The sequence below is a fragment of the Xiphophorus maculatus genome, chromosome 12 (assembly GCF_002775205.1).
Source record: "Xiphophorus maculatus strain JP 163 A chromosome 12, X_maculatus-5.0-male, whole genome shotgun sequence".
NCBI lineage: Eukaryota > Metazoa > Chordata > Actinopteri > Cyprinodontiformes > Poeciliidae > Xiphophorus > Xiphophorus maculatus.
In genome coordinates this window covers 3488127-3630194 of record NC_036454.1, presented here as the reverse complement: position 1 = coordinate 3630194, position 142068 = coordinate 3488127, and the positions used below count along the sequence as shown (strand labels likewise).

General features: G+C 38.6%; 6 protein-coding genes across 7 annotated transcripts; 3 read left to right on the top strand and 3 right to left on the bottom strand.

Annotated features, from left to right (window-relative positions):
- Positions 1 to 8218: 8218 nt before the first annotated feature.
- Positions 8219 to 11492, bottom strand: dmrt3 (doublesex and mab-3 related transcription factor 3). 2 transcript variants are annotated; one of them, XM_005811465.2, is made up of 2 exons: positions 11060 to 11492; positions 8219 to 9273 (listed from the first exon to the last, which is right to left on the bottom strand). In XM_005811465.2, the coding sequence occupies exons 1-2, from the start codon at positions 11490 to 11492 to the stop codon at positions 8279 to 8281; spliced, it is 1428 nt and encodes a 475-aa protein (XP_005811522.1). In that variant the 3' UTR covers positions 8219 to 8278. The 2 variants fall into 2 exon arrangements, with proteins under 2 accessions (XP_005811522.1, XP_005811523.1); XM_005811466.2 differs by having other exon boundaries at positions 8219 to 9291; positions 11102 to 11492.
- Positions 11493 to 20855: 9363 nt separating this feature from the next.
- On the bottom strand, positions 20856 to 52741 carry LOC102216695 (doublesex- and mab-3-related transcription factor 1-like). Its single transcript, NM_001286311.1, is given in 5 exon segments — positions 20856 to 21001; positions 35131 to 35305; positions 43404 to 43564; positions 48056 to 48230; positions 52517 to 52741. Coding segments are annotated over 5 exon segments (882 nt in total).
- Positions 52742 to 54573: 1832 nt separating this feature from the next.
- On the top strand, positions 54574 to 62712 carry LOC102218129 (cilia- and flagella-associated protein 157-like). The gene is made up of 9 exons (XM_014473476.2): positions 54574 to 54716; positions 55851 to 56107; positions 57400 to 57553; positions 58532 to 58799; positions 58875 to 58996; positions 60334 to 60484; positions 60659 to 60798; positions 61546 to 61689; positions 61844 to 62712. Exons 1-9 carry the CDS (start codon positions 54574 to 54576, stop codon positions 61977 to 61979), a joined length of 1515 nt encoding a protein of 504 aa, XP_014328962.2. The 3' UTR covers positions 61980 to 62712.
- Positions 62713 to 62797: 85 nt separating this feature from the next.
- kank1 (KN motif and ankyrin repeat domains 1) lies at positions 62798 to 114421 on the bottom strand. Its single transcript, XM_023343616.1, has 12 exons — positions 114184 to 114421; positions 84375 to 84504; positions 71289 to 73844; positions 68973 to 69098; positions 67885 to 67993; positions 67365 to 67568; positions 66576 to 66663; positions 65880 to 66099; positions 65038 to 65180; positions 64538 to 64738; positions 63495 to 63593; positions 62798 to 63418 (listed from the first exon to the last, which is right to left on the bottom strand). Exons 2-12 carry the CDS (start codon positions 84409 to 84411, stop codon positions 63356 to 63358), a joined length of 3846 nt encoding a protein of 1281 aa, XP_023199384.1. The 5' UTR covers positions 84412 to 84504; positions 114184 to 114421; the 3' UTR covers positions 62798 to 63355.
- A 2659-nt stretch (positions 114422 to 117080) lies between these two features.
- Positions 117081 to 123089, top strand: LOC102216440 (fructose-1,6-bisphosphatase 1-like). The gene is made up of 7 exons (XM_005811463.3): positions 117081 to 117329; positions 118859 to 119021; positions 119621 to 119713; positions 120475 to 120615; positions 120695 to 120832; positions 120905 to 121024; positions 122545 to 123089. The coding sequence occupies exons 1-7, from the start codon at positions 117160 to 117162 to the stop codon at positions 122734 to 122736; spliced, it is 1017 nt and encodes a 338-aa protein (XP_005811520.1). The 5' UTR covers positions 117081 to 117159; the 3' UTR covers positions 122737 to 123089.
- A 13945-nt stretch (positions 123090 to 137034) lies between these two features.
- LOC111610360 (nuclear factor 7, brain-like) lies at positions 137035 to 138602 on the top strand. The gene has a single exon (XM_023344157.1). The coding sequence runs from the start codon at positions 137126 to 137128 to the stop codon at positions 138548 to 138550; it is 1425 nt and encodes a 474-aa protein (XP_023199925.1). The 5' UTR covers positions 137035 to 137125; the 3' UTR covers positions 138551 to 138602.
- The last annotated feature ends 3466 nt before the right edge of the window (positions 138603 to 142068 follow it).

Sequence of the window (142068 nt, the reverse complement as noted above, 5' to 3'; positions counted from 1 at the left end):
CCAGCTGAATATTGACTACGTTTTGCACACATTTGTTATAGAAACGCAGCAATTGTGAAACAAACTGCAGGTTGAAGTTTGCCCTCCTGGCAGGCACTACAGAGGACGACTATAATGTTTTCACAACAATCCCACAAGAGATTAAAAAGCAAAACAGTAAGTCAGCATGGAGCGCAAATACTCACAAAGAGCCAACCTCTGATATTTCCAGCTGATAATCCTAAACCCATCAAGATTAATCTAATCCAGATATATTCACCGATTTATCTGAGAGCCACAAATTTTTCCTGCTCTAGTATCGCTACTTGTGACCTGAGGCTCTTAAAGACAAAAGAATGTCCCTTTGTTTGCATTTTGCTGACTTCAAGTAAGATTTACTGAAGGATTAAAGAAGACAAGCAGTTATTTACCCAGAGTCGACTGACTGCTGTGGGAACGGACCGTGAGATAAGACACCACAGGCCTCCAAGCTTTTGTCCACGGCGGGGAAATTAATGGCCGGCGTGGCGTGAAAAGGAGAACGTGGAGGCATTTTGGGTTCGCGTCACGGATGGACTGCGTTTTAAAGAGAGAAAGGTGTTGTTTTTTTATTACAATTTTCAAGTAAACCAATAAAAATGAACCAACATATGCTGAATAAATGTCTCTCTTTGAATTCTTTTGACAGCATGAACACAAAGGGTCGATTATTTTCAGTAATTTCACAGATGTTGAGTGTTTAACAAATATATTATTTCCCTTAGACTTTCCCGACAGTGCGGGCTCTAAACAGCGTGTTTTCCTCCAGATGACGACTCCTAACTGCTCCTCCATGTGCCGAAGGTGAAGACGTCAGGCCTGCAGGTGCAGCTTTATTCGCCTCTTCTCCTTAATTTACTGCGGAGGTTACGAGCGGGCCGCCCCGGGCTGCCGTTTCCACACCAGGAATGCTTTGAAGTAGCAGAGCCGGACGGCCGGACAAGAGGATCCGAGTGGAGCCGGGGCGCCCAGGTGAAAAGTGTTGTCTGTGTCAGGCGCTTTTTAACGGTCTGCTCAAGGTATGCCAAACATCCGCTCTGCAGTTCCAGGTTTCAGGGAGTTAATCTAACAGGTTCCACTGGATCACATGGTGATCTTTGGTCTTTTTTTTGGAGAGGAACCGCCTGATTTCCTGCAGGAGTTTCAAAAATGTTACAATCTTGGATTGGAAGAAAAGTTTCTCTTTTTTTTCTAACTGGAGAAATGCTACGTTATAGATTATTTATCATTAGAAAGTTGTAAACAGAGGTGGATAGTGTAACCAAAAATGGTACTCAAATAAGAGTAGCACTACTTAAAAGTAAAGTACTTAAAGAGTAAATTTTTCAAAAATCTTACGTAATTAAATGCATCTGAGTAAATGTACTTAAGGAATCTATGAAATGAAGGTTTTATGGAGGGAAAAATGCAAAAGAAACACAAAACCTTTTACTTGACACAGACGTTTAAAACGTTAGCCACAGAAAATTCAAGATGGCCGCCACTAGCTGCATTTCCGTTGATGATAGAATTTCTCAATTTGAAGAGTTTGGTTGTAACTGGTTGCATTTTCTCAATTACATTTACTTAAGTAGCTTTTTTTGAAAAAGTTTTTTTTTACTACGCTGTACTTTTTACTTTTAATTTTTGGATTTTCTAAAACAAACATGTTTTAACCAAAACTTCCCCAGACAGACTCACACCTGCAGCTTTTGCTAAAGTTTCATAAGTTTTTTTATTGAAAGAAACTAATTTAGAAACATTTTCTTTTGCCTGATATTGTTATTTATATGAATTATTGTCATTTTGAACCTTAAAATACCAACATTTCCACTCAACTTCATATTTTGGTCCATCTGATGATGTAATTTTTTAAATCATCAAATGATCAATTATTTAATGATTGATCATTTGATCAGTTATTTAGTACTTAAGTAGATTTTTTTTAATCAAATACATTTTTACTCTTAGTAATTTCTTGGACAGATACTTTTTACTTTTACTTGAGTAAAATATGTTGAAGTATTTCTACTCCTACTTGAGAACAGTTTTTGTGTATTTTATCTATCTATCTATCTGTCTGTCTGTCTGTCTGTCTGTCTGTCTGTCCAATCAGCTGATCTGATAAAGTCTGTCTCTCTCATGCTGCATGTTGTAGTTTTTTTGTGGTTTCTTGTAATTTTGTTTTAGTTTCTTTTTAGTTTTGCTCTGGTTTCTTGTAGTTTCTTGTGGTTTTGCTGTAGTTTTGATATAGTTTTCTTGTAGTTTTGCCTCTGCGGCCTGACGGACCGACAGCATCTCGTCCCGCTGTAACCGGACCTCTGGTTACTCGGTGCAGCGGGTCGCTGCTACGTTAATTAGCCTCTGATGGACAGACGACACCTGCAGCTGAACACTAAACAAGCGGGACAGCATTTGTCTCTGACACCTTGACCTCTCATGGCCTAACGTGCAACAAACAGGAGGACGTGCCGGACAGCTGGCAGGAAACTATCACACTCTGTGGATCACAGCCCAACATCTGCATTCTTAAATCATTTCACCACGTTGAAGTTTAGCTTCTGAACTTTAAACGTTTTTGAATTTTATTATTTTTTGAATGTTTCTGTTCTGGTCTGGGCTTCAGATCATCTCCACATCCAGTTCTCTGTCCTGGAAATCACAAACAGACTGAATAAAGTTTGGATGTTTCCAGAGAGGAGCTGAAAGTCCCAGTCCGCCCACTAGGTGGCAGACTGCGAACGATAAACAGGATGCTTCTGTCTGTCTTTCTTTCAGGCTTATTTCTTTTTATTTCACAGGGTTTAAATTGTAATTATAAATCTTAATTTATAATTAGACCTTTTAAAATATTTATTTTATTTTTGAATAGATGTTTCCCTAATAATCTGGTGTTGTGTAATAAATGGCTGGTGGAGGATTTTTAACTCATTGGAGAGTTTTCATCGTTTTCAAGCTCCAACCACCTGCTGAAAGTCATGGTACGAACTCCCAATCAGATTTAAATCTGGACTTTGACTAGGCTCCTCTGAAATGTCTGAGTTCATGTTTTTAGTCCTTCAATCGTGGACCCTCTGATATATTTAGAGTTATTGTCTTGCTGTGTTAACCAAATGTTTTTGCTTTAGGACAGGAATCCATTTTTCCAGACCGTCATGCTGCCACCACCGTGTTCAACTATCACTATAATCTTTTTTCTTTGTTTTACCCCAAAATATGACAGGAGAAACCTTCCAGAAAGTTCCATCTTTATTTTGTTAGTTCACAGAATATTTTCTCAGAAGTTTTGTGGGTCTTTAAAATGCTTCTGGCCCATTTTCAGCTAGTCTCTCTGAGTCTCACTGTTGAGTCGTGAACTCTGACCTTATCTGAGGCCTGCTGATGTTTTTTGGTTCTTTTCTGATCTCCAGACTGAGTCATTATGAATGGGGTAACATTTCACACACTGAGGTTTGCTGGAGTCCCAAACCTTAGAAAATGGTTTGCACCTTTTCCCGACCGATGACTGTCACTAGCTGCGTTTCCATTTCAAATGTGCACAAAAAGTTGTCAATATTCCTCTGATGTTGAAAAACAAACACCATTTCACATTTCCCGTGTTTCCATTAAGTGAGAAACACGTTTGTTCCCTCGGCCATTGAAAACACGCTGCGCCACCATCATCCAACTACTTCCTGACGTCTTCTTCTTCGTGGTTTACGCCGGAGGCAACATCCGGTTCTTGATCATGTGACTCGTAAAAATCAGTTTCCATTGCCGTTTTGCGATATATGGCCTCATGTTAGTGCCAAAACTTTTTATTGACTAAAGAGGTTTTTCTTTAATTGCTGTGTTTTATTTTCAAAATGTCAAACTGTAATTATATGATCAATGGAAACACGATTAGCTGCTTTGTTTCTCACCTGAGCACGATGTGTTGCTTTTCTAAGATATTTTAGCCTATATTTATTTTAGTGATTTCATGCGTCTGTAGTCAACCTGGGTAAAATAAACTCAGCTGTCTGACAACATTTGGCTAATTAACAAACTCGTGATTTAATATAGGACAAATATTTTTTCATATTTTCAAGAGGGTAAATATTTTTTTAATGCTCTACCTGGGCACAAACAGCGACTGTTTTAAATTTTCAAATGGTCGCTAAGTTCATATTTAGCCAAGATTGTAACAAAAAGTGCAAATTTGTCATAAACAGATAAAAAGCTGAACATTGATCAGACTGTGTTTGTTGTTCTGCACTTGTATGATCAACTAATTAGAAATATAGGTACAAATTAAAAAGTGTTGAATGTTTTGGTTAGTAGACTTTATGCAAAAGCAGAGTTAATTTTACTCTAATAGAGTCACATTCTGTTTATGTAGCTCTGGGGTGTACAGTACAGCATCAGTAGTTAAAATCCAGGGTTAAAACTAAATGTTTCCTATCAAATCTAGAGATGTTAGAAATAGAATCTGTAAGTCTCGACTTAACTCTGAACTAACACTAACGGAGTTCATTCACTGACTGGGCCCAGAATCAACACTAACAGACTTCATTCACTGACTGGGCCCAGAATCAACACTAACGGAGTTCATTCACTGACTGGGCCCAGAATCAACACTAACGGACTTCATTCACTGACTGGGCCCAGAATCAACACTAACAGACTTCATTCACTGACTGGGCCCAGAATCAACACTAACGGAGTTCATTCACTGACTGGGCCCAGAATCAACACTAACAGACTTCATTCACTGACTGGGCCCAGAATCAACACTAACGGAGTTCATTCACTGACCGGGCCCAGAATCAACACTAACGGAGTTCATTCACTGACTGGGCCCAGAATCAACACTAACAGACTTCATTCACTGACTGGGCCCAGAATCAACACTAACGGAGTTCATTCACTGACCGGGCCCAGAATCAACACTAACGGAGTTCATTCACTGACTGGGCCCAGAATCAACACTAACGGACTTCATTCACTGACTGGGCCCAGAATCAACACTAACAGACTTCATTCACTGACTGGGCCCAGAATCAACACTAACGGAGTTCATTTACTGACCGGGCCCAGAATCAACACTAACGGAGTTCATTCACTGACTGGGCCCAGAATCAACACTAACGGACTTCATTCACTGACTGGGCCCAGAATCAACACTAACAGACTTCATTCACTGACTGGGCCCAGAATCAACACTAACGGAGTTCATTTACTGACCGGGCCCAGAATCAACACTAACGGAGTTCATTCACTGACTGGGCCCAGAATCAACACTAACAGACTTCATTCACTGACTGGGCCCAGAATCAACACTAACTGAGTTCATTCACTGACCGGGCCCAGAATCAACACTAACGGACTTCATTCACTGACTGGGCCCAGAATCAACACTAACAGACTTCATTCACTGACTGGGCCCAGAATCAACACTAACTGAGTTCATTCACTGACCGGGCCCAGAATCAACACTAACGGACTTCATTCACTGACTGGGCCCAGAATCAACACTAACGGACTTCATTCACTGACTGGGCCCAGAATCAACACTAACGGACTTCATTCACTGACTGGGCCCAGAATCAACACTAACGGAGTTCATTCACTGACTGGGCCCAGAATCACAGGGGAACCAAGTCATTTCAGGACAATTTACTTTCCATATGTCTGAGTTATTCACTGCGCTTGGAAGGTAATTTTTTTCTGAGATGGTTTATGACTATTATTATGAGTGGAGATCAACCTGTATGATAGACATCATGTTCGCCACACGGCTCGGTGTTAGCATATTTAGCTTAACATATTTAGCTTAGCATATTTAGCTTAACATATTTAGCTTAGCATATTTAGCTTAGCAAGCCGAATGTTTGCGGTGTTGAAAAAAATCGAGCCGGCGAACATTCAGTCAATTTCTTGGCTAACCAACAGAGCCGTAATAATCTGGAGTTTGTTTTTTCATGATGTTGAACGTTTACATGAATATTGGTCAGATTTATCAACCTTTCTGATCATTTGTTTTCCTTTGAAAAGCTGTAAAAGGCTTTTTCATGTTGAAAACTTTATTCCTGCTGTTGTGTCTTATATACATATGGCAGCATGTTTTAATCCTTTTACTACCTTTTTCTATATGTTGGTACCAGTATGGTTGCGGATGAATCGGCAGCGTCAACCTTCCCTCCCGGATCCAGTCCAGTAGAGGAGCCCGGTGATGTTCCCGGCCAAACTTCAGCCCAACAACCCAAAGACAATCTGTTAGTGAGTGGACAGCTCTTTGGGGAGAGCAGAGAGGCCCAGTCTCTTATCAACAGAAACAGAAACTGGAATATCAGTTTGGTCTGTTATGTACTGGAATATCCAGCCATCTACCTGTTAAAAGAACATTTACTCTATCATATTACATGAACTTCTTGCTTTACTTTCTCCTCTTTGTACTTTGAACAATTTCATGCATATTGTGTTGAAGAAAAATATTTTAAGCAAACTGCATTTTGTTTTGCACAGCTGATATGTCAGACCTTTGGATAAGCAATATGTGAATGAAAGCGACATGTGAAACATGCACATTATTACTAATGTTTTATTGTTTTGTAATTATGGTGCACGTTTTGAAACAAATGCATTTGAGAAAATCATTGCCTCTTTATTAAATGTTTGTTTTCCAAAGAATTTTTAAAAGTTCAAAACAATAAAATACCTATTTAATATTAATTACAAATAACTCTTTTGAAGTAAAAAAAAAACTCTGTGAGAGTTAATATTAAGATCTAACACTGAATTAGTTAGTAAGTGTTCAATGATTAACTCCAGCAGATCTGATATTTGACGCTTAATTAAGAGTTAAGGTACTAACTCTCCAAAAAGAGTTAAATTAACACCTTGTGGTGTGGATCCATGTAGACACTTTAAAAGTGTTGAAATCAAATCTGACAGAGTTAATTTGGGTTTGCTGGGTTTGCTGTGTAGATTTTAAATCAATAATTGGGTCATCTGCCAGCTTATGTACCAGATAATTAACAAAATTAGTCAAAAAAGATGTTTTTTGTCCTTCAAACCTTCTGTTACTGAAAGGAACGACTCGGAAGAAAACAATGACTTGTTTGAACTGTTACACCAAATTTCTTGGATTTCTCTGTATCGCCGCTAGATGGCAGCACTTAACACGTTTTTAAGAAGCCAAAACAAAAGAGACTTGGAGCAAAAAACGACATGTTGCAACTGGACTGCGCTGCACTAATATTTCCAAAATACAGATAAAGATTGTTAACTGAATTTTATGCAGAACGGATCTCCACTGTTAAACAGTTTAATGTCATTTTAATGCTAAAATGCATCAACATTTTGTACATTTCTTAAATGAACAAACTCAGTTGCACATTCCTTTGGTTCAGAGTGTTTTTCTTTTTAGTAACTGCACAGCATTTATGTTGCAATGTTGACCTAACTATACAGTATGTCGCTCTTTATTCTGTTGTTATATATTTTATATTCCTACCTTTGTGTGAATATATTCACTTTGCTGTTTTCATAAAGAGACAATAAAAGGATATTTCTGTTCTGTTTCTTATTTTTGTCCCTAAAAGTGGAAAATCATAAATCAAAGTGTTGAGAAATATGAAAAAACATGAAAAGTTTGTAGATCTCTAAATTGCAAGGATCTAATTAATTGCATATTTATTCCACTTGTGTCAAAATGAGAAAAATAATAATAATAATCCTGATAAATCCCAATGAATCAGTCTGATGAGAGAGATTATGGATTATTAATCAAATCCTTTCCTACTAAGAAACAGTTTGAAACTTATGTCTATGAACCTTTCACTAGTTTATTTATCCCTTTTAAACTCGTGTCAGACAATTTAGTTGCACTGAAAAAAGAAAACAGATTATCCAACTTAAAAAAAGCTTATTAATTTGTTACAAATAATCAAGTTAAGTTTCCATGTTAAAGTCAGTTTGACTTGTAACAAATTAAGTCAATGTTTTTAAAGACATGGAGCTCTATCCTTATTTATTGTAAAGGTTCTTAAATGCATGAAAATAATAAATAAATGGCAACGTTTGAGAAAATTCTGCTTGAATTGAAAAGAAGAGCTTGACAAACTGTAAAGAAATGAAGCTGATCAGTTTTATTTGGCGGTTCGGACATGCAGTGTTGATCAGAGAAACATGCTGACAGGAAAAAGCTCAGTCTGTCACATTCATCCAGTTTTGGTCAAGTCATTTCGTCCGTGTTGTTCAAACGGTTTAAACAACAGAAACATTTCTGCGTCCGTTCACATCGGCGCGGGTCAAAGCCTCAGGTGGATGCGTTCAGGATGCGGGAGTCTGCGGAGTCGGAGCGCTCTTCGTAGTCCTCCTCCGGGGAGTAGAGGCCCGCCTTGGGCCCCAGCGTGCAGCTCTCCTCCTGGATGCTGATGCGCGGCTCCTCGGCGGCTCTGGACGGGATGATCGGGGAGCCGCGGAACACAGAGGCGCTGGCGCCCGCGGGCGCCGCCGGACCGAAGGGGGAGACGTACTGCGCGGCGGAGCGCAGCTGGTACTGCTGCTGCAGCGCCACGGTGTTCCACAGGGTCACGTCGTTGTGCACGAACGGGCCGCTCTGGCTGCGCGTGAGCGAGCTGCGCAGCATGAGCGGGTAGCGCGCGGGCTGCGGGAAGGACGGGTGCTGCAGCGGGACACCCAGCGCGCCCGACGCAGAGTCCGAGCCGAACCGCAGGGACTCCGGGACCCGGAAGGCGGAGCCCACGGACCACTTGGCGGAGGAGGACACCGGGTGGTAGGAGCCCAACGCGTGCTCGAACAGGTGTCCGTTCTGCGGCAGAACCAGGCCGTCCGATACCGGGTGGGGCTCCGCGTGAGGGTGAGCGTTCCCGTCCGGGTTCCGGCTGGACAGCAGCACCTCGATGGCTCCGACCAGATCCCCGCCGCAGCCCCGCAGGATGAGCTCCAGCACCGGCGGCTTGTGCGTGGGGAAGATCTTCTTGAGGACCTCCAGCGGGGGCCGGTTGGCCCGCAGGCTGAGCGGCAGGCTGATGGACCCGGACAGGCCCTCGATCAGCAGGTTCGGCTCCCCGGAAGCGGACGGGTGTCGCTGCGGACTCTCGGCCTTGGCCTCCTTGTCGGCGCCGCCGACTTTGGGGAGGCTGTAGCGGGTGTCGTCGGGCTGCGCGGCGGCCTCCGGCGGCTCCGGGGTGTAGCAGGAGCTGCTGGGCTTGGATCCCTCCGGGGAGCTGGCCGGGTCCGGTTCCTTCTCACTGGAGCTGCCGGTGTTCTCACCTCCCGACGCCTCGTCTTGGCCATCATCATGGTCTGTCAGCCAAACATTCAAAATACAAGAAGAAAACAGGAATCAGCTGGAATAAGACAGGACTGCGCATGCTCTGAAAAAACAGCTTGAATATCAGAGAAAATGTCAAGAGGTGCAGATTTCAGCCAAAATATTTCAGTCATTTTCTTTTTTAAAAAAAGAAACAAAAGGCCATTTCTTAGTTAGAAACGTCTAAATAGTTGCTTGAAAACAAATTTACATTTTGACGTTAATCTCGGGACATTTCTGGGGTTTGATTCGTTGCAAATTTTCTAGAAAAAACTAAGAAATCTAGAAAAAAAACTTTAAACTTTCCGAGTCTGCAAAGTAGAAATTTACATATTAATCTGATAAAGTTTCAAGGAAAAAATTAGAATTTTCTGAGTTTGAAAAGTTGGTAATTTTATAAAAACAAGTAAACAAAAAACAACAACAGAGGAAAGTTCAGAAAAATCTTGAATTTTTCTGCGTTGCACGTTTTTTTCTCAGATTTTGTTTTTTGGTAAATCTCATTTTTTCTTAGTAATTTCTTAATATTTAAAACAGGAAATATTAAAGCTGGCCTGATGAAACTCTGCCGTCTTTTTCACCTGCAGCTGCTTTTCTTATGTCTCATTGTTTTTGATTTGTTTATAGGTGCAGATAAAATATTCCATGTTTTTCTCTCGGATGTAATTAAAAAGCTGCGTGTTTTATTACTAAACTGCAGTTACATTCAATTTTTCGTCTCCTTGAATAATTTAATCACATGTTTTTTTTAAATCTCAACCTTGCAGATTTTTTGAAATCATACTAAAAGGAGCAAAATTCAGATTACAGATTAAGTAATCCGATCCATCATAACTCCAGCTGCATTACGTCATCATCAGATAACATTGTTACCAAGCAACAGCAGAGATTTGTCAGTCATGCAGAAGAGAAAATATAGACAAACTGGGCCAACATTATTTCTGTCTGGACCAAAACTTCAATAAATCAACTTTACATATACATATATATATATATTACTTAAAAATATATACATTTTTATCTACTTTGCTTTTTATTTACCTGATTTTCTTTGTGTTATTTGTAATTTGAGCTCTTAGCAGTAATTTTAGACATAATGTATATGAATGTAAATAAAAGGCTTTAAGTTGTTGCATTTTGATATATTAGTTACATGGTATTTTAATAGAAATTTAAAATAAATGTAAAAATCCTTAATTGTTGTTAGATAATTAATAAGCAAGAATGATGTTAGTCTATAACTGATCATTTTTCTAACTGATCAAAACTCATATTCATATTTCTCATCTTGTTCAGGTTCGGAAGCGCGTCGTTGGTTCTGATGTTGGATCTCATAAAAAAGTTTGTTTGTCTGTTTAGGTTTGAAATATTAGAAACTTTTTAATCTTCGCTGAGGAAAAATTGAGCATCGACTCATTTTCTGTGATCAGGCGGTTAAATGTAAATAAATAAACTAAACTGACTGAATAATTTGAATTAGCGCGACTAAAAACATTTATTTCTGAATTTCATTTGTAAATTAAAAACATGTTCAAATAACTTCAGAAGTTATTTTGTTCTTTCCACATTTTCAATGGTTATTGATTTTTATCTGTACTGTAATAGTAAATAAACATTTAAATCAATATTTGCACTTTAATCCTAATATTTTTTGTGTTTTTTTTAATGATCTAAACCTCAGAAATCTGCGCGTTAAAGGTGTTTTTATGCTACTATCGAGAGTTTTTGTGGTATTTTAACCGAATCAACTTTTTAAAAAGCAACATTTAAATTCAAATTTGCGGGTTTTCTGCTGCTGGTTACCTGTGCGTGTTTGCGGAGGCTCCGCGCCGCTCCACCTCAGCTCCAGATCCTCGCTCCTCGCCGGCGGGGCTCCCTGGCTCCCGTCGCCGGCCCCGCTCATGCCGATGCCCGGCAGCACCCTGAGGGACTCCGGGATGAGGCTCTCCAGGCTCTCGTTGGCCTGCTGGCGGCGCAGCGCCACCTGCGCCGCCATGACGCGCTGCCGCTCGATGATGAGGATGCACTTCTCGCAGGTGCAATCCTTGAAGCGGCAGTAGCGCTTGTGTCCCTTCAGCCACGACAGGACGCCGTGGTTCCGGCACCGGGCGCACTTGGGCGTCCTCTGGAGCGGGGCGCGGGGCTGCGACACCGGGGCCCCCATGTACAGGTACGGGGATCCGTAACCGTTCATTCTGCCGGCGGGTTTTCCTCTGCGCGCAAGAACATCTGCGGGAGGTTTGCGGTGATCAGTCAGGGAGATGGAGCCGGAAGTGCACGCATGGCAGGATGAAGACAAGAGGAGTTGGCTTGGAGCGGAGGATCCGCTGACAGCGCAGAGACGCATCACACTGACACGAGTAACCAAACGCTGCAAAACATATCCAGGCCAGCAGGGCCGGTCCGAGACTGTTTGGGGCCCTGGGCCGGATTTTTATCTGGGGCCCCTTCAAACCAGCATGTAAACACCATATGTTAACATTACTGTAGCTAATTATCATTAGCAAATAAAAAAATCAACCCGTTTAAAAATAAATACATTATAAAACTCACATTTCCTACATTTCTTCGGTTAGTATTTTAGTAGATTATTACTGTTATTTTCTATCATGATCATCTTTAGTTTTTTGATTTTATTTTTTATATTTTTAGTTTTTGGCAACTCCAACATTGGCAAGGAGTTGGTGATTATTCTGATGCTGTATGTTCACATTCAAAGATATCTCATTGATCCCAAAGGGAAATTACATTTTATTGCTGTAACTCATATTAATTCAGATTTTTCCAAAGAGTTATTGTAGATAGTGATGGCTGTTGGCAGGAAAGATTTCCTGCAGCAGTCTGTATTACAGCAAATCTGAAGAAGCCTCTGACTGAAGATGCTCTGCTCTCCTAAGACTGTCTCATGATGGTCAGGGTTGTCCATAACGTTTGAACCATCATCTCCTGAGGTTCCACAGTTGGCCCCTAAATTATATTTAGCATTTTGTCATGGGGGCCCCAATCAGATGCTTAGCTCACATATGCCTTGGGCCGGCCCTGTATGTGAGCAGAACATTATCCCACTTAACACAAATTAACAATAAACCCCCTGAAAGGTAACCCTGCAGATTTATCCTTCATATTTATCCAACAAATACAATAAAAGCTGAATTTAAAGATTACATCCTTTAATGTCTTGTTTTGTTCACAAACAGAGGCGGTTCTTCAGTGAGCTTTTCCCTGGGCGGGCGCCCCTATCTGCATCATGGAAAATATTATTTTTTTAAATATTTTTTAGAGAAAATCTAGACTGTATTTATTTATTTACAGCTTCACAAATTCAAAAATTTTTTTAAAATATGGCAATTTATATTTTGTGATTTTCACAAGAACTCTAAAGGCAATTTTCTAATAAATAGAATATTAATGTCAAAAATCTAAGAATGATTATTTCACTGAATCCATCATTTGAGAAAAATCATCAGAGGAAAATTTGACCAGCTGAAACATTTTAGACGTTTTTATGGAATATAAATATAAATGTCTTTAAAAAACAACAGAAAAAAAACACATTTTCTCCACTAAATATGAGTCTTAGAGAAACTGTAAATTTACATTTTATTAATTGCACATGATAAAAAGCACTAAAAAAAATTGCAGGTTAATTCAAATATGCATAGATTTTCCCTCCCCTTCACACATTGCGCCCTTGGTGCAGAGCCACATTCTCCTTTTGAAAAATGCTACCATTTTTTAACTTCCTGTTATCTTCTTCGTGGTTGCCAGGGTAACATCCGTTGTTGGTTACGTGACTCATGTGCTTCAAAAAAAGAAAGGTTTCCATGCAGTTTTGGCAAAACTTTTAATCTACAAACCAGTTTTTTGGAGTGTTCCCATTGAGCAAATTTATTTTCCAAATGTTAAATTGAGCCATTTTGTATTTGTGTTTCATTTTCTGGTCTTTAAGGTAAATATCACAACTTGAAGGCCACACGGTCATTTCAAAACCTTCTTTATTTGTTAGCAAACATCGCCTTTGTCTCTCTGAAGCTGATTCATTTCATTTCCTTCAGGGCGCTAAAAATTAATCCAAACAAACAGAACAGAGAGCACGCATGCGCACGGCTTTCGCACCTTTCACACTGCCGTGCATAACTTAGATGATTAGCTCTCCGTGTGTATAAAAGGGCCTTTGGGAACTGCGCTGAGGACGCTGATATGTCCCGTCCGCCGGACTAATAGAGGGCATTGAAACATAACACCGGACAAAGCCGGGCCCAGTTCTGACCGTAAAAAAGGTTTATTCAAGCAAATAATGGGATCCGAGCGGCGCGCCTCGCACAGAATAAGAGCCGGTAAACTTCGCCGCATGGAGCCCGTCTCCAGGGCTATTAAGCTTTTAATTGGAAAATAGCAGAGGAAATTTCAAGGTGACTAGAGTGGCTTTGCTGTTTGTGCCGGCCGAGTAGATTTGTGGGAGTTAAAGTACCGCAGGCTTGCGGGGCGAACGCACAATAAATTTATTCATGTTGGGGGAAAACACAAACCGGAATAAAAGTTTACACCGCGCTGATGAGCTTCCCTTTAATTTGATGCGCTGCAAGTTGTGCAGGCCGCGCGGCTGCCCGTGTTTTATGCTCTGCGCGGTTATTTAAACCCATGTCGGGATCATTACTGCGAAATAAACAACTGGCACCGGAAATTAGAGCGCAGTTACACCGGAAAGGGAGAAACGACCAGGAAGAAAGACACACAAACGGCTGAAACGATTAATCGGATTGATCATCAACTAATTTAGTAATTGATGGATTATAGACTGAAAGAAAATTTCTGAAAGAACAAAACAACCAGAGCAGCAATTAAGCCGAAACCGTAAAAAAGAAAAATGCATTTTCAGATTTTTAACTGAAAGGCATTTTGTTGACTTTTAGTCAATTATCTTCTTGTTTAAATAACAATCTGGTTTATTTGTTTATTTTCATAGTTTAACATATATCTACTATTGCACAGAAAATAATTTAGTGTTTGAAAAAATCTAAAAAGCTAAATTTTAATCCGATTAATTGATCAATTGTCAGAAAAATCAATAGAATAATTGATTACTAAAATAATTGTTAGTTGCAGCTCTGGATATAGTTAATAAAAGATTTAAATTTAATTTGAATTTAAGATTTATGCTCCAATTTAAGCTCCAAATTATTCAGAAATGAAAGATTTAGAAATTCATAATTAGATATTATACTCTGCATAACATTAAAATAAAAATGTGAAAGTTATTGTTTGTCCTAAAATTATTAGTAAAACAAAAAACTGATTGTTTTGTTGTTCTTTTTTCTTTTAAACATTTGGTAATTTTCCATCATCAACAACTGTCACTTAAAACTAAAAATCTTGAAAAACATAAATAGTACATTAAATATTACACACAAATAAATAAACTAGCAGTTTTCTCCATTTGAGCTCATCACTTCCTCATTGTGTTGCATCCTAGGAAAAGTTTCCCACTCCCGCCTTTTTCTTTTTATTTAAAGTGATAAAAACCATCGTCTTGGAGACGTGGCAAAGTTAAAGGGGCGGTATCATGTAAAACTTTTTTTACCTTTACATCATTTATAATGTTATTCACTCATCAAAACAGACCTGGAGGGTTGCTCGGATTCTTTCATGTTTGAGAAATCCTTTAATCTCCATGGCAACCATTCAGCTGCCCAAAATGCCTGAGTGGACTTTGCTCCGCCTTCAAGACACGGCTCCTCCCCCGCTCGGCTCCTTCAGACTAGCCAGCAGCAGTTAGCAAACAGCTGGTGGGTCAGCTGAGCTCGTTATAGGAGCTGCTGCTCAGAGCAACGCTGGCAAAACGTTGCTAAAGGGTTAAAGAGGAGCCATGTTGTGATGGGTTCCTGAAGGCGAGGTTTCTTAAAGAGACAGAGGCCCAATTTCTAGGTGTTATATTACAAAATCAAATTTCTTTTAACTCATATTTGATATTTAAAGCATCTTCTAACAACTGAAGGTAACAGTTAGTGGATTTTGCTATAAAATGGCTCTACATGCATGGAAAACATACTACTGCCCGATTAATAAAAAGCTTATTTTTCACTAACTCACACATTGAAGTTCAGTAAATATTTCCATGACTTTATGAGTAGTTTGCTAGTTGATCCTTTGATTTTATGACAGAGTTAAGGAAACATCTCGGTGCATCATGCCAGCTGGGAGTTCCCATGATGCATCAGTGCATGTTGTGGTGGGACGTTGCTGCTGGTGGGTAAAAGGTGAAGAAATGAGCAGAAGAGCCAGAAAACCACAGCAGCATCGTGATCCGCTTACCTTAGTGTGTCTGCGTGTTTGGGTCAAAAACTGATTCTGCAGAACTTTATGGCTGATGTGATGTTGGGGATTTTCCTGAAATCTCTGTTATGTTTGAGTTAAGAAATAAAACAATTAGGATTTGAAGTGGGTGAAGCTAAAACCGGGCCAGTTGATGAGTTCTGGGTTCATTTGTTGCTCTGTCAGAAAATGACCTTTTTGAGTCTGTCTCAGTTACACAGAGCTGGGTAGATGCTCCAAAATGTATCTGTGTAATAGTTTTAATGTTCTTATACTTTTCATGTTAGGAACGAGGCGAAAGCTTATGGCTTGTTTATTGTTGTCATAGCAACTCCATAGCAACTGGCTGCCAAGTTGGCCGTCAGTTACAAAGTTCCCGGAAGTGTGACGCCACAGGAGAGTTATGTATGTATTGGTGCTTTTGAGTTTTAATATTTAATACAAACAGAAATTCAAAGTTCGGTTCTGCAGCGTGAAGACGCGTCCGGACAGTTATTCTGTTTTAATGACTGCGGGGTCGAGCAGCGCTGACCTCGGCTCATTGTGAGCGGCTGATCGGGGGCGTCGCCGCCACTCAGGACTCCTGTCACACAGAGGCTGATTTAAAATCCCCAAACCCATTCAGAGGAACTGGGTTGACATCTGGATTAGAGATCAGTCATTCTTTTCTGGCCTGCAGCCAGGAAAACAGTCACTGATGCGTCTGATTCAGTAATCTGAGTTAAATTCCTGATTTAACATTAATGATTTATTTCTATTAAAGGCATATAATGTATTTAGGGTAAGAGCAAAAGTAGCACTACTTCAACATATTTTACTCAAGTGAAAGTAAAAAGTAGCCATCCAAGAAGTTCCTCGAGTAAAAAAGTATTTGGTAAAAATCTACTTCAGTATTAAATAATCAAATGATCAATCATTTAATATTTAAAAATTAGATCCTCAGACTGGTCAGAATATGAAGCTCAGAGTGTCTCTAAAACTCGCCTCTGCAGTTTTAAATATTTCCTCCTTCACCTCTGAGCTTTGCAGACTTCCTGTCTGTAACGAGCCGCCATCACTCTGTCAGCCGCGATCCGGCCTGATTTTATCTATTACCGGAAGCCGTGATTCATGGAGGCCGAGGCAGCTCAAGGAAAAGCGACCCTGTGACACTTTCTTCCCGCCGCTGTACACGGGCCGGCAGCTACAGAAGGACAAGTCAGCGGCAGCGGTGATAAAACGGCCTTCCTTAACTAAACTCGTAAAGCACAAGGCGATAAAACTCAATCTTCTGTAAAATCCAATTAAGTCATTATCTGACTGATTGTATCTTTAATTGAAAACAGAAGTGACAGTAAATTTCAGTGATATATCAGGATCAATCGATACTGCCGTACAATCTGGTCTCAAGAGGTGATTTATAATGTCAAAGCCTTATAGGTAACTCCACATTCTTCTCTCTAAAACCACTGGTGGATGAAATTAAGAGTAAGTGCGTTTCATAAAAAAACAAGACGGTCATGTTATTGATTACAGCAGATGGGGCAGAATCCAATGAACACCGTGCTGGAAAAGAAAATACAAGTAATTTTCTTTGTCTGGTTTTATGTTGTCCCCAGGACGACTTCACATTTACACTTCATCACTTCGCAGCCCTTTTACTCCACTAAAACTTGTAGCGACGTAAACATGAAAGCTCCAAATTACGTCTGTGGCCAAACGTTGGAAATGAATCCTAATAAATTTAGACTGGAAAAGCCGAGTTCCACTTACATCCATTTCAGGTAATCCAAGAAAAAAAAAAAACTAAAACCCTCAGGTTACATATTTAGTGAGAAATTGGTTAGTTTGACACTTTACAGTGGCTACCACTGTAATTAGACCTCTTGTTAAAATAAATGAAAGTTATGTTTAACTTTATCAAATTACTCTTTCAAAAACGCTTATAACTGCCTGTTTTAATAGTTGAAATATACCTAAATAAAATATGCACAGTGGAAACCGACTGAGCTGCAAATGTCTTCTTTTGAATATTTTAGACATAATCTATGAATAAAAGCTTCAATATGCTAATTTTCTGCAAATAATAGAGTTAAGTTTCTGAACAAAACTAACTGTAATCAGTTAGACGATCGTTTAGTTAATTTTTCTGCTAGCTCAAAAGTTAACACTAAACATAAACATTAGCTATGCTAACGCTAGCAGATGCTAATGCTAAAGTGCTAACTTCAATTCATATTATCAATTCATATCCTTGTATGACTGCAACTTTGACATAATTTACATGCTCTAGTAATAATGCTTATATCTTCTCCTCTGCTGTCGCTGTTTTATTTTGATTGTGTTTTTTTTATGAAATAGTGATAAAAAAAGAGAGAAGTGAGCAGAGGAAACGGAACTGCTCTGTAAACAAACTTTATTCCCTTCAAAATAAGAGCGCGCATATAAACGTCCAACTACTTGAAGATTTCTTAACTTAACCAAAAGCTTCAAAATAAATGGAGACATTATTCAACTAAAAGTTTACAACACAATCAAGCAAATTATTCCGCTAAACGTTTTCAAAGTTAGCTAAAGTGAAAAATTAGCCATTTCTGCTATTAGCAGAAACGTGTCCACCATTGCCTTTCTGTTTCCAATAACTGAAACCCCTTCTCCACTAGCAGCTTATCGGTTCCACTGGTTTTCCTTTGACTGCTTGGTTTACTTGAATTTATCTCCACAACATTCATCAGACAATATCTACATGCTAACTGCTTGTTTGGGAATTATGACACAAATGTAAATGTCAGGTTTAACTTTACTTAGAACCGTCTGCTTGGCTCAGATGAGACTAAGATTAAGATTTTCAGCAACAAACACTCCAGGTGAATTTGGAGTAATAAAAACAAAAAATGATAGTGTTGTGATGACTTTGTGAAGGCGAAGCTTCAGAAGACTTCTTAAAGTAACAGATGCCCAATTTCAAGACGTTAAATCAGGAAGTCAAATTTCTTTTCAGTCATATTTGATATATAAAGCATTTCTACAACAACTGAAGGTAACATAGTTACTTGATTGTGCCATAAAATGACACTATGTGCCTGGAAAACACGATACTGCCTCTTTAAGAATGATGACGGATCTGTTTCTCTTCAAGGAAACTGGAAAACTCATTAAAATGCCAGAAAATGTTGAAGAAAATGAAAACTGGCCAGATCATCTCCGATAGTTCACCACAAAATCAACCTTATTAAAAATGAGCAAAAAGTGACTGAAGAAAGTAATAAATGTTCAAACTGCTCTTCAAGTGGGGATTTTTTAAGGTTTGAGATTTAAACATGTTCAGATAAATTCTACCAATATATCAAAAGACTAATGTTTTCTAAGGTTTTAAACACATGCTAATATGTTAGCAATGATTCAAATGTAAACCATTTATTGCTAATAAAGTGGTGAAATATTTTCACTGGTTGCTAAAATTAAACCAAAAAAATCCTTACTTTAAATATATTTTCCAAAGTTTTCAGCCAGATATGAGGCTGCAAACACAACATTTCTCCATAAATGTTGTGTTATTGAGCGTTGCTTCAGCTCACTCTACAAGGTCGTCCCAAAGTGGGTAAAAAATTGTAAACAATAACCCGCGTGCGGCACCAACACCTCTGCTGAGAAGGGGTTAAATATACAATACACATGCAAATCCAGAGGAATAAACGAGGCCATAAATAAGCATCCGGCGCTCATCACACGCCCACAGAGAGAAGAGCAGCGGGATTTACGACCTGCCGCCTCGCTTTGCTTTTCTTAAACCTGGAGACAAACATTTCTAAACCAGGAAAACAACTTGGACTGCTTCTCAGCATTTACCACACTGATGCTCAGAAAAAAAATATCTAATTTTTTTTGTGCAAAATTAAAAAATTGTTAAAATAAATTTCACAGATGTGAGATTAATGAGATTTATTTGCACCTGATGTGATTCTGTTGGAATAACAACATCGTGTCTGATTTGGGAAAATCAAAATATATGTCAGAAAGGGAGAATACAGTAAGATCCAGCGGCATCTAGAGGCTGATTGGCAAATTACAACCAAAACAAAAAAACTCCTTCGCTCCAAACCATTCAGAGTGATTAATACAAATCTTGTTTATTATAAAATAAAAATAAAAGGGAAAATTGCTCAACATAGCAGAAAAAACAATCCTTAAACAGGAAATTAACCTACTGGATTAAAAAAAAACACACCAAAGTAAAAGTTGCATTATTTATATTGTGTATAATGTGAAATTGATGCACACAATAAGTCCAATTAACCAAATTTCATTACTTAATTTAAAGAAATAAAACCTTGATTGCAGTGTTTCAGGATGTAGTTTATAAAAAAATACAAACTTGACCAATACAGCGATCCTAAAGTTTACACACCTGATAAAGTCGCAGGTTTGTCGAAAAAAAAAGATAAATCCTTTAACTTTTTCCAAATATAATGAAGCACTAAACCCTCAGAATTAAACTGGAAATGAATTTGTTACAGGGAATAAAAGCTGTTTACATGCAATCATGTCTTTACCATGTTTGGATCTACACTGCAAAAACACAAAATCTTACCAAGTATTTTTGCCTAGCTTCTAACTCAAATATTTAATGCACTCAAAATGAGACAAAACTAATAAGTAACTATACAGCAAGAAATATGAGCTTGTTTTGAGTCAATAATTCCTTAATATTGATGAAAAAGTTCTGGTTATTTTGCTTATGATATGGTAAATATTACATGTTATAAGTCAAATAATCTGCCAGTGAAACATGTTTATTTTTTTAAAATCAATATTAAGGACCTATTGACTAAAAACAAGCTCCTATATAAATGTTATAAGACATTTGCATTAGGAAACTGACCAAAAATACTTAAGATTTTGTGTTTTTGCAGTGTTGTTTACAATTTTTCTGTTGTTGTGATAATAAATGTTCTTTAACTGAATTGCACACATATATTCCACCTTAAGGTGTAAAATGTTTTGAAATAATACGTACAGGTGTGTAAATGTTTGAGAGTACTGTATTTTATTTTGTGTAATCTAATTTAGTCTTGATTTTTTTTTTCTAATTAGGAATCATAAAAAAATAAAGTCAGTTTTTGGATGATTAACTCCCTTCAGTTATGAACAGAGACTCAGAGCAGAACAGAAATCAGGAACAAAAATCTGCTGTAACAGCTGAACAGTTTTCAGTTCAGGCGAGAACTTATCGTAGCATTCTTCTTCTTCTTCTTCTTCTAGTTTTTTAGTTGCTGGTGTCACCGCTGATGGTGTTGACGGTGAAGCTGGCCGCCTGGCCGCCAGCCTCGCACTCGGCCTTGTCATCGTTTAGAACCAGAGCGCTCATGGAGCGGCAGGTCATGGTCGAGTCGTAGCTGGTGGGAGAAAACGCTGCGGGGAGAAACACAGTCAGAGTTCACTTCCAGAACAAGTTTCACTTCAATATCCCATATTTATTCCGATTATCTGAGTATATTTTCCTCTTTTAAAGTGTGGATGGATAAACTCATATGTTTAGGTGATGGATCGGCCAAGAAGCTCTAACATGAGGTGTTTGCTAATTGCTCATGGCTAGTCTGAAGGAGCTCAGCGGGGGAGGAGCTGCGTCTAGAAGGCGGGGCTACGTTCACCCAGGTGTTTTGCCGTGGAGATTTAAGGATTTCTCAAACATGCATGATAGAAAATCGGTTATGTTTTTAGTGAGAGAACATTATAATAGGATGTAAACCTAAAACAAGTTTAAATAATAATACTCCTTCATCTTCTGTTGAATCTTTTAAAATGCAGCAAAAACCTTTTAATTTATGCAAACTTTTATTTTGAAGGGGGATTTGTGACCCTTTCTATTATTCTTTGTCGTAAAGCATATTGCTGCTGTATGTGTGTATTCTCCAAATCTACGCCTGATGTTTGCATTTGCTTTTTTAAATATTTAAAATCGTTATGTTTACGTTGCAGTAAAGAAGAATGTGTGAAATGTCATTTTTATTAGCTACTTTATCCCACAGAATATTTACAGATAATCTGTAATGTTTATTTTGAAGGATCTCTGTCAGATGACACAAATGAAATTCGTCCAGTCGTAGTAGCTTTTCCTGCTCTCCTCTCCTCAGCAGAGCTGGGAAGGAAAACAGGAGTAATTTTTCTCCTCATTAACTTCCTGATTGGTTTTGGACTCCGATTTTTGCTCGTCTGCAGTTTGTCACCAGTTCAGAACTGACAGCTCGATCGTTAACACTAATGTTGGAGTAGCTTTTGTTCCTCGGCGCTCTGTTTGTACAGCAGTAACAGCAGCGTGGTGAATTAGCACGCTCACTGTTAATTCTGCCTCCGTTCATCAGCAGGAAATCTACGACGCCATTAAAGGCTGGAACCGAGCGGACGTGTTCGTTTCCGCAGGGACGTTAAATCACGACACGTGTTCTTGGCATCGTTCGCCTATCCTCTGCCCTGCTGCGTAATGAAACCACTGAAACAGCAGAAAGCCTTGTTCTCAATTAGCAGTGGAGGCCTGTTGGTTTACTAACCAACTGTCAGCTGATTGTTAGTATCTGCATGTTTATCTGTGTCTCACTTATTGCAGCGACCTCATTTCATACCCAACGTTTTCAGGAGAAAAAATCCAGCTTTCATTTGTCCGATCAGGGGGATTTTTTTGACATCCGATGATTCAAAGTAATTCTCTGTCATCTATTCAGTTTACTGTAAGAAAATTATGTTAATTAACACAAAACAAACAATATAATCTGTTTTTTTGAGAACACGAAGAACAGAATCTAGAAATAGTGAGTTTTCTGGATTCCTTCCACAGTCAAATCGTAACTCTTAATGACTGGTTACTCTAAGGATGCTTTCAAACCTGACAGTCCAGTAGACTCTGTTTGATTGGGATCAAAATTTCTTCCATTTTCCCACAGCTCTGAGTCAAACCAACCAAACCCTTTGAGCAACTTGTTCCCCTCTTTGCCTGTAGGGGCGCTGCACCAAACATCACTGAAGGGAGGGCCACAAAAACCTCTGAAGAAGACACTGAACGCAACTTCCTTTTTCACAAAACGTAAACAATAATGGAGTAGCATCAGATTTTAGTGGTTGTAGGATTTCACAAGCCAATTCTCCCGCTAGCGCTAGTTAGCGCGTTTGTTTTGGTGGTATTTACCCAGATGTCCCTGTGCTGTCGTCCACTTCCTGCCTTTGGAGCTGTCTCTGGTCTGCTTGGCGCTCACATTCACAGCCAAATCATTCACTTCAACCAAACCAAGACTTAGTTTGCATCAGAGTTATGAACCTCCTGAAACGAACCGAACGTGACGCCGATGACCAGGAACAGACGACGGATGGTTGGAACGTTGTGAAAACTTTGGAAAATTCAAAATCAAGTTATGAGTTTGAGTGTATTTATCATCATAATACATCAAAAATCGTTGTCTACCGATAGAAATAGAAACAATTCTGAATGTGAAAGTGTCGGAACGTTGTGTGAAATGGAAGTAAAACCTGAATGTATTGACTTACAAATCTCACAAACAGTTCAGGAGGCGGTTTGTAACAAGACAAACTTCACCTGAGAAAGTTTTGTTTCTGGAATGAACTTCTGCCCTTCTTGCAGTCACTCAGCACTATATATATAAGGTTTCTAAACTATTAAACTGTCTTTGTGTGGACTAACAAAAGGAAGCTTTTTTAACCTCCCACTTGTCCTGTTGGAAAAAGGAGGGAGGGTTTCAATGAAGGTGCAATCATTTCTGCTGCTGCCAAAAAACGGGAGGGGAACAAAAGCCCAGATGTGAGAGTAGATGGTAATTCAGTCTGATCCAGAGAGGATAAGCGCTCTGTGGCTTTCATACTCCACACTCACCACCCGTACCGATCCAACGAGATAACGCTTAAGTAAACACAGAAATCTGCCAAGACACAAATCAAATATAACGTATCTTAGTAGCGTTAAATATGAAGAGACAGTTAGGAAAATATCACTCTGTACTTCTGATTTTAGCTTTAAAAATAATCAACTTGAACTTAAGTAAGCAGAACTTATGGTCACATGAGTTAAAAATGGTGAAAATAAAAATAAAAAAACTAAAATAAAAGCCTATAAAATGGTAAATTTTTGTAGGAAAAGCATTTAGTTTTCAATTTGCTTTTAGCTTGATTGAATAAATGTATTCTCAGTTTAAGAACAGGATGTGAGTCTAGGTCTGTCCTGATAAAACATTTCTGCTATTGCGATAAACGATAATATTGTTGTTTTGACACCATTTTCAAGTAAAATAAAGGTAATAATATGTAATAAAGGAAGAAGACATTATCAACTCTGTAGTCTAATGAACATTTAACACTGGAACATTTTAAATATCCAAAATAAAGAAACAAAAACAACAGAAACAACAAATGAAATAAATTATGAAGTCTGTAAATAAAAGTATCCTTAAAAAAATTTTAGTTGAGACCTAAACACCAGAATTTTATCATCCAGTTTTTGTCGAAATAGAAAAACAATGTGATGCAGAGGGAAATTAATGAGTTTGGTTTAATGTGTCATGTGATTAATTGATCAATTGATTAATTGATTAATTGCGACGGGCCTATTTTTTTCAAAATGTTTGGTATAGTTAGTGAAGTCTAATAAATCAGCAAAGTCAGCTTTTTATTGGAAGAGGCTTGATAAACGTGGTTATTGTAAAGTCTTAGTTATACAAAGACAAATACTCTGTGTTGCACTTAACATTTTTAATTTTAAGAAAATCATGTCGGATATAATTTTACCCTTATTTCAAATAAAATGGATGAGTCAAATTTGTATCATTCTTGAATTGCAGCACAAATTCAGTGAAAGGGCCACAAATGGCCCCGGGGCCACAGTTTGGGCCCCCTGATTTAGAGGAAGAAACTGCAAGACGTTCTGGAAGAGACAGAAGAATCGTTCTTCACCTGTGTGAATGTGTAGGAGGCGTTCAGGGCCGGCAGCGTTTAGTGAGGCTGTTATGAAGGAGAAAAAATTAAATCGCAGGGATGAAGAGTTGCCTGTCACATGACAAGGTTGCCCTGAGATTAAATGGCAGCCATTAAAATGATACGAGGTGTCTAAAAAAAAAAAAGCAGCCCCGGTCGGACCCATGTGTGTCCAGCTTGTAAAGATGGACGCTCCCGTCTGTGGCTGCTCATCACGCCGTCGGAGCGGCTGCAGGAGTTAATGGCCCAGAAAACGGAGCCAAAGATCAGGCAGGCGGCCGGGCTTTAAACAGCCAACGCATTCAGCCGACGTTCAGCAGGCAGACCTTCACCCTGCAGGCCCAGATCGCTCACCAAAACGCTTCTGACTCTAACACACTGCAAACATACTAAACCTCACAGAGTAGTTCCTACTAAAAACACTTTAAAACATTTTAAATAAGGGAAAACCAACTTTCAGCAGGATACAGCCACAGTCAGTGATTTGATAAGCAGTTGTGAGCAGACGAGCCAAAAACTGTATTCAAATAAGAGCAGCACTACTTTCACATATTTTTACTCAAAAGTAAAAGTGAAAAGTATCCATCCAAGAAATTACTCAAGTAAGAGTAAAACACTATTTGGTAAAAACTCAAGCACTGATCAAATTATCAATCATGTAACATTTAAAAATGATGTCATGAGACCGACCAAAATATAAAGTTACGTGGAAATTTTAAGGAATAAAATGACAATAATTCATCAGTAACAAAAAAATGAAGAAATTTTTTCAAAATCAGTTTCTTCCAATAAAGATTTGATTAAACTTTAACAAAAACTGCCGGTGTGTGTCTGTGTTTGGTGAATTTTTAGTTAAAACATTTTTGTTTTTCATTCAGTGGGTAGAAAATTCAGAAATTTTACACCAGCAAAATACTTCATAATAAAATTACTCAAGTAAACATAAAAAGTACAACATAGTAAAAATACTCCTAAAAGTACATTTAAAAAAAAAAAAGTCAATAAACGTAACTAGTTGCTGCCCAACTCTGATTAGAACAAGACATTTTTCCTGTAAGAGAAATAATCTGACAATAAAACCTGAACTTTTTCATCAATAATAAGAAATTATTTACTTAAACAAGCTCCTATTTCTTGTTAAAAAGTTACCTGTTAGTTTGGCCTTATTTGAGGTGTAATAAGATATTTGCACTAGAAACTAAACCAAAAAAACATGGTAAGATTTTGTGCTTTTGCAGTGTATTAATAAACTTTTTAAAATCTGTTTTCTTTTAAAGTTAAGCTTTTACTAACCAAAGCTTATATCTTTTATGATTTTTGTTTTTTAAAATACTTACTGAGATTTTCTGTGACAGAACAACAGAAAGTGGCTCGTAATCGGAAAGTTGAAGAAAAAGAAAAAAATGTTTTGAGCGTTTTATGCATAAAAATCTGAAAGGTGCGGTGTGGATTTCCCAGTGTCAATAAACATGGACTCCTCTGACCTTTTCCATGTGTAAATAAAAATAAGCACAGAGGTGATCCTTATTTGAGTCTTACACATTTAGGAAACATGCTTTGCTCACAACTTTTCCTCTTTTTCAAGAAAAAACTCAAAATGTTTTTGTTTTGATCAGCAGAACTGTGATGCTTGAGCTGCTTCTAATTTTAAGCCACATCAAACACTCTAATCAGTGAACTCAACCGGGTCAATAAAAGCTTTTGCATTGCCATTATTACGGACTATTCATTTTACTGTCTGCTGTTAAATCTTCCATAAATTACTCTCTCTCGTCTCGTCAAACTGAGAAGCATTGAGACAGTAGTTTAAAGGGACGGAGCCGCTTTTGAAGCAATTAAGATGTTTAAAGAAACACTTAGAGGCTCATTATTGGTTTGCAGTGGAGCCGATGTGAGCGGAGGACCAACGCGGTTTGACAGAAGGCATCAGGCGCTAAGGTCAAAGGCTAATTAAGCAGAGACGACCCTTTGCTCCTGCATTGTTAACCAATCTGTCCCCGGCGAGGACGACCGCCAGAGAGGCGTGACGCCGCCGCCGTCTCCGCGCTAAATCTCCATTTCGGCTACTGTGCCCCATCAGCTCGCAAAATGGCACGTCGGAGGGTCGCCGGCGTTCTGACGGGATCCATCCAAGAGTTATGGATATGCAATAATGAGCTGAGGCGGCCGATCGATGTTTGCGTGACTTTTCTATCATTGAGCTTTAAACAAGAGATTAATTGTGAGTCGACAGCGTAAGAAAAATGCCAAAGTAAAGGACACAGGAAGAGTGAAATATATCGCTGCGGTAAAGCTGTCAGACGTGTTTATTCAAGTCGTTCAACTGTTTCAGAGAGCTGCCATGGAAACATCATTTACCAACGCACACCAACATCAGGAGGCTGAGGAGAGTAAAACGTTACTAAGTTTGTTTTATCAGAAAATCCCGAGGAAGCACACTCTGCTAAATCTGGAATAATAATAATATAATTTATTTATTTAACACTTTTCTAAAATCTCAGACATTTTACCAGAAAAAAGCACATACATGAAATAAAATCATAAAAGGAAAAAAAACAAATAATAGTTTAATATAGATATATTTTAACAGTTTAAAGTAAAGTACTTTAAACTAAACAGATTAAATTTTAAATTGTCAACTGTTATTTTTGACAAAAGTAAACAATTAAAAAAGAAAACAGAAATTCTGGTGGAATCTAAAGTAGTTTTTCTTTTATTGTTTTCAGAGACAAAACAACCATATTCAGTTAGACCTGGATGTAGCCTGCAGCGTTTTCCTTTAAAACAAAAAATAAACTAACCAACAGGAAATAGTATTCTGTAATTACTTGTGCTGGGACTTTAACACATTCATCTAGAACACATTAAAAATTTCAACGCAATTAATTGCTTTTTTTTTGCAGCTGAAAACTTTGTATTCAGGCATTTTTGGTATTCATGCCAGGCCACCAGATGGCGCTGTGATTTTAGCGTGTCGTCGGATGTGCAGGTTAAGTAAGTGTTATCCGTTTTGTTGTTCTCTGCGTCCAGTAAACCCAACAGTTTTCACACCTGCAAGGGGGCATCCACAAAAAGTTTCACTCTTTGAGAGCTGGTTTTAAAAAAAGTGTTCCTGTCACTGGATTGGAACAGAAATGCTTCGGTTCTCCTCTGTGTTAATTAAAGGGGCCTAAAGGAGGTGCTGCCATGTGATTGGTGATTTCCTATTTATGTCTGCAACACATTAAACAGGGAGACCACCAGATAAGGAGGCTGGATAAATGATATCTCCATGTTTTGCATCCTATCGCGCCCCAAACCAAGACCAACATCGCTTTAATTAAAGATGACTGAACGCATGAAGAGGCTAATTTTACCAAAGTTCACAAAAAGCACTCGTTACAATGAGTCAAAGACAAACTCTTTCCTGAGACTTTCCTAAGTGTCTTCAGATAGAGGCTTCTTCAAACTCGCTGTAATACAGACTGCTACAGGAGCTCTTTCCTGCCAACAGCCAACACATTTACAATAACTCCATGAAAATATGAATTAATGAGTTATAACAACATTTAATGTCCCTAAAATCAATAAAGTATTTTAAATTTTTAATTAATGTAACAAACTGCAGGTCAAATAAGTTTCTGTTGAGCAGAAATGGAACAGAAGTTTAATCTCTTTCAGTTTTCCTCCTGTAAAACCACTAAACCAGGGAAATGTTGGACGTTCTTATCAGATGCTGAGACTTCAGGTTCAGCAGAAGGACATTTCAGATTCAACAGCATTCGACAGAACCATTTCATTTCACTTCAAGCCAGCAGGACGGCGTGTGTGAGTGTGTGTGTGTGTGTGTGTGTGTGTGTGTGTGAGAGAGAGAGAGTCAGAAAGAGAAATAGAGAGTGAGGATAAGAGGACATAAACTACACAGCCCTGGCCATTTAATGTCTCCACAGCCCCAGGCCTGTGTTAATGGTGGTGTTGTACAACACATTACTGTGGTGCTTGTGCCCTGAACAGACAATTATACTGGTATTTAGCCCCAGAGGCTATCAGGGCACTTAGCAGCACCACGGGCCGGGGAGGACGGCTTGACAGCTCTCACAGGAGTTTTATTCTGTAATCAAGAACCAGGAGAAACGCTAAAATAAGAGCTACCAGGTTCCCAGGGGCCTCCAGTCAAACATCCCTTCAGCTTACAGAAACAGCTCAGAGAAACATTCTCATTTACTGACTTTACATCTAAACTGGCAGATTTGTCAGGTTGTAACTGAGTTTTAATATGAATCTAATGAAAGTGGACTGAATGAAAAATAAATAAAACTGGATCTGTTTCCTGTAAACGCCTTTCAGGTGACTTTAAGTTAGAAAAACAGCTAAATCATAGTAATGTGTTAAACCTAATTTCATAAAAGGACTTTTGACAAAAAGAAGTTATTTTTGTGCTATTTACTATTGGATCAGGTCAAAACTGATATTACAATTAGGGATAAAACTTGGGGCTGATATTGATATCCGATATTAATTTGTTGTTATGGCTAATAACGTTATTTACCAATATTATATACTGTATATGCTATATATATTTCTTTACCGTTTCAACACCTTTAGAAAGAAGTGACCAGAAACAGACAGCAAATATTAAAAATATTATATATTTTTTCACCCCTCCAGGGTCTTTTGTGGGCTCTAGTGTCCCTTATATGATAGTAGGCTGACAAGAAACGGGGAAGGAGAGGCGGGAAGACATGCGGCAAATGTCGTCAGGTCCGGGAGTCGAACCCGCGACGGCCGGGTCGAGGACTCAAGGCCTCCAAATACGGGTCGCGCTAACCGGTACGCCCAAAAAATATAATATTTTTTTATGTCTATATTTAATGTGAAAGGTCTGGAACATGTAGAATAATGTAATGTAAATGCACAAAAGCCTTTGGGGGAAAATGACTGCAAAAATGTCAGAAGAACAGTTTGAACATCTAAAACTTTTTCCACATTTTGTCTCATTGCAGTTAATTTATTGGACTGATACCAATACGCTAAAAAATAACTAAAATCAGACGATACCGATTTTAGTGCTGATATATCGTGCATCCCTAATTGCAATTAGATTTGTTTACTCAGAGAAGTTAGTTTATCTTAGACCAGAGGAATACATTTTGTCTTAATTTTGACAAAATTGTAAGGTAACCTTTAAAACTATATATTTTTTTACATATTTGTTGAAACTGTCACCATGTCATGGCAGCTTTGTATGAGACAGAGCTGTAAAATAATCAGTATGTTGTTTCTCCGCCACAAGAACACTAAACAGCCAGTACCTAAGGTTGATTGGCAGCGCTAAGACCCGCCTCCTTGCTCTGATTGGTTGATTTTGGTACATTTCTTCAGATGGTAATAGAAGCTCAGGGAGGAGGTGGAAGGGATTTTAAACTGTCACAACATGGTGACAGTTTTAATAAGTACTTAGCAAACATATTTTTATAAAAGTTACAAACTGCAGCTTTAAATGTAATTTTCAAACTTTTTCTCCATTGCAAAACCACAAAATCTTACCAAGTATTTTTGGTCTAATTTCTAGTATAAATATCTTAGTAAGCTTGAAATAAGACAAAACTAACCTACAATAAACTTTTATGAAGGATATAGGAGCTTGTTTTAAGTCAGTAATTTCCAAATATTGATGAAAAAGTTTTAGTTCCACTGACAGATAATTTTACTTATGACATTTTTCCCATTTTATAACTGAAATAATCTGCTAGTGGAGCTAGTACTTTTCAATGAAAATTAAGGATTTATACACTTAAAATAAGCTCCTATACCTTTCAGAAAAGTTATTTGTAAGTTAGTTTTGTATTATTTCAAGCTTACTAAGATGTTTACACTATAAATTAGAGCAGACATATGTGCTAAGATTTTGTGTTTTTGCAGTGTCCTATTGGTTTCACCTCTGGTAATGAATCAACAGAGTAAATGTGTTAAAGTTGGTGACGTTCTGAACTTATCAGAAATGAACTCTGGCTACATGACATGAAACAGTGCTTACTTTGAAAAGGTCACCTCTTTGCGGCGCGGAACCGATTTCTGATTCGTTTAGGTTTAATAAATCCTAAAGAGTGAGCGGCCTTTGTGGCATCTCAAAAATGAGCGTGAGGCGAAGGTTTGTGATGGTAAGTAATCTGACCTGAAAGCAGCTAAAAGCCACTTTACACACGAAACAAAGAAACGCAGCGGCGGCAGCTTCTTGGTTGTTTTTTTTTCTTTGCTTATTCTTCAGAGGGAGGCTGACAACCTGAAACGACAGACTTTATACGCAGTAACTCACGCTGGTGTACAGTAGGATATAGATTGAAGTGAGAAAAATCAATAGAATATCATCTAGAAAGATAGTAATGGATTTCTAACTTAATGGGCTCACACAGGTCTATCGATTAGCAGGATGAAAATCTGCAATACTTCAACAATCTGATTTGCATTTAAATTACAGTAGGCGCTGTGCTGACACCAATATAACAACACAGACAAACGTATAGCCGGCCGAGCGGCGCTCCATCATCACGTCTGACTGCGGGCTAAATCCGCTTTTAGAAAAGTAAAGGAAAAGTTGCTGTGCTGAGAGATAACCAACTTCTAAATTCTGTTGGTCGGGACAAGGACAGAAAAATGTCACCTATGAGTCTGAGGCGACCATAACTCTGGCTGGGAAGCTCATCGTGAGGCGGCTGTTTGTGGAGAAACACTGTGGATGTCTCTGTGTATGTGTATATTTGTACTGAGTGGGTGGGTGGGAGTGGAGGCGACGTGAGATGAGATGTTGAGAGGGGAGGGGAGTTTGATGGACTGCACTGTCACCTCCCGGCCGGCGATTTACAGCGGCGCGGCTGCTGACGAGCGCGGGGCAGTAAACAGGCCGGCCGGGGGCGTATTTCACAGCGAGCTGGCTTTTATGAAGAACACCGGGATGGCTCTGCCCACGGCTCCGCCCGCACCGCCGTGACGGATGGAGAAAGACGCATGACAAGCTTCATCATTGTTTGTAAATCTTAACTGTTCCCGCTCACTAACTCCAGAAGGCAATTTTGCGGAGACAGCGAGAGGGGGGGAGGAAGAGTGAGAAGGAGGAGGAAGAGGTGAGGAGGGGAGGGGAAAGGACAGCGTGGCACACTTGAAGGTTATTTGGATCTCTGTATTTGGCCAAATGATTAGCCTTATCCTGGGAGGGAGATAAATCTGCCAGGCGCCGTGTGGGAAGGGAGGGAAGGAAGATCACAGGAACCGTTTCCTCCGTCTGATCCCAACCAAACATGGTTTTACTTCACCTCAAGGTCCAGGCGCACGCTGCTTTCTGTAACCTGCTTCTTCATTACAAATGTTCGCAAATATTTGTCGCTATTTGGCTAATGTCAAAAAAACAAAATTTTGCAGTTGCGATGTTTCTATTAAATAAGAAATTAAATTAAACTCACGTCAACAAGTCATGAAAAATAATGCCGGCGACTGATGTGAACAGTTACAGATATATCCATCATTCAGCCAATCAGAGCAGAGGTTGGCGTCTTATTCAGGTGTTGGAGCGACAAACTCCGCCTACTTGGGAGCGGCTACGTCCACGGCCTTTTTCTGGAAATTATAGTCAGCCATTTTACCGAAGAGCTACGAATTCAACACGTTTGAATGATGCACAACTTCTTATGAATTGTGTGATGCTGAGAGCAAATAAAACACCTCATCCCAGCGAAGAAACTTTTAATTTTCAAAATTGCAGTGTTTCCATATTGTCGTAATTGCAAGTTGTGTAATTTTAAGGTCAATTGAAACGCAGCTGCTGACACACAAGCTATACCAGAAACAACAGCGATGGCCAACAAACGCGCTTCTCTCGACCCACTCGGTTTTAATTTATGGTTCTAAAAATGATCTGCTGGAAAAGATTATTGTTGTGTTCAAGTTGTGCTAAAATGAGTTAGACAATCAGCAAAGCTATTCAAGGCTAAAATAGCATCTCAATGCTAAACATGCACAGACGCTAACGCTAATGTCAGCGTCCACAGTCCACTTTTCTAAAGAAACACCGGAAAACTGAATGGCTAGAATAACACATTGTATCAATCTGATATCTGAACAACATTTTAAAAGCAATAAATATATTTGCTTTTGCTCTTAAATATATTTGCTCATGTCTATTTATCCAATAATTTAGCAGCAAAAGAGATTTTTAATTTGCCAATAAAGAGTTTTCTAAAAAAAAAAAAAGATTAATTAATTACAATTAACTCAATTAATCAACTCCCACCACAATTGTGTATACTTAAATATTTTTATTGTGCATGTAGATCTGACAGATTAGAATCTCAGTAACTTGTGTTGCTTTTGTTTTTACTGTTTTATTTCGAGAGATAAAATAAAAAAGATGAATATAATTAGACCTGATGTGAAGGTGTATTGAAACAGATCCCAGGGATCCGTGTGCTGGACGCACATTTCAGGATCCTGCACACTGCAAACTGTGTTTGTTAAGCTAAGAGGATGCTCTTTGTGTTAGCTTCAGTCCTGCAGTATAAAAAATGATGGTCAGATCTGCTTATAAACAACCTGCTTTGTAAAAATCAGAATTTAAGATTCAGCATTGAACCTGCAAACCTCTAATAGGCTAGGGGAATAAATACTTTTTTTTTTTAAAGGTGAATTGACACTAAAAGTGGGACCACCGGCTGAGATTGTTGTTTTCTTGTAATGGAGCATGGCGGTTCAGGGTGGAGCTGACGTGGGACCCTCACAGCAGAGGGACAGCTGAAGGTGGTAAACAAGCAGCGCTACAAGGCCAGATGTGGGGGTCCTAAGCTTTACGATGCTGGTGGAGTCATCGCTCCCTTTCAGGAAAACCAAGGCTGATGCTGTGATTCTGACGCTCTGTCTCTGTGTCCTTCTCATGAGAAATTAGATCTTACTATGAGAAAAACACAGATACAGAAAACACAGGGTTCCTAGCATAAAAATGTCCCACCAAATGCCAAAAATGCATTAGCTCAGCTCAAGTGAAACATTAGAGAGAACAATAACAAATTAGGCTGATAAAGCCATGATAAATAAATAACACATATTGCAAATGAAAGGGACTTCAGAGGAATTTCAAATTAAAAATTGACTGCTAATCCGCCTCATTTGCTTTTGCCACTCCTCTTCAGATCTCTGTGTGTGATCTTATGATCCGAAGGTAAGAGAATAAGTAAAATAAGCCTGAAACAATCAAATAATTTGGGTTAAACTATTCAGTGCTTTTTGGTCTGAATAAACAGTCCCATAAGTCTGAACTGGAATCCACACCATCTTATTAGGCACAGCGGACACATGTGGACGGACACTCTTAACCAACGCGCAAGAGAAAGATATATGAACAAAATGGCTGCTGTCAGGATTGACCCATATGAGACAGAGAAGGAAAATATGTCAGACGATGTGGAAAAGCTGCCTCCGATCTCATGCTACGATATATTTCAGTACTTAGTGGAGCTTTACGGCCTGAAATCCATGGACGCATACAATCGGCGTTTAAACGGATTTGTAAAGGATGTACAAACTCTTGGTATGAATAATGAGGCTCTGGTGACTGGCAGAGTAAACATACACAGTATCAAACTACTGCTACACACGTCTGTCTTAGCTAACACATTAAAGCTGTGTTAGCTAAATTAATGTTGCTAGTTTGACAGTAAGAACTACAGCATGTATCACTGATATTAATCTCAGTACTACACCCAGGTGGGTAGAGTACTCAAAAATTATAATCAAGTAGCAGTTAGAATGTACTTATAAGTTATTAAAGCAAGTCGCCTAAAAATGATTATTTCACAACAACACTTTTGAAACCATTTTAAAATGTAAAGAGCAAGAAGATTTGCTGAAGAAAAATAATTGAAATAGTCAGAAACAGATTTTCCATCCTGGACAAATTAGTCCCTGTAATCTCAGTTTTTGCTGCCACTTTACTTTCCATCAGTAATCTCACTCTTATTACGTACTTATCTGCATTCTTTAGATATTTCCAAAAAACACTTTACTGAAGATGATAAGCAACGCACATAATCTGATTCACCCACATTCCCTGGTAATAAGGAAGACATAAACTCCAGGCAACCAGCAACGCTGTGCTGAGATTCTCATCTGAGTTCTGGAAAGAAATCTACTGCTGCACAAATCAGAGATTAAATCTGCTTCATCTGTAAACATGGTGAAAAGAAACAAAGCTGCACTGTTTGGGACTTCTTGAACAGATCTACACAGTTTATATCCTATTCCCCTTTATAATTCTCAATAATTCACCTGAATCATATTTTAATACATTTTCTGTTGTATTTTAAACATCAGAAAAGCATTTAGCTGATTAAAGCAGTAAAGCAAAGCCTTAAAATTAATTGATGAGATCCTGCATACACGGAAAGTACTGGATTTGCAGTAAAGTTTAGTGCAAGTGAAAATGAAATTTTATGACACTCTCGACTTGAATGCAGTCCTCCCTTGGATGTTCTGTTGATAAAGTCTGGGTAAAGGTTTATGGGGCCTTATAAGTGTGTGTGTTGGAGTGTTTCTGTGTTGCTCACAGCCTGCCATGGTCTCAGAGCAGCTGTTGTTCTCCTCCAGGCTGACAAAGGGTGGCACACAGGTGGTGGAGCCCAGATTCTGGGTCAGGTAGGTGGCCCCGGGGTAATAAGAGTGCATCCGGTACTGGGAGGACACGCCGTGGCTCGGGAGGCGGCCGTCCCCATGGGGCATCTGCTTTAAACAAAAAAACAACAAAAATGTCACATTTATATGTAGAATATACAGTAATTAGATGTGCACTGTAAAACTGGCCAAAATTTTCACCTTGATCTGGCCTGATCTATGACTCAAAATCTGTTTCCAGTTGGTGAACACAGCTTATATAAGCACTAGCAAGGCACACTCTTCAGTGTCGGTGTTGCTACCGCAGGAAAACAACTCAAAGTTAGCTACTTCCACAATAAGTAAAGTGTAAAACTAAAGATTTTTAAAGGAAACTAGTTTCTACCAAAGCATGTCAATCAGTCTGTTACAGTAAATAGCATCATTTTAGTCCTTCACCATTTAAATTTTTGGTTGAATTGTCCCACCCTTCAGGTACAAACTAAACATGTTCATGTTTAACCTGCAATTTTAATTGTATTTCTTATTAAACAGAAAAAATGCAATTGCAAACTTGTGTCTTCTCAACATCAGACTACCAAAAAAGGTGAGCGCACATTTGTGCCTTAGCAAGCTAATGCAACATATACCTTCAAGCATTCAAACACTAAAGGTACATGTATACAAGTAGGGGTTCTTCTATTTGTTTATGGAAAATATTTATAGAATATAAACTCCTAGAAGTGCAAATAAATCTTTTTAAACAAAGTGCAGTCATACTGAATTTTGAGGTTGAGGCGTGTCTGTCTTTCTCTCTTGAATTTTAGACTTCTGGCCTTTATATGTTCAGTAAACAAGAAAAAAAATACAAAGAAGGAAAATCAGCTCATATTAACTTTTTAGGAGTTTGTCTGAGGTTACATTTACATTTTTGGTAAAACAATAATCAATTCTTTCTCATTTGAATTCTAACAGAGAACAGCTTGTTCTCTGTCAGTTCGACAGCCGTGCAAAGGCTCAGATTAACTGCAACAAAAATGTTACAAAAACACAGAGAGAGCAAACAAAATCCGTGCACAAACGTTTTAATGTAAACGCTGTAGCAAAAGCCTGCACAGGCCCAATCCTTCTTCAAAAGCAGTTGCAGATTAAACATAAATTACACACATTTTAAAAACAACTTACATCCAAGAATGTCATACTGTATTCATATATATCTGTGATAATTGTTGCTACCACTACATGACCTGATGCAGCTCCAGACATTCATAAGCAACGCATTAGGAAGCAAACAGGAAATGAGCATTAGCTGCAGGAACGAGCTGCAACGCCTGGCGCCTTTCTCCACACCTCTGAAAACTTTCAGACGAGCTGTCTACTCAGCAGCAAGGCCGCCTCACTGAGGGTTTTCAATTTCATTTTTATGGAATTTGATTTCTGTCAGCCTGTAATATGTCACCCGTATTGTCCACACCATCAGCTCTGCGACAGCTTTATAAACTGTTATTTAAGCTACACTCCGCTCTTGTATTGGGCTGTGAAAAATACAACAGAGATTGGAATGGAGTCTTCAAAGTGCACTAAGCTTATGGCTCCCAGCCCACATATAGCACAGGACTAAACTGTCTTAGCAAAAGTTGCTCACAAAAGGCTTTTTTTCTGGTTAACATGGATGGTAAATATCTAGATCCAGTGTGTGGATTTGGCCTAAATGAAATATTCAGTGCCGCATGTAAAGTGCGTTATATCGATGACGATGTATTTTTTGATGCCTCTTGGCCAGGACTTCCTTGAAAAAAAGGTGTTTAATCTCAATGATTTTTTATCCTGGAAAAATAAAGGTTAAATTAAAAAATGTAACTATGAGTATAAATCTTTTTTGAAAAACATATAAACTGTATAAATTGGTCATTAAGCTTGCCATCTTAATGCTTCTGTGCAAATTGTGCACAAAAGCGGTCTTCTTTCTCACTGCACTGTGTCAAACGAACCAAAGCCTTTGAGCAACCTGTTCCCCTCCTTGCCTGTGGGGGCGCTGCAACAAGAAGGAAACAACATGAAAACCTCTGAAGGCACCTTCCTTCTTCACGAAATGTAAATGACTCGTCATTTCTCCCACTATTGCTAGAGTAGCGCATTGTTTTGGTGATATTTACCCAGAATGCCCTGCGCTTCCTGCTTTTGGAGCGGTCTCCAGTCCCTTTAATGTTAAGAAATGCATTCAAACCTCACCAAAGTTCACTGAACCGAACCAGACCGAGGTTTGTAGGCAAACGAGAGTGCATGTTGTGTGTATTGTAGGATTTGCTTTTTGTCTTTAGTTAAAGACCACAAACCATTTTACCCATTAGAGCATTTAAGCTACTCATACATTTGTTTTGGTTGTATTTACCCAGAATGCCCTGCGGTTGTAGTTTGCTTCCTGCTTTTGGAACGGTTTCCGGTCCGCTTGGCGTTGACATATGTATTCAAACAGAACCAGAGTTCATATTACCTGAACCGAGCCTGAGGTTTTTAGACAGACCAGAGTTCACTTTTTTTGGTCCACATCAGAGTTTGATGTTGGATTCACACATTCAAAAACAAACCAGACTTTCTAGGCAAAGTCTGCTTATAGTGAACTAAACAGTTGGTGTGAATGGGCCTTACAACACCAACAGTTTCAAGTTGAGAGTAATTTTTTTATGTACTGTGTATAAGTACAAGAAGATCTACTGTTTTGTATTTTTACATTCAACTAATAATCTATAACAGAAAGAAAAGTGCACTGAAGCTTCCTAATAATGAAAGTTTCCACACATCTACAGCTTATAAGCTGACTTGTTGAGTCTCAGGGGGCTTATTACCGCCCTGACAGTGCCTGTCTTCTTATCTGGCACCATCTTCTGTCTGGAAGCTCTTTGCCACCCTTATTTTATCACCATCCACCTGCATGGCAGCCAAGCACCGAGAGCAGAGCAGAGCAGAGCAGAGTAGGGAGATGGCCTTACGCTGATAACAACCGCAATGTTTCCTCTGGGGCTGCACGTTGGAAAGGGATTAGCTGGGACCTCAAGTTCACTTACTAAAGATTACTTACATGGATCTTATTTCACAGCCCAACACAAAGTAGGGCAAAACTGTGAAGCAGAAGGTAAATGATACCTGCTTTTATAAAATTTTGAGAAATAAAACACTGAAAAACGTAATGGGGTTTTGTGTTCAACTCCCAAGAGTCAATATTTTGTAAAAAAAAAATTTTTTAAATTCGAATTCAATTTTGACCAGTCACAAGAAAGGTGTGCTACCAAGATTTGTGATGGGAATGATGAATTCAGGGTGATGTGCTTTTACAGGAACTCAAGAAGAATCCTCTTGGCCTGTCAGCTCCGGGGGCAGCCATGTCTTGTATAATTGTATGTTGCTGTTGTTTAGATATATTAATAAAAATATAATCTGCATACTTCAAACTCCAAAATTAGGTTACTTCATGAGGTAAATTATAGCTAATATGCATCATACCTAAATTTATATATGTGCATATGCTATATTCAAATTAATCTGCACCTAACTTAGCATCTATTTGACAACAAAAACAATTAATTTATATATAACTGTAAATAAAAACTGCTGTAGGGGTCAAAGGGCAAGAACATGAATGCAGAGTTTGCTACATTAATGTTTTTTGTAATTCATCCTTCACTTTACAATGTGCAACTTTGTGTTAGTCTTTAAAAAGTCATTAATTTCACCAGCTATAGCTTAAATAAATTTCCAAAAGTTCAGGCGGTATTAATATCTTTACAATGGACTGTATGAAGTAAGAACATAACAGTAAAACCAAATAAACAGATGTGTTCAGGATGCATATCCTGAAAGGATGAAATGTTCACTTTTATTAGATGATAAAAGAATAACAATTACATCAGAAACTGACCTAATCTTTGATTAGTAAGAGAAGATATGAAACTGTGTTTTATGAAATAATTTTTCCTGAAAATATAAAACATTAATTCTTAACTGGGTACCTCAAGGATGACGCTTGAAGTTTAATAAAACTGAAGTATGGTCAAATAAATAGACTATTTTTAAGCAAAAAACAATAAAAGTAAAAAAAAAAAGTCATCTTTCTCCTTCCCACTGTTTGTTTGTGGCATTAATAGAATCCACAAATAATAAACTCTGGAATTACAAAAAGAGTGGCCAGTAAATTTAGAGAATCACATCACGTAACCCCTTCAACCCGACAGCCTGCCAAAAAAAATCATAAATCACAAAGGAGGATGGCTAAATTATGCTAAAGAGCGCTAACTGATTAGCATTAATGGACTCACTTTCTTCCTCAAGCGCTGAAGCATGGCGGTTTGTTCTTCTGCCGACAGACAATACCATTAACCTTTGCAATTTAGCCTCTGCAGGGTGGCAGAGGCAGTGACCCCAAAACTAGATGTTGCTACTGGAGGAAACCGGAGGGAGGCAGAGAGAGGTGGGAAAAATGATCTTCATAAAAAAACCAAACCACATCGTCAGGGATCAGGGGAGAGTTATAGTTATAATCTGCTTCATGCATAATCTAATTTCCTTTGGACACAACAGAGATACATTCCAGTATAAATCAGTGCATGTACACACAGCTGGAGGAGGGACCAAACGCTAGCTGCCAGATGAAACTAACAACTAAGTTTAACTGCATTTTGAAACCATTACTATTTGCACTAACCTTTTACTCAGTACCTACCTTTTTAAAAGTATAATGTTTTAAATTATGGAAGTATATTCTGAGTAAATTAAAAATGATCAGCCTTTATTGTCGGACACAGGAGGTCAGCAGTGTTGAATATTTCGAATGTAGCTGCAACCACTTGGTTCACTAATAAAACCAAAAATAAAAATGTAAAAAAATTCTAATATTTCATCCTGCTGACCATGACGAGTACCTTTAAAGGCACAAAAGGGGAGATTAATGCCAATTCTACTTTCTAGGACAAACGCAGGGAAACAGTGGCACATTTATGTTACTCTATGTATTGATTTATTTCCGTTACATTACCACAATGTGTGGAAGAATGTTGTTTGATTTGACAGATAATGACAGCAAAGTAACCAGTAACTCCAAATATTCTTAATTACAATTTTTTTTCTGTTGTTGTATTATTTGTTTAAGCAAATAATAATCTTCTAGTATTGTAATGTTGAAGCCATACTGCCCACTATTAGAATCAAATAACATTTGGTCCAACCAAGCAGAAAAAGTCAGGGATTCATAGACTGATTATTTCACATCTGATACTCTGGAAGACTCGGTTCAATTGGGGACAAAATTGCAACATTTGTTACATTTTCAGCTGCTGTGGTTCTCTTTCACACTGCAGTGGGTCAGACGGCCCAAACCTTTAGAAAAACCTGTTCTCCTTCTCGCCTGTGGGGGCGCTGCACCGAGAACCACTAAAGGAAACAACACAAAAACCACTGAAGAAGACACTAAGCGCAACTTCCTTTTTCACAAAATGTAAACAAAAATGGAGTGGTGTCAGATTTTAGCTGTTGGAGGATTTCTCTTTGGTTTTCTGCTACTAGCGCTAAACTAGCATATAGAGCTTTGGAACGTGACGTCACTGCTCTAGGCGTAGGGATATGAGCGCCATCTTGTGAGGCCATATACATAACCGACAAATCGACTGTCTCACAGATATTTTTAATTTTTGAATCCAAGTTACTTAAAATTAATTAGCAATGGTTCGAACTTGCTGCGTTATTGGATGTAATGTCCGATGGTACGACCAAAGCGGTAAAAAGATGGAAAACGGACTTTCGTTTCACTGTTTTCCTGCCTGTAAACAACGCGAGGAAGCTAAGCTATCGGGGCTAACGAAAAGGAGACGAATGTCCCGGGTATCAGCGGTGAGACGTCCTGATATCACGTCCTCCAACATCCCAAGTTATCTACGAGTTTGCTCCAGACATGTCCATTCTGGTGAGTGTCTAAATTCGCTTTGTTGGTGTTGTGTCATAATGTTTAGCTATGATTTTGTCCAGGTGACTCATGTTCAGTTATGTTGATGTTAAATGTCACGTATGTTACATTTAAGTGGATCAACCTTGTTTAGGTCGGGCTTATATTTTTTATGCAGCATGGTCCGAGTTTTGTCAGTTGACATCGAGGTTATTCCATTATTGTGAAGTAAACTATTTTACTAGTGTTATCAAATTTACAATATTAATACCGATATGTGTTCTGATATTTCCTCTTCCAGGCAAACCGACGTATGAAATGGATTAGATCAATCCAGACTGAATCTGGGTCACTGTGAGGTAAACGCCACAACATCAGACCGACATGCACGTCAATTAAAGAGGTGATACAGCAAAACCATGATGGATCAACAAGTTACAGAGACTGTGTTTTCATGATTTACCCCAGAAGAGGTAAATCATGAAAACACATGATTTACCTCATGTAAATCATGTGTTTTACATGTAAATCATGTAAAACACATGATTTTACTTCCTCCTCCTAGAAGAGGAGGAAGTTGGAGAGGCTGAGGAGGAAACCGCAGGAGAAAAGCTCAGCAAGGCTGCAGACTCTGAAGAGGAACATGAACCATTGGTGTTGAAATATGTGTTCAGTTGGAAGTTTCTGTTTTCTGTCATTTAATAATTTAATGTGGTAAAACATTCATGATACGTTTGATTAAAGCTCTTCAAGTTGCATGTTAACAGGTGATGAAATGAATCACATTTTAAGTAAAAATTTGATATTTAAAATATTTCAGGTAATAAACATACATGTAATGAAAGATTATATTTTTAAATAAACATTTTATGTGATTAAAGTAAACAATTATATAATCAGACATTTTGCAGTAAACATTTAATGTAAACAAGCAAACCAGATGAAAGAGTCCATCTTTAAATATTTAATGTGTAATTAAACATTTCAGAGTAAACAATAAAGGTGACAAGTAAATGTTATGAAAAGATCACACTTTAAATAAATATTTGTTGTATTTAACATATTTCAGGTAAGAAGTGAACATGTAATGAAATTGATCCTGTCCTAGAATTTTATGTAATTGAACATTACAGGTAACAAATGTGATGATCATCTGAGGTAATACATGTTATGAAAAAAAAAACATTTAAACATTTTTAAAATATAAAATAAAAAAGGGGTCAAAATGTAATAAAGATGAGTGTGCTTCATCTATACAGTCTAAAAGAACAATTTCACACTGATTTTGAGTTAATGGGGCAGCGATTTGAAAGCTATTGAAGAAAACTAATATTAAAATTATTTTAAATATTGAATATGACTTAAAATTTTAATAGAGGATATTGTGTTTTGTGTAATAGCATGAATTATCACTTTTTTGTATCAGTTGGTCACAAGGCATTTATTTACAGGAGTGTTTGGTTCGGAAACTGACGGTCCCCAAACCTCCGAGCGCTTGAAGAGGGAGCGCTAGAGAACAGCTGGCCGGAATTAGCGTTCATAAATCGGATCAACCTTGAGCTAAACGGTCTTTACTCCGCGGAGCGCGAAAATCCAATATCCAACTTGAAAACAACTGCGATGCGGTCGGTAACACAATGAAAACGCCGGAATAAAGTTTGTTTTGGTCTGTAGCCTCAAAAGATGGCGCCGAGCGACCGCGAGACGTAAACGTCACACGCAATGACGTCAGTTCCAAAGCTCTATTGGTTTTGGTTGTATTTACCCAGAATGCCCTGCGCTGTAGTCCACTTCCTGATTTTGGATCTGTCTCCGGTCCCCGTGGTGTTCACATATGTATTAGAACCGAACCAGAACTTTTATAATCCACATCAGAATTCGATTATGCATTCACAACTCCACAAGCAAACCGGATTTTCTAAACAAATGAACTGGAGTTCGATTAAAGCGGACTAGACAGGACTGGGGGGAGCGATCGGGTCGGGTCTGCTGACCATAATGACCCAAACGGTTGCACAGATGACTTCTCTAACAGCTTTATACCTCATGTGAATATCTACGACTTCTCCAAATGGTTTCTTCTGTTTGACTGAACTATATTTGCTTCCTTGTTGTTCTGTTGAAATTTAAAGTTGTTTTACTTTAGATGTCTGGATGTAGATCATTTTTAATGCAAGTTTTCAAAGACAGCCTACAAATGAAGTAGGCTTTAACTTAAGAAAACAGCATACAAAGTTCTATTTGCATTGGCAGATTATTTCACTTGAAACATGACATATTTCTCATGTTGTGTGTTACCTGGTACTGTGGGTAGTTGTACAGATTGGTATAGTAGGGGGGGTAGCGTGACTGCTGGTAGAAGTTGTAATAGGAGGTTTCCAGCAGAAGGTCAGAAGTTCCCTCAGCATGAGGCCTAACAGAGGAAGAGGAGGGACTGGAGGACGCTGAAGAGCGACTTCCTGGAAAAAAAAATTAAAGCGTAAGTCTAAGATTGTGTCAAATAAAGTGTTGTGGCCTTTTATCTGTAATCTGAAGATTACAGATAGTAAAGATTTATTTTTTCATATTCTTTAATTATTTTCCAGCTCCAGTTAAAAAAACACTCAGAGGGTATTACTTTGTTCCACCTGGATGAAATGTTTGCTGTAGTAGAAGTTTTCCTGAGCGTCTTTTTCAAACCAAGATTAAACAGCGCCATCTGCTGGTGCTGGTAAAGATTATATTTACTTTAAAATATGTAGACCTGTCACAATGAGAATATTGTCTGAAAGTTTAATTAGAGGAGGAATTTAGCTAGAAAGATAGACTTATTACACAGTGAAAATTTATTTCAAGCATTTGTTTCTGTTCATTTTGGTGATTTACAACTGATGCATAATCTTTAAAAAAACAAAATGTAAATAAAATCATCAAAATAATACACAAGACCAATAAAAATATTTTTTACTGGAGAAATGTTGGAGAACCCACATTTAAAAAACACAAAGAAAACCAAATAAATCAACCAATGAAGCTGGTTTTCAATGAAGTCTTTAGAAATAAAAATATGTTTTCAGATTTGCTTTTGTTTTTGTAAGGTTTTATTAAATAGTAATATTAAATATAATATAAAATAATTAGTTTGCATTTTGCATATATGCACATGTTCTAGACATCTTCCTCAGGAAATTATATGGATATTTCTAACTCAGTAGCTTTCTAAGAGTGAACAATGGGCTTTAATCTTTAAGTTTTGTTTAAAAAATAACAAAGCCAATATTTCTCCACGTTTTTGTTTGAAATAGATATAATATTACAGGGATCTTGCAGGGTTAAAGTTTGTGTATGTATGGACATGCTGGAAGATTAAATAAAAATGTTTTGTGAAACTAATTTAGCTGTATCTCAAATAGCATATAAGGGAATAAGGATCTTCAATAGATTGGTGTTAATAGTGGATAATTTAGTAAATAAAAACAAAAGATATATTTAAAAAACATAAATAAAGTGCATAATATTAACAGAAGTTCAGTATTTCTACAGAAAGAAAGCTGTGTGGAAGTCTGGCAGATCTATTCGTGAAAAAATGTATTTATTTTCTCTGTTTCAAACATCAAAACAATCTTTTTCCAAAGAGTCATGGCACTTTTCTATCATTATGAGTAATAAAGGTGACTAAACTGTGTTTTTATGCACTTTGGGTTTAACACAAGGAATGGAGCACCGAATCCTGCAGTTGTTCCTGTAATCTCAGCATCTTTCTACTAAATATTTCTTTCTTCCACTCAACTTTCCTTTCATTTGTATTAGGAAGCCAGAAATTAACCTTAGGGCATTCCTTTACAATAAATTGTAATCATCCAAAGGAGAAATGAACTGCATCACTGAATGACTAAAATGACCGAACTTTGCAGTGACATTCAGATCAAGATGGACCTGTGTGATGGATAATTCTTCCAGGATGAAAAGTTCAAGATAATTACTGGCTATCTGTTGTGCTTTCCTTATCAGCAAGGCCACATTCCTCTCAGGCAGACCACGATCTTTTGGTTTTGCACAATGAAGACACTGTGCATCCCTGAATCCTCAGATATTAAGTCTTTTGTCCCCGCTCCGAAGCCAATCTTGTCATCACCGTATCAATGAGTGCTTCACTCCTCTTTCCAGCACAGCTCGCTCTCACTGTTCTGAGGACAAAGTTGACTTTTTTTCACTCAGCAAAGCAGGGAGAAACGGAGCGTAAGCAGCCTTGACCTTCATCACATGACAGGTCCATATCATACGTTCCCTGCTAACGAGCCTCCTACTAGGATAAAGTCAACAATGGAAAAACTGTTTTCTGCTGCAAGCCGGGAGCGAGCGCAGAACTGAGTCAGCAGGTGCCTCAGAGATTAGAGGCGTTCTGACCGACATGCATGTAATTATAGCTGAAATAACACTATTTAGCTTGCCAGGATTTTATCAGACAAACACCAACTTGGTACTAATTTTGATACATTTTCTCCCAAAAATGTTGACTTGTTTTCTTTTTAAAGACTACAGCAAGAAAACATACAAATGATAGCAGCTTTATATAGCCAAACCTGAAATAAGCAAAAACATTTAAATAAGTTTGCAACACAATGACAATCAATATGGTGATTTATGCACATATTAGGCCTTGACGATATGGCTGAAAAACGCATCACAATATAAACGTTTCATATCAGTTGATATCAACAATAATTTATTATTTTTTTGTTTTAAATATCTGAAATTCTGCCATGCTGGTGGAGTGACTTTTGCTGTTCTATCCACAGTTTTCACTTCCTGTTTTTTTTAAAGTGCATATCTAAAGTTATTTTAAATGGTAGAATATTTCCTGAGGTCAAATTATTTGGTTTCTAATTAGCTAGCAAATGTTTTGAAGTGTTAAATCAACCAAATAGCTCTCCTAGAAAAAGCGCGTGGTTTGAGTGATGCAACTGGAGGAGAACGGAGCCCAGTGGCTGCAGCCTGTTTGCTGAGCTTATTAAATATTCCAGAGGTATGAATATTTTTTTGCTTAATTATATGTATGCTTGTTATTATTATTCTACCGTGGCAGATGTATTGAATAAAAATATCTGAATATTTGTAAATGTAAATGCACATTTCCAAAATTCTCTTAGCGGTTAGCACTGCCGTTAGCATTTCCAGGTCTGTTAGCATTTATAGGTCTGTTAGCATTTCCAGGTCTGTTAGCATTTATAGGTCTGTTAGCATGTTGTTTTCCATTCCAATATCTGCTCTTCTACCATTTATCTCTGTTTACTATGCTGTCAGTAGCTCTAGCTTCTGGCTCACCTGTGAGCTTTCAATCTTAAACATGTAGCCAATTTAATTTAACGGTCACCTTCTCCAGGTCTGACTCAATGATTTTAGCTGCACAGTCCTGAACGTTTTCCTGTCTAATATCATCGGTGGTCTATTTTTAGGGGAAAGCTTAGCAGGAAAGGTAGTGGCAGTAATAGCACCGTTTATTTTGAAATATGAGTGGTAGGATCTTAAACTGCTGCTGCACAAGTTACTCAACAGGTTGTTGCCAGGCAACCAGGGAGAGAGTCGGTTAGCTGATGCCACCAACCTTGTTTAGCTCGCCGATTGAGCCTACATCTCCCAGAATGCTGTGCAGTTCTGGATCAGAGTTCAGTGAATATTCTATATATTTAATATTGAATATTCTATCAGACGTATTATCTATTGATATTGATCACGTTTCTATAGCAATCAATATTGTTATTGATTTATTGTCCAGACCTACATTTAACTTTTTCTACTAGGAAAAGGTTTGACATCAAATGTGGTTTATCACAACCAGGCCTGATTACGGCCACTCCTGTTCTCAATCCAGAAATCACTTCAAAAGGACCCGTCTGACAAAATTAATAACAATTAAAGATCCTTAAAAAGCTCGACATCATGGTGAAAGTCCACGCAGTGAACTCAGATGAGAATGTCGAAATGGGGAACTATGAATATGAAGTAATTCATTTTTAAGTTGCATTAACTGAATTCAGAAGATCTGGTTCTCGATCAGGTTGTTATTATGAAAAAGCTTTTCCTTCTGCTTCCCCTCATTCATTGTATCCAGTTGTTTTTGTCACCTGTGGGTTCTGCACAGTCAAATGGCCGATACAGAACAAGCGAGTGGCACAGCTATTATTGTTCTAATAACAAGCTGAGTCAGCAGCTTTCCCTTTTTTTTTCTCCAGAGGATTTTGAAACATTAAAAAGATTGCCTGGTGTTTATACCTAATCTGTGATTTTTTTTCCCTCTGAGATAATATTTAAAATTCTATTATTAATTCAATTCAACCATAAATGGTGCTGCAGAACAGTTTCAGGAAAGGGAATGTACATGATTTCATTTTGGTGCAGTAATGCCATTAAAACGAGCGTGAAACTCACATTACCACACTACTGGGTCTACACATATAACCCACCAGTTTGTTATATAATATTCATATTAAAAAAATGAATATTAAAGGGTTCCAGCTGTATTGTCACCCCTCTTTTTTAATTCAACACATTACCTGCAGTGTTTCTTTTCCAACATATAAAGTTGAACTGGAAGAAAATGATGCCAGATTGAAACCTTCCTTTGAGAAATATATTTTTGAACACAATCAGTGCTGCCACAGATATGGACAACCCTAATGAGAACTTAAAAATAAATTTAAATTCAGCATATATTTTTATTTTTAATGGGATCAAAACCTCTAGGAACTTCTGAATAGTTTGTTTCCCTGGGGTTGAAATATGACAGGACACCATCAGATAAAGGCTGGAAAATGAGCTCAGTTTATCTTGCCACCACAAAAAGTGAAGTTCACTGTTAGAGAGTGACATTATAAGGGTTATCACGTCTCCATAGCAACCATTAAAAGCTAGCAGAAAACAAGCCTTTTCTATCCTACAACCACAAACATGAACATGACACAGATGCTCACCTGACACAGCGAGGGATGAGTGGCTGAAGTTGGTGGATGGACTGGATCGGCCCTCCACAGAGAAGAGGCAGTCGGCAGCGGCTTCGTTTTTCACCATCACATCGGGGCCGGACAGATTGACGGGGGCACTGATGCCCAGCTCCTCCTCCTGGGCCTGCTGCCTCCTCAGAGCAACCTGAACGGGGAAAAGATTGATTAGAAACCATCTGCTTAGAAATGTTACCTTCATTTCTAATTAGGCCTGTCACGATAAACGATAAATCAATTAATCGTACGATAAATTAAAACTATCGACGTCATTTTAATTATCGGCATTATTGTCTCTTCCGGCTTTTTTCTCTTCCTGTTGATGACACTGAATGAAAAAAGGCTCAACTCCGGTGCTCTCCACTGACGCCCCCTTCCTCATTTCCTTAGTGTAAAGCCCAGCGCACACAACACGATCTTAGAGGCCGATTGTCGGCCCATTTTCAAAACCTGACAGACCAAACATGAGCCGACAGAAATCCTTGGTATAACGGTTCAATTGGGTTCGGTCCTGCCCTGTGGTGTCCAACAATGGGCACAAAATAATGGCTACAAGTTCAGTTAACTAATTTTAAAACCAGGCATTAATCAATGCTTTACTACAATCTACCTGCAATGCATGTGGCCAGTGTCAGCGTAAAGTCCTGACTGAATGAAAATCATTAGAACCTATTTACGTCTCGTTAACGAAGAACAGCTGAAAAGTTACCGGGTTTATCAACTGCGGTAGCAATTTGGCTCCAACTCCTCCTCTTGTCATTTCTATATTCTTTGAACAAAATGTTGAATAAACATTAATGTTGTTTCCACGTATCATCTCCAATATCTGCTGGACTTCAGGTGTCAGCTGTTTGGGATTCCCCTCCGTAATTTCCCCTCAGAAAGCACTGAGGAGAATCCACATTGGCTACCTGTCACATTCAACAGGCTCCCAGTCGGGGAAAAACCCCTGATTTAGATCTGAGAGGCAACAACGATCTACCGCAGGGTGCTCAAACTTTTGATACCAAGATCTACTTTTTCTCTCACCAGCCGGCTGAGATCTACCTCATGACACGAAGACATAAAAATTGTATATTAAACTCTATTGACTTATTTTATATGCAAATATACATCAGTTATAGCAGCAATAATAAAGTGATAGAAAACCTAATGCAGTATATTTCTTCCTCAGTGAGATTCCCCTACCGTTTTACTCTCTCTCTCTCTCTCTTTGTCGCTAAGCACACCCGTTGCCGTGGCAACCGCCTGCGCCCCGCAAGCGGAGCAGCGATTATGTTAAAAACGTAACATTCAGTCCGTTACGATGTCAAGTTTCCAGGCTTGATATTTATTTCTCGATTATTGGTTGGTTAGCTAATGTAAACTCCTGCTCTGCTAGTCAGTCGGTCTTTGAGTCGCTTTTTTTTTTGTTAATGGAACTGAAACTCACTGAATTGCGCAACACCTTGTTGAAACAATAATTACTGAGAATATAAATTTTAACAGGTTTTGTTGATTTAAATATATATATATATATATATATATATATATATATATATTGTTCTTTAATGAAGCTACATACGTTTAGGATCTTAGTGAATATTTTGATAAGCGCGTCAGAAGAGGAAGTTCTGCTCTCATGGTCCTGGCGGCGTTCAGTTTGTCACCAACTGCAGAGATCAACTGAAAACCTTCCCGTGATCGACCTATTGAGCCCCTGATCTACCGTAACACACCACACGCTACAGGAGGATCGGTTACGAAATCGTAAGCGACAATCTTAGAACCACCAACGTTCTAAGATGGTCTTAAGGGGAAAAATAGGAGCAAAAAATCATGTAGTGTGAACTATTGCATCAGGTAGTCGATGTGCCCATCTTCTCTATTTAAATCGAATTATTACTGAAGGGCAACATAATATACAGACTTCATAATCTGCCCTCTTTTGGTTGAATGCAGTATTTATTTCCACTTTGGCTTTATGTTGTTTAGTTTTTATTCAAGTACATTTTTTGTTAATGGAGACTGAGAATCCATTTTATTTTGTTTTTGGTTGTTTAGTTTATTTTGTTTATCAGTTCCAGTGTTTAGTGTTCTTTTGAAAATAAAGTGTATCTATCTTTGGCAGGAAATCGCATGCATTATTACGTCATTTCCATTAAATCAGTGTAAAAAGGTCTTCAAACAATATTATCGTTTATCGCAATAATTTTTGAGACAATTAACCATTCAGCAAAATTTCTTATCGTGAAGGCCTATTTCTTTTTTTTTTTTAAAGATTTTATTGGCTCTAGTGACCTTTATTTGACAGTGAATCGACAGGAAAGAGGGCAATGAGAGAAGGGGGAAGACATGCGGCAAAGGCCGCCAGGCCGGGAATCGAACCTGCGACAGCCGTGTCAAGGACCAAGGGTTATATGTGGGTTGTGCTTAACCCCTGCGCCACCACAGCACACCCCATGAAGGCCTATTTCTAATTATATTTCAGAACAAATGCAACATCAGTTCTCCTAACACTTATTTTAAATGCTCACTTTAAATAAGTCAGGAAATAAAAATGAAAGGTACATTATTTCTCCCATTGAAAACATTGACTACAAACTGAGAGGAAATGTTAGAAATTCAATTAAAAAAACATTTATTTATTCCAATGGGAAATTAAATGTTGCTGGTGTTTCAGTCCGTTTTTGATTTAAAAACTGCTATAGCAAAGATTTGCAGTGGTAAGAAGTAAGCACTATAGTTAGACATGTTGCAATGAATCAATTAATCCCACGATAAATTAAAACAAACTCAATCATTTCAATTTGCATGGTTTATTGCTTTTCTCCTTCTACCAAAAACTGGATGATAAAAGTCTTCAGTCTCAACCAGCTCTTTATTTAGATGGGCAATTTTGTTTACAGACCCATAGCTCATTTTATTTGCTGTTTTTGTTGTTCTTGATATTTAAAATGTCCTGCAGTTCCAGTGTTAAATGTTCACCAGAATTTAAAGTTCATAGATTTTGGAGAATGCCTCATCTACCATATTACTTTAAAACGGTCTCAAAACAACATTATTGTTTATCACATTAACTTCTGGGACAATTTATCGTCCAGCAACATGTGTGGGATGTATTTCTGAATGGAGCTCTTGGTGTAAATTTCCATAAGAAAAAAGGAAAATTATCCATATAGTTGGATCTTTGCTATTAAAATTAACTGATTGTTTATTTGTCTTAAAGAGTAATTTTTGGTTTTAAAGCTGATTAAGACGAGTCATTAGAAATCTGTTATAATCATTAATGATGAATGGACTTTTTGCAACATGTTGCTTTGTAATAATCCTGTAATATGTGTAAAATATATGCACAGCTTATCTTTGATACACTTAAAAAAGCACAGTAACAAAATAACTGGGATAAAACTTGTATATAAGTTATCCAATATATACACTTTTGATCATTTGATTATAAATTTTAGTGTCTTTTATCTTGTAATGTTGTAACTTTTTTACTAGTTTTTTTTTTTTACAATACATTGCTGTTACTTTAAATATTTAGTACTCAAATAATCTGTGTTGCCATACAACCGTGGCATCTGAACTTTTTTCCACATCAGCCAAAATCATCAAAAACGAAAAAGCATAAAATGTATAAACTCTTCAAGAAATGTTTTATTAAAAAAAATAGTCATGTTTGAGGACAAAAGATGTGTTTTATAGGTTTGTTCCAATTAAAAGAAACGCCTGTAGTTTGCCATTTTCTGTGTGGGTTGACTGATTTTTGCTTTTTGGTCTATTCTCAGCAATAAGAGTGGATTTGGGATTCTCTTTTTAAAAAATATTTGCCATATTTAGCAGATAATGAGTCAATTAAATTGAGATTTAAGAGCACAGTCAGTGTATATTTATGGTTCAGTTTACCAAAAATTAATTATTAAAAGATTAATACTTTAATCATTTTAACATTCTAAGATGTAAATAACAATTTTATTTTTTTTTATCTCTGCACTGACAGCAAAATTAGTCATCGGGTCGCAAATGGTCCGCAGGCCGCACCTTGAACACCCCGGACATACAAACTGATTGTTTCTAAAACACCAGTTAAATATCAAAACATATGAGCAAACAAAAAATTACTAATCATTGTTACTTAAACATGTTAGAAAGTTGCCTGCTAAATTCATTTTAAAAATATATACAAAGTAACTGATTAGTTTTTGCTACTTTCCAGTTTTATGTGAGTAAAATGTAGCATCGCGGCCATTAACGGCTAGCTTGCTGGCTCAAAATCATGCTAACACAAGTCACATGCATTTCATCTGAAATGTTCGCGTTTTATTTGAATTAAAAACAATAAAAGCGATAATAACGTGATTTTAAATCAATATAATTACATTTAAAGAGTTAAAATTGAGGGACTATTTCGGGAGTCGTTAACGGCCGGATGACGGCAGCAGTAACGGTTACCTGCGCAGCCATGACGCGCTGTCTTTGGGCAATCAGGTTGCATTTGGCGCACTGGCAGTCCCTCCAGTTGCAGAAGCGCTTGTGGCCCTTCAGGGCAGAGAAGAAGCCGTGGTTCCTGCAGCGGGAACATTTGGGCATCCTGGGCGACTTGCGGGATTTGGAAGGAGACTGCGGCCTGGATTCCTCTGGCTTTATCGGCCGGATTCTGCTCATGACGGCGGGCATGTTGGCTCCAGGGACTCGGCTAACAGAGACGGTCAAAGTGTTACAGTGTTTAGAGTGTGCAGGAGTTCACTGGGTCAGTTTTATACTGGTGCCCGGATTTGAGATTACAGCCCCTCCCATGAGCAAACTGGGAGAGGAGCTTTCAAATAAGAATGATGATAATAATAAAAGAACTAGAATAATCTGAAAATGTTCTTTATTTTATATATCACTCATTTCAGAAACTGACGCTCATATAGTTTCAAGACAAGTTGAAACATGTAATTGTTAAGAGGATTGCTTATAAATAACTAGTACTAGTTAAAAAAAACATTAATTGTGTACAAACAGCAGAGGGAGGTAGTTACATTTACTCAAATAACGTTTTGGGGGGGAAAGGACTCAAGAAAAGTTTTACTTTTAAGAGTATGTTTTACTTTTACTTGAGTGAAAATTCACTGAATGGAATATACTCTTATTCTTTACCATTATTATTATTATCATCATCATTATTATTTCCACATGCATTCTTGTTTTTACTTTGTTTAAGTCATTTAAATTACTTACAATATCACACTTATGTAAATTTGAGGAAGCTTCTTGTTTTTCTATGACAGGCTTATGAAGAAAATATTCAAGGTTGCCTTTAATTTTCTGTATGTAAAATGTAAACATGGTCTGAGTACAATTAAATGAGACATAGAATTATATGGAGTGAAAATAGTGTCAAAAAGATTTGTGTGTGCGTAAAAAGATTTGTGTGTGCGTAAAAAGATTTGTGTGTGCGTAAAAAGATTTGTGCACTCGTAACCGGATTTGTGTGTATCTGCAGTTTTGTGTGTGCGTACCAGGTGATTTGTGTGTACTTTTTCAACATGTATTTTATTTTTAAGGTTTACAAATCCTGTTACGCACACACAAATCTTTTTACACACACACAAATCCTGTTACGCACGCACAAATCCTGTTACGCACGCACAAATCTTTTTACGCACGCACAAATCTTTTTGACAATATTTTCACTCCATAAAATCACAACTACAATTTATGTTGAAGTGAGACGTTTTGTTTGTACACAGTTTGTTGTTTTAATATTATTTTCTGTCTGAGCCTGATGTGTCATTTGAAGGGCAATTTAAAATACAGTGAACAGTTAATATTACTGAAAGTAATTACCTTGTTCTAACACATAGATGTACACATCACATGTACTGGTAAGTACTAGCTGAGGATGACAATTAAATCCAAGGAGGAGATGTAATTGAAGATTTATCAATACCAAAATCCTCAAAAGTTTTCCAGCAACTGGCCCAGACTCAGATCCTGTTTATGTAAATGCTGTTTTTATTGTTCAGAACTGACCAAATCTTAGTCCACAGACCTGAATACTATAAAACATGTTGGGAGACATGAAGAGAGAATAGAGTAAAATGAGAAAAACACACAGCAGACAGGATCATCTCGACAAAATATTCAAAGAGGAAAACGGAAAACCCCCTAAAAAGAATTTTACGTTCAGACACAGTACTGAACAGTTGGGATATTCATTTGGAAATGACCGATGTTTCCTGAACACAACATGGTCACCAAAACCTATAGTGAGACTGAGTTAAAAATACAAAAATATAGCTTAAAAAACGCTTTTGTAATAACAAATAGCCTCATAAAGATTTTTGGAAAGTATATATATTTTAAAAAATCAGATATTTTCAATAAAATATCCGATTGTGTTTAGCTAAAACCAGGATGAAGCTAACTTTACCAGAGAGCCCTGAAGGCAGCGTCGCCTAGCAACGGTGAAGTTTAGCTGCTCAACAGGACTGGAAGGTTTTAGCTAATCTTTAACCGACACAATGCCCAGAAAGAAGGAGAGAAAAAGCGGCGAAAGCAAGGAAAAACTCAACTCAGCAAGTATCACAACTAAAGCTGGTTTCGACGAAAAGGAAAAGAGATTATATCTGATTCAAATCGGATATTTGAACGAGGAGCTAGAAAGGTAACAAGAAAACAACGTCCATGATTATGTTTTAAACTGGAAAGTGAAGCTGCATCTCATTTTAACAACAAGTCCAGACGGTTTTATGTCTGTCTTTTAATGTTAGTTTGAATTTAGCTTATTTACAAGGACCTTTTACACTATAACTTGTAGTTCTTGTATCTAAATCAGTTCAAAGCTCTTCAGTTTGCCTTCAGTCAATCATTAAGTTTAGTGGCTTACATAATTATTTGAACATAATCTGAAAAGAAAAATCTGTAAAAGGTTTAAGGAAAAAAATCTTTCATTTCTGTAAATACTGTTTCAAAGTAAATTTAATAAATGGGAAGAAAATTACAAAATTATTTGTAACAAAATCTGCAGTTTTACAATTATTTTCAGTCTCTGAGGAAATATAATTTCAAGGCTTTGAAATTTATTATTCAAACTGCCTGTTTCTCTTGGACAATTTTTATTGACTACTGTTTGTGTTAAGTTCTGTTCAAAATGGGAAAGACAAGAGAACACGCCAGTCAAGTAAAGTAGATGTGATCTGAGCTTTGTAAAGCAGAAAATTACTTTTGAAAAACAGCTACTCTGCCAGATTTGCTCATATTTTTATAATCAGAGTAATAACCAAAAGGTTAAAAATTAATGGAACTATTATCCTACTGATTACTTGTTTTCAAAAACCTTGTTATTCTATTTACTTGTTTAATTATTGTCATATTTGAATTACTTACATCACTCTAAGGTAAATATATATTTTCTAAATTTTATTGCTTGTGATTATATTTGTATTATTGATATGTAAAACCTTGGATGGAGTAGTTGTCAACTATTAAGCAATTTCCCTCTGGGTATCAATAAAGTCTATTCTGATCTATTCTATAAATGAAATGAAACTGTGAATGCACCAAAAGTGGACTGGGTCGCATTGGTAAAAATCCAATCTGTGTTGTCAGAGTGAGTGGCAAAAAAATTGGTTTTGTGTGACTTCAGTCTGCAGTGTGAACGGAGCCTGTGATGCTGCGGGCCGGTTTCTCCTCCTTTCTGTGAGCTGGGAAAAAAGGAGCCAAACCTTGTAAAATGGGGAGTTAATGGAACATTTTAAAACAAAGCAGTTTCTTAGTGGGTTTTAATCTGTTTTGTCAGGTTTCAGATAAAATGTGGTGAACTTCAGAAGCAGAACAACATCCTAATCTCCCAGTGCGTGGACAAGGACATCACAGCGTACATGAAGCACTCCCTTTCAGAGAAGGAAGGGGAGCTGGCCGAGCTGCAGGAGCGGCTGGAGGGAGAGCGTCACACCTCCGTCCAGGAAAAGCGTTCCCTGCAGCTGGAGCAAGGCCAGCTGAGGCGGGAGCTGCAGGCCCGAATCGATAAGCTGGAGGAAAAAAACACGGCGCTCGGTGAGACTTTTCACTCCCTGTGGGAATCTGCAAGAATGCCGTGGTGGTGTTGGCAGAATCCGTCCTCTCTGGTGATTTCCCCTCCGTGTCTGCGAGATAATTCAGGGTCACGTTCTGTTCTGTTCCGATTAATCTGGGAAAAATGTAGCGAAGTTTCATTTTGTGAAGGTCAGTGCTTATGTTGTGCAGAAATGAGCAGTTTTTAAAAAATACAATTTTTAAGAAAAGCAGCTTTTAGCTGAGTTTTGTCCTGAGGTTTGGTTCAACATTTGCACAGAATGAGACTAAAGCTACAAGAAATGGCCGCAAACTTCTTTAACTTCCATAAACATTGAATCTTTTCAATCCAAGATCAATTAATCAAAGCAAACATAAACAAAAATAGATGAAGTAATAAAACCAAAGTCTAAACAGCAGTTCAGTTTTCTGGAATTTATCATTTATCACAATAAATTTCTTGTGATGACAAGAATTTTGATTTATTGTTGTCACACAAAATTCCAACTGATGATGTTAAAAGCCCACAAAACTGTCCATATGGTGGGATTGTTAATACATCGATAAATATCAATACATTTGAAAATACGATTAAAATATGATTAAATGCTGCTACTGTCTGCTGCTCAGTGATACAATTTACGCTTCTTTATGTGACTGGTGTCATAAATGGGAATGTTTTTTAAGAGCAGTATTTGTATTTGTGGGACTATAATTGGTGTGACACACAGTCATAACCATACAGTTACCTAAAAAGTAGTAATAAATCATTGTAATTAACTAATCAGTAAAATAAAAAATGTGAACCAATACTAGGGATGCATCGATTCACTTCTCATATCTGAGATTTGAACTGAACTGACTTAAAACGTTTCTTTTTTTTTTTTTTAAATAAACATAAATATACTGAATTACACGTTTATTTGATAACTCTGCACCAGTACAGCACACTGAAATACACTAATAGCTTCACAATTTTGGTCAAACATCTAAAAACATCTTTAATTAGTTCAGTCAACAGCCAACGTAAAATAAATAAACTGACAAAAACAATAGGTTGATTACCTAAAATAAACCTTTTTTCGAATGGTTCAGAAAGTAAAATCAGAAATTCTAAATATAATATAAAACAAATAAAGCATAGAAGTAGACTGACTAGAGCTGCCCTGATGGATCAGGCACACTGTCACCAATAAAAAATCTAGAATTTTTTCGAGACCAAAACAGATATTAATGTCAGATTATTGCATCTCTAACCAAAACTTTACTAACTTCCTCTCTTCCTTTCCTGCCAGCGGGGAAACTGTGTGATCTGGAAGAGTTTCAGAGGCAGAAGGACGGATTGGCGACCAACATGCAGAATCTGGAGAAGCAGCTCGAACGTCAGAAAGAAGAACACAAAGATGAGATCCGCAACCTGGAAATGAAGGCGCAGCTGGAGAAGAGGAGGTTAAGATGCAGCACATCACATGCTGCTGTTCCTGAAACACTTATAAAGATAAAATCCTGTAGTTTGTTCTCCCCTGATCAGTCTAAACTACAGCGCTTTGCAAAAGTATTCACATCCACATCTGGACACTTTTAACCGCTTTTAGAGTTTTGCCTTTATCATTTCATGCATGTTTGAGAAATCCTTTAATCTTCATGGCAACATTTCAGCTGTGCAAAACGCCTGGGTGGACCCAGCCCCGCCTGTGAGGCGTAGCTCCTCCCCCACTCAGCTCCTTCAGACTAGCCAGCAGCAATTAGCAAACACCTGGTGGAACTACTGAGCTCATTGTAGGAGCTGCTTCTCAGAGCAACGCTGGCAAAAACGTGGTTACAGGTTAACTGAGGAGCCAGTTTAAAGCAGTTTCAAGGCTTTAAATTGGGAAGTAAAGTTTCCCAATTTAATGCCATTGCAAAAATAAAAAATCTTATGAAGTATTTTTGATCTAATTTATTGTGCAAATATCTTGGTACAGTTGAAATAAGACCAAACAAATTTACAAGTAACTTTTCTGCCAAAATTGGAAGTTCGTTTTAAGTAAATAATTCCTTAATATTGATGGAAAAGATCCACTGGTCCACTTATTACAAGTTAAACTGTCTTGTTAGTCAAATAATCTGCCAGTGGAACCAGGACAAATTTAAGGAATTATTGAGTTAAAACAAACTCCTGTTTCTTGCTGAAAAGTTACCTGTGAGTTAAATTTGTCTTATTTCAAGAGTATAAAATACTGGAGCTAGAAACTCAAACAAATATGCTTAGCAAGGTTTTGTGTTTTTGCAGTTTATTTGATATATAACAAATCAAGTTAACATTACTTGATTATACTATATTAGTCTGGAAAACACATATTAATGCCCTTTATAGCATACAAAATGTCAATAACGTCTGACGTTTTCAACGTTTCTGTCTCATTGTTTCCTCCAACCTGGGAAAAGGTTAGAAGAGGAGTTGGAGAGAGAAGTGGCGGCCATGTCAGCGCAAGTCCAGCATCTGGTGGAGCAGAAGCTCCCGGAGGCGACCCGGTCCGTTCTGCAGGAGAACTCGGAGCTGCAGAGCCTCCTGGGCCGGCTGTCGGCGGTGAGCCGCTCCCTGCAGCGAGAAAACGCGGCGCTGAGGGAGAGGAAGAAGCAGCTCAGCATCGACACGGACATCCTGGAGGAGACGCTGCGCCGCGCCGCGCGGGCCGGCTGCATGCGTCAGAAGGTGAGAGGGAGGTTTCTGCAGCGGCGTGCCGGCGTCCCGTTCGGACCTCAGCAGCGCTGCTCTGCTCTCCTTCAGGACGTGCAGCAGCTCACAGGAGAGCTGCAGCGGCTGCAGCAGGACGACAGGGAGAAGCAGCAGCAGCTGGAGCGGATTCAGGCGGAGCAGGCTCGAGTCCTGGCTGACATGGAGGCACTCAGGTCAGAATCCACTCCACTGGTGACGAGGCCTATCGCAATTAATCAATAAATCAATTAATCACATGATGAATGAAAGCAAACTCAATCATTTCCATTTATATGATTTGTTGCTTTTCTTTCTACCAAAAACTGGATGATGAGTCTTCAGTCTGGCCTCAACTAAACCAATTATTGAAGGATCATTTTGTTTACAGAGTCTTTATAATTCATTTTATTTGTTGTTTTTTTGTTTAAGTATTTTAGATGTTTAAAATGTCTTCCAGTTCCAGTCTTAACTGTTCATCATTATTATGCCATTATTACCTTTACATTTCATTAAAATGGTCTCGAAACTACAGTATCATTTACTGAAATAACTTCACTGCAAAAACACAAAATCTCAAAGTGTTTTGGTCTAGTTTAGTAGAAATATCTTTTTTACACTTCAAATGAGACAAAACTAACTTACAAGTAACTTTTCAAGTAATAAATTCTTAATATTAATGAAAAAGTTCTATTTCCACTGGCAAGTTATTTCACTTTTAAGAATAAATTTTATTATGTTATAAGTGAAATAATCTGCCTTTAACTTTCCTTTCTAAAGTTATGTTTTGCTTTTCTGACAATTAACTTCCTTATCAGAGAAATTATAAATATTTACAGTTTTTACTTGATCTCCTGGCTGTGGTTGTGCTGATTTATGCTGATTTATGCAAGTTTAGATTTAAATTTGGTCCACCTTACAGTCTAATTGTCAAATTAATTAAATTAGAATATAAATGTCGACGAGTTTCGTTTGTCAGATTTGAAAGTTAAAAGCAGATATTAAACATACGTTTCTGTTTTAAAAATAATTGTTATATTGTTCTGATGTAATCATTAAACATTAGCAGGAAATCATCTTAATTAAGAGAAAAAGATGTTAAAACATAAATTTTTGTCTAATTAATCTATGTACACTGCAAAAACACAAAATCTTACCAAGAATTTCTGGTGTAATTTCTCATGCAAATATATTAATACACCTGAAATGAGACAAAACTGACTCCAGTAACTTTTCAGAAAGATATATGAGATTGTTTTAAGTCAATAATTCCTTAATGATGAAAAAGTTCTAGTTCCACTGGCAGATTAATTCTTTTATAAGAAGACAAAAATATCTTTTTATAAATTACATAACCTGACAGTGAACTAGATTTTGTGTTTTTGCAGTGTAATGATTCACTTAGAGTTGGAGTTACTGAAATAACTACAACAATTTTCTAATTTATTGAATGGATCCATAAATAAGTGGTGCTGTTGGACGGCAGCGCTGAAAAGCTGACCTCAGTAATGGAAGAGCTGGGTTCTGTTTTCAGACTGGACCGGGCCGCTCTGTCTGCAGAGTGGAGCCGGAGCCGATCGGAGAGGAATCAGCTTCAGGTGAAGCTAGCGGAGGAGAGGAAGAGGAGGAGCATGATGAAGAGCATCCTGCAGGAGGCGGCCTACGCTCTCCGACAGGCCCTGAAGGTACCAGAGTCAGGATTTATAGGACCAACCAGAACTCCTGGTACTGTCTAAAAACCTGGATCCAACTCAATTATGGTCCATCTCTGTTCACCCGTTGACAGGAAATACAAAATTAAGAGAATAATAATAAGAAATGATCCAAACCTGGCAGGTTAATAATTTTGTTTCCATCAGGAGGCTCCAGCAGAGCAGCAGGACGTGGACGGCGCCCCCCAGTGGAGGCGGCTGCTGCAGAACCTGCAGGAGGTTCTGGACAGACAAACGGGAACCTGTTCCTCTGCAGAGAGGCTGAGCGGGTCCCAGGCATCGCCACGGTAACAACATACGTTTTACTGCACGCTTTAACCTGCAGCTACACACAGCAGGTACAAACTCCAAGGTTTGATCTCTGCAACTTGACATGTTGATGTTTTTTAAAGCTTCAGTTTGTAACTTTTATAAAAAATGGTTTTTTTTTACATATTTGCTTAAACAGTCACCAATATGATGACTATGAGGCAGATAATCTGTGAAAAGATTGATCTCCACCACCTCCATCCTGAGCTAGTATTACCCTCTGAAGGAATGCACCAAAAACAACCAATCACAGCCAGGAGGCGGGGCTTAGCGCTGTCAGTCATCCTCCTGTACTCATTGCTAGATGTGCTAACGGCAGAAAAACAACTTACCAGAAAAACTCTTTATCCGCCGTTAACAGTTACATGGCATTCACATGCAGGATGATTGACAGCGCTAAGACCCGCCTCCAGGCTCTGATTGGTTGTTCCTAGTTAGCACTGGGAGAAAGCAGAGGAACTCAGATTATCTGTCTCATAACAAATGACATAGTGGTAGTTTAAACAAATATGTAAAAAATATAATTTTTTAAAATTACAGATCAAAATCCACTTTAGATGAATGATGATTCTCTTCAGAGCAGCAAAACTTCACAAATTTCTCCTGACAAACTGATTTGCGCAGTCAGGACTGATCCTCGTTCTTAACAAAAATGTTTCTTTTTTCTGGGATGAAAACCTGAAAGTTTTCCAGACTGAATTTCGTCGCCGTTTGTGTCAGAACAGAGCAGAAAATCGGAGTTTCCAGTCCCAGCCGTCCCGTCACAGAACCCACGGTTCCTGCCAGGTTTCCCAACCCGGACCGAAACCCAGAGGCGCCCTCTGCAGGTCGGGAGCTGCATCGTGCAGCAGCCTCCTTCCTTTGCACAGGTTTGTTCAGACAAAACGAGTCAGTAGGAGACTGACTCGTTTTGTTTTAATTTTCAGGAACTTTTAATGCTTTAGGACTTTTTTAAAGCTTCTATCAAACTTTAAATTAAAATGATTCTCACAGCGTGTTTAATTTGTCTCCTCTTTGACTCAGGAAGCCCACGATTCAGAAGAGCTCCAGCTCTGTGAACTTTTCTCATTCATCCAAACAGTCCAACGGCCAAAACTTTCTTCAAATAAATCCGAAAAACACAAGAAAAGATTTAAGCATAACAGAAAAATATATTTAAACAGAAAACGTTCCCTCTGCTGAGATTCAGACCTACATCCGTAGGATTTATTTAGTAAAAATATTCCTGCACAAAGTGATTTTCTTAAACTTGTTTTAGAGGGTTGCTGTTCTCCAAAATGACTTAAATTCACCCATTGAGGGAATTTAATCATAATTTGGTTTCGTAATGATTTCTTTGAATTTTTGTTTAAGCTGGAATGATTTTTAACCAAAAGTTAATTTAACTGTTTTTATCTGAATCATGTAGGGAAACTAAAGACATTTTATTGATGTTACATAGTATGTAACATCAATAACATATTATTGATACATCAATTCATTGAGTAGCAGTAGCAATTTATATTGCTACTGATTTATTATCCAGCACTAAGATTAGCCTTTAAAATAATTCTCATAATTATTCAACTTCATACATCAAACTAATTACCTAAACAGATTTCAGTTCCAGTCAGTTTTTAGATGAAAAGTTTATCTTGTAAATCATTTGTAATAAAGAACTTAAAAAAAATCAACATGTCTTGAGTTTTTCTCCCTGAAACACAGAAACTGGAGCAGTTAATTTTTTTCTCCTGGATGTGTCTTGTTTTGTTTAATGTCCATCCAAAATGATCAAATAATTAAAGACGGAGAGGAAATGGGAAATATTTACACCAGAAATGCTTCAGATATGATCAGGATCTTTAAGTTTGATCTATTATCGCCATCTACTGGTGCAGTGAGGGTATTTCAGCCCAATCAGACTTTTTACAGGAGAAAAGAAAATAATATGAATATATGTTCACAGAGTTTATATTGCAATAATTCAAAACAAACACGCAGATTTTAACTCTTTAATCAATAGTTAAAAGAAACGTTTCAGGCACTTCAGTTCTCATGTGAAGATGAAAGTCAGCACCTTAACGAACACCAGAGCACGGCGTTTATATTACAGACGAGACAAACTGGTGAACAACTAGACTCTATGACCACCGTATGTACAATGAAATACATATCTGCATTAAAAACTATACTCTGATAAATATATAACTTCATGGATTGTTGAGGAGTACTAGGAAGTATTCAAAAGTACAGTTAGGTTGTTAGGGGTTTGTTTGAGGCTGGGATGATGGGAATATTTCCACTCGGATATGAAAACGTGGATTTAAATGATTATCTGAGCTTAGAGAAGAAAACAAACGAGACATTTCAGGCACAATCTGAAGGTTACATTCATATTTAAGGGGCACTTTGGGCTCATCGAGGTGGAAAGAAAATACGTAGATAAATAGAAAAAGAAAAAAAAATATCCAGGAATCTCATTGGTTGTCGGGATTAAGGGAGGAGGGGTTGTTCTGTGAGAACCAATAGCAGCGCAGCGTTGGTTGGGGTCGGGGGTCAGTCGAACATTCCCCTCCGCGTCGGGCTGGGCGAAGTTTTCCTGCCGAGTCGAGGCGTTCCCTGAAAGACACGGCGACACGAAGGGGTCAGAGAGTCAGCGACAGGTCGTCCTGTAACCGTGGAAACAGAAACTCACAGGTGACTGGGCTTTGGAGAAGTTGACGTGGGCGTAAAGCAGCACGGCGATGTCTTTGTGTCCGGCTTCCAGGGCGATGGACAGAGCGTTACTCCCATCCTGCAGGGAGGAACACAGAGACGCACATATTTATATTATTAATACTAAAATAAAAACACTCATCAGTCTGAAACATTCTGTACTGTGCAAGAAAATTAGGATATTGTCATATCTTAAACATTCAGATTCAAGCCTAAACAATTCAGCAGCACTTTCAGCTGTTTCTACTGTAAAAACACAAAATCTTACCAAGTATTTTTTTAGTCTAGTTTCTACTGTAAATATCTTAGTTCACTTGAAATAAGACAAAACCAACAAGTTATAGGATATTGTTTTAATTCAGTAATTTCTTAACTTTAATGAAAAAGTACTGGTTCTACTGGCAGATTGTTTCACAAGACATTTTTCTCATGTTAAGTGAAATAATGTGCTAATTGAGCTAGCACTAGTAGTATTTGATTGAGTTAGTTGCTGAGGCTGTAATTAATCACATTTTAATCAACAAAATAAGCAACATTTTTCATTCCAAACCCTTCTTCCTACTAAGTTATTGAATAAATAAACATGAGCTCAACAATGGAAATATTTATTGTTTTTAATCTGTTATTTAATCTTCAGTTGACACAGCTTTTAAAACAGCTTTTATATCCATTCAGCTTTCTGGTGTTGAACTTCTTTGAACAAATTGGGACTCTGGGCGTTGATGTTAGCGTTAGCGCCTCTGCTCCTGCTACATGTTTAGCATTCAGATGCTATCTTAGGCTTGAATAACTTTGCTAATATGCTAACTGCTTTTAGCACAACAATATTGTTTTCAGCGCCCAATCAGATCGCTTTTAGAAGCAGAAATCAACTCCAGCTTTATTGTCCACCACTGTTGGCCAATGTCACTGGTGCATCAGATTTATAGGCGTACCAGAAACACAATGCGAAGGTTCCGGGTCAGGACTTTTGTGTGTTTTAATTCTCTGCAGGCTTTAGGTACTGGGTGGAGTTTAACTCACGCTGTCGCTGAGCGTGGCGTCGCAGCCCGCCTGGCCCAGCAGCAGTTTGACGATCTCGACGTGGCCGTGTTCGCTGGCGCACATCAGCGCCGTGGAGCCCTCGTCGTCCTGGACGTTGACGTCGGCTCCGTGGGCCAGCAGCGCCCGGACCATGTCCATCCTGCCGTGACTGACGGCGAGCATCAGCCCCGTCTGACCGGCCTGCAGGACGACAAACAGGGTTTTAAACCCCACCTGCTGCTGTGTTTCTAAAGGTTAACCAACCCTCCTATATTTATAAAATCTAATTAATTTTGTGTCAATCGTCTGGACTACAGAGATTTTAGCTACACAAACCAGTGCAAACTTAAAAAAGATCAACTTTGGTGACCTCTGGAAACTTTTCTTGTCTTAATTACAACAGCACAAACATTTGACACTAACTTTGTTTAATCTGAATAAGGTGTGTAGGATGGGGGAGGGTGGGTCCTTCTCAAAGGTCGTGACCTCCAGTGACCCACCTGACTGGCGCGGGCGTTCACGTCTCCCTTGCTGAAGAGCTCCTCCACGATGGACATGTCCTTCGCCGTTTCCACGGCAGCCAGAGCGGCGAGCATGATAGGCGTGTAGCCGGCCTTGTTCTGCTGGTTCACGTTGCACACGTCTGAAACGCACGCGCGCGCACACACACACACACACACACACAGTCTGAACAGTCATGTCACATTTTATGTGATTTTTACGTTATCGATGTAAAAGATGCGTAATAATTCTGCACCAGGAGAAACCAGAGGCCGTAAATCAGGAAGTAAACAAAGACTAAAAATTATGATAGTTATGAAATTAAGTCAGTGAAGCATCACATCACAATCCCACCTCTGGGTTCTGACTTCTGTTAAGTTTAAGTTAAGTTAAGCTTAAGTTTGCAGTCAATGCTCCAATAAACATAATTTCTACAAGTTCTGCTTTTTTAAATTTACTTCCTTCATAAAATTTTATCGGCAATGGAAACATTTTTCGCATCACATGCGTCCCATGACCAGCAACTTGATGTTGCCACTGGCAGAAACCATGAAGAAGACGACAACAGGAAGTAGTTTGATTCTCAAACCACTTCCTGTCGTCGTCTTCTTCTTCACGGTTTTAATGATTTATCACATGAATAAACTTATATTAATTGTTTCTTATTTAATGGAAACATCACAATTTGGAAATTGTGTTTTATCGACCTTTGTTTAGTTTCGACACATTTGTAATGGAAATGCAGCTACAGATCATTTTTGAATGTCTTTAGACTGAAGTTGTTTATAAAATCTAACTTCTGCTAAGAAGATCTGTGGATCCGAAACGTTTCAGCTCTCACCTGCGTCCAGCAGCTTCTTCACCACCTGGAAGTTGGAATGAGAAACGCTGTAGTGCAGCGCCGTGTTGCCGTTGCCGTCGGCCATGTTGACGACGTGGCGCAGCACGTCCATAGAGACGGCCTCGAAGGCGCGCAGGTAGTCCTCCACCATGGGTGCCAGCGCCGCCTTCTGGCTGGACGCGCGGAACCACTCATGCTGCACCGTGTTGAGGCTGGTTCTCTGTGGAGGCAGGACGGGTTACTGACCCAGTTCTATGTCAAGCTATCAAGTTTATTTATATGGACCTGTTGCAGTGACGCTGTGTGCGCCAGAACCCGCCCCATATCCCTGCTAAAGGGCAAAAAGCTGCTAGCTGATGACTAGCTGTTATCAATTAGCTGTTATCAATATAACGCGCTAAATCTTAAATGTACGCATGATGCGTAAAAGAAAGCGACACAGTGCTTTCCTGCTAATTGTCAACTCCATGACAACAAGATAAAGTTAAGAAAAAGTTTTAATTAAGAAATAAAGATAGAGAGGGAGAGGAAAATAAGTCAGTTACGCTAGTTATGCTAGCTTGACTTTGACAAACTTAACATGCAGATGTGCTGTGGAATTTAATCACAAATTTTTAACGTAACATTTCACTTTATTCTTGTGGATAAATAATTGAAAACCTGATAAAAACTGAGGGTAGAACTGAAATTTCTCACCAGATCTTTGCTGCTCACTGCCTTCGAGTCGCTGAGGTGAGTTTTGAGAACGTCGCACGCTGCCAACATCTTCTCACTCAGCTCATACCTGCAAAACACAAGAAAATGGTTCATAAACAGCTACATGGATTATGTCTTTACATCCTGCTTTCTGAAATATGACAGACCAAAATCTGAAGGTAGATTATTTCAGCAACATATTACAGTTTGACTTCATTAATCAGAAAAAGAGAGGAGTTTTTTATGTTGACGTTTGAGGCGCAATCAGTTTTTTTATGCTAACTTCATCAGCTGCTTGACCTTTAGGTCTCTAATCACAATCCAATGTTACTAAAATTCATAAATCTTCATCAGAAATGAAAGTAAACAAGTTTTTGAAAGAGAGCAAGTTGATAAGTCCAGCAAGAAAAAAAAAAAAAATCATGGAGTCGTAGTGAAAAAAGTTAAATATTGAAAACAGGTAGAGATTTTATAACCGGATTTTTCAGGACTAAAACACAGAAAATGGGAAAAATATCCTTCAGGTTATTTAACCAAAAATCCAACAGAAAATTAAAGAATTACAAAATTACCCCCATTTATGCACCAAGGCATTTCAGCCTCAAAGTGGTTCAGGTTTCCTGTTGGTTGATGCGTTTACAGACAGAAAATGGTGGGACTTTTTAGTTTCAATGAAATTAACGAACAGAAAAATTCAGAAGTTTGTGTATTTGATCAGAAATAATCGATCAAACTGTTGTGATCAGTCATCTCCCATCATAAAAGAAATTGATATTTTCAGTGACTGACCTCTCTCTCTTCTCGTTCTCTGAACCTTCCTCTTCGTCTTTCTTATCCTCATCCTCGGCTCCCTCGTTCTGGAACTCCTCCCCGATTCTCCTTCCTCCCACTTCCTGGTACTCTTCCTCCTTCTCTTCGTCCCCCTCCTCTTCCTCCGACCCAGAAGAGCTGCTGTCCTCAGAGCTGGACTCGTCGCTTGATGTAGTTTCATATCTAGACCACAAGGGGGCGAAAAGGGATCAGATTTTATCAACTCGATGTGAGTTTAAGAAAAAAGAGGATAAAACGCAGATTATTGAAAACTATCTAAGAGTAGCACAACTTCGACATATTTTTACTCAAGTAAAAGGAAAAAGTAGCCATCCAAGAAATTCCTCAAGAGAAAAAGAGAAGAAATACTTCATAATAAAATTGGTTAAGTAAAAATAAATGAAAAAAATGTTTTCTAGAACGTTACTCCAGTAAATGTAACTGATTAAATGTTACTCTCCAACTCTATCAAAACAAAACAGCTGAATGTTTCGCTTACCCTCCGTTGACGCCAACAAACTGCAGGTTCTTCTTGGTGCCGTTGGCGTCGGGGCGGCCATCTTTCTTCTTCATGATGGATTTCAGGGTGTTCTGACTTCCTGGCTGACCTGCAGCGAGGAAAACACGATCCTTTATGCCGGGGCCAAAAAAATATAACATTTTTAAAACTAAAATGACCCAAAATGTTGACTCAACAATAAATCAAGCATGAACTCTTAACTAAGCAAATAATCTGCTTAGTTTTTATTTTCTTTTTTTGTAGGAATCAGATTGTAGAATCAAAACTTCAAATCGTTTTTGTTGTTAAATAAAAAGTTTACTTATTTATCTGAGCTCAACTGACGAAAACTGGAAGCATCTCAGTGACGATACAAAGATCTGAGAAAAACCAAAAATACAGAGAAACAGAGACGGAGATGGAGAGAGAGAGAGACGGAGATGGAGAGAGAGAGAGACAGAGAGAGAGAGAGACAGAGATGGAGAGAGAGAGAGACAGAGAGAGAGAGAGACAGAGATGGAGAGAGAGAGAGAGACAGAGAGAGAGAGAGAGAGAGACAGAGAGAGAGAGAGACAGAGATGGAGAGAGAGAGAGAGACAGACAGAGAGAGAGAAGAGATGGAGAGACGGAGAGAGAGAAGATAATCTTCTCTTGTCTTTTCCCTCTTTTCTGCTGACAGGGATCAGCAGAGGCTGCAAGTGTGGAGCATCAAGTTACAGCATGAACCCAGCGTGTGTGTGTGAGTTTGTCCGGGGTGTGTGTGTGTGTGTGTGTGTGTGTGTGCGTTCAGTAGCAGTCATTAGACTCGTTTCCCGTGTTTTGACAGGTGTGTGTGTGTGAGCAGGTGATATTTGTTCTTCCTCATCTTTTGTCTGCTGTTTATCTTCAGATTACAGTGAGGTGAGATTAGAGCTGCTGTAATCTGTAATCTAATCTGAGCCTCCAGGAACAAAAACTCTATCTGATTGATAAAACACACACACACACACCTCAGCTGGTGGAGGGAGCCGTTACCAACCATTAATCACTAGATACATTTACACTGGATGGATGGATGAAAACAAACAAACGGACGGACGGACGGATACCGTGCAGCGCCGTAGACATCTGCAGGTCCATGAGGCTCTTCTGCTCCGCGGCGCTGATCTGCTGCGGCGAGTTTTCAGGACGATCTGCAGCTTCGGCGCCTGGTAGTGGCAGCATCAGGCTGCGCTCTGAAGGACAGACAGAAACTTCACAAACTGATCCGACTAAAGATGAAAACATCTGGTTTTTTAATCGCTCAGATGTTGCAGCTGAACACAGAGGAAGATTAAATCAAACAAAATCACATGAAAACAAAACAGCATTTATATAAATGTAAATAAATTGACTAACTGCCTATAAATTAAAACTAGCTCAATCATTTCTATTTGATGATTTATTGTTTTTCTTCTCTACCAAATTCTGATTTTTATAATAAAATCATCACATTGTTATGAAAAATGTTCCAATAAGATTTTACGCTGTGGAGGTTTCTGATGTATTTAGAGGAGAAACGGACCCACAGCATCACAGATCCTCCACCGTACTCAACAGTTAGAATGAGCTGCTTCCCCACATATTTACACTGCAAAAACAAAACCTTACCAAGTTGGGGTTTGTTTTTTTTTAACTAGTTTTGAGTGAAAATATATTATTACACTAAAAATGAGACAAAACCAACTTACAAGTAACTTTTCAGCAACATGCTGAGGCTTATTATGTCAATAATTCCTTAATATTAATAAAAATGAAACAGTTCCATCGGCAGATTATTAAACTTATAGTAAAACATTTTTCCCATGTTATTGGTGAAATAATTTTCCAACAAAACTAGAACTTTTTCATCAATATTAAGGAAATATTAACTGAAAACAAGCTCCTATATCTTGCTAAAAAGCTACTTGTACTTGCATCTCTACTAAGATATTTGCAGTAGAAACTGTTTTAAAAATACTTGGTAAGATTTTGTATTTTTCCGTGTGTTTAGCTTTTTCTCTGGCATCATTCTGAAACATCTTTAGCATTTAGATTACGTTTAATACAGATTAATAGTTTTGCTTAAAGTGTTAGACAAAACGCTTCTTATTCATTTAAAAACCAGGGTTTGTTTGTTTTGTGGAAAGATTTTATTAGATTTAGTTTTTTTAGCCATAAAATGAGCTAGAAGAAACCGAAAACTGTCACATTTTTAGTGACCACTGTGCTACTGCTAAGGCTTTTTATACGTCTTTACCGCTGGAAACAATAATTAAACCGTTTGTCTAGACTAAGTGACTAAAAACAAAATAAAACTGATTACATTTTATTATTTCTATGCAGTTGTTAAATAACAGCAGCACTTAATAAAACCGTTTGAATTACAGCTTTTTTTACGTTCAGAGCTGTTAAATCTGGTGAACTTATTTACTTCAGAGGGAACTGGTTAGTTACTCAGAGCTCCACAGAAAGCCCAGAAACTGCAGAACCCGGTCAGGAGGAGCGATCGTTACGTAACGCACAGGGAGCCATGAATCAGCATCAATAGAGAGGCGTTAGCCAAGGCGGGGCGGCCCACAGAAAAAACAAAACACAAACAGGAGAGCGAGTGGAGCGGCGCCGCCGGCCGCCTGCCCTGCAGCAGTGAGCTCAGCGCTGGGTCCGGTCCAAAACCTCGCTGCATTTTTTTAGTGCCAGGGATAACTTTGGTCTGTCTGATCCAATCAGGATTATCTTTGGGCCTCGCCTGAACACGACCAGAACACTTCATCTAACGTTAACATTCAGGTTGGGAAGATTATTATTCTGGAGAGAAAAGGTCTGCAGACCAAATATGGAAGAGAGGATTGCATTAATGTCACTATTAATTACTTTATTATTAATCCAAAATGGTCTCAAAATGACAATATTTTTGCTTATTACAATAATTTCTGCGACAAAATATCGTCCAGCAAACTTTGTTATGGTGACAGGCCAAAAATCCCAATAAAATACAAAGATATTTGAGGTTCTAATGAACATTACCACAAGTCACTGTGGTAGAAAATATTCAGCCACATTTATTTATTTATGTATAACTTTAATATGAAGCATATTTATTTATTTCTGCACTTACGGAACTAAAATACTAGTAGGAAAGAATCCTGTCAGCCTGTAAGTGTTTTATTGTTCTGAGATATATTTAGAGCCTCACCAGGCCTGTTATGGAGCCGCTTAAGTCACATTTTGGTTGTGTGTGTGTGTGTGTGTGTGTTTTCAGTTGTTTGCCCTTGAAACTATGCCTTAATTGCCTGGCATGACTGTGAGCCAATCATCAGCCGAGCCACATGTTGCTGAAGCGCTCTCGGAGGGAGAGGAATGCTTTGTTTGGAAACTGAACTCAGGAGAATGTGAAACATCCTCACCTCTGCAGGAGTCCGAGTGCAGCGCCAGGATGTTCTCCGCGCTGCTGTACTTCATCACCGAGTTGATGGACGACAGCGTGCTGACCAGCTGGCTGTTGATGGACCCGAACTGGGACTGGGGCTGGCCAAAAGCGTCCGCCAGCTCGCTGTAGTTCTCCGCCAGCAGCATCTGCTGCTCCTGCAGCAGCTTCTGCACCCTCTCTATGTAGTGGTCCAGTCCGACGCCCCCTGGTGGCGGCGCTGCAGCGGTGGCTCCGGTCTTCTCCTCTTTGCTTGGGGCAGAGTCGGGAGGATGAGATGGACCACATGCGATGTTCCTGGTTTTTAAACCAATCAGGAAATTGTCGTGGATGCTAACCGGGCCGACTCCACACTCTTTGATTCTGGTCGGGTTTGGTTTGCTGGGAAGCAACCCAACGTCGCTGGTGGTTCCAACAGCGACCGACCGCGTCTTTGCCGTCGTTGGGGCGTCTTTCACGAGCCCCTCCCCAACAGCAACGGTCCTCGTCTCGGGCGGCGCCGTGTTGGTCTGCTTGTCGCAGCTGCTCCGCTCCATGTCCGTGAACGAGTCCGTCACCTCGGCCGTTCTCGTGTTTGTGGACCTGCTCTCGTATTCTGTGTCGGTACCAGTCTGCTGTGACGCCGAATCGGGAGCCGCCATAACGGCGGAGTCCATCTTACAGACAACATCCGGGTCGGTTCCTCGTGACACAAATGTCTTCACAGGAGTGATGTTGACGTCCACCGAGCAATCCCCGCAGCCGACCGATCTGGACTGCTTGATCGGCTCCGCCGCGGTTCTGCACAGGCCCAGTCCATCCAACGACTCCTCAGTGTTTACTCCCAATTCAGAAATACTCGGCTCTATGCCAACCTGCTGGTGCCTCGTCTCCACCCGTTGATGCACCACCCACTGGTCCACTGGGAGGTCGGGTCCGGTGGCAACGCTGCGCACGCTGGGCTGGCAGGACACTCCCACCGTCTGGGACTGCAGGATGAACTCCAGATGGTCGCCCACTCCCTGGCTGCGCATCTGGACTTTGGCTTCCACCGAGGCGTTGTACATCTCCGGCCTCACCATCAGCCCCTTGTCGGCCTTCTTCTTGTTCGACCCTCCGGCTGCTTGGAGCTCCAGTTTGAGCTTCCCCATCTCCATCTCATGGGTGGTTTCTTTGAGCTGGACCTCCAGGCGGTAGATCTTCTCCTTCAGAGCTTCGATGGTTTGCTGTTGGAGCTCGATCTCCTTGTCAGCTTCACTGGTCATGCCCAGCATGGCCTCCGTCACAACAACTCCAGCGCTCCGCGTCTCCAGCCGCTCTGTCACCACTCCTACATCCCGGAGACGGCTGTCTTTTTGTGGTTTGCTTAGCGAACCCAAAAGACTGTTCATGTTTTCATCGGTAACTACACCGACTGACTTCTGGAGTACTTGTTTTTGTAGACTTTGCGGCTGAACTTCAGCAACGTTATTCTCCTTGGTCGTCTTCTCCAGAGCCTGGACCTCAGCAGCCAGTCGCCTGAACTCCTCCAGCCGCTGGGCGCTCTGCTCCTGCGCCTCGGGCTCAACGATGCGCAGCTCCGTCTCCTTCTGGATGGATCCGGAGTTCTCCATTTGGTCAGCACTGCCCACACTGTAGGAACGCTTGCGGAAGCCACCGACACCTTGGTTTTTAGTCTGAGCGGCCAGCTGTCGTTTCTCCTCCTGCAGAACGGCAATCTTCACCTGTAGGATAGGAATGGATTTGACCTGCTCCTCCAGCTCTTTAAGCCTCTTGAGGGCCACGACCATCTGCTCTCGGATCTGCTGCAGGTGCATCGGGCTGACGTTGGTCACCGGCGTGGCGACGCCTGAGCTCATGGGGCTGTGGCGGATGGAGCTGCCTCTGGACTGTGAGTAGTAGGGGTTATACTCCCCATTAGAAAGGCCGTTGATGGGTAGAGGCTGGTGGGTGCTGGGGGAGATCTGGCTCGTCGCGACTGAACTCGAGTGAGACGACAGGGAGCTGCTGGAGCCCATTCCACCAAAGCTGGCGAGGCGACGGCGAGGAATCAGAGGCTCGATGTGCGCTTGGACGAGCAGACGCTCCTGCTCGAGACGACGACGGGTCTCCATGAGCGTCTTTTCCACTTGGGGGTTGTGACGAGGAGCAAACCTGGGTGAGGGCGGCGGAAGAAGCTGCTTCTGCTCAGCCAAGTAGGATTGACCCAAAGGGACGTCACCGGTCGCCCTGGGGAGGGTGGGGGTCAACGGAGCGGCGTCCGGGTGCCGTGAGGTGAAAAAGACCGGAGACTGCTTGCCGTCGCTGTTGGAGGAGGACAGGGAGTCCGTGGAGGTCCATTCAGGCCGGGCGCCGCCCCCCGCAGTGCTGCCCCGAGGGGTTGCCAGAGGTCTGGCCGCTTTGGGTTTCCTCTGGATGCTCAGCTTCTTAATGGTGTTGCCCCTCTCGATGTCGTCGACATACTTGAGGAAATCCAGGTCTAACTGGTAACCGTAAGGAGTTTCCACGTAGTAGGAGTCTTTCTCATCTCCGGCGCCCAGGCATGTTTGTGCTCTTTCTGCAAGAGATGACAGAAAGAGCAGCGTTTCAGCTTTTCTCAAAACATTTTTAAAAAAGCTCAACATTAATATTTTGTCAGCAGAAAAAGTTGGTTGCGCCAACCCCAAAACTCTAGTAAACAATAGTTCCACTAATGTTAAAATTGTACATCAACTTAGTATTTAGCGTAAATTCATGCTAAACTGCGACACCAGCATAGTATTTAGCAGAAGCTGATGGTAACGCGCTAACTTCAACTCAAATTATATCTGCCCCAGAAAGGCAACAAAACTTAACCAATTTAATTTTTACATTATAATTTACGTCCTTTAATGCCCTCGGCTATTATATGTTATCTTGTTGTCTGTGTTTTATTTTATTTAATACTTGAAGAATTCTTATCAGTCGATAAAATTTCAGCTGTTGAAGTTTATTTATCTGAAAGTTTACAAATCAGCCAAGTAAATTAGTGCTTTGGAATTTATCCAGGAAAACGTAATCTAAGGGAAGCCTGGTGCGCTAAACGCTTTCAGAGCTGAAAATGAAAAATTAGCTCCAGAATTAGCAGAAGTCTGCTGGACTTTTTATACCAGAGTGTCTCCAGGTATGAAATCAGGCCAGACGTTTCTACAACCAGACTTCATTTCCAACCACTAGAGAAATATTTTGAACTCACTTTGACATTTAACAAGTCATTTTTTAAATATTCTTTAAATTTAATGCAAGAAAAAATACTGTTATTTAATTCATAAACACTTTATTAATCCCCAAGTTAAATATTTGTATTTATTTTACAATCTTCTTTAACGAGTTGTAGATGTCAATGGTGGACAGGAGGGATCTCCTGTAGCCGTCTGTATTACAGTGTAACTGATGAAGCCTCTGACTGAAGACATTCTGTTATATTACAGTCCTGATTTTAAAAAGAAGAATTTGTATGGAAAGTTCCAGAGTAATCCCCAGAATAAATAATATGCCAATAAATACCATCCACCAGACGGGTCAGTCAGAGTTAACTTGGTTTAATAAAGGGAATTAATCTGTCACAATTTATGTAAACTGGTAAAAAAAAAAAAAAAAAAAAAGTATCAACTTAAACTAACTTTTAAAGGAGATTTTTCCACTTTTGTGGTGATTTCATAATTCAACAGTTGGTATGAAATCGTTTATGGAAGTAGCAGCAGCAGCAAACATGTAAATATTTTCCATTTCTGAAGTACCCTGACATCAGTAGAGAGCTGTGATTGTAAAAATGCATCTGGCCAGCAACGATCACCACAAACTGCCTGCAAGTACAAACACGTCTCCATCTGAGCTGGGAAAGCGTCAGGGATCATTCTGCTTAAACTCAGTTCAGAACCAGGCAGGTCTGACGGAGGAAACTCAACAGGTAACGCAGTTCAGCAGCTTGTTTACAGAGTCGACATGTTCTGGTCCAAAATCCATCCTACCGTCAACATTTCAGCTCATCCAGACAAGACGACCCGCGCCGAGCGCAAACAGCGAAGACGGATCAATCGGAGCAAAGTTCAAGCTCCAACACGGAGCGGCTCCGCCAGCGTTCCGGGCCGCTGCGTTCAACCCGGATAAATACAGCGTCTTGTTCTTGGTATGCCTGGAACTCTCACCAACTAAAGAAAACACAGGCTGGAAATAAACAGCCCCGCTCTTCCTCCCAGTGCTCCCAGCCCGCCCAGCTTCTGCCTTCCCATTCGGCTGAAACAGGATTATGGGGATTTAATCCCGCTGCTACGGCTTCACTCACCTCAGACCAACAACGCGCTCGCTATTCTTCTGGTTCAGGCAGCAGACAGAGCCCAGAGCAGGCCGCTTCCCTTCTCACTCCTCTCTCCACAAGAGGAGGAAAATAAGTTGCAGTGAAGTCAGCGCTGCTCTGCAGCACCATTGGCAGCTGCTTCGCCCAATCCGGCGCGCCTCTGCTTCCCTTCCCAAATAAGAGTCCGGTTCTGTGGCGCAGGGGAGGGGAGCTCTCCACAATAACAGTCTGTTCTCCACACAAACAGATCAGCTAATGTACATGTCAAACTTTATGCTCTGGTTTCCTCTGCAGCTCAAACTTTCTCCAAACAGGATGGGTCCGATTCAAGACCAGGTGCATAATCAAATGTTTAGATTTAGAAGAAAGATTCAGTTTTAAAAACATGTCTAATACTTTCAACAAAATTAATCATATTCAAATATCTGCATAGCAAAACAATATGTCTAAAGGAAAATTAAATGTTCTTTACTTCTGAAATCAGCAAATTGTTCATATTTAGTTAAGATTTTAACAGGTGCAGTTTTATGCATTTTCTTGGCACATAATGGCATTTTATAGAATATTCAAATGACTGTCACCTTCGGTTGTTATAAAATATTGCATATACTAAATATGACTTGGACAAAATTTGAGTTTATAGTTTAACACCTTGAAATTGGGCCTCTGTCTCTTTAAGAAGCTCCTGCTCTTTCTAAAATTGCGCCTTCAGGAAGTCATCCCAACATGGCTGCTGCACAAACTGCCTCCGCTGGCAGTGATGGACGATGAAGTTAATTTATGCTTCCTAAACTGATCCAATGGACGCTGGAAAAAACTACTGTTGTGTTCAAATTGTGCCTAAAGCAGTTAGCAAATCAGCGAAGCTATTCAAGCCTAAAATAGCATCTCAATGCTAAATATGTAGCAGCAGCACAGATGCTAACGCTAATGTCAGCGTCCACATTTCAAAAGAAGCTCCATGAATGATCAGGAGTTCATTTTACATCAATCTGATGGTTGATGTAAAAATATCTGGTTTTGAGCTCATATGTCTATTTATTCAACAATTTAGCAGTAAAAGGATTTTTGAGTTTCACACTTCACTAAAGTTAAATTATTAAAACCGAGTAGATTCACTTAAATAATTTAAATATCTTGATTTTAAGCCGTTTTCTCTCCTCAGACAAAGGCCTCGCTGTGCTTCCTGCAGCCCGACCCTTTAGAAAAAGAAACCGTGTCCTGTTTGTTTTGGTGCATGAATGATCCGCTGTGAGGCTGCAGAGTCACAGTCTGGTGTCGACTGCATGTGGCACGAGCGCTGACGTTAACGGGGCGGGGGGCTTCGTCGCGTCGCGGTACCAAGAGAGACCTCGAACAGCTGAGCGATGACCTCATCACCGGGGGGACGACTGGAGGCCTCCTGCAGTCACCAACAGCTGCTCTGCTGTCAGTCTGCCAGGCCACTTTCTCACCGATGCTCCGTTCCCATTTAAACGGCTAAATCCAGCATTAAATGAGCCAAATAAAAAGCGTTTTGCCGAGTTTACGGCGTTTTCCGGTCTTTAAAATTTCTCTGCCTGAATCCTGACTGTTTGGTGAAGACGTGAGGCTTCCTGAAGCTGCTGCAGATAAACTTTCCCCAAACAAAGCTCCACTAGAGTGACCAAACTCTGCAAGTATTTGAGGAACTCAACAACAAAACCCCCCACCTAAATAAATCTACACTGCAAAAACACAAACTCTTACAGAGCATTTCTGGTTTCCAGTGCAAATGTCTTAGTGGCCTTGAAATCTGACAAAACTAACTAATAAGCAACTTTCCAGCAAGATGTAGAATCAGGTTTTACGTCAATTCATAAATGTTGATGAAAAAGTAGTTTCTTCACTTGTAGCATGTGGAAAATATCTTGTTATAAGTTAATTTATCTGCCAATAGAACTAGTTCTTTTTCCTCAACATTTAGGAATTATTGACTTCAAACAAGAAAAGTTACTTTTAAGTTTTTTCTTATTTCAAGTCACTGCAAAATACAAAATCTTACCAAGTATTTCTGTTCTAGTTTCTAGTGCAAATATCTTATTACACTTGAAATAAGACAAAACTAACCTACTAATGTATTTTCAGCAAGAAACAAAAGTAATAATTCATTAAAATTAGGAAAGTAGTTCTTGTTCCACTGGCAGATTATTTCACAAGACATTTTAATTTATCACTTTTCATCAATATTAAGAAATTATTTACCTAAAGCAAGTTCTTATATTTTGCTGAGAAGTTACATGTAAGTTAGTTCACTTAAAATAAGACAAAACTAAGATATTTGCACTAGAAACTGGACCAAAATTACTTGGTATGATTTTGCGTTCTTCAGACCTTTACGGTGCATAAAGGAAATGTTTTCTATAAATCATTATTTCACACTAAAAATAATAAAACTCAAGACAAAGCGATTAATTGTTAATTATCAGCTGCAGCTATCGATGCAGGACTTCCCTCGTTTCGAAGCTGCAGCGCTCCGTTTGCGGCCCGACAGAAACCACACGCTAACTGGTCGCAGTCGTTTTATTGCACGTTTTTCCCTCTGGTCACTGAGCCGGCCCACACAGTAACTGCTCATACGCACGTTTCTCTTCCACTTCTACACTTCCCAACATGTGCTGAACATCAGATCTCAGGAAAACGTCCAAGTTTTCCCTGGATGTGGCAGCAAGAAGCATTTTTTTAACAGCTGCTGTTTAAAAAACTTCAGCAGCTCAGATGTTTCTCCTTTCTTCTGTTATTTCTCTTTGGTTCCAGGTTGATCCTCAAGGTAAAAATATACAAGCAGACGTTTGTTTATTTTGCTCTGGCTGCGTTTAATGTTGAAGTTTAAAGCCCATAAAAGCTTTTTAACATCAGCCACACAATAAATTCAGGGTTCTTATTTCTTCAAAGTATTTATACAAGACTTTAAAACGAAAATATTTAAATCTACGATTCAGGGCTTTCAAAGAGCAGGAGCTTCTTAAAGAGACAGCGGCCCAATTTCAAGACTTTAAATTAAAAATTCAAATTCAATATAAACTGAAGGTAACATTGGTACTTTATTGTGCTATTAAATGGCATTTTGTGCCTGGAAAACAAAAAACATAATACTCCCCCTTGAACAAATTTAAAATTTTCAACAACAAATTTTAGTTGTTGAAATCTGCATAAACCCTGAGAGGAAGTGTGCTACAGCGCAGGGCATTCTGGGTAAAAACAACCAAAACAAACGCACAAAGGCTAGCGCTAGCGAGAGAAATGGTTTGTAGTCTTTTACCAAAGACAAGAGAAATCATAAAACCACTAAAATCTAACAACATTTTGTTTACATTTGGTGAAGAAGGAAGTTGCCCTCAGTGTCATCAGAGGTTTATGTGTCATTTCCTTCAGTGGTTCTTGGTGCAGCGCCCCCACAGGCCAGGAGGGGAACAGATTTTTCAAAGTGTGAAAGAACCACAGCAGCTGAAATTGTAAAATGTTGCAGTTTTGGCCCCAAATTAAACTGAGTTTACTGAACTGTCAGGTGTTAAAACGCCTTAAACTCCTGTTTGAACTGAGCACATTTACTGACATCAGTTTGGACTTCAGCACTGATGCATGTTTCTAAATGCTTGAAATAATCTTTCCTGCTGCAATAAAAAGAAGTCCAGACATTATTAAGTTGGTGTAATACACACCCAGGTAAAGTAATAGAAAATACAAGTGTGGGTTGGTGGCGTTTGCTCCAAAGCAGAGAAAAGATTTTTATGTTTGGAACTTTAATTTCCCAGAACAACGCTTCCCAAATCTGGTCACTCTTTAACTCTGCTGATTTTGTCCCCACAGCGCGAGTGAGACACATTCAGGCTGGCATTTCCTGCCTCTGCCTGCACGCCTAATTACATGCAAAAAAATAAAAATGAAAGTCTGTGTTTAATCAACGCCTTTCGCTGCAGAACATCAAACAGGAAGCCCTCATTTGAAATCATAAAACAACTGGATCATTTTAAACGAAGCACAGAGAATCACTTTAAATCTGGAACCAACAGCTGGGATTCTGCAGGAAGTCGCAGTTCTGGGCCAAAAGCTGCAGCCAAACTCAGCAGCTTAATGCTGAACACCACGAAGCAGGCTGGAGGAAACGTTGAAAAAAGAGAACATCTCAGTGTTTCACTCAGAGATGGTCAAGAAAAGCAGACTTTGGGTTCATTTAGGAGCAGCCTGTGCCCTAATAAAGCAGTTTGTCTTTATGCCGTTTATTGTAGGTGGTTCAGAGAACAAAACCAAGAGAAAACAGAATAAATTTCTGTGTTTACCATCAAACCAGCTGCAGTTCTCCAGATAAGGCTGTATATGAGCAGAACATCGCATGAAGTCACCAGAACTTCACTAACTGCAAGTATAAAGGGTCAGGCAGAAAGCAACTAACATTTAAGTCGCTGAGTTTCATCTTTACAGTGTTAGAAAGTAAAGAGCAGTAAAATAAAGACTACACTGGTCGCTCTCTGTCGATCTGCATCAACCATTTCCATGAATTTCTCTCAGCCAAACTCTGAAACTGTACAAGGTGAAAAATTTCACATGATGTGTAACTTTATGAATTCAAAATAATTTATCAAATCAATGTCTGAGCAGCAGAAACAATCAGTTGTTGGAGATTTATGCAAACTTTTACTATCACATGATTCAATTAGACACTGCAAAAACACATCACCAAGTATTTCTGGTTTTTCTAGTGCAAATATCTTAATACACTTGAAATAAGAAAACTAACTGAAAACTAACTTTTCAGAAAGATATATATAAGCTTGTTTAAAGCCAATGATTTGCGCATATAATAATTTTCACTTATAACAAGACATTCCCCATGTTTTTAGTGAAATAATCTGCCAATGGAATGAGTAGTTTTTCATCAATATAAGAGATATATTATTAATAAATATTTGCACTAGTAACTGGACCAAAGATCCTTGGTAAGATTTTGTGTTTTTTCAGTGAAACGATTATTTAAAATGATTTATGTTTAATCTATAGATCTGCTTCAGTCTGGTTTGACAAATGGAGACAATAAAGTGTCACTTTTATTAAATTTTAAATCCATGCTTAGGTGGAATCGCTCCCTTCCTGCAACCTTTGTTTTGTTTTTATGAAGCGTTGGAGAGAGAGAGCGCCACCTTCCTGCAGACGTCCTCCATGCTATTCCCATTTAGCCATTTGACAGTTTCTAGTGAAAAAACATTAAAAATGTGTTTAATTCATCAGTGCGTCGGATAAACGTTACATATTTATGCCACCCACAGCTACAAAGCTGTTAAATCCGTCTTTCGTTTTTGCAGTTTCCTCTTTGTTTTGGTGATTTCTGCGCTCGTTCCAGAACGTCCCGCATCGTCACAAAATGCATTTTTTAGCTAATCCACCTCATTTACTTTTGCCACTCTGCTTTAAATCAGTCAGATATCCATGCAGAGACATCGCTCTCTTCTCTGTGGTCCTGCTCTGCATCCATGAAGTCTCCTTTCTAACTCCTCGGTGGTTTGGGGTCGAAGTTCAGGTAATATTTAAACTTTTAAGATGCTAATCAGTTGTAAAAGCAAAACTAAAGCTAAAAGAGCTTCAATGATGTAAGTTTGTATTTCCAGACTGAAATAAGTGTTCGGGTTTAGTGAGTGAGCCGTCAGGCCGCAGCAGCTAACCAATCAGAGGACGGCACGTCTTCCAAAGCTGCTTCCTTAACTTTGAAGACAACGGCATTTTGACCAGCGTCTACTGGGCTCCAAATGGATCTTAATCTTTCCCAACACACACATTTTGGCTCAGTGTGCGCTGGTAGAGTTAGGAGTCTGTTTCAGATGCGAACCACAAAGCAATTAAAACACAAAGCTTCAGTCAGACTCCAACAACCCGCAGCTTCATCAATTCATCAGCTGGACAGAGTAAGTCTGTAAGCTGCAGCAAGTCAAACAATCCTCCTGTTTAGAGTCCGGCACACATCATTACAACCCTGCAGCAGCAACACAAACCCACAACAGGAAAGTGGCTGAATGGTGCCATGGGGAGCCTTCACAGCCGCAGGAACAAAACCGCCTCAGAGCTTAAGGACGTCGATGGAAACGTCACTTCTCTGGGTTTTCTGGTCGCACTGAGACACCAGGACCTGAGTGAAGTTGGCCCCCCCACCTTCTTCAAATTAGACAAAATTGGTGTCAATCAACTCGGCTACGTTTGTGCTCGTTTGTGCAGCAAAGATTTTTGTTTGTGCTGCTTCGGTTTTGAAGATATTAAGGAAAGGTTAAAGGTCAAAAGGTCAACCAGCCCCCCCACCTTCTTCAAATCAGACGAAATGGGTGTCAATCAACTCGGCTACATTTGTGCTGGTTTGTGCAGCAAAGATTTTCATTTGTGCAGCTATCATTTTAAAGATATTAAGAGGGCTGGTTGACCTTTGATGACCTCTAAAACATTTCTTAATATCTTCAAAACCGAAGCAGCACAAACAAAAATCTTTTCTGCACAAACCAGCACAAACGTAGCCGAGTTGATTGACACCCATTTCGTCTGATTTGAAGAAGGTGGGGGGGCTGGTTGACCTTTGATGACCTCTAAAAACATTTCTTTATATCTTTAAAATGATAGCGGCACAAACGAAAATTTTTGCTGCACAAACCAGCACAAACGTAGCTGAGTTGATTGACACCAATTTTGTCTAATTTGAAGAAGGTGGGGGGGCCAACTTCACTCAGGTGACACCAGGCAGCTGGATTTCTAAACCAACAACAAGCAGCGATTCCCTCAGATCACCAAACAACATTCATAGGAGACATTAACTCCTAATGCAGCTACCCTGCAAAAATACAAAATGTTACCAAGTAGTTTTGGTTTAGTTTCTAGTGGAAATATCTCAGTACACTGGAAAAAAGACAAAACCAACTTAAATAATTTTTCAGTAAGATAAGTTTTAAGTTAATTATTTTTTTATCTTTTAACTCAAGCGAAACACAAACTCAAGCTAGCATAGCTAACTTACTTCCCTATTTATTTCTTAAACGTTTTCCTGACCTCGTTATATTATCTAGTTGTCGTAGTGACAATTGATGGCAAAAACTGCGTCGTTTTTCTCTTATACATCAGGCCAACATTTAAGCTTTAGCTCATTATGTTGACAACTTAACAGCTAAAACCAACGGAAGAAACCAAATGAAACATTTTTACCATTTAGCAGCAAAAGGTAAAAACGTTCCTAGTTTTCTCCTCTGTCATTTCATCGATTTTAATGAAACTTTAGGTGTTTTTTCTGCCTTTGAGAAAACCAGAAGCTTCAACGTTCTGCACATTCCTGCAGGGATTTAGCGGTGAAACTCTTCCCTCTCTCTTGTTAGGCTTCGCAGGAATGCGAGTCGTCTGCAGGTGTGTGTTGGGAGCAGAGCCTCGGCTGACAGCCGATATTTCACAGCGAGGTGGAGGAATCCGTTCTGCATCCCACAAACACAACCCAGCAGTTACTCTGATAATATTTAACATTCCTGTTAATGTCAGACATTCATCAGAAGAGCAAACACACTGAATTTTAAATAGATCCGATTTAAAATCCGACTCACATTTACAAGAGAAAACAGTTTAAGTTCACCTAAAATTGTTGCTACATCTGATTTCTGTAGAAATGCTACAGTTTGCCTCAACATAGTCAGGTTTCTGAACATGTTCAGCTCTAATTTTCAGTAATTTAAAGCACGATAATCACTGATTTACATGAATTTTTTGCTCGTGAAGACTCTGACGTTTACTGATATTAACTTTCATCTTTGTAGATAAAAATACTTCATGCTAGTTTATACATCCTGAAATTGACCTACACAAACCTAAATAGGTTTAATACATGAAATTAAAATCATTACAATAAGCTGTAAATAGAATTATTTGAATGAAAATCTGCAATTAATAAACTAAAACGAAGGCAGGAAACAATCTTTGGTCAAACTGAACAGAATAAGGAGTGAAATCAGGTAGAAATATAAAGACAAAGAGCAAATGAACAACTAATCTCAATACTGAGATTTTTCTGGCAAATTTTTGACTTTTCAAACTCAGAAATTTTCCTTTTTTTTCTGGAAAGGTTCTGAGTTTGAGCTCAGAATCTTGAACTCAACTGAGTTTTTTTTCCTCCCAGATTTTTTATTTTTAGCCTCAGATTTTTTTCTTCTAGAAAATTTCTGAGATTAAACTAAAACTTTTGTACTTTATTTTTCTTGCAAATTTTTGACTTGAAACTCCGAGGTGTCCTTGTTTTTCTAGACAATTTCTAAGAATCATCTCAAAATTTCTATTTTTTTGGCAGAAATTTCCTAATTTTACCTACCGGCGTTGTCATAGTCCTCCATTTATTAGCTGCCTCTAATTAGTACATTTAGACCCTTAAAACATTTGTTTTCTATGTGAAATTTACGAGTTTCACCTTTTAAACTGAATTTCTGAAAAAAAAGAACCTACAGCTGATTCTAAATCTGATGTTATTGAACTTTGCTGTTTTCCCACCACCTGGTTCTGTTGTGGGTTCCTAACCAAAGCTGATGTACTTTTCCTTTGTGATTGCATCAGCCCTGGATTAGGTGAGAAAAGCTCGTACTTTCACTGATGTGGAAACTCAGAAGCCTAATCAACAACAACATGCCTGCAGCTGCATCACTTTCCACACTTCTGCATGTTTAAAGACGCTTCAGTAACATAAAAACCATCACAGACCTAAAGGTTTGCAGCAGATAAAAGGTTTGTCGATGTTAGAAAAGGTGAGTTTACCTGGGCTGTTGCCGTTTACGTGCACCGTTTGAGCCATGGGTGCAGCTGCGTGATCTCAGTCCCACAACCAGACCCTCTGCAGTCATGCAACTGGCATGCATCAAGTCCAGACTGCCATGCAACCTGCAAACTGACACAAAAACATAAAAACAGTCAAAAACGACATAAAGTTGGCTTCGTTTTGATCTACAAAATCAGTTTTAGAGGAGCCAAGTTAAAGCCGTTAAAGCTGCAGTACGTAACTTTTATAAAGTGTTTGGTTTTTTACATATTTATGAAATGATCACGATGTAGTAACAGTATAAAAATGAGAGAGTTCCTCTGTCCTCTCCCAGAACATTTGCAAAAATGCACCACTCAGTCAGAAACAACCAATCTGACTGGAGGAGGGTCTTAGCGCTGTCAATCACTCTCGTGCTCACCCCTCCCGCTCTTTCACCACAACAGAACGCCACGAACGCTCAGTGACTGATGTGCCAACAGGCTCTGAAGACTTTTCAGAGGAATGTTTTTAACATTCAAAAAGAAAGAAAAAATATTTGCAACCAAAACACGACGATGCATCTTATACAGACCTGAGTGAATTCCCCCCACCTTCTTCAAATCAGACAGAACTGGAGTCAATCAACTCCACTACGTTTTAATTGTTTCTACTTCTTTTGCTTTGAAGATGATGAAAGTCTCAAGGTCAGAAGGTCAACCAGACCCCACACATTACCCAAATTTAACAAGATTGATGTCAAACGTTTGTATAGCAAAAAAATTATTTGTGCTGCTACCACTTTAAAAGGACATTCATAAAAAAAACTTCCAGAGGTCAAAGGTCAACACCTCCCACCTCCATTCCACAAAATCAAACAAATTTGGTGTCAAACAACTCAGTAAATATATTTATTTTAGTATCACAGAGGTGGGTAGAGTATTAAGATATTATAATTGAGTATAGTTATTATATACTTTTATTGTTTATAAGTCAGAAAGGAAAAAGGTGAGAGCTAGTTTTAAGCTTGTGGCTTGTTTACTGTCGTCATAGCAACTGCCTACCAAGATGGCCGTCAGCTACAAAGTTCCAGGAAGCGTGACGTCACATGAGAGCTGTGTGCTGAATATTTTTTTAGCTCAAGCTCATCATGTGGAGCATTAATAGTTCTGGACTCCAGAAATCAGGTAAAATGTGATCAGAGCTTAAAGATCATCACTGGAAATCAACAGATACGACGGAGTGGAGTGACTCTTCAGCCACCTGGGCGATGAGCCGTCGCCCAGCTGCAGCTCAGGTTTCCGTGTTTACAGGAGGAACCCAAATAAAGCGGCGCAGCTCTGACACCGGGCCGGGCCGAGCCTGGAGGTCGTTCAATAATAGACCCGATTCAGACACATGAACCAAGCATCACCAACACCCAAATAGACTGCAGTTATGTTTCTGAGCGCCGCGACCTCCTGCTGGGTCGCTCAGTTCAAAAAAATAAAGAGGAAATTTATTCATTCTGAAAGAATGAGAGCAAAGCTTAAAATGAAACGAGGATTTCTGCAGCATATAGACGAGTCTGACGGAGCGCTCAGATCGAAGCAGACGTGGTGAGAAACAATTAGCAGATTTATCAAATTTGGATTCTTTTAACCAAGCAGAACAACCAACACAAAAAGGAAACAAGCAATAAATCAATATAAGAAATCAATAATTTCCATTTGCATAATTTGTCATTTTTCTCTTTCTACCAAAAACTGGATGATAAAAGTCTTCAGTCTGACTTTTCGATGTCAACTAGTCTTTTTCTGAAGGATAATTTTGTTTCCAGAGACTTCATAATTCATTTTATTTGTTGTTTTGTTTATTTTGGATGTTTAAAATGCCTTCCAGTGTTAAATGTTTATTAAATTTAAAGTTTATTGACCCTTGAGAATGCGTTCTTGAATTATTGTGCCTCTACTGTCATATTACTGAAAATGGTCTCAATTTATCGCGATAATTTCTGGGACAATTTATTGCCAACAACATTTACAGTGACAGGCCTAATTACCAATTGCACTAAAATGTTGGAAAAGCACACAACACTTGTAAAAATCTACATGAGTATTTGACATTTGTATTTTGAAATATTGTGAAAATGTTTTTTTTCTGCAAGAAAATACTACTTTAAAAAAATGTAATACATTCATCTTTTTTGTGAACTTCGCTCACAAAAACAGTTAATATTAAACTACATTAGGGATAAAATGGCTTGTTCTTAAAAAACTGTTCATTTTCAGAAGTGAATCATTTGAACAGCTCTTTGAAGTGAACTGATCCTGAAGATTCAGTTCATAGAATCATCAGTCCCATCACTACTAGATGAGATTCATCCGATGGCCAAAATAAGGAAATCTGTGATCATTTATAGGTGCGTCCTAGTCAGTTCAGGATAAAATGGGAAAGCCAACTCCATGCTGGTTAATGACACACACACACACACACACACACACACACACACACACGCACACACACACACACACACACACACACACACACACACACACACACACACACACACACACACACACACACACACAAGCTATAACTGACCAAACATCTCCCCTGTGTCCTGTTCCATGAGCTGCTAGAAGGCAAACCTGAGAAAAAAAGCAAGAAATCCTCAGATCCAGGGAGGAAAAGATTAATTTAGCAAATCGATCACCGTTATGTTGATAGAAGTTTGCATACAAAAAATAAAATAGATCCATGTTTTACAATGGATAACCTGCAAATGCTGGAAATTTACATACAGACAATCTAGGTTTTATAATCTTAAATGTTGTCAGAAGCTTAAATGGAAAACATATAATTAATCCAACTGATAATGTGCAAATGTTCAATGTTTGCATACTAAAAACAAATCAATCAATGACGTATTCGAATGGATTATCTGCAAAAAAGAGGCTTCTGCTTTTATCACAAATAATGAGAAAAACCAGAAATGTGTCTGAAAACCAGAATAAAAACAGAAAATATCGCCGCAGCCATAAAAAGTGAATCCAGCAGGTCAGCTGTGTTGCTGCAGTTTATTAAACCAAGCAACGCTGCAGTTTAAAGATCTTCAGTGATCAGGAAGCAGGAAAAGTCACAAACACCTTTAGTTTTTTAACCCAAACCCTGCTGGCCGCTCTTACCTTTAGCTCTCATTCTAACGCAGGTAGAAACGAGCTGCAGGCTGCTGCTCGTCCCACAGTCCTCTGAGGAGGACAGATTGGTTTCACAGCTAAGATTAGAAAACTTCCTCAGATGACAGCCAAACGATCTGCGTCCTATAAGAGGAAGCAGCGAGCGCTTTCAGCGTTTGGGTCGGACTGAGCCGGGCGAATCGCCTCTCCCATGCTGTTAATGAGCAGAAAGTAAAACGGGAGGATTTTCCACTGCAATCACTGGATTCAGAGGGGGGGGAAGAATCGGTGCTGCTGCTGAATATTCAGCAAATTATCTGAAAACAAACGACTGATGCCGGCAAATAATCTGAGATTATTGGTTACATGACAAATTTACTTAACTCTAAAAAGAGAAAACAGATTACCAAGAAAAATATAATAAAGATGAAAACTAAAAACACAAACTTTTCATAATATTGTCGTTTCTTTTGTACGTTGTATTAATTGTTTTGTTTTTATTGCACTAAGTGCAGAAAGAGGCCTTATTATAGATCCGTCCTCAGACCATCAGCATTTCCTAACAAACTCAGTGTTTACATCCTTGCTGGTATTTGCACATCTCTGTTTGCAGTTTCATTTCCATACTGTAAGTAGCACATTTTAATGCATAATGTTTTGTGCAGGCTATAGTGCAAAACAGTCTGCACTGTGTGTTTTGTGCATTCAAAAAACAAAAATATATAATTTTTGTAATAAAAGTTTTAAAAGAAAATATTTTATACAGTTTTTATTTAAAAATTATAATTTTTTACAAATTTTTATACAAATATTTTTGTAACATATATAATCTTTTTAATTATAAACCATTAAATTTTTTTACAATGTTATCCTGCTCAGCTTCACATTCCTTTGCATCAGAATATTTGTGATAACTGCCCAGTATTTTAGGTTGTTGTTCTGACTGTAAACTATGTTATTCTCAGTTTTCCTATTTATATTTTAATACTTTTATCTTTGTGTGAACATATATCCCTCCAGGTCACTGATCTGCTGTCACACCTGACTTTCTCCACAGCGGGACAGTAAAGTCTATTTCTGTTTCTATTTATTGAACATTTCCTGCACACTGCAGCAGATATTTAGCCTACCATTCTTGGAAATTAATGCCATAAGATTTTGCAATCTTGCATTTCATTTGTATGCGGAACAATTTATGGGTTACGTAACCACAAGCAATAAAGTATTAAAATCCAAATCGATCCTGCGGCCCGATTTTTTATCCACGACTAAAATTGAAAATGTGAAAAACAAGATATTTACGTTTTTGTTAGTTTTGTTTCCCAGTTGAAAATAGAAAGAAGGAATGGCACACAGATTGCTGTGCATCAGCGTTGGGAAACTTTAATTCCTCTCTCTTTCAGAACTCGTTTCACTGGAAACGCTGTGGTGGGACCCTGACAGAGCTAGAAACAGAAACCCACAAGCCTCAGCGAATGAAGCAACAACATGAAGCACAGGGGGCCTAAATTCCTCCACAACCACGCGAGACGCAGCCAGAGACGTGCAGAAGAAGACGGCAAAGAAAAATGCTGTTTGTTTGGGAATAAATAACATGAAAAGTTCCTTTAGTGTTCAACTTGGTGAGAGAAATAATCCATAAGGGCTTAAAGGATAAAAGCTTGAAGCAGAAATTGTTAGCCACTGTTTTTAAAAGTAAAAAGCAACCAAAAGAGGTACAGTTAGGGTTCAATCACACCAGCTCTGCTCAGTCCGCTTTAATCGAACTCTGTTTGTCTAGAAAGTGGCGTTTGTTTATGAATCAAACTCTGATGTGGACAGAAACAGCAAACTCTACAAACCTAAGTTTGGTTGAAGTGAACTCTGGTTCAGTTCGAATGCATGTGAACATCAAGCAGACCGGACTGCTCCAAAAGCAGGAAGTGGACTACAGCACAGGGCATTCTGGGTAAATACAACCAAAACAAACAACCTAGACTAGCGCTAGCGGGAGAAATGACTCGTGGTCTTTTAACAAAGTCAAAAGAGAAATCCTACAACCATTAAAATCCATTTTTGTTTACATTTCCTTAGGAAAGAAGCTGCACTCAGCGTCTTCTGTTTTCATGTTGTTTCTTTCCATTGTTCTTGGTGCAGCGCCCCCACAGGCGAGGAGGGGAACGGGTCGCTGGTTTGGTTCGTTTGACTCAATGCAGAGTGAAAGTGAACAGTATCAGCTGAAAATGTAGTAAGTACTGAAGATCCGAACCAACGGGAGAAACTAAATCTGTTCTATTTATTTAATGTTTTCATATTTCTTTGTTACTGGTGTTGCTGTTCATCTTGTTTTTAACCTTTGTTACTATGCAGCGAAAAGCGCTTTATATATAAAACATATTACTATTATTATTTAAGGCGGACCGAAGGTGTCAGGTGTGAAAACGTTGTGTAGAAATTGGGTGATGCAGAGACACCAGCTGAAACAAACCTGAACAACTTGTTTGGTTCGCCTGAAGCTGTTGAACAAAAATTAAACCAGAACATGAATTTCAGCGCGCAGCAATAGGACAGGTGGCCTGTTGCTCAGGTCTGTCTGGATTTCAGTAAGACGCCCAACTTGAGGTGACCGAGAAGAAAAACGGGCTCAAATCAAATACAAGAATAAAAATATTGGGTCTATGTCACTAAACAAGCAAAGACAGCTATTAGATAGTCATTTATTAAGGTTTAAATCTCATCTAGTGAATCTATATTTAAGTCACAAATTGAGCAGAACTGAAACCATTCGCACCATTTCAGACTTTCCACTGAGGGAAAGACAGAGCTCTGGTTTGTGACGCTCAGTAAACTGCAAACGAAGCAACCAAAGGGCTGCAAATGTAGCAAACACAGCGCTGAATATTCAGCAGGACTGGTTTTCCCCTAATAAAGTCTGAGGCTGCCGCTTTAATGGAGGAAAAAAGCCTACAGTTAAAACTGTTTCTGCTTAAATGTTGCATAAAAATCAGATTGGGGAGAGCGGGTGACAGCAGGATGTAGAAAACTACCGCATTTAGAAAAAGTTTAGACGTATAAAACAAGCCTGAAACTTTGATTACATGCACGCTACAGAGTAAAACGGAGGATATTAAACATCTGGACCAGATTAGACATGGTGTTTGATGCCGTTTTATAGAGACAGCAGAGGACAGGTCAAGAGGTCAAACCCCTCATCGTCGTTTTCCTCTGACCTACAGCATCATGTCCTGTCTGAGGTTCTGCTTTATTCTGATTTATCTAAAAATCACCAAAATATTTGCTTCTTATATTTCTAATTTACAAGTCGACCTTCAGGAAGGAGGCATCTACCCAAGGAAAGAAAGGAAGTCAAACTGAAGAGTTATTCAGAGACAAAGTTTAGAAACATAAAACACCAACAGGGAGCGTTTCAATTTAAGAGACATGGAACTCAAAATGGCAAAAACACAAAATGTTACCAAGCATTTTGTCTAGTTTCTTGTCTTAGTACACCTTACATAACTTTACAGCAAAATATATAAGCTTGCTTTAAGTCAATAATTATTGACACAAAAAGTACTGATGGCAGATTCTTATATATTATAGTATTTCACTTGCAAGTGAAATAATCTGCCGTTATAATTTATAAAAAATTGTATTTCCTGCTGAAAAGTTACTTGTAAATGTTCTTATGTACGTCTCTACCAGCATACACTTTCCTCACATCGTTTCTTATAAAATACCATGCAAGTTTAGACTTGACAGCATCTAGTGCAATCAATTCTCAAATGTTTCCCAAATGTTGCTACAAGCAGATTCTACGTTAGGTTTTGATTGGTCCATTATAACATGTTTTGATCTAAACCTGGAGCTAACATCTACAGTTTTCCTTATTTCAGCCAATCAGCATCAAGGAAACTGAACGGCGATTCTTGATTGGCTGCCAGTAGCATAGAAAGTAGCATAAAGTGGAGATGTTGCCGTTTCCCAAACTGCATTTTCTTTCAGATATTTTAGATATGAAATAAAAAAAAATTAGAAGAAAGAATTTACGAGTTTTCAGAGAATAACTTGGAGACCCGTTCCACAGGAAAGTATAGAAATACTGATCTGGTAACAGGTGGGAGTCCACTATAAAATGCAGCTTTTGCGGGTTTTAATGCCGGATTACATTTCGCTCCAGCCCTGCTAAGGAATGCCGCCCACACAGCATGATGCTGCCACCACATTTTAGAGGTTTTATTTTTAACTTGCCAGTTTTAACAGAATGTTAAGATGTGCTTTATGTTTTTATTCTTGTCTGGTTGTTATTGTTTCATCTACAGTTGTTTTTAAATCTGCTTCATACATAAATTTGACATGGGAACTGCCAGCTCACAGTTTCAGACATTTACCTGCTCAGCACTGTTCTGAGTTACTTCTCTGTTTCGACTCGACTCGCTGCACAAACATTTCACTGCAGTCTTTTCTGAAATCAAAGTCATAAATTGTCTGCAGAATGTTTTTAAATTAAAAGAAGTGTTTCACTGTGTTTCAAACCTCAAATGAAAACACTTGATCTGAAAACAGTTTGGCAGCACAAGCAGTCAGATGATGAGTCAACCTTCAGCTGAAACTCACTGATCAAGTTATTAAACTTCTTGCTATTCTTCCTCTGCTGCAGCCACAAAACTCCAGCAACAGACGGATCATGTTAAAGTGCATAGAAATTATGGGGATCATACAAAATCTCTACAATTATGTTTTCAGCTCTTATTATTTATCCTTTTATATGTTCAAGTCCTTTAATGTCTTAAATAAAAGGATTTGGACCATCGCTGCAGTCCAAACCATCTGTGAGACAGACAAACCCAAATTCAGCTGAATCTGGAGTCGGCACCATAAATCAGGCAGCAGCTTTGAAAACATGTAAAAACCAGTTTAAAATGTGGTTCATAAAGTGGAAAAGCAGTTTTGTTTTCCTCCATGTTTCTGGTTTTCTGTAACATTTCAATGATGCCGTTTATGACAGAGCTGGACAATAAATCAATAATATGGATCACGGTAGACACCTGATCAATATCAATGGATAATACGTTTGACAAGATTCAATATGTGGAATATTCACTCAACTCTGATCCAGAACCGCACAGCATTCTGGGAGATGTAGGCAGAGGAACGACTTTAGCCGCTGAACCTCTCACATCTAGCTAAGCTACGTTGGTGGAATCAATTCATTCACTCGCTCTTTGGTTACCTAGCAACCCACTCTTAGGTTACCTAGCAACCCACTCTAGCAGCAATTTAAGGCTTTACTAATGTGCCTTATAGCTGCTTAAAGATAAAACAATGGCATAAAGGATAAAACAGAAAGGATTACACCACCAGTTTGGAAGAAAGAACTAATCAATAATTACTGAACAGATACAAAATGTTTATATCATAAGTTTTTCAGCCATATTGTCAAGCTCCACTTCTCAAATGTTTTGTAAATAATCATGCAGAAAGAACCCAGACGATTCCGACGGGTGTTTTTTTTAAAATGAGGTTCCACAAGGTTCAGTTCTTGGAACATTATTTTCTGTATTACCTCTAAATGACGTTCTGAATTTACGCCGCAGTGGAGGCTAGACGGCCAGCTGAAGGCTAGACGGCCAGCTGAAGGCTAGACGGCCAGCTGAAGGCTAGACGGCCAGCTGAAGGCTAGACGGCCAGCTGAAGGCTAGACGGCCAGCTGAAGGCTAGACTGCTAGCTGAAGGCTAGACGGACGGCTAGCTGAAGTCTAGATGGCTAGCTGAAGGTTAGACTGCTAGCTGAAGGCTAGACGGACGGCTAGCTGAAGTCTAGATGGCTAGCTGAAGGTTAGACTGCTAGCTGAAGGCTAGACGGACGGCTAGCTGAAGGCTAGATGGCTAGCTGAAGGCTAGACCAGTCTGAATTCACAGCTTCTCTCTTCCGGTCGTCGATATTCGCGGCCTGTGAAGGACCCGGTCCACTTGGACCCGTCCTACACAGACCGGGTCCTTTGAAGGACGCCGACCCTGAATTCAGACACACTGAATATTTTGCTTCAACTGGTCCGCTTCCACTGCCCGGTATTTGTTTACACCGGCGACAGAATTTACCCAACGCTTGAAAGAATTATGAACATTTTGAACGATTCTTCACTGAATGACTACAAAAAGGTTGTCAGATGCCTAAAACATCCAACGTCCTGATCCACGGAGGAGGAATTCTGTAAAAACAAAATGGAGGATACACAGAGGGAGTAATTCCATCCAAGCATGGATTAACGTTTAAAATCTAATAAAAGCGACACTTTGTTTGACGCTCCACCTTCAAAGCAGACTGCAGCAGATAATTGGGATCCTTTGCACATAGATTAAAGCAAAAATCACAACAGATAATAGTTTTGACTAATTGGTTTTCAATCGCATCGTGAGATGGTAAAAGATTCCCAACCCTAGAATAAATATGTCTCTGGGTCTTTGTGGGCTCTGCAGGTTGGTTTTACTCAATTCAACACATTTGTTCAAACTTTTTGGTGACATGAAAACTTTTGATCCAGGAGGCGTCAGAAACTTTTACAATCCCCTGCAGCACAATCAATGTAAAAATGTAACAGCATATATATTTTTTTGTACAGAAGCTGCTAATAATTTCTGATTTTCTGATAAGCACCACAAGCTAACAGCTAACAGCAGATTGCAACCGTAACTGTTTACCAACACGTTAAAGCGGCTGACATTTACAGCGATTTCCATGGCGGGTAGGAGAGCAGCCCGCTGTTTAAAGAATGTTCTTTATCTGGTTCTGTGTTTTATCCTGACAGCTGCTCCCCAGAGGATTCACATCACTAGAAAGAATTTGGTTCAAGATTTATGAGCAGGAACAAAACAACAGCAACAAAATCACAGAATACTTACAAATCACTTTATTTTTAAAGTGATTTGCTTGAGCAAAGCCAGGCTAAAGCAAAGCTCAACAGCTTCCTTTAAAGAGGCAGTATTTTGTGTTTTCCAGGCACAAAGTGATATTTTATAGCACAATCAAGCAACTGTGTTACTTTCAGTCGTTTTTAAAATGCTGTGTATATCAAATATGACTGAAAATGGGCCTTCTTGGATGTTTTCAGAGTTCTACCTCATTATGACTCAAATCCTCAACTTTGAACAAAGGACAGAAAACCTTACTCGCTTTAAAGAGCAGATCTGCTGAATAAGACTCTCCTGAACTGAGATTTAAGATGTTTTCCTCTCTTCTGCTAAATAACATCGCCCCCTAGAGGAGACACACTGCTAGGTCAAATGAAAAGGTTCTCGGTAAGAATCAACCACTTTTTACTGCGTTTCATTAAACTACTCCTCTGTTCCCCCCTCTTTCTTCCATTTCCCAGAAAGAGACACTTAAAAAATAAAAAACAGCCTCCCCCCTGCAGCCTGGTCTGTTCGACCCCACACTTGACCAAGGACAGGCTGGAGCCACTTATTTGTTTAGCCCTGGAGTGGAGTCACTAAGGTGTACAGGAGCTACGGGCTGGTGAACACCAACCTCTCCACCTCCTGCGGGGGAGTCACTCTCACGGGGAAACAATGCAAACCGAACTCAAAAGCATCCCAGCAGTTTGTTTGTTACGCTGAAAAGAAATGACTCTGCAGCTCAAACTCGGTTCTGTTGGTTCTTTCAAGGATTTGCAGCAGAACTGTGGATTCAGCAGAATATCCAACAATACAGAAGGTGAGTTGAAATGAGTTCCTAAACCACATTATGTGTTTATTAGTAATCCTCCTTAATTTACAGCTGCAGCACAGAAAAACAAGTTTCAGTTTACATCAAAGCTAAACAGTATAAACCAGATTATTTGCAATTAATCGATTTAAATAATCATCATCTAATTTAGTAATTTGATTCATCATTAAGTTATAGACTCAAAGAAACTTCAGCGCATGACACAATATACATCCCTCACACCCACAACATGTTTATGGTTCTACAACAACAACACAGTTTATAGTTACATTCTTCTCCAAAGAAGGTTTTGGATGCTCATTGGCTGCAACCAACGATTATCTTAGCAATCAATTGCTCTGACAATTAATTGGATTTTTAAAATTACACAGTCTACAAATTTCTCATTTAAATACTTTAGCTTTTTATACAAGGTTATAAATACATTTAAAGATGCAATAATTCATATAAAGTATTTTTTAAATAAGAAATAAACATTTTATTGCATAGCATTCCTTCAGTGAACCTGAAGAGAAGCTAAAACTAAACCACTTGAGTTTTGGCTAAAACATATTTACAGACAAAGTTGTTGTTTTTGTTTGTTTTATATATCTTAAATGCAAAATGTACATATTTTTTGTACAGTTTTGGCTTAATTACTGCTTTGAAAATATTGTTTTTTTACAACCAAATGGTCTTTTTTTGACTGTATACTCCAGTTAGCAATTAATCGATTACTAAATTAATGATTATTCAATAATTTACTAGTAAATTAACCTGTGGCTAGAAAACCTTTACACAAACCTTTTGCTCCGTTTCTCACATGTAACACTGTTAAATTTTCTTTCATTGAGGAATTTGATTAATCCAATTAATTGTTTCAGCCTTAGTTTAGCCTAATGAGTGTGTGCTTCATTGATTATCCCATTTCTCCAGTGTGAAGCTTCCTGTCTTGTCAGGCATTGTGGGAGAAATCCCTCCTCCTTAAGTGCTTCCATGTTTGCTTTTGTGCCAAGCGAGCCCATTCTGCTGACCTTTAAGAGACGCTCCGTCTTCCTGTGACAGCGGCAGGACAAAAAACGACAAGCTAATTAAACTGGGCTGCAGGGAAAAAAAACAAATGAAAGCACCTAAAAAGGAAGTTAAAACTCCGTTTTGAGGATGTTATCGGCGGTCTACGCAGACTTCCTGCCAGCCGAACAGATAAGTATGTCAGGAATGTTTTGGGAGCCTCCAAACCTCGTCTGCATTGATTAGACTTTTGTTGTCGTTGCTGTTTAGCCCACCCCCCAAACTCTGGTGCTGCTGGTTCATTTCTGCTGGTAATGAGTCACGGCGTGTTGGATTACCGCCAGGGAGAGGCGAACGTGCGGTGGGAATGGTGGCGGCGAGGTTTCATGAATGCGAAAATACTCGCAGTCCCCTCCGGGAACCATAATGACCAAAATGTACGGAAGACATTGTTTCGTAGCAAGTCGTCACGCAAGCATGTAACCCAACAGTGCAATCATGATGTTTGTACCTGCAGGTAAACAAATAAAGTCTTCATGAACTCCAAGACCTCAGAAAACTTTATTCCCATCACGTCTTTATATTTAAACAAAAAATACAAATTAAACGTCATGTTTAAGCCTGCTGTAATAAGCAATCAAATAAGCTCAAAAATTTTCATTTGTATGATTTATTGTCTTCCCTTCCAAAATCTAAACCTTTTTTTGAAGGACAGTGACTTAATAATTCATTTGTTGTTCTGTTTATTTTATATGTTTAAAATGTCTCAGTTTCAGTGTTAAATGTTCATTATAATTTAAAGTTTATCGATCTTTGAGAAGGTCTTCTTTCATTATTATGCCATTACCATTAAATTACTTGAAAATGATCTTAAAAACAATATTATCATTTATCATGGCAACATCTGGGACAATTTATCATCCAGCAAAATGTGTTATTGTATCCATCAGAAAAACCTGCTGCAGCTTAGTAAATGTAACATTCAAGGTGAATTAAGAGAAGCTGTTATGTAGGCCTGGATGGAAACAAAAGCATAAATCAATCAGGGCTCCCTAAATATTTTTACTTAATCTGAGGACAGGGGGCGCTGTCTGTCTTGGTCCATATCCAGCAAACACAGAAACACCTGCGACACTCGGGGGCCGACAAGACGATTATGAAACACGTTTTCCATGGCAGATGTTATCTGAATTACTACACCGCTTGGCTTCGCTTCGATAAAAATCTCAACTCATCATTGATTGCACTCCCACCAGTAAGGAGGGGAGGACAAGAGGCTGCAATTAAAATGCAAAGCAGAAAGCAGCCGCCTCAACCTCGAGGTTCTCATTTCATCGTTTCCAGTTGATGTCCAGTTAAACATAAGAACCAAGCAGAGTGGAAACAAAAGGGGGAAAAAGAAAAGGCAAAAGAAAGAGTGAAAGACTTTTTTTTCATAGAAAGGTTTTGATTTCCAAAAGTATGCCCAAGCTTCTCCGCAACTTTCTGAATTAATATAAGTAATGAAACCAGAAATCAACACTGAACTCTGAAAGTCAAACTGGTTTTTTTACAATGTGAAAAATGAGGAGCTGAACATCTCAAATATAAACACAATGTAAAAAAAAATCTATTGAATCAACACAGGAATCCCTGCAGTTTCATCTTTGATATGATGGAATTGAAAATTAAACTTTTTCCGTTCTCATTCGTCATTTTTCTGTCCAGAATTAAGAAAAAAAATCCAATAATGAATTGGAATTGAACACCAAACTAAAATGAAAATTTAAACCCAGTTTCATATTTTTAAAACCTTTATTTGTGAAAACACAAAGCTGGTTTTTGGCAAAATGACAACTTGGAATATATTGAGCATAAAAACTGTCAAGCAGTAAAACCTTTAGGAAAACTTCAAAGTTTAATCTTGATATCTTCTAAAATCTCTTCTCGTTCTCATAATCCCGACATGGAGAATAAGTTTATTTTGTGAGCTGGTTGCGCCTCTGTAATTATTCAGAAATTAACTTTTCCACCTCAAACGTTCCCATTTTTTTATTAAATAAGAAACGACTTCTCCGTATTAAAAGACGATTTTTATGTAATTCAAAATAAATTTGTGTCCATCTGCCAAGCAGCTCACCCCTCGCTGACCCCGTCTCTGCCTCAGCTGGCCTCATTGTTTATCATGCAGAGGTCACGACCCTCCCGCCTATAACTGGTGACATCATCGATTCGGCCCGATTCACAGGCTTCAGCGACGCCGATCGAACATCAGGCCCGGTAATCTGGAGAACGGCGTCACCTTTCTGGTTCCTCAGCGAGGAAACCAGAATACAACAGATTAGGACGTTTGTTTAGCTTTCAGGGAAAAAAGAGAAAATAGATTCATCTTCCAGTTAATGTCCTTCCAAAAAGACGGAAAAAACAAGAAAAAGAGCAAAAGAAAGGAAGAGCAGAAAGAGCAAACTAACAGCTCAGCAAACAGAGGAACAGAAAGACAAAACAGCAACAGAAAGATTGAGAGCAAAGTGAAAGAAAGTGAGCAAAATTAAAGAGCAAAAGAGAAATGGGAAGAAAGAGAGCAAGGAAAGAAAGAGGAAAGGAAGGAAGTGAGTAAAAGATGGAAACCTAAAAAGAGCAAGAGAAAGGTAGAGCAGAGGAGCAAAAGAAAGCAAAACGGTAAAAAAAAAATAGAAAGCTAGAAAATAGCAAAAAAGGGAAGAAAGAGCAAAAGAAAAGAGAAAGAAAGAGCTTGTTATCAGTAATCTGCAGAACTGCGTCATTTCTTCCTGGTTTCTCTGTGATAACGATTCAGCAAAGTTACAGAGATTAGCAGTTTGTTTAGCTTTTAGAAAAACAGAAAACTGATTTTGAAACGAGTTCACATGAAAGGCCAAATGGGGTGAATGAAACTCTCTCCAATCCTCAATTTACTCCCCATTAATTCAGTTTTTCCCTCTCTAGCTCCTTTCATTGAACCAAACCACTTGGTTTTAATCCAGGAGAGAGAAAAGAAAAGAGGAACTCAAGAATGATCTTCAGAAAAGAAAGAAGACAAGCGAGGAAGGAAGGGAGGGAGGGCTAATCCCATTAGCTAAATGATTTGTTCCAGTCAGAGATGGGAGATAAAAAGTGTGCAGGGGAGGAAAGAGGCACAAACCTCCAGAAATAACCTTTTATTTCCCTTATAATTCTGCTTCTTTTTCTGCCACCAACAACTTTTTTAGCCGTTAGGGCTGAAACAATTAATCAAATTAATTGTGATTAATCGAAAATTTAAATAATCATCAACTTAGTAATCAGTTAATCGTTAAACAAAACAAAAAATCTCCCTTTATATTCAATTATTAAACTGGTTAATCCAAAATATATAAAGTGAAGCAGAAAGGCCTGAGCTTCTCAAATGTTGATGATAGCATTTTATAGCTGCAGATGCATCATTTGCTACAAATTCTTTTATCCGATTAATTGAATAATCTATAGAACAATCATTTACTAAAATAATCTTAAATTGCAGCCTCATTAGCCTTAAACTGTTAACAGAAACAAGTCTAATGCAGATTTCTTTTAGGGCTAAACGATTATTCAGATTATTTGTGATTAAACCATCATTGAAATAATCCTCAGCTAATTTAGTAATCGATTAATCGCTAACTGGAGTGTAAGGACTCAAAGGCCATTTGCTGAAAGAACAAAGAGCAGCAATTAAACCAAAACTGCACTAAAATGTTTTACATTTTATATTTAAGATGAAAAAAAACTTTCATTATCTGTAAATACGGTCGATCCAGCATAGAAAGTGCTGGGTCATTTAGCTTTAGCCTCAAATTCTGTAAAATAGAAAAGTCTCATATTTAGCACCTTTTAATATATACCTATTAACTGGTCAATCCAGAAATAACCAACAGATCAGCTCTACACTGTACTGATGCTAAGTCAAGCAAAAAGGGAAGAGATTTTCAAATAACCAAACAAACACTAAAGGAATGGTATGTTATTGAATTTTAGCACAAACCTAAATATTTTCTTGTTGAAAAACGCAAATAAAAGATTTCAACTTCTAAGTATTTTTAATATTGAATAAAGAAAGTTTAAGCAATTAAATGTGCCAGATGTTTAATCTGATTAATGGTAATAATCTATCATTTTATTAATCGTTACTTGCTGCCCCATTAGATTTCAGTCTAATGCAGATTTCTTTTTAAATCCAGGAAATAAAATTTGCCTAAGTGAATTTTAAATTCCCAGCCACCGCTGAGCGGAGGAAGCACTAATGACCCTGGGACTAACCAACGATTTCCGTGTCATCCTTTTCATTACGTTGGCCTCGGCTCGCGGCCGCAGGTCGAAGGCTACGGAAACAGTAGCACGCCTTCAAAGCTATAATGCAGCACATTGTACTGTGCTGCCAGGGGGGGAGCCTCGCTGGTGGGAGTCATCCCGCTCCACAATGGCTGCAGCATTCCAGTGGAAACACTGTGGCATTATGGCTGCCAGAACCTCCACTTCCACCAAAACAACAGATTAGCTCCCGCGGCATTCTGGGAACTTTTCTGCATCATCCTTTTTTATAAAAGTGACTCGGCGCGGGGAAGAAAAGAAAAACTATTTTTGCAGTTTTGTCAGAATGATTCATCGCTGCTGTTTTTGCATTCGGAGAGTTTAGTCAGATAAAGATCTGAACTTGTTTTGCTTCACTGCAACGGAGGATTGAAGGAGTTAAAACCGCAAAGGAGCCAAAGCTGTTGGAGAAATCTGTGGGTAAACGTAAGCAGCTGGTAACGTCTTTTAATTGTTTCATAAGTTAATGCAGCAAATATTTCATTTTATGACTTTAATAAGAAATTAACAGCATCTTGACGCCTCTAAAAGTAAAACAATTAGCCTGTTACAATTATAAAGTATTTGCCTCCCTTGTAGATTTTTATTCTGCTTTTTATCACGCTAAAATGTTTCACAATTTTTTATAAAATCAGACAAATATCATCTGAAAGAATGCAAATATAAATTAGAACTTCTATTTAGATGGAAAAACACAAGTTTATTACCAATTATTCTCTACAGTCTCCATTAATCTAAAACCAAAATGTAATTTTGAGTAGGAAAAAGCAATATAATAATAATAAGATAAACTGGAAGCTAAAAGAAACCTTTAGCCGTCATGTCTAAGCGTAGCTCTGCTTTCTGAGGTGTTTTCAGTGTTTTCTTAAAGCGAACATCACTAAGCGTCACTAAAAGAGAAACGCCTCCTGCACAGCAGCCGTCCTCCATGAACAAATATTGACTTGAGTGGCGACCCGAGCCGGGCCATTATTTCAGCTCCACCAGAGGGACGGGAACAATCGGCGAAGGCTTTGCTGGCAGATGTCACTGAATATGCAAAAAACCGAGACAGGACAGGGAGGCTGCACCAACAACGAGGCGACAGATAAACGTCAGACGTCTACAGTGAGCAGAGAAACCAGATTTAGATGTTTTACACGTCAGACTGCTAAATCCACTGGTTGGAAAAAGAAGAATTTAAATTATTTTACAAACAAATTGGTGTTGGTATGGAAGTTGTTGGCAACAGGGACTCAAATATCTGGAGAAACTAAAATATTTTTATGCATTTTGGCTGTTTATCCACATGAAAACTGTTTGATATCATCGATGTCATAATAAAACATTTTTCTGGACAATAAATTGTCCCAGAAATTATTGTGATGTTTTAAGACCATTTTCAAGTTCAGTCTGGTGTTTTGCTCTCAACCAGCCCTTTTTTAAGAATAATTTTGTTTACAGAGACTTTATAATTCATTTTATTATTTCTTGGTTTTTTTGTTTGTTTTGGTCATTTATTTAGAATATTTTAAAACATCTTCGAGTGTTAAATATTCGTTAGAATTTAAAGTTTATTGAGCTTTGAGGGTGTTTTTGTGTTATTATGCTATTATTGTTAGATGACAAAATGCCCCAGACGTTTTTGCGATAAACTATAATTTTGCTGTTTTGAGATCATTTTCAGGCAATCTAATGGTAATATCTGTTATTGTGACGGTCCTAGTTGTGACCGACAGGAAAATGTTGATAATTATCAGTAAAAATAAAAAGATGTAAAACAAAACTGACTGACCACCTACAGGATCAATCCTTCAGAGCAGGACCGACCTCTGGACAGCGTTACCATGGCGACCCGTCTTTCACATTGTGGAAACTGAAACCGGAGAGGATGTCGGGCCATTACGAGTCCACCACAGCTCAAAGTCATAAACAGAGAAACCACAGATATGGAAGAAAATAAAAAGGTCGTCCACCAACAAAAAGCTTCAACCCAGACTTTGATCTCTCCATATTTATCCCATCATCACATTCACCAGGAGGATTTTTTAACTAGTCTGACATTGAGCTGAACTGCAGCTTTTACCAGTCAATCTCTGTGGTAAACAAATCTCTGCTAACCACTAGAGGAAATAACTTCCTGCTGCTGTTCACTGAGGGACAGCGCTTCCCCAGGGCCGGTCCAAGCCTTTCTGGGGCCCTAAGCAGATTTTTATTTGCCCCCCCCCCATAGATTAGCTACAGCCGAATCTGTCACTAATTAATAATCGCAAAATAAACATCAAGGAAAAAACATGAAACCTTAACCTTGTTTTGTTCTGTGTTTTTGGTGCTGAATCCTGATACATTAGCAGTGTTGTTGTTAGTTGCTATGGCAACGTAGCATAGCCTACACAAAGAGCAAGAAAAAAAAAAAACAGAATACGAGTGATTTCAATGTTTTTCCATCAATATTTGTCCCAGTGGCGGACTGCACTGAACCTACATCTCCAGGTTTCATTTTAACAGAACTGCAGCAGCGCGGCTACCGATGGCAAGTGAAACAATCGTCGTTTTGCCCTCCAGCGTTGGGCGCATTCACAACATTTCAGGATATAAACAATAACATGAAAGGGGTTTCATACTTTCCCCTTTGTCTTGGTGTTTTCTGGAAGTACCGTGTGTGTGTGGCGACGTCAAACGCCCTTGTAGTTACAAAATGGCCGCCAGAGGGTTTGATTTCAAATCAATTTTGGGACATTTTAAATTGATTCTAAATAATAGTAAATATAAATCTATTTTTTGGTAAGCCTCTAATAACTGAACCAGCTGTTGCCTTCAGATGCTTAATTATAAGAAAAAGTCACTAAATTTCACTGGAAGTCCAACATTGTGGCATAGAGATCTGCAGTGGAGCGTGTCTTGTTGGTTCTGTCGTGACCCGTTTGATGTCTTTAACAGATGGCAGCAATCCTTTCCAAAGTTTGTTGTTCCAGATATCCAGTTAATTACTTCCACTAGGATGTCAAATGTGAGCAGAATGACTTCCTCACTCTGCAGCTCCCACATTAAAGTAAATCAGCGCCAGAGACGGCAAAGTGCAGCTGGTCTACGTTTGTTGATCACATGCAGGCAAGCAGGACTACGGGAGAACTGATGGACAAAACCACGGCTCGGTACACATTCAGGTTTTAAAGTCAGGGTTTGATACATTTTAGGTGCAATTCAACAAAGATCAAGAAATAAACCCTTTTTTTATTATTCAGTCAGCAGTAAAAGAATTTTGTTCAATTTTTGAAATTATTTTATGTCCTAAAACTTTAAAAAGTGGGAAGTTTTAGGGACCACGAATATCTAAAATCAACAAATACTTGAGACTCCACCTAAAAACAATTACTCCACCTATTTTAACACCAAGCAGCTTGAATTGCTGAGTTTTTTGACAGAATTTGACATTTTTTCCACCTTCTCTTTTTTTCTGTCTAGAAGGTTGTTCTAAGCTTCTTATTTAATGGAAATACCGCAATTGCAAAATAGTTTTCTCAACATTAGTGGATTATTGACAAAGTTTTGCACACATTTGTAATAAAAACGCAGCTAATGACACTGAAAAAAATACCACCTTTAACTGCCTTAATATGCTATATAGATGTAGATCATGAATGCATAATAAATCAGATATATCCTACCACTTCTTGCATCCAAACACTCCTTTACAATTGCATTATTTCCTGCACTTCTATTGCAACTTGATACCTTGTTAAACTCCAACTAGAACCCTGTCAGGTTATTAAGCTAAAAACATTATTTATATGCATTCATGAAACATTCAGTTAAAAATAGAGTATTGGTATAATTGATGGGCCATCTAGAACATTAACCTAAAGGACATCTTTGGTAAAAAATAATTGCCTAAAACAATTCAGACTCACCTCCCTCAGGTGTGAAGAGCTCAAGGCATTGAGTCTGCGTCCAACTCTGACTGGTAACGCAGTGAGGGACGAGGGATTAACGTGGGGGACGCCGGAGCGCTTCCTGACACGAACCTCACAGAAACACGCAGTAACCTGACGATACGAGCGTGCAACAGAGGGAGGCTGTAACATGAGCAGGCAGGTAACTATGGGCCACACGGCTCTGAGGCTTTCTGCGCCGTAAACAGTGCAGAGCACAGATGACACAGCTCCAATATGACTGTATTAATGAGCTTTTCATGGATAAAAAAGGAAAAAATTAACTAAAAGTCCTAATTTAAAGAGTAACTAAAACCCAAATAATTTTTTTAACAGATAAATTCAATTGGCATTTAAAGTTCGTAATTTTGCGTTTTTGTTTTTTAACTCTGCAATTTCTGGCCGACTACCGACTCAGTGCTGCCCTCTTTGGATTAAACAGTTGCTACTGCAGATGAATTTTCCTATTGGTTACAATGTTACAGCTTCCTGCGTTTGGGGAGCTGATTGGCGCTTCTCATGTGTGAAAGTCTCCCATATCAAAAAAAGTTTGTGGACTGCGGTTGGTTGTGAACAGATAATCAAACTGATGCGGATCAAAAAAGTGAACTCTGAAGTCCTGACTCGGTTGAAATGAACTCTGGCGTGGTTTCGATACATGAGAACCATAAGCGGACCAGAGACCGCTGCAAAAGCAGGAAGAGGACTACAACGCAAGGCATTCTGGGTTAATAAAACCAAAACAAACACGAATCCAGTACTAGTGGGAAAAATGGCTTGTGTTTTGAAAAGAGAAATCCTACAACCACTAAAATCTGACTCTACTCCATTTTTGTTTTTGTGAAGAAGAAAGTTGTGCTCAGAGTCTTCAGACGTTTTTGTGTCGTTTCCTTCGGTTGTTCTTAATGCAGCGCCCCCACAGGTGAGGAGGGGAACAGGTTACTTAAAGATTTTGGTTCATTTAACAGTGCAGTGTGAAAGTGAACCACACCAGTTGAAAATGTAGCAAATGTTTCAACTTTGGTGCCCAATCAAACCCAATCCACCGGACTATGAGGTGTGAAAACTCCCAAAAGCTGTTTGTTTTGAAAGTGACACAGACTTTGTGTTTACGGAGCTCTAAGGACACCAAGTTACAACTTTATGCCCCATAAATCACCAAGAATCATCACACACAGTAATTATGGCCCTACATAGGTGTGCTGCAATTTACACCTCACAAAGTAAACAATGTGGAAAAAAACTGGCACACCAAGAGAAGATTTTATGAGTTACATGTGGTTGAAGGTTTGGAAATGTTGAAAGACGACTCTAGAAATTTACCTGAATAAGCAACAGCCAGGGGTCTGCAGCTGGTTAGCTCTCCTAAAACAGACTGCAGAGTTTGGCCTGAGAGACGCCGAGCCGTTCTGTGCAATGCCTAAACTTGACAAGCAAAGTCTGTGCATGCCTGCATACCTGGAGGATTATCACCATCATTTCAGCACCAAGTTCACTCTGCACTGGCCTCATTCTGTTTGACCCGCAGGAAACAAGCTGGATTCCTGTTTAAAAACAGTTACATTTCAGACAGCATGCCTGAAACGCACAGCCATATTTGTGAGGAAATAGTGACAAATGAGATGTTTCCATAAACTGACACACAGTGCATGCCAGCTGCTGTTTAGAAAAGATACGGGGGGAATGTTTAGCTGGTTTGTTTCGTCCATAACTTTGTGGTATTTTCTGGTTAACACATGTGCAGCACATGCCTGAACCTCCAGAGGCATTTATTAAAGGTTTCTGTGGCCTTTAATCGACAGTAGATGAACAGGACCAAGGCCAAAGAGCCATGTGGCGCCCCAAAACCAAATGGCTCTGATGCCCAGCCAGTCCCTCCAGTTTCCACAATTCTGCGATCGTGAAAATTCACACAGAAACAGATTCCTGCATTTTTTGTGAGTAACTCTGAGTTTACTGAAATTTGTTCAAAAACACGGTCAAACACTGTATTTACCGTCATACATAAGCGCGAATATTGTTACATTTCTTGCAAATATTTCTACTGTAGCACCAAAAGAGATGTCATTTGGATTTTTGTTTGTAATTTTGCTTTCTTTTAGCACCTCCCTTAAATAATTATGCTTCTAATTTGTAACAAATGTAAACGCAGTCAAACCCCAGACTTGGGAGAGTCTAAGGTCTCCGCCTGAAATCTGTGTGAAGTAGATAATTGAGCACCTTTCAGCTCCCTGTTTGACCACAGGTTTTTCTTCCACTCCTCCCATTCTCTTGAAAATGTCAAAACAATCCGTCCCATCAAGCCTCATCCAGCATTAAGTCGTCTTTCCAGCGGGTAATTACCTTCACTCCAACCAGAGGCGTGCACACACATTTTTGGGGCAGGTAGAAAATAAGGGCAACGGATTTTTGACTGCACCTCCAACACAATTTGATCAAGACAGCCAATTTACACGCACTCAAAAAAAAACAAACAAAAAAAGCAACCTTTGTCCTTGTCTTTCATTGGAAGAGATTGTCCAATCAAAACACACAACAATTTCATTCATTTGAAGCCTAGATTTATCGTATCGTTTATCATGATAAATTTATCATAATATGAATGTTGATTTACGATTATTACAATAGATTCCAATTAATCAAGACTGTCCATATTGCTGGGATTGTTAATTTTTACTAACTGTATGTAACCATACAGTCACCTAAAATAGTAGCAGTAAATACTTTTTATTGTCAGTTTCATCGTTATCAGAATAGCAACAGGCCTGTCGCCATAAGCAGTGAATCAATTAACAGCATGAAAAATTAAGACAAGTTCAAAAATTTCCATTTTCATGATTTATTATTGTTTTCTTTCTATCAAAATGTGGATGATAAAGTCTTCAGTCTGGTGTTTTGGTTTCAACTGGCTTTTTTTGAAGGACAATTTTGTTTACAGAGATTTCATACTTAACTTTGTTTGCTTTGTTCATTTATTTTGGATATTTAAATGTTTTCCAGTTCCAGTGTTAAATGTTTATTAGAATTTAATGCTAATTTTTGAGAATGTGTTCTTGCACTATTACGCCATCACCATTATATTACTTTGAAAATGGTCTCAAAACAATAACGATCGTTTATCGCAATAACTTCTTCCATAATTTATCGTCCAGCAAATTTTTTATTGTGACAGGCCTAAATGGCAAAAATATTATCATGAAACTTTTAACCTACCCCTACTTTCCAACATCTGCTGATTGCAAAAGATGACACCAATATGCATTAGTGAACAAAAAACATTAAACATCTCAAAACAAGTATACACTTTTGTACATTTTATGAAATTCTTAGGATTAACAAAAATAAAAAAAATATTATAGATTGATGAAAACGGTAAATCACAACCAGCCTTTAATTGCAAAAAAGAACTTGTGCTACACATTATTTAAAAAAACTTTAAAAATCTCAGAAGGGCACTTTTTTTTCTCCGTAGAACAAAGGGCAGATACTCTAGCACCACCTAGAGTCTATTTCTGTATTTCCTTGACTCCAATGTAAGTGAAAGCATAACATTCACTACAGTCATTTTCATAGTTGGTCTAATAACAAATAAATCAAAAATTGCCAAGATCAATGATCCTCCAAAGAAGCTGAAAATTCAAATTTCAGTGAACCGTGATAATCGTCCTTATTATAGAGGGAAAAGAAGAAAGCACAACCACTAAGAGGAAGAATTACTGAAAGAAAAGAGATTAACATACCAGGAAACAAAACATCTTTTTGAAACACACTTCAAGGTTTAAGCGGGGTTAATCCGAGCCGCAGAGAGCGATTCCCTCGACTCATTCATGTTCACCGCAACAGTTTTCCTCCTCACGCAAACTGCAGCACTCAGGAATTAATCAGACAACAAATAAATAACCTCTGAATTATTTAGATGTCGTTTTTTTTTAAACAGTAGAGATAATTTAATAAATATATAATCATATGCATCATGAATTAAATTAAACTGTCAACTTCACCCATCAAACTCAGTGGGCGTGCTTAGGGCCGACGCTGACGTCTGATTGGCTGCTTCAAACAGTAAATCGAGACAATTTCTCCAAGTTTGCTAAGACTCTGAGGTTTATATTTTCACTGAAAGTGTGGAAATAACTTTCATACATTGTTGTAATTTAATTGCTACAAACTCCAGGTGAGCAACTCCAGCCTCTATTTCACAATTTACCTTTAACAACATGGAGGAAGCTGCCACAGGTCACAGGATCAACGTTAGCTTCACCCACTAGCGAACGCCGACTAACTCTCTCTGGCGAACTTATTAGCAACTTCAGACCAAACTACAGATACAGACGCTGGAATTGCTCATCCGAAAAATAATTTATTGTAATTATTTTCACACTTCCAGTGAAAATATCAACTACCCCGTCATTGCTAACTTGGAAGAAGTTGTCCTGACTTGTTGTTTGAAGCAACCAATCAGACATCAGGGTCTCTATAAAAGCAGCCAATCAGATGTAAAGGTCTCTATGGAAGCAGCCAATCAGACGTCACGGTCAAAATTAATTTTATATTTAAAAGATATTTTTGTATTCATTTCCACTTTCAATAAACTAATGAAACGTTTAGATAATTATTCAACAATTCTTATAATGAGCTATTCTTCACATCTTTTGTGGTTTTAGTGAATTATTCTAAACTTAAAATGCGTATCAGTTGCAAACAATCAACGATCAAGTAAAACAAAAAGAAAAACAGCTTCGTGAGGAGAACCAACAGCATTTTACAACCCAAACAAAGGGCTAAACTTAGCTCATGTGCCACGTTGCTGATTGGTTGCAATCATGTCTGATCGCAGCTTCAGCTGCATGAAGTTTGTAATTAAAGACAAATCCACTTAACAGATTCTTCTAATTCATACGTTGTGCTGGTGTGATTCTGCTAAGCTTCTAAGTCCAGAAAAAAAACTGACTCAAGAGATTTTGTAAACAGTTCAGCAGAGCTTTGATCGCCCCAGTAATGACTTCCTTTCGAATTAGCGAACAGTGTGGTGCCGCGCTGGCAGCTGTCCCAGGTTACTGGAAATCTCTTAGTTGGATTTCCACAAGCTTGACTTCTCTTTTTTTTTTGTTGAATCCAGCAAGTTCTCCATTTTAAATCTGCTTTGTGCATACTCTGATATCAGAGGTTCTTTACAGTTCAAGCCCAGAAGCTACTTAGTGCCATTTCCTATTTGATGCTGGTCCAAACAGCAACATTTTATATTTGTGGGCTAACTTCTAACACGATCGTGTAATAACAGGGCAGTCCTCGAGGCTCATGTGGGTTTTCATCCCACACTTTCAAACCAAAGCAGCTGCAACAACTCCCTTCACCTCCAGTCAAACCAGTGAGTGTGCTTCCAGTGGGGAGAAATACAAGGTTGCAAGAAACACATGCTTAAGCTGCACGAAATGGCAAAAATAGAATTTTTAGCACAAAAATATGCAACAAGAGCAAAAATATGGCAGAGGTATGCGCAGATGTTCAACCAAAACTGGGATTACAAAGCAAACCCAGAGACTAAAATTAGAAGCAATTCAGCAGAGATGATTCTTTAAAAACTCTAAAACGAGCGAGAAAAGCAAAGGAACAGGAGCTGTGAGGAGGGAAGTCATTTAGTCCAAACCAGAAACCGGAGGAATGGGAGACTAATCACTGGGAGGCGATGGGAGGAGGGGGAGACTGGCTTTGAAGTTGTGGACAGGAGGGTCGTCTCACTGAAGTGAGAAAAGAGAGGCGGCCATATGTCGGCTGGAGAGGTCGACTCAAAACGCCGCCAAGCCTGAAGCAAACACCGACGCCAGGCTCAACCAAAGCGCAACATTTGGACCTGAACTAGTTCCACTATAGACACGATGAATGCTAAAAACAAAAATAGTGGAACATCTCTCAAACTTCAAAATCCAACATGTGATTTGATCATCTAAAGCAGGGTGTGAAGCTCAGTTTCATTTTGGGTCGGTTGTTGCAGAAAGTATTGATAAAAACCATTAAGCTGACAGACATACTGCCACCTACAGGTGGGAGTTAGCATCACTTAAACCCAATGTTTTTGACCATTTTTGTAGAAAATGTGCAATAAACTCATGAAAAATGTGGGAATTTATTGATTCCGAGTGAATTTCCGCAAAAAACTGGAGGAACTGATTGGTGTAATTTGGCAGTGTACAGGTACAAAACCGCTTTGATTTGATAAAATAATATTTGAGAACAGAACCGTGATCTTGAAGGTTCTAGTTATGCAGCCTTCTGGAGTCTAGAGGGGCCACATAAAAAGCAATGGTGGGCCAGATTTGGCCCCCGGGACATATGATCTAAAGCACAGGTGTCAAACTCCAGTCCTGTAGGGCCGCTGTCCTGCAGGTTTAAATGTACCACAGCTACAAAACACTGGAATGAAATGACTTCATCACCTCCTCCTTGTGTAGATCAGTTCTCCAGAGCCTTAATGACCTAATTATTCTGTTCAGGTGCTGCAGCAGAGGCTCATCTAAAAGTTGCAGGACAGTGGCTAGAGGACTGGAGTTTGACGCCCCTGATCTAAAGGTTTTTATCATTTACTCTGCAGGTCCTTGAGGGAAATTCATCCTTTTAAAGCTGCAGCATGTAACTTTTGTATAAAACATTTGGTTTTACATATTTGTTAAAACTGTGTCCATGTTGTGACAGTTTGTTATGTGAAAAGATCGAGCTCCACCTCCTCGCTGAGCTAGTCTGAAGAAATGTCCAAAAACAACCAATCAGAGACAGGAGGAGGGTCTCAGCGCTGTCAATCATCCTGATAAACTCACTGCTAAATGTACTAATGGCGGAGAAACAATTTACCATTACAGGAAAAACAATTTATCCGTCATCATTGGTGGCCATGCCAACTAGCCTTAGCATTCACAACAGGCTAGGTTAGCTGCAGCGTATCAAAAAACAAGGAGGTGATTGACAGCGCTAAGACCCGCCTCCTGGCTCTGATTGGTTGTTTCTGGAAGACGACAGAGGAGCTCAATATTCTGTCTTGCACAAAAACATTTTTTTAAGAGTTACATACTGCAGCTTTCAGAATAAAAATTAATACTCATAAAGTTAAGATTTTGTTTCCCAAATTTGACTGCAGATCAGTTTAACACAAGAACAGAAGTGGATGATGAAAACAAACAAAATGTCAGCTCAGTAACCAAAGCCACTTTTATGCTGAAAGAATGCTTTAAGCCTCAGAGATAAAAGCTCTGCTGGAAATCTGCGCTTCTTATTCTCTGGTGTCGAGAATCGAGTTCAGGTAGATGCCAACAGCGGCACATTGAAAGCCGCAGAATTCCTTTAGTCCGCTTTCACAATGCGCATATTCTCCCCCGCTCCCATATCAATTCAGAGGATCATCCCTGAAGGAGAAAAGTGGGAAAGCTTCTGAGCTGGAGAGGAGATGAGGAGCCCTTTGGTTGACCCCAGCGGTCCAGCAGAACAATGGAGACCACCATCAAGGTCTGCGTCACAACCGCTGTCAGAGAGACGAGCAGCTCGCTGGAGAGATACGAGCAGCCGCAGCTTCCTTTACAGCCATGTGCAACATTTTAAAGTCGATGACAGTCGCCTTCAGCGCCCCATAAAGGAGCTTTTGTACGAGGGTCAATCACTGCACTGTATCAAAGAATGTGAGGAGGAGGCAGAGAAAACGAGAGCGCTGAAAGAAAAGAAACGTTGGCATTCTTTGGGCTTCAGGTGAGAACTGATTGTGGTTTTTAAGACATTCAGGATTAAAAATGACAACATTAAATCACTAGAGGTAGAGAAAACACAAATTATACGTAATAAGTAAGAGTAGCACTACTTCCAACATGTTTTTACTCAAGTAAAAGTAAAAAGTAGCCGTCCAAGAAATTACTCAAGAGTAAAAATGTATTTGGTAAAAAAAAAATCTACTCAAGTACTAATCAGTCATTTAATATTTAAAAATTACATCATCATCACACAGACCAAAATATATAGTCCAGTGGACATTTTGGTATTTTAAAACAGCAAAATGAAAATAATTCATAACAAAAAAATAACAAAATCAGGCAAAAGTAATTTTTACCAACTCAGCTTCCATAATAAAAAACTAACAGAAACTGCAGGTGTGTGTCTGGTAGATTTTTGGTTAAAACATGTTTGTTTTTCACTCAGTGGGTAGAAAATAATTTTTTTTTACTCAAACAAGAGCAGAAATAATTCATCATAAAATTACTGAAGTAAAAGTAAAAAGTACAGCATAGTAGAATAATCCTAAAAATATATTTTTTCAAAAAGGATACTCAAGTAAACGTAATAGAGTAAATGTAACTAGTTACTACCAAGCTGATTAAATTAGAACCCCTGTGTACTTAAGAGCAAAGAATCAATAAGCCAGAGATCAAAATGACAAGATGCATCAAAACTAAAAACTTAACATTTTCAGTCTACAAAACAACAAACAAGACTTTGATCTACTTATTTAAGTTCCTTCATTTTCACTTGGATTTAAAATTAAGTAAATAAGTATGAACTGATTTCATACAGAAGTACATAAAGTTGTTCATACCTTAAATTCAGGATTTACATACAAATGTTTCCTTTAAGAAACAATGCAAAGCGAACACATTTTTGGTTTAAAATTGGCAAAATATGTATCATATAGTAAAGGTATTTCACTGTGCAATAAAATTCAAGTTGAACTACAAAAACTATGCTATTCGGCATAAAAAGAGCTCAAATAATTACATATTTAGTTGGTGTTTGACATTTTTTGCTTATTTCAATGTACGAGAACCAAAAACATTTAAAAAATAAAAATGTTCCAATAATTTAGCTACTTTTCTGTTTAAAACGCCCTCTATGGAAGCCAGAAGGGGCAAAATTACATAAATATATCATTGATTAATGTACTATAAAATAAATAAATGTTTTAGTACTTTATGGAAACAATTATAATTAATAAAATATGCATTTATTAATGCATATTTATAGGAACAGGAAATATTTCATAGTTCCTGTTCCTGGGTCACCATGAAATCATCTGTTAAAGTCGACTTTGATGGGCGAGTTAATTATCTGTACTAGTTATTATAAGCTTGCATTTTAATGATTAAGTGACATATTTAATAAACTGTCCATTAAACACATTATTTAAACACGTGTTAGTTGGTACTTTTAATGAATGATTTAAAAGGTGTATTTATAAAATTTAGTCCCTTTTCACCCTCCATACATGCATTAACTAAATGTTAACACACTGCAAGAAATTCATGCCACTTTCATTTGTTGTGATCTTTACAAAATAATTAAAATGGAGAAAAAAAAATTTCAGAATCGGTTTTAGTTGGTTAGACTGGAAATCGGTACCAGAAAAAAAAACCCGATCGGTGCATCTCTAGAGAGAAAATCCAAAAACGTGTCTCTCCAAGGAGTAAAGACGAGTTTCCTGCCTTTGCAGCTCAAAGTCCAGCCCATTGAGCCGTACCTGGAAAACATTTGCATGGCACCTGCAGGATAATTTGTTCAATCAGCGACAAACACCATATGACTTTAAACATAATCCTGCTTAACCCGCAGCAGCGCTTCATGAGATTGTCTGCTCTGCTCGCAGCACGACCACTTTGACCAGAAATTGAACTTTAATGTAATTAAACCAAAGTAGTCGCAGACTAAAACACGACAACACAGCCTTAAATTTCAAAAATTAACTTGCATTCACCAAAATAAATCGACTTCAACTCACCAGACGCCAAGTGTCTCCCAGGCTGCTGCTCTTCTTCTTCGGATTGAATTCAACTCCTCGCTAACTCCTCCGGCCGTTTTTAAGCACCAGCTCCTCAATGGACGGAACAATAAATTCCTACAAACCCGAACTAAAGTTAAAGTTTATCCCGGTGGGTCTGGATCCCGTCTGCAGCAGAACCAGCAGCTTCTTTGTACTGTCCGCTCCGGTCGGTCGGCTCAGAAGCGAGGTGAGCCACGCTCATGCGCAGTGGCCGCTCGGCTGAGTACGATGGGCGTAATGAAGGTCAGTCAGTCAGTAACGCAGGTGTAGCTTACCTGTCGACAGCATGGCCTACTTTTACTGACTGGGCCATGAAGTAATGAAGAGCTTCAGTGGACTATTCACTACTACCCCCCCCCCCGGTTTAACTGCTAAATAACTCCGCGTCAACCAAGTGATGCGTTTCTTTCGATAACTTGTAATGTTTAAGCTAACTTAACTCCTGTGCGAGATATTGTTGTTTAACAGACAATGTAATACATTTTGTGAAACAAAAACACAATTGTATTGAACAAACCAAAGAAAATGACTTTTCACAACTTTCGATTACCTGGCAACAAGGCTACCGTAGGATACGTTTCTCCTCCGCAATGTAATATAGTCCCCAGAACGTTAAACTTATTTCCAAGTTCGAACGGATAATTTTTGGCGGAGTGATATCAATGTTTATATATGTTCCTGACCCGGACTAATTCCCTCCTGAAACTAATTTTACAGTTTTTTTCCCTTTATCCCATAAAAATAATAATAAAAAAACATCCCATTCAAGTAAATGTTGCCTAGGTTCACATACATAAAACATTATATGCTGGTTATATTAGTGATAAATTCTGAATTCAGATTACTAAAGCCTCAAAAGCAGATGGTTCCAAACTGAAGTGAACTGGATGAAGGGCGCCATCTTGTGTAGATTTTATTTCAACTTCGTTTCACGAAGGTAAAACTTGAAAACACAATGACTTGAACAACTTGTTGTAACTATGCTAGCATTTATCCTTTCCCCAACATTTTAAATTGTGATTTTGTACTAACGTCAAAAATCACTTCGTGTTATTTAAGTTTTTTTGTTGTTTTGTTTTTATGGAGTATGTTCAAATTTAACTGTGGGCCGGAACTGGTAGGGGGGAAATGACATTTACAGAAAGGCTGGGTTGATTGGGATGCATTTTGAATTTTCTAAGGTTGGATTTTAGAGTTTGTTTGATCACGTGTCAAACTTATGGTCCAGGGGCCAAATCTGGCCCGCCATGTCTTTTTACATGGCCCTACAGACTTGTAAAGGCCAACTGAGTAAAGTTACCTGTGTTTATTGTTATATGCTTTTAATTTGGTAACTTCCTTAAAGAAGCTATGGTAGTGGAATACTGTTCTGTCTGCAAAGATTAACTGCAATAAACAGAAAAAGGACAAGAAGCAACTCAATATTATCTTCAGCCAATAAGAGAACAAGGTGAGTAACTGGGATTGAGGTTTATTGAGTAACTTGAAATGCTGACAGAAAAATCTGACTGCTTGTATTAATGGAAAAAATGTATATAATGGATGCATAATAACAACGGATGGTGAAAACAACCATAACTATTATCAATTGTTCTTGTCTAACTTTTATGTTGATGAAAATTGTGATTTATTATGACTTTAATAAATCATAATTCAACCATCAGTTGGCCTTCTCAAAATTGACTGAATGCTACAATCTGTGTAATAGCAACTTACATGAATGTGAAAATATGATCAATATTTTTTAACTTTAAGAAATACTCATTGAATGTAGAGACAATTATTTAATAATATTTTAACAGTTTGGGGTCGTTATATCACGTTCTGTCACATGAAAATGAGTTTAACATTCCCGATTTAAATGATGTTACTGGTACTTTTACTGCTATTCTGTGGTGAAATCTTGTGCAATTATTCCAGCTGAAAAATTCCTACTATGCGCAGTTTAAATGTTTATATTTAAAAACATTTATTGACTCTTTACCATTTTTAACCAAATTTATCAAGAGCCGTTGTGGAAAGTCTGAAGAGCCCAGCAGTGGGAATTTATCGTATCGTTTATCATTTATCATTTATCATAATAAACTTCTTAGCAAAATAAGAAATTTGAATTATTGGCTCAATAAATTGGGATTGTTTTACTATTTCCTCTGCTGTTCATTCAAAAGATTTTCTTCCAGTATAAAACTTAGGAAGCTTTAACAAAAACTGCAGGTCTGTTTCTGGTGAATTTCGGTAAAAACATGTTTAAAAATCCAGAAATTTCACGCTAGTAAAAGTAGAGATATTTGATAATAAGATTACTCAGGTAAAAGTAAAAAGTACAGTGTAGTAAAATATTTCTAGCAGTACATTTTTCAAAGAAGTTACGTAAATGTAACTGGTTACTACCCAACTCTGGCCACAGATGAAGGCAGATGAACGCTTTTCCTGTAATGTTAAATTGTTTCTCCCAGCAGCACATTTAGCAGTGTACACTAGGATGACTGACAGCGCTAAGGCCCTCCTCCTGTCTCTGATTGGTTGTTTTAGATGGCAATTGTAGCACAGGGTGGAGGAGATCGAGCTTTTCACAGATTATCTGTCTGGTATTATACTGACAATGTTAATAAATATGTGAAAGGAAAAAGTTTTTTTTAAACACACACACATTTTTGTATAAATTTCATCCTGCAGCTTCTCTTGCAAAAGACTCTTGCACTGCTTCTTTTGTTCCAGTCACACTCCTCTGCTGATAGTTTATCAGTTTGTGACTTCCAGAAAGTTTTGCACAATGCGGATTAGTGTTCCCACCGCGGCCACACCTCTCACGCAGCCCCGGATTGGCCCCGCATCTCTCACTCCCTCCGCCTGGTTCCGCCTCGCAGCGCATTTAAGTCCTGCAGCGTTTCCTCCAACTTCTGCTCCCGGACCACAGGAGGACCGCCTGCCACCATGTCTGACCGGGGAACCTTCGACACCAACGTGGTCACCATGACCCGCTTCGTGATGGAGGAGGGCAGGAAGGCGAAGGGCACCGGGGAGCTGACCACGCTGCTCAACTCGCTGGGCACGGCGGTGAAGGCCATCTCCAGCGCGGTGCGCAAAGCTGGGATCGCCCATCTGTGAGTTCACCGAGTCAAACACGCAGTTTTATCTGTAAAAACTACCGCACATTTTGCGCCTTGTGCAGCTGTTTTGTCGACTTTTGTTTGCTGCGTTCACATCCACGTTGACACCGGCTGAGCAGGAGATTCAGGTTGTTTATGCACCAATCAGGAAGCGCGTACCTCCAGGCAACCCGCACACATTCACGGCTCATTTTCAACTAACAATCTGCCTTTTTCAAGACACTAAATCCATGCATTTGCATCTATTTTCCTCAGTAACGAGCTAGAAATGAAACTTCAGCCACAGCAACAAAATTTTCTTCTAACTGAAAGAAACAAAGAACCTCCTGTTCTATTGCAAGTTCAGTTTTATTTTTTAAAATAGGTCTGAATGGAGGTGGGCGGAGTACACAAAAAATGCACACAAGTAAGAGTCGCAATACGTCAACATACTTTTACTCAAGTAAAAGTAAAAAGTAGCTGTGCAAGAAATTACTCAAGTAAGAGTGCAAGAGGATATGGTTAAAAATTACATCATCAGATGGACCAAAATATAAAGTTAAGTGGAAATTTTGGTATTTTAAGGACCAAAGTGACAATAATTCATGTAAGTAACAACAAAACAGGCAAAAGAAAATTAGTTTCTTTTAATAAACACTTATGAAACTTTAACAAACGCTGCAGATGTTTGTCTGTTTGGTTAAAACATGTTAGTTTTTCATTCAGTGGGTAGAAAATCCAAACATTTTATTAAACTAAGAGTAAAGATACTTTATAATAAAATTACTCAAGTAAAGGTAAAAAGTGCAGTGTGGTTAAAAAAAAAAAAGTAAACTAAAAGTATTTTTTCCCAAAAAAAGGTACTTAAGTAAATGTAATTGAGTAAATTTAACCAGTTACTATCAAAGTCTGTGTATTAATGAACATTTACATGTAAGAATAGTACAATGCAAGTTTATTTATAAAGCACTTTAAAACAACAATGTTGGCCAAAGAGCTGTACACTAAAACAAATGAAAACAAAAACAAACCCATCAAGTAAAACATTAAAATCAACACCTCAAATTAAGTTAAAAGTCAAACTAATAAGATTTAAGAAAAGATTTAAAATGAGGAAGTGAACTTTTTAAAGTTAAATTATTTCTAATAAATCTAAAATTAGACAGTTTAAATTTCATTCTTTTCATAATTTGTATCACTTGTTTAAAACGACAAAAGACCATCCCTAAATATTTGAATTGTTGTACTGTTTTTAGTTTTGTTTCACAAGATATCATCTGCATACATCTGGCAGGTTAGCTTTGCTGGAAAATATTCCGGTAAACCTTTAATAAATAAGCCGAAAAGCAAAGGTCCCAACACCAAACCTTGTGGTACACCAGGATTATTTTTTATGTTTCAGTCCAACACGTTAAAATCTATGATTGTATTCAGCTTACTACAGTTTGTGAGACGTTCGTCAGTAATAATTGCAGCAAAGGATGTGAAGTAACCATTTCCTCCAGCTCTGCTCACCGTTTCCGTTCTCTTTGTGTCTTTATCAGTTATGGGATTGCAGGTAACACCAACGTGACGGGTGACCAGGTGAAGAAGCTGGACATCCTGTCCAATGACCTGGTCATCAACATGCTCAAGTCGTCCTTCACCTCCTGCGTTCTGGTGTCCGAAGAGAACGAAGAGGCGATCATCGTGGAGCCCGAACAACGGGTCAGAAATAGCAAATATGACTCTGAGTAGCTGGTAGCACTATATTTAGAAAATATGCAAATACAAAACAAAAGCAATAAAATGAAGAACTGCACTGCAAAAACACAAAAATACTTTTGGTCTAGTTTCTAGAGTATCTTAGTACACATGAAATAAGACAAAACTAACTAGTAAGTTACTTTTCAGAAAATATCTGAGCTTGTTTTAAGTCAAATATTCCTTAATCTTGATTACTAAACATTTTTCCCATGTATAAGTGAAATAATCTGCCAGTGGAACTAGAAAATTTTCATAAATATTTAGAAATTATTTACTTGCATTAAGCTCCTACTTCTTGCTGAAAAGAGTTGCTGTTTGACGCTGGAAACTTCTTAGCTTTGGTTTTGAAATCTCAGTAAATATTATTATGAACATTGATGCTCAATGACAATCAGCTTTTACTATGATGTAATAATTCCCAGAAGTCTTTGGTAACGTTAATATTTCTTCTTTAAATTTGAAAAAACCATTTGAGATGTGATCTGTAAAAAAAAAAAAACACATCGTGCCGTAAACAATTAATTATATTCATTTTATGTCTTTTTTTGGTTCTTTTTCAGGGAAAATACATCGTTTGTTTTGATCCTCTGGATGGCTCCTCAAACATCGACTGTCTCGTCTCCATTGGAACTATATTTGGCATTTACAGAAAGGTAACAGTAAAACGTTAAACTCTTGCATTGATGCACTTTTTTCAGAAAAAGATCAACTGAAGACAACAAACTTCCATTTGATTAGTTCAAATTATGATCCAAGCTAAGAATAAGTTACTATATAAGCAAGGATTTAAATTAACATACTTGTTTTGTAATCTTAAAGGTGACATGTTGTGCTTCCTTGAACGGGTTTGGATAGGTCTATGGACGATACAAAACATATTCATTACAGTTTTGACACAATCATTCTTAGATAATGAGGTTTTAGTCTGCTCAGTTCTGAATAACCTGTTATAAGGCCTCTTGTCACTTTAAATACAAATAATCTCAACATTTTACACCGACACGTGAAAATGGCTGCAAACAACCGTACATCTTTGAACAGCAGAAGTGGAGCCTCCTGGACGACCAGCAGAATGCAGCAAGTAGTTTCTGGATGGAAAGTTAACAATAAAACATTATACCGTGCATGCAGCGGTAAAACCAGCTGACCAAATGTACTGGGACTCTGCTGGGGTTGCTAGGTAATACGCAGAACTCTGCTGGGGTTGCTAAGTAACTCATTTTCCAGACACCAAAAAACATTAACTTGTCGTCAAGTTACTTTTTAAACATTTGGGCTCTTTTTAGAAACAGTTGGAAGCATAAAAACTTGCAAAATCTGAATTTTTCACAACAGGTGCCCTTTAAATATAAGCAACAAAAACATATAATATTAATAATTTAAATTTAAGTTACTGAAACGATGTGATTCCCAGACCACAGATGAGGAGCCATCTGAGAAGGACGCTCTGCAGCCGGGCAGGAACCTGGTGGCGGCGGGCTACGCGCTCTACGGCAGCGCCACCATGATCGTTCTCTCCACTGGACAGGGAGTCAACTGCTTCATGCTCGACCCAGTCGGTACTCCTTTAGGGTCTCTCATTTCGATCCACTTTTTATAATCACTGACGGCCTTCTTTACATTTTGCTCAACAGGCCATCGGTGAATTCATCCTCGTCGAGCACGACGTGAAAATCAAGAAACGGGGGAAGATTTACAGTCTGAATGAAGGCTATGCTAAGTATTTCGATCCGGCTGTCACAGAGTACCTGCAGAGGAAGAAGTTCCCTGAGGTAACATGATGATTTTTTAGGAAATATTTACATTTTCCTCGTGCGACCCGTGAACACTTCATGTCCTTGTAGGACGGCAGTGAGCCGTACGGCGCGCGCTACATCGGATCGATGGTGGCCGACGTCCACCGGACGCTGATGTACGGAGGAATCTTTTTATACCCAGGAAATGTGAAAAGCCCCAAAGGAAAGGTGAGATCCAGCATTAAACTCAGAGATTTGCACTTAATGAAATGAGTTACAACTCTTTAAAGAGGACGCAAAAGCCTTAGAGTGATTTCTTTGTTATTGCAGCAACTGAGGATTTTCTTTAACTTGAATCCTCATCTTGCCTCGTTTCTCTGAGGTTCAGTTGATTTATATATTTTAATCATTTTATATTGTTGCCAGCAGGGTCAGGTGATATGAACTTTGTTTTGGTTGTAGTTACCCAGAATGCCCTGCGCTGTAGTCCACTTCCTGCCTTTGGAGTGGCCGCCGGTCCGTTTGCAGCCTTATACGCATTCGAACAACAACCCAGACCTGGGTTTGTAGGCAACAGCAATTAGTTTTTGCACAATTTGTCTCGACTCTGACTTGAGCAACATGTCAAGCAGTTCTGTCAACAACATTGTTTCTTCACTCTGCACATCCTTCTTCATTTTTTAAAAGGCTGAACGGAGCCTGCAGCAAAGGAGGAGGAACTTTAACATTTCTGCTTTAAGCTAGAGGTTGTACACATTCTGTACCCTCAAAATAAGATTATTTCACTTAAATTTAGCACTTTTTCATTATTATTAAGGAATTATGAACTTAAAACAAACTCCTTTTTCTTGCTGAAAAGTTAGTTGAGTTAGTTTTGTCTTATTAGATGTTTACACAAGTATTTTCATGGAAAATGCAACTAATGCAAATATCTTAGTTCACTTGAAATAAAACAAAACTAATGTACGATTAACTATTAAATAGGAGCTTGTTTTAAGTTAATAATTACTTAATAATAAAAAAACGTCTAATCATAAGTGAAATGAACTCCAATTTAACTTCTACTTTTTCAACAATATTAAGGAATTATTAACTTAAAACTTGCAAGTTAATTTTGTTTTAATTCAAGTGTACTCCGGTTTTTGCAGTAGAAAATGGACTAAAAATACTGTTTTTGCAGTGTATCAATAAATGTATTTTTTTTTTTTACCATTTAAAAAAAAAATCCTTTAATGAAGCAGAACTTTTGTTTTTTATACTTTTCATATTTTACCATGTTATAAATACAAACTTTGGTGGGGATTCTACATGATAGAACGACACAAAGAAACTCTGAATTTAACAATTAGTTTTGGTCTATTTTCTTTTGCAAATATTTTGGTACTTGAAATAAGACAGAAACTTACAAGTAACTTTTCAGAAATAAATAAGAGCTTATTTTAAATCATTAATTCGTTAATATTTATGAAAATGTTCTAGTTATAAGTGAAATAATCTGCCAGTGGAGCAAGTACCTTTTCATCAATATTAAGAAATTATTAACTTAAAACAAACTTTTGTTTATTGCTGAAAAGTTACTTGAGTCAGGTTTTTCTTATTTCAGGGGTAATATTCGAAACTAGACAGAAATACTCAGATTTTGTGTTTTTGCAGTGCGTCTACATGTTTACCATTTCCAGAGAGTCGGTATTGAATAGGAAGCGTTGATCTCTTAGCATCAGGAAGCTAAACTTTCCGTTTGCTCGAAGCTGCGGCTGCTGTATGAGGGAAACCCGATGGCGTTCGTTATGGAGCAGGCGGGCGGCATGGCGTCCACCGGCTTCGAGAACATCCTGGACATCCAGCCCGAAGGCATCCATCAGCGCGCCCCCGTGGCCATGGGCTCCCCCGATGACGTCCGGGAGTTTATCGCCATCTGCAAGAAACACGCGGCAAAGTGAGGTGGGCGGCGCCGACGCGCTGCAAGCACAGAAACCTGTGGTGCCTTTCTTTGTGACCAAAAGGATTTGGGAGATTTTCTCTGTGAAAACGGGTTTTAATGAGTCAAACTCACGATGTTTGAGTTGTTCATAAGCTTCAGGAAAATAAACTGAAATCACTGGAGTAAACCAGAAATGAAGACTTTACCCTTCAGTTTACATAGAACTGCCTTAATCAGCCAAAATATTCATTTTAAATATGCAAATGACCAAATATATCATATGAACCAAAAGTGATGATTTTATCTTGTGAAATAAAAAATGTTTGGAAAAAAATATTTTAAATAAACCAAACGGATTCTATGAAGATGTAATCGGTGTTGTCATCATTTTGCAGATTCAAGTCTCATAAGATCAGGGGTGTCCAAACTGTGGCGCAGGGGCCCTTTATGGCCCTTGGAACAACTTCTATGCAGCTCCTGACTGCAGTACAAGAATACTACAAATTTGACCTCAGTGGGAACTTTTGCCAAATTTCAGTGACAAATTTAACAGATTTTAATCTTAATTTCACAGTAAGTAGAGCTATAAACATCCAATGACTTTTTATTTAAAAAATGAAGACTAAAGCACATTAATTCTTGTATTAAACTTTAGTAATAGGGTTTCTTTTTAAAGAAAGTTCCCATTGTTAAAATAATTTCTATATCAAATAAAATAAAAACCTAAAAAGTTAGAAAAATGTTAGCCTTGTATTTATACAAAATAAACAAAACCTGCCACTTTGTTTTATTAAAATATTGCATGTTTGTTGTGCAGATTTTTTTAAAAGTCACAAGAAGTATATTTTGTCTTTTAAGTTGGAAAAACAAACAACTTTGGGATTTTGGCTCAAAGACGAACTGACAATTATTACTCAGTCAGAAACAAGAAGACCTTATTTCTCCTGAAACAAACCCGTTTTTGCATCATGGGTATTTTTTTCTCAGTAAATGTTTTCACTTCCTGTAAGACGCTCATGAAGTGAAGCGCGAGATAAAGTTTACAAAAGGCGGCTAGCAGAGCAAATAATCTAAAAAGAAAGTTTACACAAGTCTGGGAGTGAAAGATGTGCAAACAATGGAGCAAGACAAAGAAAAAAAGAGGTTATGACATACAGCAAAAAACCCAAAACCAAGTATCTCTGGTCCAGTTCCTAATGCAAATCTTAGTAAACCGGAAATAAGATAAAACTAGTTTAGAAATAACTTTTCAGGAAGATATAGGAGCTTTTTCAAAATAAACAATTTATTAATATCAGGGGGGAAAAGTACCAGTTCCACTAGTATATCATTTCACCAACTAGGGAAAATGTTTATAAAAAAATTTAAATTTTAAATAAAAAAAAAAAAAGTTTAATTGAAAATTTGAAATACTGAATTTCAAATATGTTAAATTCAATATTTGAAAGTTAGGTAGTAGTTAGCTTCCATTTGGATAGTAGTTGGGAAGCTAGTTATTTAGTTTGCAAACTAAATATTCCTGAATAAATCTTTAATTGTCTCCCAAATTAAATATTTAATTTGGAGTTAAGTTTACCGGAAGTTGTTTGGCTTGCCCATACATTATAAACAGAGGTCTCAAAACTACTCACTTTCTCTACTGAACTAGATGCACAGATACTAGTATGAAAAAATATTTTATTAAAAGTACAGGTTGGACTGTTTTATCCCAGTAAAGGTACTAAAGTACACATTTTGAAATGTATTTAATTAAATAGGTTTAATCTCTGTCAGCTCCCACTTTCTGAGAGACTGCAACACAGTTTGCTGCTGCCCGCCTCACCAGATGCACCAAACTGGACTCAAACCCTCGGATATAAATCGGCTGTAATCGTCCCAGGATGCAGAGATGCTGTCGACAGAAAAATGGATCTGACTGGTTTCACTGAAGGCCGAGCGTCTTTGTTTCATAGCTGAAGTGGGTAAAGATCAGCAAAACGCTAAATCCTGACCAGGAAATAAAGTTTAGTTAGTTCACAAACATCAGAACTACAGGAAGTTCATGATTTGCATTGAGACTAAAACCAAACTGAACATTTAATTAAGATCTGCTGACTTATATTTATGTAAACTAATTACAAATACAGAAAAATGTATTTCAGAAGGATTGATTGTACTTTTTTTTAATAAGCAGTTTATGTATAAACTTATGCTATCCATAAACATAACTTTGTGGATCAAACGATCCAGAATATATGTGGAGTGAAGAGTTTTAACAAATTAATTATACATTTAAATAATTATTTAATAATTTACTTTTTGTCATTTGGCATTCTTCACTCTCCATAAGAGTCATAAATCTTTAGTGTATGTCAGATACAGACACATTGCATATTGATCTGTTTAGCTAACGTAAGACTGTGTAGCAGACAGGCTTCAAGGTGTAGAAGTTGTATCAGTTCTGCCTTTATGCTGTACTTAGCTAACGGGAAGAGCGTGTGTGTTAGACGGCCACGCACGCTGTAGCCACGCTACTACGTAGAATGGGCATCAGCCAATGAAAAGCGGCCCCTGTGGTAAGGTCCAGTGCTTGGGTTGGAAAATCTCAAATCTGGCAACCAAGCCGAATGGCGCCATATTTGTAATTTATGAGCGTGAGGCGCATGCGTCCTGCTTGATAGAAATTTGGTTTAGCATCAAGGTCATCATAAAAAAAAAAGACGCATCAAACCAGCTGTCTGATATTCATAAACTTTGGAACTCGGATTGAAAATGATCTTTTCTAATCGCCTAAGAAGCCGAGTTCTCTTGGACTCCCAGCCTAAATAACTCCAAACTTTCGCGGCTCTGCCTGAAATCGTCTCCGTTGCTATGATGCCATGACCTGCTGAGAATACGATACTGAGGGCGAGTAGGCCGCGGAAGCGCCATGTTTGAAATATCTGCGTTGGTTATTTGGTAAGTTATTTTTTGGAAACTTTATTCAAAGTTGTTTGTTTTGCCCCTGATGAAGTTATTGAAGCTAATTTTTTGTGTTTAAACAGAGCAGCGGAGGAGGAGGAGCGACCGACCGAGCGACCATGGCGTTTCAGCGGCAGTTTGTTTGGCTGCTGGCGTCCCTGAAATATCTGAGGGAGAAAATGGCGTCTGGAACCAGCAGGTGGTCGATAATGATATCTTGGGTGATCGACAATGAAGCTGAGGACCGCTTCAAGCTGCCTGGGGGAACCGCCCGACTCATCAAAGGCAAGTTAAGTCAAGGTTCTGTTCGGCGCCATGTCTTCTGCGGGTTTGTTGCTATGCTAACGCTGTTTGATGCTAATGCTGTGGAAGGCCTAATTCTTTGGCCCAAGCTTTGCTGCTTTGGTTTGATTCTCTGCTGAGAGTCAATGGACCTTACCAGAGGAGCCGCTTTTCATTGGCTGATGCCCATTCTACGTGGTCACGTGCGTGGCCGTCTCACAAACACACTTAGCTTCCCGTTAGCTAAGTACAGCATAATGGCAGAACTGATACAACTTCTACACCTTGAAGCCTGTCTGCTACACAGTCTTACGTTAGCTAAACAGATCAATATGCAATGTGTCTGTATCTGACATACACTAAAGATTTTATTTTAGCAGAAAAGGCTTTGGACTAAACTGTTACTCGTGTTAGCCACGTTAGCACCAAGTACAGCTAGTCAATCAACCATCGCTGTGTTCAGGGAAGCGCTGATTAATAATCGAGAAATAAATATCAAGCCTGGAAACTTGATATCGTAACGGACTGAATGTTATGTTTTTAACGTAATCTTCGCTCGTCTTGCGGGGCGCAGGCGGTTGCCACGGTAACAGGTGTGCTTAAACTACACAGAGAGAGAGAGAGTAAAAAGGTAGGAGTGGTTTTGAATTGATCACCTGTTAGGGTTATTTTACCTTTGCTGTGGCGCATTACAGCCGCTGTAGTTTCTAAACGTTGGACTAATTACCTCGTTCATTTGTGAGTTTACGTCATTCACAACAAACATCAAACAGAACTGTAGCAGCTCCCCAGCAGTTGAATTAACCAGAAAGTCTCGACGGGTGAATTTAGCGTTTTTATTTTCTTCGGGTGATTCAGAATCACCACAGTCACCAGTCACCGTGAAAACTGAAACATATACAAATATTAAAATACAAACATAAACTTACAATACAAACAACAAAACAAAACGTACCTCGCTGCTTTCACTGGGGAACACTAATTGTTGATTTCTTCATGCTACTCAGCTTGACAGTTCAAGCCATTGATTGACACGACGATTCTACCAGCTTTTAAAGGGCCTGCCCTCATTAGTTACGGCAGCCCAAGAGGTACAACAAAAAACCCCCAAAACATTACAAAGTGCAAATACCAAACAAAACAAACAACAAAAATGCTGATCAAAACAGACAAACATCCACAAACAATCTGCGTCATACTTAATTTAGAAAATTCTTAATTTACTTTAGTCTACTATCCACAAGAACAAATATATTTCATAGACAACAAATGGCTTCTACCGCGGTAATTATGTGAAATTAAATTAATTATATCCTAGCTTCTGAAGATTTGCCTTTACCTTTACAGAGCTCTTTGGTTCCTCCTATCAGTCTGTAGCTTCTCATATTAACGTCATCTAACCAAATTTCAGATCTGCCATAACTGACTGACACCTGCTGGCCTCAGGTTTGCAACCAGCTTGTGACTGAGAAACCAGTAACCTCCTCCCAGATGATGACATGAACTTGTTAGTTCCTCTGTTCATTGTAGTAGCTGATATATTGTGAAAATCCGGTAGAAATGATGCACTAATCATGTTTACATAGAAACAGCGCGCCGCGAGGCTTTGCTTGTGAGACGTGCGTCACGTGGGTCGGTTGGGGGCGGAGCTCGGTAAGGTCCATGAGGTGAGAAGGATTCTGCTGTTGCAAATCATTTAGTCTTTAGGGGTTTTTGTGCTGTGGTATTCATGGTTGAAAATCAGTTGTGATGTGAAAGAAAAATGGCTGCTAAGGATTTGGCAAATACAGTTCAGAGACTGCAGGAAGGGACTGAGCTTAGTAAATTACTATAATAAAACTTCATGGCATACCTATATAGTCTTAGTGATAATTGAATGTGACTATGTTGACATAGTATAGCTGCATTAAGATGATTATCTTTTTGATGTATATTAAATGCTTTTGGTTGAAAATAGTTTATTTTTGAAAATGCGCACCATTTTTATTTTTTGTATCTACTTCATATTTAGTTTTAAATTTAATCTACATATTTCAAAGTCTGGGTCCATACTTTAATAAGTCCATAACTGAAACAAATTTCATTTACCTTCAACAATTTAAATTTAAATGCAAAAGCCAGTTTTGCATCAAAACATGCAGCCTCTTGAAATTTAATCTTGATTTCATTTCTTCTGGAGAAGCTTTTTTGGAAAGTTTTCCTGTTAAAGGGAACTTTTTCCTCATCACTGTCACCACATTGATTCCCAATAGGAGGCATTGCTTCAACTTACTTTTATCAAATATAAATAAATGGTTCAGTTTTGGCTTTGTTTGGAAGTCTTCCTGCTGAAAGGAAGTTCTTCTTTTTGGAAATTCTTCTTGTACTTGATCTAGCACGCTTAATGTTCAGAGGGGTGCTGGTACATATCTCCAAGGGTCAAAGGGCAAGAGGAAGGGTACACACTGGACAGGTCACCAATCGCTCAATTGGCTGATTTATTTATTTTTTTATAAATTTTTGTTGCCCAAATCACTTTTGGTAAAAATATTATTTAGGGCATACCAAAAGTGATTTGGGCAAAAAAACAAACAAACAAACAAAAAAAACAAGTGTGTACCCTTCCTCTTGCTCTTTGACCCCTGGAAATGTGTACCAGTACCCCTCTCAACCTTAAGGGTGCTAGATGGGGCATGGATGGATGGAAATAAAAATCACTTTTGGTAAAAAGTGATTTACACTTACTCTGATGCCATCTGTAGAGGAAATGCTTTAGACTCTACCACAAAAAATTAAAACGCCTGAAATAATTGAATAAAAACAGCAATAAAAACTTGTAAATTGGAGGCCAGGCTTCATTTTTCTCTGCATTTATGTAATATAGTTAAGTTGAAATTGTTTGCCCCCGTCATTTTAAGTTCTTGTTCAGCAATAAACCTTTAAATTTAAAATCTGATTTTATTTGTTTTTCTCTTTAAAATGTTTGTCACAATTTTTAATAGACAGAGATGTTAAATAACTATAAGATACTGAAAGCTGAGGTTGTTCTGGAAAAAAGAGCAAAAATACAGACTCCATGCAAAATTTCTGAGAATTTTACATCCATGAAATCAAATAAATGCCAGACGGCTCAGTTAGAATTATGGTCATAAGATTAAAGTATTAAAGTAACTAACTTTATTTTATTGAACTTAAGTAAGTGGCGCAGTATTTGCTTTTTTTTCTTCTTCTTTTGGTAGTCTTCCTGCTAAACTGAAGTTTTTCCTGTCGACCGTCGCTTCATGGATACTCAATAGGAGACATTGCTTAAGTTGACTATTAATGAATTTAAATAATTCGTGCAGTGTTGGCTCTTTTTTTTTTAAGTCTTCCTGTTAAAGGGAAGTTTTTCCTGTCGACTATCCTATAGAACAGTCTTTCTCAATCTGTGTATTGAAAAATTTTCAACTTGCTTTGAAAAACAAGAAAATGTTTAGATATTGTCAGAGGAAAACTGTTTACCCGCAATGGTAACTAGCTTTAGCATTCAGAACAGGCTCTGGTGACTGGAGAAACTGTAGTGAGATGAGCAGCACAAGGGAGTGATTGACCGCGCTAAGACCCGCCCCCTGTCTCTGATTGGATATTTCTAATTAGCACTGAGAGAATGCAGAGGAACTAAATTGTTTGACAGATTATTCGTCTCATGTAGTGTCTCGACAGGGTGATAGTTTCCACAAATATGTAAAAAAGCTGCATGGCAGCAGTCAGAACTGATTCCTCTGAAGGACCAAATGTTGGACATTTTATTTTCCTGCCACAGTCGACTCAGGAGTCAAACTCTGACTCTCCTCCTGGTTTAACATTTCCTAAGCAGTCCTGATGTAACACCGTGGAGCAGAAGCTCTGTTTGGTTATGATTCCCTTTATCTGCGTTATCATGGAGAAATAAAACATTACACACGACTGTCAATGTTCTGAGTTGCTAAAAATTGATGCAATAACTTTGCAATCTTCTTTGTTTGGGGACTGATGGAGACACAGCCAGGTTTTCAGTAGTGGAATTTTTACAGGGTTTTCAAAATGTCAGCCTGACCAAATGTTTAGGATGGTGCCGAAATTCAAGATGAAGTTACCTAAAATATACCAGTCCAGTTGCTTAGTCCTCTTTAATTCTTCTAACATTAAGAAGTGCAGTCATTTGGTTGGTTTTCCTCCAGCTGAGATGTTCTTCTGATTTTTTAACAATGTTTGTCCGACTACATTATGCAAAAAAAATCTTCTAGAAAATTAAAAAAATCTCAGTTTGAAAAGTTTAAAATTTGACAAAAAATATCTGAAATTGTGAGGTTGGTCTTGACTCATGGCCGTCAGAACTAGACCAGGGTCTGAAACGAGCTGAGACTGAGCGATAAGCATCACTGCAGTTTATTCTGTCATCACTTTGAAGGATTTCTCTCAGGATCGTCACTCAGACCCTGAAGATAAAACTGTTTTTTTCATTTGAACTCAGGGAAAATACGTGGTCTGCTTTGACCCTCTGGACGGTTCCAGTAACATCGACTGCCTGGCCTCCATTGGCACCATATTCGCCATCTACAAACAGGTGAGTCTCACTGTTTACCAAAACTACAAATCTGTTAATCGAAAACTGATTCCATTAAAAACTGCAGCAACATGCTGCAGCCACAAGAGGGCGGTGCTTTACTAATCTGAATTTAGGCGAAACATTTTAATCTGACAAAGTGATGTCATCAGAAAGTATTGAATGTGTTCTGTTAAATTGAGTATTGTATTTCTGATCACAAGTTTATTTCTATATTTTTTCCCTAAGTATTAATTATTATAATTACCATATTTTCCGCACTATAAGGCGCACCTAAAAACCTTCAATTTTCTCAAAAGCCGACAGTGCGCCTTATAATCCAGTGCGCCTTATATATGGACCAATATTGAGCCACAACAGGTCTCACAACTACGGTAAGCAGCCGCCGACTTCATTTTCCCCCGTAGAAGAAGAAACGGGGAAAGCAGCCGCCGACTTCATTTTCCCCGTAGAAGAAGAAACGGGGAAAGCAGCCTCCGATGCAGCCAGCGGTGCACGCTGGGTTTTGTGTAAAGACCCCAAAATGGCTCCTATTAAGAGACACGCTTACGACACAGAGTTTAATAAAGTTTGACTGACCTATCTGACTATTTTATCGACATTCCCTTTATCGCAGTTCCATCTAATGGATGCATAACATAACCCCAGCCTCTACTGTAGCGTCTATTCTATGCGCCTTATAATGCGGTGCGCCTTATATATGAAAAAAGTTTTAAAATAGGTCATTCATTGAAGGTGCGCCTTATAGTGCGGAAAATACGGTACTTTGTATACTTTAAGAGTTTAGTTGAGTTAGAAGTAATTTAGTTTCTTTTTCTTGTTTGGTTCTTTCTGTGGGTAGAGCCTGTGGCTTTTAAAAGCAGAGCTCTGCAAAAATGTTTCACCAAATTTTTTCACTTTCATTTTGGGGAACGTGGTTCCACACGAGGATGCTCCGACCCAGGAAACAGAAATGTTTTTAAGATGTTGGGGAAATTATTTCCTCCTTGGTAAAACACGTGCAGCTTTGAAGACGCGTTCAGCCTTAAATGTTGTGAATTTCTTCCTTTTATGCAAATCATTACAGCAGACTAAAGAGATTATACTCAAGTTTGAAAATATATTGGTAGTTTTTGATTAGTCTTTGAAATATTTACTCCAGACACAATAAATATTTCTGTAGCATTTTTGAAACTCTAAGCCTTTAAACAGGGTAATTTTTAATGTGAATCCTCAAATAAAATATTAAAAATGTATCCTCTACAGTCCTCTGCATCTGGAAATATTGAACCTTAACCCTTTCATGCATGAATTATGATCCTTTGTGTCAGAATTTTTTTTCCATTTTTAAAATCTTTTTTCTAAAGGCATAAAAAAGGTAGGAAATGTTTTTTGTAAAAATAATTTTTTTATTATTTTTTATTTTTATGTGATCAGTTGTAATTTTGTACAAATACAAAGTTGTTATTTGAAAAATACATCAGTAGTATTGTTCCTTAGGGGTTATCTGATGTCACAATATTTTTTTTACTTGCAAGAGTCGTCTACAGTAGACAGAGGGACCGGGTCGGTTCTCATGGTTTTTTGTCTGTCGGCCATATTGTATTTAACAAAAATAATTTCTTGCATTTGCAGCTGATGGCCAGTAGTTGATGGTATATTTTATGATGCATTAGTGTCCACTTCAGTGGTCTGTGTGCATTTATAACATAAAAATCCACAGGAAGCACAAGAAAATGGCTTTTAGAAAGGTGTCCACTGTAGTGACCACTATGCATGAAAGGGTTAAATAGCATCATTCTAATTCAGCTGTGTATTACCTCTGTTTTTAGTGTATTTATTAATTTTTGTAGTCTTAAACTACTGAGGAACTGTTGCCATGAGGAAATGTTTGAGTTTAAACTAAAACATAAAATCTGTTTCTAAGAATCGAATAAAAAAAAATCCGAACATCTTCAGGATGTGGTGGAGCCTCATTCCTGACATTCAGTCCAGCTCGTATGAGGAACGACGGTAACATCTTCTACTCTCAGAATTTATTCAACTTCCTTAAAAACTGTCACAGATTTCAATTTGATGGTTTTATTTCAGGAGTTACAAGTAAATTTCCTGTAAAATACAAAAGCTTGTTTTAAGACAGTAATTCCTAAGTATTTGTCAAACAGTATGAGCTCCATTGGCAGATTATACAACATCAAGCAATTTTTCCCATATTATAAATTCAGTTATCTGCAAGTGGAACTGGTCTTTTAAAATTAATATTAAGGAATTATTGAATTAAAACAAGTTCCTCTGTTTCACTAAAAAGTTACTTCTAAGTTAGTTTTGTCTCATTCAACTCCACTAAGATATTTGCACTAGAAATAGACTAAAAATACTAAAATCATGCAGGATGATGGATGATGAGGGAGAACATGTGAAACAGCTGGAGAGACAGTAGATTAATGGATCCTGACACTTGGGGTGAACATGACACGGGGAAAAAATAACTAAAACTAAGAGAAACTTAAAGAATATCTACAAGGAAATAAAGAGAAAATTTTAAATCCTCTAAAAGCAGAAACACAACAAGGAAGCACTTGAATACTAATTATAAACACTAATGAACCAAGAAGGCAGACAGGAAATGAACTAACAAAAAAATCTGAGGAAATACACAATAAGATATGATAATAAACTAAGAAATTAATTTAAAAAAAATTAAAGAAGCAGGTATTAAACATACTACAAAATATAAATATGTTAAGACATCTAATTAATCTATATAATGTTTTTCACTTGGTGATGGAATTACTAACAAAGGAACCTTTCAGTCATATTCTAATTTATGGAATGAGTCTGTATTTGCTGAGTATATTTGCTTTAATATAGCAAATATTAAAGACACAAAAGCCTTTTTTGGGTCTGGTTGGGGCATTTGGTGAGTAGATTGACCATCGATGTTACTGGATTCAATAAAATGTGGCTTAAAGCTGAGATGCTGATGTTTGGATATGTAAAATATATATTCTCTCTGCATATAAATAATTTGGTTTCTGTCAGTTCTGTAAAGATACATGAGCACAAAGTGAATTTCTCTTTTATATTGACTAAATTTTACTTAATTGTCGATGTAGGAGCCATGGTTTAAAATTTAACAAACTTTGGCTCTTTATGCTTTATGAAATATTTCATCCTATTTAATGATTGATCTGAATATTGCCACATTCAATCATGTGATTAGTCCAGGGAAAAATGTAGAAAAACGGGTGATTGTATTATTTTTCCCAGTCTGTCAGCCTAACGTCACACGTAGACACGTTGCCATGGCAACCAAAAGCAGCTCCGGGAACGCATTGCTAAGATTACGGTCAAGTGCATCAGGTATTAACACCAAAAAACCACAAAACTTTTCCCACACAAACAAGTAAAAACACCAAAGTGATCGCCTGAACACTAGTGGTGGTTGATTAGCTACTTAAACACCTGCACTCCTGATTATCTGTCAGAAAATGTGTGTAGTCCACCTTATTTTGTGTAAATTGAACCGAAATACTCCAAACTGTGCAGCAAGGGTACATGTTGATAAAAGTTAAGCTAGCATAGCTATCCTACTCACCATTTTCTTATATACATTTTTAATTAAAGCTTTTTACTGACCTGAGAAGTGATTCCCTTTGGGCCTTGTTATCTTGCTGTCGTAGCACTTTCTGTTAAAATTTTGCATCCCTTTTTCAGATTCTTTGCTTGATTGTGTAAATTTCCCGACCACCTGTATTACTGACTCAATGAAAAGCAACAGCGCAGTGAGTCACGTGATGTTCAATCCACTATATCACTGAGCGGACTTGCCATTTACGTTTTACAAAGGAATTTTAAAAATCATTAACTACCTGTTAATGCTCTGAATACAACGTGCAGCTGCTGCCGAGTTACTAAGCGCCAAAACGGATCCCCTTAACACCTCGGCTGTGCCTTGAAATTCTGTCCATGAAAGTAATGAACAGAATTGGTGGCAAAGGGCAGCCCTGGCGGAGTCCAACTCTCACCGGAAACGAGCCCGACTTACTGCCAGCAATGCGGACCAGACTCTGACACCGGTCATACAGGGACCTGACAGCCCGTATCAAAGGGCCGGGTATCCCATACTCCCGGAGAACCCCCACATGGCTCCCCGAGGGACATGGTCAAACGCCTTCTCCAAGTCCACAAAACACATGTAGACTGGTTGGGCGAACTCCCAGAGCCCTCCAGGACCCTGCCTGTAGAGCTGGTCCAGTGTTCCACGACCAGGACGAAAACCACACTGCTCTTCCTGGATCCGAGGTTCGACTGTCCGACGGACCCTCCTTTCCAGAACCTCTGAATAGACCTTGCCAGGGAAGCTTAAGAGTTTGACCCCTCTATAATTGGAGCACATCCTCAGCTTCCCCTTTTTGAACAGGGGTCCACCACCTCAGTCTGCCAGTCCAGGGGAACTGCCCCCAATGTCCATACAATATTGCAGAGTCTCGTTAGCCAACACAACCCTACAACATCCAGAGCTTTAAGAAACTCCGGGCGAATCTCATCTACCCCTGGGGCCTTGCCACCGAGGAGCTTTTTAATCACCTCTGTGACCTCGTCTCCAGAGATTGGAGAGTCCAATTCAGAGTCCCCAGGCTCAGCTTCCTCAATAGAAGGCATGTTGGTGGGATTAAGCCGCCTTGACAATGGAGGCATGAAACATGGTCCACTCAGACTCAATGTCCCCCACGTCCCCAGGATTGTGTTAAAAGTTCTGCCGGAGATGGAAGTTAAAGCTCAGTCTCATGGGGGATTCCGCCAGACGTTCCCAGCAGACCCTCACAACACGGTCAGACCCGCCAGGTCTGACCGGCATCCTCCCAAACCACCCGAGCCAACTCACCACCAGGTAGTGATCAGTGGACAGTTCCGCACCCCTCTTCACCCGAGTGTCCAAGACATACGGCCACAGATCCGATGAAACGATGAAATGGCAAAGTCGATCATCGAACTGCGGCCCAGGGTGTCCTGGTGCCAACTGCACATATGGACACCTTATGCCTGAACATGGTGTTTGTTGTGGACAATCCGTGACGAGCACTGAAGTCCAAGAACAGAATACCACTCGAGTTCAGATCGTGGGGGCCGTTCCTCCGGGTTTCACTCTCATTGCCCACGTGAGTGTAGAAATCCCCCAGCAGAACAAGGGAGTCCCCAAGAGGGGCACTCTCCAGTATCCCCTCTAAGAACTCCAAGAAGGGTGGGTAATCTGAACTGTCATTCAGCCCGTAAGCACAAACAGTCAGGACCCGTCCCCCCACACATAGGCAGAGGTAGGCTACCCTCTTGTTCACCGGGGTAAACCCCAACGTACAGGCACCGAGATGGGGAGCAACAAGTATGCCCACTCCTGCCCGACGCTTCTCACCGTGGGCAACTCCTCCAGAGTGGAAGTATGTCCAGCCCCTCTCAAGGAGACTGGTTCCAGAACCAGAGCCATGCGTCGAGGTAAGATCGACTATTTCTAGCCGGAACCTCTCAACCTCACACACTAGCTCCGGCTCCTTCCCCACCAGAGAGGTGACATTCCAAGTCCCAAAAACCAGCTCTGCAACCGTGGATTGGACCGCCAGGGCCCCCTCCCTCGGCCACCACCCATCACACAATGCACCTGATCCCTTTGGCCCCTCTCATAGGTGGTGGGCCCATGGGAGGGGGGACGCATGTGTCCTCTTTGGGCTGAGCTCGGCCGGGCTCCGTGGGTAAAAGCCCGGCCACCATGCGCGCTCACCATCGTACCGGCGCCGCTCCAGGCCTGACTCCAGAGTGAGGCCCCGCTGACCCGCGTCCGGGCGAGGGAACACCAAGTCCAATGTTATTTCTCATCATAGGGGGTCTTTGGGCTGTGCTTTATCTGGTCCCTCACCTAGCACCTATCTGCTTTGGGTGACCCTACCAGGGGCATGAAGCCCCAGACAGCATAGCTCCTAGGATCATTGGGGCACTCAAACCCCTCCACCACGATAAGGTGGCCGCACAAGGAGAGGCACTGCTCACATATTTAACTAAACTGACTAGATGTAGAAAGCAGGAGGCGAGAATCACATTTATTTGATAAGAGATAATTAGACAAACTACCGGCTTTCTCAGATCTAAATGAAATCAGCAACAAATGAGTTTGAAATTACTTAGTTTTGTTGAAATTGATTATAAAAACTTGTTTACTTTGATTACCGAAATGAAATTTTTCACTTTCAGCTGAAGATAGAAAAGCGTTCAAATATTTTATGATGAATATTCATTGAACAGCACAACTCTATGGTTATTGTTTCTAGTGATTCAGCAAATGATTTGTGCTCCTTCTTGAGTTATAAAACATTGTAATTATTAAAATGTAAGGCAGCTTTTTACCAACAGGACAAGGAAATTATACTGCAGTAAAACAAAAGCACAGAGTTCAACCCGGAAGAGTTAAACAAAAACCTGTTTGACTGGAAACGTCACTGAGAGGAAAATAAAAGTATTTTAACTGAGTTGAACAGAGATGAGATGCCATTACAGGGAGGAGATCTGAGCTGAAACACAAATGTTTACTGGAATTTAAAGAAAAAGCTGCAGAAACTTTGACCAGGTGAGTTCTGGAGGATTTCTGTAGAAAATGGCAGAGAGAGCTCTACTTGAACGTTTCCTGAGCTGCCATGTTTGTTCAGGGACTTTCAGAAATCCTGTGTCTCTGAGCTGCAACCACAGCTTCTGTTCAAGCTGCCTGGAGAAATTCTGGGAACAAACTGGAAACAAGAACTGTCCCATCTGTTTAAAAAGATCTTCTAAGGAGGATCTAGGAATAAATTTCACTCTGAAGGAACTGGCTGTTTCCTTTACTGAAAGACAGAAATCTGGATCATCAGAGACAGAAACAGGAGAAAAGCAGCTGATGGTGGTCTGCAGTAAACACCAAGAAGACCCTAAACTGTTCTGTGAAGACGAGCAGAGAGCTGTGTGTCCTGTCTGTGACCTTTCTCTCCACCAGAGTCACAAAGTGGTTCCTATTGAACAAGCAGTCAGAGATCTGAAGGAGCAGCTGAAATCTGACTTAAAGTCTCTGCAGGACAAAAGGAACAAACACAAACAAGTGGAGAAAACATACGATGATGTGATTCAACACTCCAAGAAGCAGCTGCTGTCCACAGAGAGACAGATCAGAGCAGAGTTCAACAAGCTCCACCAGTTCCTGAGAGAGGAAGAGGAGTCCAGACTGGCAGCTCTGAGGGAGGAAGAGGAGCAGAAGAGGAAGACTATCAGCAGAGAGATGAAGAGGATTGAGGAGCAGATCTCCTCTCTGTCAGACAGTATCTCTGCTGTTAAAGAAGAGCTGCAGAAAGACAACGTGTCGTTCCTCAGCAGTTATAAAGCCACTCAGAGAAGAGCCAGAGGTCAGAGGTCACTGTCAGATCCACAGCTGTTCTCAGGAGCTCTGATAGATGTGGCCAAACACCTGGGCAACCTGTCCTTCAGAGTTTGGAAGAAGATGAAGGGCAAGGTGAAGTTCAGTTCTGTCATTCTGGACCCAAACACTGCAAGTCCATGGATCCATCTGTCTGATGATCTGACCAGGGTGAGACATGGAGGCAAATGGCAGCAGCTTCCTGATAATCCAGAGAGAAACACAAAGTACCTCAATGTTTTTAGTTCTCAGGGCTTCAGCTCAGGGAAACACAGCTGGGAGGTAAAGGTGGGAGATCATCCTGACTGGGTCATTGGTTTGGCTAAAGAATCTGTTGACAGGAAGGGAAAGACATCTGCTTCACCAAAATATGGATTCTGGTGTTTATGGCATGGTGATGGAAAATACAATAATGGTGCTGGTAAAACTGTCACAGTGAATAAAAGTCTCCAGAGGATCAGAGTCCAGCTGGACTATGACAGAGGGGAGGTTTCCTTCTACGACTCTGAAGACAAGAGTCTCATCTACACTCACAGAGAAACTTTCACTGAGAAACTCTTTGCTTATTTAGCTGTTGGAGAAGCTGCTGATGCCAAAACATCTGAGATCAAAATCTGTCAACCTGATTTTTCTGTTTAAAGTTCAAAGTTGTGTTTTAATTCTCTGAATCATTTTGCATTTTTAAATCAAAGTTTGCAGTCAAACAAACTTTCCTTTTAAATATTTAATAAATTTGATCATTTTGAGGTTTTCAACTTTTATTTGAAATTAACAACAGAAATAAATCAATAAAATATCTTGATTTTCAATTTTTCTGTTGACTGAAATTTGTACAAAATAGTACATTTTATGAATATTTTTGTCTTCAGTTTTTCTTTTCAGTTGAATGTGGAAAAAATATACAAATGTTAGATTAATGTTCAGACTAGATCCAATATTTAATCAATCTTTATCCAAAATTCTCTCAACCATTTAATATTTCTTCATATTCTATTTAATCCCAACAAAGATGATTATTTTTAGTTTGTTTCTGTGTTTTGTAAAAACTGTTATTAGAAGTTCAGTAAAAGGGAACAAATATTTTTACAAGTCCTTAACTGGGTTCTCTAGTCAGTCTTTTTTTAATGTTTAATGATTCATTTTGGCAGGAAAACATTTATAAATAAATATTCAGATTTACGTTTCTCTTTGACTGTTTTCTGTTTTTGTTATGATTTTTCTGTTCAATTTAAAACTGATTTCTATAAAATTCAAACAGTTGCTGAAAATAATCTTTATTAATTTTAAAAGTTTCTTCATTGCTTTAACATGTTTCTTTTTATTTGGCTGTTGAATAAAACTCTGTGTTTCACTGAGTTTCAAATTACATTATGAACTCAGGAGGCAGATATATTAGTCCAGATATTTATGCTGATCAAAATCTTAGAATGTCAAAAGGTTTTATTTCCTAAACATTTATCAGAATCTGTTTATTTCTGATTCCAGATGTTGGATAAATGCAGAACTTTTCCTAACAGAAGTTCTGCTGTTTCTGAGCCACTAGAAACTTTCTGCTGAACAGATCCACCATCTAAATGTGTGAAGCAGTTGCTAACAACGTTTTTCTCATTATATTACACAGACAGGATTCAGACAATAACATCAAAAACCTGGTTCATCTTTCACACAGATATAAAAATATAAATACTGAGACAAAACCCTCAATATGCAGCTTCCTGCTCTCTGCTTGTTATTTCAGTGAGAACATGTCTGATGATAAACAGACACTGAATTGAACTGAACTGTTTCCTGCTGCAGAATGGATAACCTTCAGTCTTCAGGTATTTGCTATGTATAAATTATTTGAACTTGTAATTATGCTAACAACGTTTTGGAGAAATTATTCCCTTTGAAAGATTTTGTGATGAACAAGAGAAGGAAAACTTTAGCCATAATGTCCTCACAGCACCACCTGCTGGAGACAAATACACACAGCAGAAATTTATCTATTATTTCTCTCACTGATCAGTCAGCAAAACCACCGAATTAGAAATTGATGTTCATCAAACTCCAACAGCAGTAACTGTTGTATCAGGATGAAGACATGGGAAGAAAGAACTTTGAACAATCAGGATTTAAATGTTTGAAGGTTAAAGGTTATGTTAGGACACAAAGAGAGAGTTGAGAGTCAAGAGAAGAGCAGACAAACCTCCTGGTTCTGCTCTTGACATCTGAGTCTCTTCCAGAGTCTCCTGGTTCTGCTGCAGCCCGGATCCTTCAGTTTGGATCTCTAGCCCTGTCCATGGTTCCTGTGAAGGATCACAAAGTAAAGTGAACAACTCGGTCCACTGACTTGATGTTCTGATCTCTGGATCATTAAGATCCTGCAGGAATTGTTCTGATCAATATGGCAAAGTCCAAAACCAGCTCCGATCCTAAACTGGTTTTTCTCCTGGATCAACAACAAATATGTGACAGTGAGTTCAGGATGGATTTGCAGTAACTGGACAGTGATTTATGTAAATGTTCTGATTCAACTCTGTCAAGAGTTTATTTAAAGAGCTGGAAATGAAACATGCAACAAAACATTAAGAATATTTACATTTTATTTAAAATTATTCCAAAAAAACCATTTTGTAGCGTTTGGTGAAGCAAACTGAATTTTCTCTGGGCTTTATTTTAATTTCTCTTTATCATCTCCTAACCTTCATGTATTTAGTAAAAATATTCTGTGTCTGTTTTGCGATAAATATCAATCGCAACTCATTTAGGAAATAACAGCTTCTTCATAAATTGAAGGAAAAATAAACGAATGAATAAAATATTTTATGTGATTAATCCAAACAACAACTCTGATGTTTTGATATTTCTTATTTTTGGGTTTTGACATTATTGAATAATGAAAACTATATATGTTTCAAATGAATTGTAAATAAAGCTTTTTTATTTACAGGCAATATTTCTGTAAATTATTCTAAAACTATTAAGAGATATACTGGCTTGTTCTTTGAAAAGTGTAGATTTTTAAAACAAATTCTTTTAGTCAGTCATACATTGTAACATATAAATACAAAATTATATACTAAATTACTCTAAAACTATATTGTGAATAAACTAGGAATAGTGCTATTTACATTAGCTTTTTTAGAGGTTGAGATGTGGGCAGGTTTGACGGGTTTTAAATTGTGCTTGGGCTGGAAAATGTCAAATCTGGCAACCAAGCCGAAATGCGCCATATTTGTGCTTTATGAACGTGAGGCGCATGCGTCATGCTTGATAGAAATTTGACGGGGCATCCATCATCATTTTTTTAAAGACACCAGTTGCAACCGGTTACACGGAGTCATCAAACCAGCTGTCTGATATTCATAAACTCTGGAACTCGGATTGAAAATGATCTTTTCTAATCGCCTAAGAAGCCGAGTTCTCTTGGACTCCCAGCCTAAATAACTCCAAACTTTCGCGGCTCTGCCTGAAATCGTCTCCGTTATCTAGGCCTAGTAATATGACGCCATGATCTGCTGAGAATACGATACTGAGGGCGAGTAGGCCGCGGAAGCGCCATGTTTGAAATATCTGCGTTGGTTATTTGGTAAGTTATTTTTTGGAAACTTTATTCAAAGTTGTTTGTTTTGCCCCTGATGAAGTTATTGAAGCTAATTTTTTGTGTTTAAACAGAGCAGCAGAGGAGGAGCGACCACAGCGTTTCAGCGGCGGTTTGTTTGTTTGGCTGCTGGCGTTACTGAAATATCTGAGGGAGAAAATGGCGTCTGGAACCAGCAGGTGGTCGATAATGGACATCTTGGGTGATCGATAGTGATGGTGAGATGAAGCCTCATGAGGCATTGAACCTCTTGAGCCAACTGGTTCGAGAAAGGGTTCATTTCTTGAGGCTTCATGTGCACACGAAACCACCTACTGGCCAGGTGTATAATCACAGCCAGCTGTATCTTAACACGTGTGATGCATTGAATTTTTGTCTATTATGGCTCTTGGGAATTACTTCACAAAGGTGTAGGACGAAATCATTTGTCTACATAAATTATGTATACACATCTGCGTATAATAAAATATTGTTTGAATGTATTCTCTGTGTGTAATTATTCCCAAAATAGTAGTGTCATGTGATATGGCATGTTGTGTAATAATGTTTTTCTGTGACTCTAGAAAAATGGCCT

Excerpts from the sequence above, each read along its gene's own strand:
- dmrt3 (XM_005811465.2), bottom strand. The coding sequence starts at position 11,492 with ATGAACGGTTACGGATCCCCGTACCTGTACATGGGGGCCCCGGTGTCG. Across the intron at positions 9,274-11,059 it reads CAAATTTGAATTTAAATGTT|ACGAGGCGTCGGGAGGTGAG; the intron begins GCTTTTTAAAAA and ends ATGATGGCCAAG.
- LOC102218129 (XM_014473476.2), top strand. The coding sequence starts at position 54,574 with ATGCCCAGAAAGAAGGAGAGAAAAAGCGGCGAAAGCAAGGAAAAACTC. Across the intron at positions 57,554-58,531 it reads GCGCAGCTGGAGAAGAGGAG|GTTAGAAGAGGAGTTGGAGA; the intron begins GTTAAGATGCAG and ends ACCTGGGAAAAG. Across the intron at positions 58,800-58,874 it reads CCGGCTGCATGCGTCAGAAG|GACGTGCAGCAGCTCACAGG; the intron begins GTGAGAGGGAGG and ends GCTCTCCTTCAG.
- kank1 (XM_023343616.1), bottom strand. The coding sequence starts at position 84,411 with ATGGCTCAAACGGTGCACGTAAACGGCAACAGCCCAG. Across the intron at positions 67,994-68,972 it reads GATGTCTACGGCGCTGCACG|GTCAGCCAGGAAGTCAGAAC; the intron begins GTATCCGTCCGT and ends TCCTCGCTGCAG. Across the intron at positions 66,100-66,575 it reads CAGTGAGCAGCAAAGATCTG|AGAACCAGCCTCAACACGGT; the intron begins GTGAGAAATTTC and ends CTGCCTCCACAG.
- LOC102216440 (XM_005811463.3), top strand. The coding sequence starts at position 117,160 with ATGTCTGACCGGGGAACCTTCGACACCAACGTGGTCACCATGACCCGC. Across the intron at positions 117,330-118,858 it reads AAAGCTGGGATCGCCCATCT|TTATGGGATTGCAGGTAACA; the intron begins GTGAGTTCACCG and ends TGTCTTTATCAG. Across the intron at positions 120,616-120,694 it reads ACTGCTTCATGCTCGACCCA|GCCATCGGTGAATTCATCCT; the intron begins GTCGGTACTCCT and ends TTTGCTCAACAG.
- LOC111610360 (XM_023344157.1), top strand. The coding sequence starts at position 137,126 with ATGGCAGAGAGAGCTCTACTTGAACGTTTCCTGAGCTGCCATGTTTGT.